Raw genomic sequence first — 144,179 nt, forward strand, 5'->3', positions numbered from 1 at the left:
TTTTACCTTTATTTAACTAGGCAAGTCAGTTAAGAACAAATTCTTATTTTCAATGACGGCCTAGGAACAGTGGGTTAACTGCCTGATCAGGGGCAGAACGACAGATTTGTACCTTGTCAGCTCGGGGGTTTGATCTTGCAACCTTCCGGTTACTAGTCCAACACTCTAACCACTAGGCTACCCTAATGATATGCATATATTGCATCTGGGACAGAGTAGGAGGCAGTTCCTCTGGGCACGCTATTCATCCAAAGTGAAAATGCTGCCCCCTATCCCTAAAGAGTTAATTAACAAGATGTTTATATTTTATTTGCAGTATTGGACTTGTTAATGTCTGAAAGTTACATATTTCGGAAAAATATTTTTGAATTTCGCGTGCTGCCTTTTCAGTGGAATGTTGTCGAGGGGTTCCACTGCGCTAGAAAGGTTAATGTTTCTGTTCTATACCATACCAGTGAGAGATGGTTCCAGTTTGGAGTAGGAGGGCCAGGATCTGGTCTATACAATGAAAACTGTTGACACAGCAGATACTGTCTGCTATGTATTATAGGTATCTTTCATACAGATCTTAACCTTGTGACCCATTCTATATATCGGTTGTTTGTCATGTAGGTTGAAAGGGGTGTATCTTGGCTGTAAAATACCTTTGTAATTTTGTCTCGGGGCTCTCAGCGAATCATTTGACCATGAATCGTCGACCAGCCATGACCAGCCATCATTATCGTAGAGCACTCAATCGATTCACTTTATATGTGTGTGTTGTATTGACCTGCTCCCTTGTTAATAAGTGATTCAAGATTTAGTTTAAGTATGACCCTGGTGTGGTAAGTTTGTCTCTCCTCATTTGATAGTAAAGAAATTAACCACCACATTTGGCGACGAGGATGGGATGTGAATCTTCACTTGGTGACCGCTCCTGACGACCTTGGTAAATCGTGCATGAGGGATCCCTCAAACTTGGGAACTCAGGGAGATTACACTTCGGGAACAAAGCAGATGGACCCACCTTTGATCTGAGAGGCAGCGAGCCGAGTGGATACCACATCTCAAACTTAGTTTAAAAATTAAAAAGAGGTGAGCGATACACTCAAAGTTGAGTTTTTAGAAAAGCCTCTGTTACGTAGGCTTTGAGTGTGTATTCCTGTGTGAGGGGGGCACCTTGGAGGCGTAAGCAGGCTCGAGTCAGTGGAGGATGATCTGAGAGTTAGTCGACTCAGACACCTATCATTGGTCAATTGCGGGCGACCTAGAGCCGTCCTGACACTGAATTCATCACTTGGGGATTGGTGCGGTCTGTAGGGGTGAGGGGCCAGGGTGGCTGTGGGTTCTGTGTGAAGCACGGTACCTGGTGAAACCCTATTGGAAAGAAGGACCTCCTTCTGAAAAGTGCCTGTGAGACCTTCTAAGTGATCCTCAGAAGTGGTGAATTCCAATCATTTTAAATGTGCTTGTCACGTCCTGACCTTAGAGCCATTTATTCTCTAATTTGGTTAGGTCGGGATGTGACTAGGGTGAGCACTCTAGTTTTTGTATTTCTATGTTGGCCTGGTATGGTTCCCAATCAAAGGCTATCATTGTCTCTGATTGGGGATCATATTTAGGCAGCCTTTTCCCACTTGTTTTTTTTGTGGGATCTTGTTTTTAGGTTAGTTGCCTGTGAGCCATAGCTTCACGTTTCGTTTGTGCGTTATTGTTTTTTTTTGTGCCGGTTCACTAAATAAATATGTTGAACCCATATACCACGCTGCACTTTGGTCCGACAATCCTTACAACGATGTTCGTGACAGTGCTAGCCAGGTATGCCCTGGGTTTGGTAATTTAGCGCTAATAATCTAGAATCTGTGTGAACTGGTTTTGGCCATTTAATGTTAAAACATCCGGAATCTGTGTGAACTAGTTAAGACCATTTACGATTGTACCCCATTTAAGAAGTATTGAAAGATGTAAATGTATGAGTTGCATTATCCTAGGAACTAATCAAAATATTCCTGCAGGTTAAAATATTGTTGAAAAAACAACTAATTGATTGGGTATGTTTGAGAATAGCATTGTGTGACTGTGATATGAGAGTTGTGTGAATATGCAAATTAGTCTTAATCTGAAGTTTGGATAGTAACATATAGTATTATGCTTAATCAGATTATTGAATTTTGGATAATAAGCTCTGATATAACGTTATCTTGGGGTTCCGTTCCTTCACTGCCCATCACAGGGTGGTATTGCGAGCGGGATGATATTTTAGAAAACAGCAGAAGGTCTTTACTTCCTGTGAGGCTTGATTGTGCCGTTGTTTCTGGGAGGTTAGAGAACCGTTGAGGATCCCATGATCCTTTTGTTCTGCTGTGGAGAGTCCTCGAAAACACAAATGGAATGGTTGATGCGAGTACCAAAGAATTTCTAATGTTCTATATGGATTCCGTGATATATATATATATAATATATGAAAATATGATGAATTCTATGTATGTATAATCGATGACTAGAGATTTGATAAAGTAATACTGGGAATATAATTAGATGCATTTAAAACCACCCATACGTAGACGTACGTAGGTTTTGAGTTCGTCCTTGAATGGATCATTTGATAAAGATGAGGTTTAAGCATTATTAAACTGTCTACACAAGTCTGGGCGATTGTCTCAGAAACTGATTGGAGTGTGTCCACTTTTGGTTAACGTACACTAACGATGTAACTATAAAACGCTTATTGGATTTTCTTCGTCTGGGTACTACTACATTTGAAATAAACCTCCCCTTGAGGACAGAAAATGTGTTTTATTTTTTTCTTCCCAGTATGGAGAGGAGTTGCTGGATTTATTGAATGAATATTCATTTTCATAAAGTTAGAGAGAATTAAGATGGACGTAATTCATAACGTTGTACAAAGCCCAGGGTATCCATCAAACTAATTATCATTGTGTAATTAATGTGATGTAGTAAAGTAAATGAAATACGTTGCATGAGAAAACATCATCTACTTTTTTTAAAAAGCGCAAGATGTTTTCCAGTCAATGAATGTCGATGTAACTCTTTGCTAATCTATTCCTTTGGCATGTGAGAATCTCGCTGGAGAAACGCTTGGACCTTTAATTAAGGCTATTTTCTGGGAATTTTGTAGTTATTATGTGCCTGATAGAATGTTGGGCCTTCCTCTGACACCGCCTAGGTCCTGGATGGCAGGAAGCTTGGCCCCAGTGATGTACTAGGCCATACACACTACCCTCTGTAGTGCCTTACGGTCAGATGCTGAGCAGTTGCCATACCAGGTGGTGATGCAACCGGTCAGGATGCTCTCGATGGTGCAGCTGTAGAACTTTCTGAGGATCTGGGGACCCATGCCAAATCTTTTCAGTCTCCTGAGGGGAAAAAGGTTATGTCGTGCCCTCTTCACAACTGTCTTGCTGTGTTTGGACCATGATGGTTTGTTGGTTATGTGGACACCAAGGAAACTGAAACTCTCAACCAGCTCCACATCAGCCCGTTTGGTCCTCCTTTTTCTATAGTCCACGATCAGCTCATTGGTCTTGCTGACATTAGGCCGTCATTGTAAAATAAGGTTTTTTTCTTAACTGACTTGCCTAGATAAATAAAGGTAAAAAAAACAAACACTGAGGGAGAGGTTGTTCATGCACAGTCATGCAACAGAGTCCACCAGTCCAAAGGCAGAACTCTTGTGAAACACTATACCCCGAACTGGATTCCCGGAGCAACATGAGATAACACTTACCTTGGCACAGACAGGATGCATTCCAAATGGTACCCTGTTCCCTATATAGATCCCTATGGGCCCTGTGCAAAAGTAGTGCACTATACATAGGGGATAGAGTGCTATTTGGGAGGTAGCCACAGACAGACTGACTGACTGATAACCTCATGTTCCAGTATCTTCATTAACACGCAAACTGTCCTTAAAAACAGAAACGTGCCAACGTCCCAAATGGTACCCTATTCCCTACGTAGTGCACTACTTTTTTTTTTGTTTAGTTTTTTTTACCAGATCCCTATGGGCCCTTGTCAAAAGTAGTGCACCATGTTGAGAATAGGGTGCAATTTGGGACACATCTTTGTCATTGTAAAATAAGAATGTGTTCTTAACTGACTTGTCTAGTTAAATAAAGGTGAAATAAACATTACAAATAAATATAACAGACATAGTCAGCTTTTCATCTGAGCTAACTGGAGAACTGTACAACTATTATACATACTAAAGTAACACAACTGGACAGTAATGTCTGTAATAAACAATAAACAAAAACATTTTCTATTAATAAATAATAAATACGTAAATAACATTACACGTTTGCACAAATATATAGACAAAAAACATGATCAAATGTTCAGTTGCAAATGAATGACATTATTCCATATGGGAAACGTGTGAGTGTGTTTGTTCCGTGCCAATGACAGTAAGTGAGTAGGCACCGTCCTACAGCACACCCGGCCCTGCAAGACCATCTGGGTGTGTAATTAAAGACGCCCTCTCATGCACGGCACCAGGACCCTAGGGACTCTACCAGACCCCAGTGTAATGTTCTCTGTGTCCCCAGCCAGGGAGTGCTGTCCCTGGGGAGTGGCGTTAGTCAGGCAGGACCACAGCTCTGTGTGGATAATCCTAACACCATCTCAGGACTCCATGGACTAGAGCTGCTAGGCAGGACCACAGCTCTCCATGGACTAGAGCTGCTAGGCAGGACCACAGCTCTCCATGGACTAGAGCTGCTAGGCAGGACCACAGCTCTCTATAGACTAGAGCTGCTAGGCAGGACCACAGCTCTGTGTGGATAATCCTTACACCATCTCAGGACTCCATGGACTAGAGCTGATAGTCAGGACCACAGCTCTCCATGGACTAGAGCTGCTAGGCAGACAGGACCACAGCTCTCCATGGACTAGAGCTGATAGGCAGGACCACAGCTCTCCATGGACTAGAGCTGATAGGCAGGACCACAGCTCTCCATGGACTAGGGCTGATAGGCAGGACCACAGCTCTCCATGGACTAGGGCTGATAGGTAGGACCACAGCTCTCCATGGACTAGGGCTGATAGGCAGGACCACAGCTCTCCATGGACTAGGGCTGATAGGTAGGACCACAGCTCTCCATGGACTAGGGCTGATAACCAGGACCACAGCTCTCCATGGACTAGAGCTGATAGGCAGGACCACAGCTCTCCGTGGACTAGAGCTGATAGGCAGGACCACAGCTCTCCATGGACTAGGGCTGATAGGCAGGACCACAGCTCTCCATGGACTAGGGCTGCTAGGCAGACAGGACTCTGTGTGTCACCTTGAATGGCAGTAAAGATGTCACCATGTCATCTCTCTGTGGATGAACAAAACAAAATACATACAATGTGATCTCTGTTCTAGAAATTGACTTTTTATATAGAGGGAATACATATTACTAATCGTCTACATGTATTTCAATCACAGGTGTTTTACTATAGCACTCCACTAGATGGCCCTATTTATCTATCAGCTACAAACTGGCCCTATTTATCTATCAGCTACAAACTGGCCCTATTTATCTATTAGCTACAAACTGGCCCTATTTATCTATCAGATACAAACTGGCCCTATTTATCTATCAGCTACAAACTGGCCCTATTTATCTATTAGCTACAAACTGGCCCTATTTATCTATTAGCTACAAACTGGCCCTATTTATCTATCAGCTACAAACTGGCCCTATTTATCTATTAGCTACAAACTGTCCCTATTTATCTATCAGATACAAACTGGCCCTATTTATCTATCAGCTACAAACTGGCCCTATTTATCTATCAGATACAAACTGGCCCTATTTATCTATTAGCTACAAACTGGCCCTATTTATCTATCAGATACAAACTGGCCCTATTTATCTATCAGATACAAACTGGCCCTATTTATCTATTAGCTACAAACACATAGGAAGGAAGTATGTTGTACTGACCCTCTCAGTGTCCTTGCTCAGTGTCCTTGCTCAGTGTCCTTGATTCCTTCTGCTGTTTGAGCCATGATTAACAAAGTAACATGCTTTGCCTGTCATAGACTTCATGTAGTAATTTGTACAGTAATACTGACCGTCAGAGCTCAGTGTCCTCGATGCCCTCTGGTTCCTCCAGGGTGTCCAGCCGTCTCTTACAAGCCTTTAGCAGCTTCTTCCTGGGTCCCAGTGGGATATGTATGGAGGTCAGGTCCTGGTCTGAGCAGAGCAACAGAGCTTGGAGGTCAATCTTCTCCCTCCTGAAAATGGGCATGAACTCCCCCAGGCTCTGGGAGGCAAGAAACGTCTCCAGGCGACCACTCTCAGGCTCCAGCTCCTCGTCCAGGCCCACGTCAGCCTCCTCCCAGGGCAGCTCCTCATCCAGGCCCACGTCAGCCTCCTCCCAGGGCAGCTCCTGTAGGTTCCTCTCCTGGAGGCTCAGGGCGCTCATGATGCTGTCTATCTTTGTTGCATCATCCAGGCTGGGCTGGCGCCGGGGGAGACGGCCACGGAGGCGGACGTTAGGGGCACGGCCCACCGGCTCGGAGCCAGCCACGGAACCCTCGTCCCGGGCTCCAATGGCGAAGAGGCCATCGGAGACGTAGTTCCGTCGGAACACCATGGTTCCAAGACCGGGCCGGGTGAAAAGGGAGTCACGGCCCGAGTCAGTGCTGATTTCGGAGTAGGCGGCCTCGTGGAGAACCGGGTCGCTGATGGCACGGGAGAGGTGGAAGATGGTGTCGGCACGTTCATCGTCATCGTAGTGGTCGTTGTCATGGTGATCGCGGTTGTTGCCGTGGTGAGGGAACATGTCCCGGATGTTGAGGCGCGAGTGGTCCTTAGAGTTGGCGTAAGTGCCCTGTTGAAGGAACATTAATGAAGAGAAACCATTTTAATGGAAATAACCCAGGTTTCAGCACTAAGCCTGTGGGAAATGTAATGGAAATAACCCAGGAGGATTCAGCACTAAGCCTGTGGGAAATGTAATGGAAATAACCAAGGAGGATTCAGCACTAAGCCTGTGGGAAATGTAATGGAAATAACCTAGGTATCAGCACTAAGCCTGTGGGAAATGTAATGGAAATAACCAAGGAGGATTCAGCACTAAGCCTGTGGGAAATGTAATGGAAATAACCAAGGAGGATTCAGCACTAAGCCTGTGGGAAATTGTAATGGGTTTGGAAGAATAGAGTGCGTTTATTTTCTAAAGCTAACTTTCCGTTAGTTAGAGCCAACTGTTTAGGATGTTGTGTCTTTACATACAGGAGCTACTTGTTCCACCTGCTTTAGGAACATGACGTCCTGTCCAAGCTGAAGGCCAGACAGCGAGCGAACACTCTTCCTCCCATCCTCGTAGATCTTAAAGGTGCCGTCCACCTGTTTCTTCTTCTCTAGCTTCTTGTGAATCTTGGTCCTCCCCTTGGCTGTGGAGTGTACAGTGGCCTGTATAGATTGAACAGATCGAAATGTGGACTCGGGAGAGGACATTAAACAGATAATTTACTAAATGTAAAGCAAGGCAGAGTTTGAGATATGAAAAAGGACAATGAACAATAGCTGAAATTTCTTGAGCTTACTCCTTAACTTATTTATCAGGGAACGTAAAAACAATATCAAATTATTTATTCAAACTGCCGTTGACTATCAAAATAATATCAAATGCATTCATGAGAAATTGACAGCGAAGGAGCAGGGAAGAAATGCTTTTTGACCTCTGACCTGTGAGTATGGCATGTTGGAAGTGGCAGTGTTGAACTGAGGAAGATTGCGGCTTAGCGTGCTGCTGCTGTTATAACTAGAGAAACTCATGGCGTCTGAGTTATCCGACCTGACGCTCTCCTTCAGGAACTTTCTCTCCAGCCTCTGGTGGTGTTTCTGCTGCATCTTCACACAGTCCTTGATCCTCCTTTCTGCCGCGCGGAATGATCTGTCTTTCAGCTTCTCCACCAGCTTGTAGAAGAGGTAGATCTATTTATTCACTATTTAAATATCACATATACACCATTGCAGATTAGGCCATACAATTCAAACTGAGTATACAAAACATTAAGAACAATCTTTCCATGACATAGACTGACCCAGGTGAATCCAGGTGAAAGCTATGATCCCTTATTGATGTCACTTGTTAAATCCACTTAAATCAGTGTAGATGAAGGGGAGGAGACGGGTTAAAGAAGGATGTTTAAACCTTGAGACAGTTGAGACATGGATTTGGTATATGTGCCATTCAGAGGTTGAATAGGCAAAATACTGAAGTGCTTTTGAACGGAGTTTGCAACTCAATATTAGGAAGAAGTTCCTAATTAGTATTATATTTTTTTAAACTTTTATTTAACTGACTTGCCTAGTTAAGAACACATTCTTATGTACAATGACGGCCTACTAAAAAGCAAAAGGCCTCATTTGGGATTAAAAATAAATAAATAAAATACAGGACAAAACACACATCACGACAAGAGAGACAACACTACATAAAGAGAGACACCACAACACTACATAAAGAGAGACACCACAACACTACATAAAGAGAGACACCGCAACACTACATAAAGAGAGACACTACAACACTACATAAAGAGAGACACTACAACACTACATAAAGAGAGACACCACAACACTACATAAAGAGAGACACCGCAACACTACATAAAGAGAGACACCACAACACTACATAAAGAGAGACACTACAACACTACATAAAGAGAGACACCACAACACTACATAAAGAGAGACACCGCAACACTACATAAAGAGACACTACAACACTACATAAAGAGACACTACAACACTACATAAAGAGACACTACAACACTACATAAAGAGACACTACAACACTACATAAAGAGAGACACCACTACATAAAGAGAGACACCACTACATAAAGAGAGACACTACAACACTACATAAAGAGACACTACAACACTACATAAAGAGAGACACCACAACACTACATAAAGAGACACCACAACACTACATAAAGAGAGACACCACAACACTACATAAAGAGACACCACAACACTACATAAAGAGAGACACTACAACACTACATAAAGAGAGACACCACAACACTACATAAAGAGAGACACCACAACACTACATAAAGAGAGACACCACAACACTACATAAAGAGACACCACAACACTACATAAAGAGAGACCTAAGACAACAACATAGCATGGTAGCAACACAACATGTCAGCAGCACAAAATATGGTACAAATATTATTTGGCACAGACAACAGCACAAAGGGCAAGAAGGTAGAGACAACAATACATCACGCAAAGCAGCCACAACTGTCAGTAAGAGTGTCCATGATTGAGTCTTTGAATTACGAGATTGAGATAAAACTGTCCCGTTTGAGTGTTGTTTTGCAGCTCGTTCCAGCCGCTAGCTACAGCGAACTGAAAAGACGAGTGACTCATGGATGTGTGTACTTTGGGGACTTTCAACAGAATGTGACTGGCAGAACAGGTGTATAACAAATATAATTTAAAAAATAACTGAAATATAATTCAAATACAAATATTTTGTTCAAATGGATACAAGTATGATGGTAAAATATATATTTTTTACAACCTACTGGTATAAAATTGGTATTTGTATTTTATTTGGATCCCCATTAGCTGTTGCAAAAGCAGCAACTACCTTTCCTGGGGTCCACATTGAATATGAAACATGACATAATACAGAACATTAATGGACAAGAACAGCTCAAGGACACAACTACATTCATTTAAAAATGATACGTAGGTTATACGTGACAATGGTCATTTAGTAGTCTCAGTAAAGTTTCTTCCTGTGATCAGGTCAAAATTGATCAGATGACTGTTCCTTGTCATTGCTCCGGATACCTCACCTTGGGGTTGAGGACAGACTGCTTGGCGACGATGGAGTCCAGGTATCGGACACAGTCCATGTGGCTCTTGGTGGCGGCCATGTCGAGGGGCGTGTGGTAGTCGTTGTCCAGGCACCACACATTGGCACCGAACGATACCAGGAAGGACAGGCAGCTGTGGTGGCCGTTGGCGGCGGCCAGATGGAGCGGAGTGTTGCCCCAAATATCACACTTGTCAGGGTCACCTCTGGGAGGAGGGAGAGGAGGAGAAGGAACAAACGGATTAAAAAGACACAGTACATAATAAAACTCAGGCCTTTAACCACTGCTTCAGCATAGGCCATCAATTACAGATGTTAACATATACTTTCCTACATCCAGATTTACTTCTGGACAACAACAACAAAATCACACTCGATTTCCATCCAGGAATAGACTTAATCTGGTTCCGGGAAACTGAGACATGGTGTGTATACCTACCGTATGTGTGTGACACCCGATAATGACATGATAATGACCTGACTTTGACCCAATAATGACCTGATAATGACCCGATAATGTCCTGATCATGACCTGATAGCGACCCGATAATGCCAACGGCCTGATAATGACACGATAATGTCATGATAATGACCTGGTAACGACCATGTCATTAACATGATAATGATATGATAATGACATGATAATGACCCAATAATGATTCTGTAAATCAACAGGTTTACAGAACAGAGAAAAATGAACCCACCTCTGCTTAGCTATGCCTATATCCTCTTTCACAATAAATTCAGGAAGTAAGATGACCCAATTGGGTGACCTCATGTCGTACCGCTGACTACCATTTCTACTGTGTTGACTACAGACCATGACTCTGCAACTTATAATTATACCTTTAAATAAACACAAAGTGACATATATATACCCTCAAACAGTGAGGGATCTTTTGATGAAAAGGCACAAACGTTACACAACACAAGGATGTCGTGACATGACAGTTATATATCACTTCCTGCTTTGCGTGTCAGAGCCCCTCCCCTTTCCTGTGTTGCCCTCACCCATCCGGCCCAGCATGGCTGTGGTGTGATTAATAATTGAGGTGGTGCAGATGATGTTAACATGTATTATTCAACATATGGACTGAGCATCTTTTCTCTCACAGACACCTAGAGAAGCTGTGACCCCAGAGAGCCACAAGGTCAACACCTGGGCCATGTTCAGTTGCCAAATGTTGTCGAACATTGCAGATAGAAATGCCACGAAAAGAGCAGTTGTGATTCATTATTCTACAAGTCAGAGAGAGGCATGTTTGTTCTACATAACATATTTCTATCTGAACATTCCAAAATGTTGCGTCCTGATGAACGCTGGCTGTTCTTCATACACTTGACCCTGATTTCTACTTCCTGCATGTCTGTACAAATTGAACATTCATGCATTTACAGGTTCAATGTACATCGTCATCATCATCATCAAAATGCATCGTCATCAATGTGCATCGTCATCATCACAATCAATGTGCATTTAAGAGATCTGAGTATCAACAGGACAGCCAAGAGATCTGACTATCAACGGGACAACCAAGAGATCTGACTATCAACGGGACAGCCCAGAGATCTGACTATCAACAGGACAACCAAGAGATCTGACTGTCAACGGGACAGCCCAGAGATCTGACTATCAACAGGACAACCAAGAGATCTGACTATCAACGGGACAGCCCAGAGATCTGACTATCAACAGGACAACCAAGAGATCTGACTATCAACGGGACAACCAAGAGATCTGACTATCAACGGGACAACCAAGAGATCTGACTATCAACGGGACAGCCCAGAGATCCGACTATCAACAGGACAACCAAGAGATCTGACTATCAACGGGACAACTAAGAGATCTGAGTATCAACAGGACAGCCAAGAGATCTGACTATTAACGTGACAGCCCAGAGATCTGACTATGAACGGGACAACCAAGAGATCTGACTCAACAGTAAGCCAACCCTACTACCCTACAATGTGGCCCAGTTAAAGACTAAAACAACTGGGGTTGATACGTAAACAAAGCCTCATAACTTTCTTGTTTTCATGTATCATTTATTTGAAAATAGGCTACAGCTTCTGATTTCCAAATCTGCTCACTCAATCTCTAACAGGAAAGAGTAATAGGACACTTGTATGAAATATGTTCCCCAGTCAGAGCATCTATATTCAGTGTATGAAATATGTTCCCCAGTCAGAGCATCTATATTCAGTGTATGAAATATGTTCCCCAGTCAGAGCATCTATATTCAGTGTATGAAATATGTTCCCCAGTCAGAGCATCTATATTCAGTGTATGAAATATGTTCCCCAGTCAGAGCATCTATATTCAGTGTATGAAATATGTTCCCCAGTCAGAGCATATATATTCAGTGTATGAAATATGTTCCCCAGTCAGAGCATCTCCATTCAGTGTATGAAATATGTTCCCCAGTCAGAGCATCTACATTTAGTGCCATTTAGTCCAAGATCATGTCTAATAGTTCTGGGAAACCATCCTATATGTTCAGCCCCATTCTTTTCCTTGTACCTTTTAGATACGACATAGTCAGGTCAGCATTGCTAAGTTCCGGTATTATGCAAGCTCCTCCTAATCTTCTAGCAGGCCTTCTGATATCCACCACAGCTCTGGGCCTGTCCATCCCTATCTCAGCCACCACCAGCTCTGGGCCTGTCCATCCTTATCTCAGCCATCACCAGCTCTGGGCCTGTCCATCCCTATCTCAGCCACCACCAGCTCTGGGCCTGTCCATCCTTATCTCAGCCACCACCAGCTCTGGGCCTGTCCATCCCTATCTCAGCCACCACCAGCTCTGGGCCTGTCCATCCTTATCTCAGCCACCACCAGCCTGGGCCTGTCCATCCTTATCTCAGCCACCACCAGCCTGGGCCTGTCCATCCTTATCTCAGCCACGACCAGCCTGGGCCTTTGCTGCAGCATCAATGCCCCGGGACTGTTGTTAGAGGATCTGTCTGTCCTATTAGTCCTATCCCTCACCCTGACCTTTACTCTACAGACAAAATCTACGATGTTAATATCTAATTTACACATCTGACACTGCTGCTTCTTTCAGGCATCAATATCTACTGCTCTCTCCACACTTAATTACCATCATGCCTTATAAACCTGTCACTAAGGTCTTGACATATCCCTGGAGTATTGACCCTACCCTCCTACTCTCTTCTTCCCCCTACCCTCCTCTGATCTCTGAGCCTTACTCCTAAATCCCGCGTCTCACTTGTTTCCCATTGGAAGTCAGAAAGCACCATTGCTAGACTCCTGAGGGTGTATTCTGACCGTACAGGACCTTCTGACTGGGAGATGTATATTAAAACCATTTTTTTGTTTTGTTTAACTAGGCAAGTCAGTTAAAAACAAATTATTATTTACAATGACGGCCTACCACGGACAAACCCTAATGACACTGGGCCAATTGTGCACCGCCCTATGGGACTTCCAATCACGGCCGGTTGTGATACAGCCTGGAATTGAACCAGGGTCTGTAGTGACGCCTCTAGCACAGAGATGCAAGATGGCGCCGGAGAACAAGGCTGACGTGTTACGTATTTCTAACCAGTTGTGTTTTTTTGTTTGTTTCTTTGCGTTGTTTGTAAAAAAAATGTTTTTACTTATTGTGTATATAATGTTGCTGCTACCATCTCTTATGACCGAAAAAAAAACTTCTGGGCATTAGAACTCTGATTGCTCACCACGGACTGGCAGAATCCTATTTTTCCTTTAACGAGTCCGACGAGCCAGACATGAATGACATACTGCTCTCCCGGGAACAGGCCCAGACTACCGTCATTTTCGTGAAGAGAAGACGGAGGGCGGGCTGCCTTCTGAGAATTCCCATTTCTTCCATTCGGCTAGCTAACGTGCAATCTTTGGAAAATAAATTGATGTCCTACACGGAAGTTGGTAGTTTAATGGGACATTCAAAATTGTGATATCTTAAGCTTCATGGATTCGTGGCTGAACAATGACATTATCAACATACAGCTGGCTGGTAATACGCTGTATAAGTAGGACAGAACAGCAGCATCTGGTAAGACAAGGGGCGGTAGACTATGGATTTTTGTAAATAACAGCTAGTGCACAATATCTAAGGAAGTCTCAAGGTTTTAGACCACACTATCTACCTAGAGAGTTTTCATCTGTATTTTTCGTAGCTGTCCACATACCACCACAGACTGATGCTGGCAATAAGAGCGCACTCAATGAGCTGTATTCCGCCATAAGCAAACAGGAAAACGTTGACCCGCTCCTAGTAGCCGGGGACATTAACGCAGGGAAACTTAAATCTGTCTTACCAAACTTCTATCAGCATGTTAAATGTGCAACCAGAGGGGAAAAAAACTCTGGACCACCTTTACTCCACACACAGAGACGCATACAAAACTCTACCCTCGCCCTCCATTTGGCAAATGTGACCATAATTCTATACTTCGGATTCCTGCTTACAAGCAAAAACTAAAGCAGGAAGCACCAGTGACTCGAACAATGAAAAAGTGGTCAGATGAAGCAGATGCTAAGCTACAGGACTGTTTTGCTAGAAAAGGCTGGAATATGTTCTGGGATTCCTCCAATAGCATTGAGGAGGACACCACATCAGTCACTGGCTTCATCAATAAGCGCATCGATGATGTTGTCCCCAAAGTGACTGTATGAACATACCCCAACCAGAAGCCATGGATTACAGGCAACATCCGCACTGAGCTAAAGGGTAGAGCTGCTACTTTCAAGGAGCGGGATTCTAACCCGGAAGCTTAAGCATCAATACAGGACTAAGATCGAGTCCTACTACACCGGCTCTGATGCTCATCGGATGTGGCAGGGCTTGCAAACCATTACAGAATACAAAGAAAAGCATAGCCGAAAGCTGCCCAGTGACACGAGCCTACCAGGCGAGCTAAACTACTTCTATGCTTGCTTGGAGGTAAATAACACTGATATGCATGAGCGCACCAGCTGTTCTGGAAGACTGTGTGATCACGCTCTCCGCAGCCGATGTGAGTAAGACCAATAGACAGGTCAACATTCACAAGGCAGCAGAGCCAGACAGATTACCAGGAATGTGTACTGCGAGCATGCGCTGACCAACTGGCAAGTGTCTTCACTGACATTTTCAACCTCTCCCTGTCCAAGTCTGTAACACCAACATGTTTTAAGCAGACAACCATAGTATCTGTGCCAAAGAACACTAAGGTAACCTGCCTAAATGACTAAATGGCACTCTGTAGCCATGAAGTGAAAGGCTGGTCATGGCTCACATCAACACAATTATCCCAGAAACCCTAGACCCACTCCAATTTGCATACCACCCTAACAGATCCACAGATGATGAAATCTCTATTGCACTCTACACTACCCTTTCCCACCTGGACAAAAGGAACACCTATGTGAGAATGCTATTCATTGACTACAGCTCAGCGTTCAACACCATAGTGCCCTCAAAGCTCACCAATAAACTAAGGACCCTGGGACTAACACCTCCCTCTGCAACTGGATCCTGGACTATCTGACGGGCCGCCCCCAGGTGGTAAAGGTAGGTAACAACACAACCGCCACACTGATCCTCAACACAAGAACCCCTCAGGGGTGCATGCTCAATCCTGTCCTGTACTCCCCATTCACCGATGACACAACAGCCTGATCACCGACAACGACGAGACAGCCTATAGGGATGAGGGTAGATCCCTGGCTGTGTGGTGCCAGGACAACAACCTCTCCCTCAGCGTGATCAAGACAAAGGAGATGATTGTGTACTACAGGAAAAAGAGGACCGAGCACACCACCATTCTCATTGATGGGGCTGCAGTGGAGCAGGTTGAGCACTTCAAGTTCCTTGGTGTCTACATCACCAACAAGCAGCATACCACCCTACATACCACAGCTGGCTTGCTTCTGAAGCTAAGCAGGGTTGGTCTTGGTCAGTCCCTGGATGGGAGACCAGATGCTGCTGGAAGTGGTGATGGAGGGCCAGTAGGAGGCACTTTTTCCTCTGGTCTAAAAAATATCCCAATGCACCAGGCCAGTGATTGGGGACACTGCCCTGTGCAGGGTGCTGTCTTTTGGATGGGCTGTTAAACGGGTGTCCTGACTCTCTGTGGTCATTAAAGATCCCATGGCACTTATTGTAAGAGTAGGGGTGTTAACAACGGTGTCCTGGCTAAATTCCCAATCTGGCCATCAAACCATTACGGTCACCTAATAATCCCCAGTTTACAGTTGGCTCATTCATCCCCCTCCTCTCCCCTGTAACTATTCCCCAGGTCATTGCTGCAAATGAGAATGTGTTCTCAGTCAACTTACCTGGTAAAATAATGGATAATTATTTTTTATTTTTTACTAACACGGTCCAAGCACACCAAGACAGTTGTGAAGAGGGCATGACAAAACCTATTTCCCCTCAGGAGACTGAAAATATTTGGCATGGGTCCTCAGATACTCTAAAGGCTCTAGAGTTGCACCCCTGCCTGGTATGGCAACTGCTCAGCCTCTGACCACAAGGCACTACAGAGGGTAGTGCATACGGCCCAGTACATCACTGGGGCCAAGCTTCCTGCCAACCAGGACCTCTACACCAGGCGGTCTCAGAGGAAGGCCCTAAAAATTGTCAAAGACTCCAGCCACCCTAGTCATAGACTGTTCTCTCTGCTATCGCATGGCAAGTGGTACCGGAGTGCCAAATCTAGGTCCAAGAGGCTTCTAAACAGCTTCTACCCTCAAGCCATAAGACTCCTGAACATCTAATCAAATGGATACCCAGACTATCTGCATTGCCCCGCCCCCCACTCTTTTACACCACTGCTACTCTCTGTTGTTATCATCTATGTATAATCATTTTAATAACTCTACAGTGGCTTGTGAAAGTATTCACCCCCCTTGCATTTTTCCTATTTTGTTGCCTTACAACCTGGCGTTAAAATAGATTTTTGGGGGGTTTGTATTAGAGGTCGACCGATTATGATTTTTCAACGCCTATACCGATGCCGATTATTGGAGGACCAAAAAAAGCTAATGCCGATTAACTGAATTAATTAATAATGGGTGGGGGGGGGTTGTGTACGGTCACTCCCTGGCCATAGAGATGCTTTAATTCTCTATTTTGGTTAGGCCAGGGTGTGACTAGGGTGGGCATTCTCCCACCTGTGTTTTGTGGGTAGTTATTTTCTGTTTAGACTCTGTTACCTGACAGAACTGTTCGCTTTGTTTTGTTACTTTGTTCGAGTGTTTCTTTGATAAATAAAATCATGAACACTTTCCACGCTGCGCTTTGGTCCACTCCTTCCGACGACAGGCGTTACAAGAATGATAATTTGAATGTGTTTACAGAATAATGTCTCATCTACTAACAGGTCAACCCAGTGAGAGCTCCACCAGCGGAGAGGCTGGAACCACAGAACACAGAGGGTGAGGTAACATTAATCTACAACACTGCAGGGAAACTAGGATCCACAGTAAACTTAATCGGCTGATTTGATTAACTTAACATAATACATCAATAAAAATCTATTTAGCCGCAAATAAATAAAGTGTTGGAGAAGAAAGTAAAAGTGCAATATGTGCCATGTGAAATAGCTAACGTGAGAACATATGAAAGCTGGTGGTTCTTTTTAACATGAGACTTCAATCTTCCAACGTAAGAAGTTTTAGGTTGTAGTTATTATGGTATTTATAGGACTATTTCTCTCTATACCATTTGTATTTCATATGCCTTTGACTATTGGATGTTCTTATAGGCACTTCAGTTTTGCCAGTGTAACAGTATAGCTTCCATACCTCTCCTCGCCCCTACCTGGGCTCGAACCAGGAACACATCAACAACAGCCACCCTTGAAGCATTGTTACCCATCGCGCCACAAAAGCCGCAGCCTTTGCAGAACAAGGGGAACAACTACTCCAAGTTTCAGAGCGAGTGATGTCACCGATTGAAACGCTATTAGCGCGCACCCCGCTAACTAGCTAGCCATTTCACATCGGGTACACCAGCCTAATATTTGGAGTTGATAGGCTTGAAGTCATAAACAGCTCAATGCTTGAAGCATTGCGAAGAGCTGCTGGCAAACGCACGAAAGTGCTGTTTGAATGAATGCTTACGAGCCTGCTGGTGCCTACCATCGCTCAGTCAGTCTGCTCTATTAAATCATAGACTTAATTATAACATAATAACACACAGAAATATTAGCCTTTGGTCATTAATATGGTCGAATCCGGAAACTATCATTTTTGAAAACAAAACGTTTATTATTTCAGTGAAATACGGAACCATTCTGTATTTTATCTAACAGGTGGCATCCATAAGTCTAAATATTGCTGTTAAATTGTACAACCTTCAATGTTATGTCATAATTATGTCATAATTACGTAACATTCTGGCAAATTAGTTCGCAACGAGCCAGACGGCCCAAACTGTTACATATACCATGACTCTGCGTTCAATTAACGAAAGAGAAGTGACAGAATTTCACCTGGTTAAAAAAATGTTTAATCGGCCAAATCGGTGTCCAAAAATACCGATTTCGGATTGTTATGAAAACTTGAAATCGGCCATTCCGATTAATCGGTCGACCTCTAGCTTGTATCACAACATGCCTACCACTTTAAAGATGCAAAATATTTTTTCTTGTGAGACAAACAAGAAATAAGAAAAAAAAACGGAAAACTTGAGTGTGAATAACTATTCACCCCTCAAAGTCAATACTTTGTAGAGACACCTTTTGCAGCAATTACAGTTGAAAGTCTCTTGAGGTCTGTCTCTATAAGCTTGGCACATCTAACCTCTGGGAATTCTTCCCATTCTTCAAGGCAAAACGGCTCCATCTTCTTCAAGTTGGATGGGTTCCGCTGGTGTAGAGCAGTCTTTAAGTCATAGAACAGTTTCTCAATTGGATTGAGGTCTGGGCTTTGACTCTGCCATTTTTTTATTTTTTTTACCTTTTTTTAACCAGGCAAGTCAGTTAAGAACAAATTCTTATTTTCAATGACAGCCTAGGAACAGTGGGTTAACTGCCTATTCAGGGGCAGAACGACAGATTTGTACCTTGTCAGCTCGGGGGTTTGAACTTGCAACCTTCCGGTTACTAGTCCAATGCTCTAACCACTAGGCTACCCTGCATTCCAAGACATTTAAATGTTTCCCCTTAAACCGCTTGAGTGTTGCTTTGGAAGTATGCTAAGGGTCATTGTCCTGCTGGAAGGTGAACCTCCGCCCCAGTCTCAAATCTCTGGAAGACTGAAACAGGTTTCCCTCAAGCATTTCCCTATATTTAGTGCCATCCATCATTCCTTCAATTCTGACAAGTTTCCCAGTCCCTGCCGATGAAAAACATCCCCACGGCATGATGCTGCCACCACCATGGGATGATGTTCTCTGGGTGATGAGATGTGTTTGGTTTCCACCAGATATAGCATTTTCCTTGATGGCCAAAAAGCTCAATTTTAGGCTCATCTGAACAGAGTACCTTCTTCCATACATTTGAGGAGTCTCCCACATGCCTTCTGGCGAACACCAAACGTGTTTGCTCATTTTTGTCTTTAAACAATGGCTTTTTTTCTGGCCAATCTTCCGTAAAGCCCAGCTCTGTGGGTGTACGACTTAAAGTGATCCCATGAACAGAGACTCCAATATCCGCTGTGGAGCTTTGCAGCCCCTGCAGGGTTATCTTTGGTCTCTTTGTTGCCTCTCTGATTAATGCCCTCCTTGCCTGGTCCGTGAGTTTTGGTGGGCGGCTCTCTCTTGGCAGATTTGTTGTGGTGCCATATTCTTGCAATTTTTTTATAATGGATTTAATGGTGCTCCGTGGGATGTTCAAAGTTTTGGATATTTTTTTATAACCCTGATCTGTAGTTCTCCACAACTTTGTCCCTGACCTGTTTGGAGAGCTCCTTGGTCTACATGGTGCCGCTTGCTTGGTGGTGCCACTTACTTAGTGGTGTTGCAGACTCTGGGTGTAACAGTCGTCGTATGAAGGAGAGGATCAAAGCGCAGCGTGGTAAATGTTCATCTTGATTTTTAATATGAATAGTGAACACTGAAAGAAAAACAATAAAACGACAAACGAACAGTCCTGAACGGTGAAATAAAACACAGAACAGAAAATAAACACCCACGAAACACAAGTAGGAAAAGGCTACCTAAGTATGATTCTCAATCAGAGACAACTAACGACACCTGCCTCTGATTGAGAACCATACCAGGCCAAACGCAAACACAACATAGAAAAAGGACCATAGACAACCCACCCAACTCACGCCCTGACAATACTAAAACAAAGACATAACAAAAGAACTAAGGTCAGAACGTGACACTGGGGCCTTTCAGAACAGGTGTATATATACTGGGATCATGTGACTGATCATGTGACACTTAGATTCCACACAGGTGGACTTTATTTAACTAATTATGTGAAGGTAATTGGTTGCACCAGATCTTATTTAGGGGCTTCATAGCAAAGGGGGTGAATACATATGCACTCACCACTTCAGTTTTGATTTTCAGTTTTTATGAATTTTTTAAACAAGTAATTATTTTAATTACACTTCACCAATTTGGACTATTTTGTGTATATCCATTATATGAAATCCAAATAAAAATCCATTTAAATTACAGGTTGTAATGCAACAAAATAGGAAAAACACCAAGGGGGATGAATACTTTTGCAAGGCACTGTACCTACATGTACATTTTACCTCAACTAACCGGTGCCCCCGAACATTGACTCTGAAACCCCCCATGTACATATTACCTCAACTAACCGGTGCCCCCGAACATCTGAAACCCCCCATGTACATATTACCTCAACTAACCGGTGCCCCCGAACATTGACTCTGAAACCCCCCATGTACATATTACCTCAACTAACCGGTGCCCCCGAACATCTGAAACCCCCCTGTGTTGTTCCTTTTATTTCTTATTCTTACTCTTATTATTTTTTATCTGCATTGTTGGTTAGGGATTCGTAAGTAAGCATTTCACTGTTTTACCTGTTATATTCGGCGCATGTGACTAATACCATTTCATTTGATTTGATTTGGAGTGCCTTAGACCGCTGCGCCACTCGGTAGCCCAGTGGTTTGTGTGGGGAACAAAGATTATAGCCGTCATCTGGCGGTAGCTGCCTACTACTGTAGCTCACAAGGACAGGAGTCCGAACTTACCCGCAGGCTAACAATGTGGTGGAGGAGTGGGCCCTTTCAAAAGTCAGTCTGAATGAAAACAAGCATCTCATGTAATTGAGCTGATGTTTATCACCTCTGATTCAGAGGGGTTGGGTTAAATGCGGAAGACACATTTCAGTTGAAGGCATTCAGTTGTACAACTGACTAGGTATCCCCCTTTCCCTTTCCACTGCTACTTCCATAGAGGTGTGTGTGTGTGTGTGTGTGTGTGTGTGTGTGTGTGTGTGTGTGTGTGTGTGTGTGTGTGTGTGTGTGTGTGTGTGTGTGTGTACACGCTTGCACGCGTGCATAAGTATTCATGCAGCACGGTTGTGCATTGTTGTCTGAGAGAGTATTGGTTAGCAAGCCATCCTTCTGTCAGTGACATTTGCCTTTGATTAGGCTTGTTGAAATGGAAACACAGAGGTGTCCATCACATTAACAGCCCCGTTGGACGGGGTGAGGAGGGTCAAACTAGCAGACATAAATCCCGAGCTGGCACTAAAGTGGCCGTTTGAATGTAAATGTTGTTCCTAGACAGTATTCTGAACCAGTTGACCGAAGGTTTTAGTGATCTTCTGCAGTTCAATGCCAGGATAGTGTGTTGGATTCCTGGACCAGCCATAAGAAAATATACAGAGCAAGTATTCAGACACCTTGATTTTTTCCACATTTTGTTACGTAAAAAAATGGACAGGACAACAACCCTTAGCACACGGCCAAAGACAACACAGGAGTGGCTTCAGGACAAGTCTCTGAATGTCCTTGAGTGGTCCAGCCAAAGCCCGGACTTAAACCCGATCTCTGGAGAGAACCTGACATAGCTTGAGAGGATCTGCAGAGAAGAATGGAAGAAACTCTTGTAGCTTGTAGCTTCATTCCTAAGAAGACTCAAGGCTGCATTCGTTGCCAAAGGTGCTTCAACAAAGTATTGAGTAAAGGGTCTGAATACTTATGTAAATTTGATATTTCAGTTTTTTTATTTGTAATACATTTGCAAACATTTATAAAAACCTGCTTTTGCTTTGCCATTATGGGGTATTATGTGCAGATTGATGAGGGGGAAAAACGAATTAATCAATTTTAGAATAAAGCTGTAACGTAACTAAATGTGGAAAAGGTAAAGGGGTCTGACTACTTTCCGATTGCACTGTATATAAACATATACATAATTGCATGTCTCTGGCCTAGGCTATATTGCTCTGACTCTGCCCTTTCAGATGGAAGGAAGTGAGAAGATACTGTGCATAAATTGCCTTTGCGCACGCTGCACTGACATGCGACAATGCTCCTCCACACCTGTTTGTTGATACTTCAACTAGTAGGCCAAATTGCAATCGGGACACCTGAGCTATTTAAAAAAATTAGTTGCCTTGTTACTTCCTCGCAAGAGAAGCTATAGGCTTTATCGGCTGCTTAGGAAACGTAACGAAGCTTACCCTCTTCCCACAACGAGTCGGAGCGCATCAAGGTTGCCGTGGTACGCAGCCCATAACGTCGGTGTCATTCCGTCTTCATCGGGCGCGTTGAGCTGCTTCCGAGTGGCCTCTCTGAGTAGGTCCAGGTAGCCATCCCGGGCTGCCCGGTGGTACTTGTCGTTCATAGTGCCTACGGCTCTGATAGCCTGGCTCATGGTCAGTTATTTGGCATCTAGGTGTGCTAAGAGCTTTCCCTCCGAGGGGGCAAGTTTGTACAAGACGCTCAGTGTTCTGTTGGGTCGTAGGTTGATGCTTCCCTCAGGAAGGAGGCAGGGACTACAGAGAGAAGCCAGAGCGGTTGCCAGGGGGACACATCAGACGGTTGTCAAACAGGGAGGGGTTCAGAGAAGTTGACAGCCTTAAACCTGTGCAGATCATGGAGATCTCACTGTAAACATTTGTTTTAGTTTTAACCTTAGTTAGCAAATGAATTGTGAATGCATTTTTTAAAATCCATTAACAGTATTCAATTCTGAATAGTAGCCTAACAATTTCAATTAGGGCCGGCTAATTTTACTGAATCAATTAGTAATGTCATTATTCATTATTGCATTTTAATAACATAGTAGCAACAGTAGCCTGATGAGTGTGCTTTTATGACTTTAGTATCAGATTATTTGAGTTCTTATCTCCTGCTACAGCTGGGTAATATCTAGGTAACACAGAAGACTATATGAAGTCAGTGAATGGTGCCGGCTGTGTTCAAACAAGCAGTAACAGGCACTGATGTTTTTCCTTAGGTATACATAACCACACGTTGGACAAACATTTCACCAAAACCCACACAGACTCTATGTATCCTTTGGAGACAAGCTCACACATGACAGAGTTGACAAACATTCTTTGAATAATTGAATTGCAAACAACAAAGAATCCAAAAGAACTGTCTTTAAAAAAATGTGTGTTAGAATATAACACTTTTGAACCCATGTTTGGTATCTGTCTGGAACTTGTTCTCTGATGGGAACTTTGATGCCTTCTAAATGGATGTACTGTGTGATGTGTAATATATCTCTGTGATAATTTGTCTGTTCAGAGTGAATCAGACCACTCCGGTCATCAGATCAAGGTGTGACCCGCTCCTTAGCAGATGTTGGTTGGTATGATTTAATTGGCCGTGTTTGCTCAGATTTGGTCTGTGATTGGTCAACAACTGATTTGAAATACAAACGATTATAAAAGGAACGATTGACTTTTGTTCCGTCTCTTCTTGCTTCTTCAATGGTTCCTGCCCTGTTGTGCTGAGAAACACACACACACACACACACACACACACACACACACACACACACACACACACACACATGTTTACATTGCCAAAGCAAGTGAAATAGATAATAAACAAAAGTGAAATAAACAATAAAAAAAATGAACACTACAAGAGTGATTAATGGTGACATCCACTCACTGCACAGCTGGCTTTAAGCATTCATTCATGGTTTATTTGAACAATGAAAACACTAAGGTCAACGTGCAACATAAGTCAACTGAGATTTATTGGGCGTGTCCCAAATGGCACCATATTCCCTATATAGTGCACTACTTTTGACCAGAGCCCTATAGGGCCATGGTAAAAGTAGTGCACTATAAAGGGAATATGCTGCCATTTGGTACACAGACTAACAGAATACAATTTATTTTATTAAAGGCGTGGCATGATTAGTCCCACATATAGGATTCCGCCACATCTACACAACTGTGGGACTACCAATGGGAGTGCAGGTTAGGTTTTTCACCTGCATTTAAATACACGCTCTTACTGGGTAGGTCCAGCTTCCTAACGCTCATTAGATTTGAATTATGAGGGAGAGGAAAAGAACAAGCGAGACTGCTGGATACGGAATGGATTAAAGAGAGATACAAGGAGAGCAAGAGAGGGAGAGAGAGAGATTGAGAGAGAGACCGACAGAGCAAGAGAGAGAGAGACCGACAGAGCAAGAGAGAGAGAGACCGACAGAGCAAGAGAGAGAGAGACCGACAGAGCAAGAGAGGGAGAGAGAGAGAGATTGAGAGAGAGACCGACAGAGCAAGAGAGGGAGAGAGAGAGAGATTGAGAGAGAGACCGACAGAGCAAGAGGGAGAGAGAGAGAGATTGAGAGAGAGACCGACAGAGCAAGAGAGGGAGAGAGAGAGAGATTGAGAGAGAGACCGACAGAGCAAGAGAGAGGTTGAAAAAGGAGCTGCAGAGTGGATTTAGTGAAAGTAAAAGGAGTCAGACTAATTAAAGTCAGTAAGTATGGATTCAGAGCATGGTACCTCAGCGACAGCTGACACCATGGTCCCCGGAAGTCAATGCCAGGAGTCTGGTACCACAGCAACAGCCGACACCATTGTCCCCGGAAGTCAATGCCAGGAGTCTGGTACCACAGCGACAGCTGACACCATGGTCTCTGAAAGTCAGTGCCAGGCTGAGGAGGAGGAGGAGGAGGAGGAGGAGGAGGAAGAGGAGGGATCCGGAAACCATACACACCCAGATCCAGTCCTGGTGTGGGCCCCCAGTGGGAGACGGCTGCTCTCCGGGCTCCTGGGCCTCAACGTTGTCCTCCTTGGGGCAGCTCTGGTAGCTGGCCAGGCCTTCAACCCTCAGGTTAAAAAAATATGAAAGAAGGCCAGCACTCACTTGGGATAAAATGCGCAATTAAGCTTTGTTTTAATTCTCTCTAATGAACTCATAGCAACATGTCCTAATAGTCTGTGCACGGGCATACTGTACGTTTCAGCTTGAGCATTCCTCTTTGCATGTGTGGTCCCTTAACTGAGACTTCATCCCTCAGGGCCTCAGGCACCAGGAGCCCCAGATCTTCATGTTGCTGCTGATGTGCCTCAGCCTGGCCTGGATGCTGTGGTACCTACTGTGGGCCAGGAGGAAACCTGGGATATGCCCACATAAAGACCACCATGCTGGGGGAATCACAGTCACAGGTAGGCACTCTTGGATTATTATTTGAACTATAAATTGTACCTATTTGTATTATACTTATGACAAAATGTTGACTCTGTTCTATTGAGCCATTTTACTTTATGTTCGTATTCTTGTCTTTTATCATTTCTATTTGTTGCTGCATTGTCGCGAAGGAACCTGCAAGAAAGTATTTCATTGGACGGCGTATACCAACTGTATCCTGTACATACAACTCATAAAACTTCAAACTCGAAACTTGGGAGTTATATTTATGGTACTTATTGTTACTTTAGGGTTTGAATAGACAGATAGAAACACATGTCATGGATTATGCCTTATAGGCTACTTATGTGGTATTTATTTGAATAAGAAACTGGGGAAAATTGTAGCTATATACTGCAGGGGTGAAACTTTACCTGGGGTCGGTGGGGTGTGCTTTAGGACCATGCGGACGCCTCCAAGCTGTAAGGGTAGGAAGTTTGGAATGGTTATCCCACCGCATAAAAAAAGATATAGATACAATTCAAGTTATATGAGATCAAATCCAGACCAGAACTATTATTTTAGCAGGTGACTAAAATTATACATTTATGAATTATACGTTTAAATTATACATTTAAATTATACATTTATGAATTATACATTTAAATTCTACATTTATAAATTCTACATGTATAAATTCTACATTTTGAAATTATACATTTATATATTATACATATACATTATACATTTATAAATTATGCATTTATAAATTCTACATTTAAATTGTACATTTTTAAAACATACATTTATAAATTATACATTTATACATATACATTATACATTTATAAATTATACATTTATAAATTATACATTTAAATTTATAAATTATACATATACATTATACAGTTATAAATTATGCATTTATAAATTATACATTTAAATTGTACATTTTTAAAACATACATTTATACATTCTACATTTATACATATACATTATACATTTAACAATTCTTCTTAAATTATTCATATAAATGATGCTTTTATAAATTATGCATATAAATTATACATTTATAAATTATAAATTATACATTTATAAATTATACATTTACATTTATAAATTATACATTTACATTTATAAATTATACATTTACATTTATAAATTATACATATAAATTATACATTTACATTTATAAATTATACATTTACATTTATAAATTATACATTTACATTTATAAATTATACATATAAATTATACATTTATAAACTATTCATTTAAACTATACATTCAATAAGGTTGACAGATGTAGTATATAAAAAGCCCATTTTAGGAAGCCTATAAAGAGGCTGAAAAAACCTCCACAAAAGATTTACAGGACACTTGGAGGATATTATTCCTAACTGCAAAAGACTATTCCATTTTTTTCTCAAAGTAAGAAAAGCTATTCAAGAATTGACTACATTTTTATTTCCCAAAATGCACTCAAAAATGTACCGTATTAAAAAAATGAATGATATAGTGATATCATTTCATTCTCCGGTGTCATGTTTAATTCCACCAATAGAAAATACACTTAAGTGACAAAATTTGGAGAATGACAAGAACTCATCTTCTGGATCCGAAATGTATTAAATGCAAAAATGAAAAAGTAAAAACCTTTACCATTACAAATTTAGATGTAGAGGACAGAGAAAAGCCGACTTGGGCTTTTAAGGCATACGTTAGGGGGGTGATAATTTCATACTTGGCAAAAGTTTAATCTTATTTAGAAATTAAAATTAAAGAAGAAGACAAGGAAATCCCTATCTTAGATAAAGCCCATCAAAAAAAATCTTTACATGGTAAAGAAGAAAATAAAATGTATGTCTTTCTTTTGAAGAGAGCAAACAACTACAGCATGCTACTTAATGGTAAATAAACGTGGTAAATATGTCACAGCTGTCACAAAACGAATACACACTAAACCAGTTATAATTTTCAAAGATAAAGATAGAAAAGTGGTAATTAGAAACAACAACGCGATTAATTACCATTTTAAAAAGCTTCCGTGAAAATGTATATCAATCAGGATTAAAACGACAATTGGACGGATCCTATAGCCTTCTTAGACTCAACAACTCAGAAGCAACTGTCAGCAGACTCAAAATAATTACTAAAAACAAAGATCACCCAAGAATGAATATTAGATCCTGTTCAAACATTTACATGGAGAAAATCACCAGGAATGAATGGCTTTCCCATAGAACACACACCTCACTCAATTCAGTACTTCCTAGTTCCTAGTATCAAGCAGTTATTTCAGTTATATTATAACCAGGAAAATCTGGAAGGTCCCCTGCTGAACATAGACCGATAAGTTTAGTAAATTGTGAACATTAAATAATCACAAAGCTCATAAGCAATAGAATGGCAAAAGTCTTACCAGACTTAATACATATCAATCAAACAGGATTTATTACAAATAGACAAACAAATAGAAGAACATGTTTCAGTTCAATACGCAAAAAAATAAGATATACTGTAGATTTATCAATAATGGCTGTTGATGCCGAAAAAGGCGTTTGACTGTCTTGAATGGCATTTTCTATTCAAAACTTTGGAAGCTTTCAACTTTCCAGCTAAAATAATACATTATATAAAAATGCTGTATGAATGTCCTAAATAATACATTATTTGATGAAACTGCTTGAGAAAGGTGCACAAGAAAGGAATGTCCCCTCTCCCCTCCTGTTTGCACAGGCAATTGAACCGCTTGCAGAAAGAATTAGACAGGACCCAAACATAACAGCTATCAGTATTGATTAACATGAATTTAAACTACACATATTTGCAGATGATAATCCTGATTTTCCCTGACCAATATTGAAAACTCAATAGTTTTTTTCTCCCTGCGATGTCAGTGGTCCTGATGCTGTTTGCCGCCTTCAGTCTCCTGATGCATCTCTTCAAGATGGGTTACTATGTCATGATGAAGGAGTGTAAGCCGGTTGCTAAAGTCCTTGCCCCCTTCATCGAGGCTCCCTTTCTTGGCCTACAGGTAGTCATCAATCATTGGCTTTTGTTTGGACTCAATTTCCTTTTCCAAAATGTTTAAAATATTTTCAATGCATTTTCATTTGATTGAACCTTTATTTAAAGCAGGCTAGTCATATCTCTTTGGTAATAGAGACCAGTATTGAACCTATATTCTAAACTGGTATTGACTTGGACAATGTCATTTCCTTAACATTTGAATGAATGTCTTTTTGTAGACCTATTTGCTCTGGGCTCACTCCAAAGACTGTATTCACAAGCACAAGATCATTACCAGGTGCATGCCTCTCAATTTCATTTACAAAAACATTGACCATCTTGTTATTGGAGAGATCTATGGTATTTGCATTGACTAAAGGAACCAATAGGGACCTGTACATTACAAAGCAAACAGGTAATAATGGGATTGCTGGTGTTTGTGAACGGTTGAACCACTTTGTTGCTTATTGTGTGATTTTATGTGGTTTTTTTGTAGCTTATTGTTATGCAATTTATGTATGTATTTCAGAGTGAATCATCCATACATCTCATTTCATATTGTTATGTTATACATTTGAACTGTGATATGTGTGTGTGTGTTTATGCTCCCACGCCAGGTCTGGGCTGATGGTTACTCTGAGCGCAGATCTGTTGCTGTGGCTGAACGCGGTGACAGAAGACACAGTTCATCTGGAGATAGAGATGGAGAAGGAGGATGGCCGCGCCACGTATGGCAGCGCAGATAGCTCTGACTCCGGTATATACCATAGTACATCCTGTCGTGTCTTTGGCATCATTAAACTGAAGACTTAATCATCAAATCACTCTCTAAATTATTATTCCGCGATTAAACTGATTAATCATGTAACTGTAATTAACTAGGAAGTTGGGGCACCATGGAACATATTCAGATTACAAAGTAAAACATTTCCTAATACAACTTTTCAGATATTTTAATATCTGATCAATTAGTCTTCTGATTAATGAATTCTTCTTTACCTCACGTTAGTCTCATTCCAAACGTCGTAAATTGTTGGTTATCTGCACGAACCCAGTCTTCACTATGAGTCATCCATACATCAATTGTCTTAAAATAATTCATTTACTCAGTAATTCACAGAAATGCATAACAAACAGTAGATAGTTACAAGGAAATGATAGCGGAGTTTCCCTAGTGGGATAAACCAGCATCGCGGCTTGGTGTACAAAAGGGAAGTGTGGGTCGACTGAGATAAGACAACACACAGTTGATAATTATAACAATTGAAATGCTAATCCTTTACACATGAACGCTCACTCATTCGGGAACAATTGCAATCAATCAATATATTTACTCTCAGTGTGTCATCAGGGTCTCTGTTGAAAAGTTTGTTTCTGTTGGAGAGTCTGGCCGTCTTCTATCTGTCTTGGTTAGAGTGGATCGTTCAGAGTGACATTCATTCATGTCGTTATAGAATAGATGTTTCGGCGGTTGTCGGTCTTCACGTTCAATGATACTGAATTCCTAGCTGCAGACTAGTAATTAATATCAGACTTGTTCTTATTCTGTCGGTATCGATGGTCTAAGAGTTTAACCACGGGATGGTTAAAAGATTCAGCAATCGTCTCAAACCTTGGCCCGCTCGTTATCGAGGTAAGCTGGTCTGCAACCTTTGTCCTCTCGTAATTGAGAGAAACATGGTCTATTGAGAAATTCAGAAGAGCAGAAAAGAGCAGAAAAAGGCTGTCTCATGACACCAGGTCCTAACTGTGTTCATGGGGGCGTGCCAGTGACTTATTAAGTGAAACTTTACACAGAAATACAATTATCTCACATTACATCATTACATAGCATCCCATAATTTCACAAATAGTTTAATCTTTCCTCATTCATCCTGTACAACAATTAGACGTAAGCCTCATATCTGAGGCTATTGTATAAACAGCGTTATGGTAATGTGGCCGTATTGTCTCCCATGAGTTTCACAAAATTGTACCAAACGGACCAGTTCGTAGCTGGAATCTCCACCGATCTTTTATACCTTCTCCAGAACATAAATGTTGTTCGGACCTCAAGTTCTGTGAGGTGGAAGAAATTCCTTTGTTCTCTCTATGAAAACTCCCTCTCTCTCTATACTGTGGCCATGAGGAGAAAATCTCCTCCAGGAATTTACGACCTGAGGTCGCAGCAGCCTGAGTGTAGGAGACAGAGAGAGGGGGATTGGCTTGCTGTACCCAAAGAGGGCAACGTCATGACAATCCTTACACAACTAAAACACATTTACGTACATTTTATCACAATGAAAGTAGTTAAACTGTGCTTGCCCACTAGTCAGACAATTGAGGACCTACAACTGAATTATAAAGATGCTAATAATATCTAATATTACTATTGTATACTATGAAGAAATTATTCACCAACCGGTCTGATTTCCTTTCAGCAGGGCTGAGAAATGCAACGTTATGCCAGTGCAGTGCAGACACATTGTGCCTGTTCTTCAGGAAGGGTTATGAAGTCCTGTATCCCTTCAACATGGAGTACTACCTGATGGCAGGCTGCATGCTTTATGTGATGTGGAAGAACGTGGGCAGGCGTATGAGCCCTGGGTCAATACCCCACCATGCCCAGAGGATTACCCTACGCATCGTCCACGAAGGTGGGATCCTATTCGGGCCGTTGTTCGGGGGTCTGGTCCTTATAGCTGGGGTGGTTGTGTTCATCCTGTATCAAGTTTGGGTGAACCGAGGCCAGCACCGGCACACTGCCTTTCTGATATTCTACTGCTACCATCTAGCTGTGATGCCCATCATGTCCCTCTGCTCCCTGGCTGGCCTAATGGTCCATAAGCTGGAGAGGAGGGCGGATGAGAGGGGACATAACCCCACGCGTAGCCTGGATGTGGCCCTCCTGGTTGGGGCAGCCCTGGGACAGCTTGCCCTGTCCTATTTCTCTCTGGTGGCTGCTCTAGCTGTGGGGCCTAGCGGACCACTGGGAAGCCTGGATCTTTCCTACTCCCTCCTCAGCCTGTTGGAGCTCCTGCTGCAGAATGTCTTCATCATTGATGGCCTCCACCGAAACCCCAACCTGGCCCTCACCAAGGGTAAAGGAAAGGAGCGGATCAACATATTCATGGCAAGTCACTCTTCTTCTCCTTCTTCCTCAATTTCATGGTTAAAGTAATGTTGACAACTCCAATTCCCTCTGGCCAAAGCTGATTTTCCTACTAAATTTCTTTATTTAAAATATAAGAGAACATATGTATTCATCTAGCCATCTTTGCTTCATAAGTTTTTGTGCGCTTAGATAGCACCATACTGTATTGTTACAAATCAGAAGTATAGTTACACTTTTATCTATAGTAATACATTGACAATGTGACCCCTCTCATGTCCAAAATCAGAAGAGGAAGACCATGGAGAATACAAATGACAGGAATAAAGTAGGAGGAGCAATGTCTCTATTGAAGAGGGGAAAGGCAGTGACAGCACCACCTGTTTGCCAAATCAAGGAAGGACAACAGACCTGGTACAAAAAAGTCACACAGGAGATCTGTGCCTTCCTCATACTCTCCAATATCATGGTGAGTAACGCCAAGGATATTACATCTGTGATCTTGTAATAATCATGTTACACAATATTTACCTAGCCTGGTGGCAGATCTGTTGGTGCTTGTTTGCCTACTCCTATGCTTTGTACTTGGAGAACATACAGATCTAGGATCAGGCTAGTCCCCTTTCCAATATAATGTCATTTAAATTCGTCCCCTGATATTCTCTCTCCCGTCTCCTCAGCTCTGGATGATCCCAGCGTTTGGAGCCCACCCCCAGTTTGAGAACGGCCTGGGGAAGCAGTTCTTTGGCTTCTCTGCCTGGTTTGTCCTGGTCAACCTGGTTCAGCCTCTGGGAGTCTTCTACAGGATGCACTCTGTGGGGGCCCTGATGGAGCTCCTCATCACTGGCTGAGCTCCTATCCTCTCCTCCCCTGTTCTCTTCTCTGCCTGGTTTGTCCTGGTCAACCTGGTTCAGCCTCTGGGAGTCTCCTACAGGGGTGCCCTGATGGAGCCCCTCATCACTGCCTGAGGGATAGGAACCACAACAGTGACGAACTGCTCCTCTCTGAGACATAAGGCCACAATGAGCTCCCTCCACCTTTTCATATCCTTGGGTGAAATATTGTGCCGACCAGCTAAATATCACATTTCTGTAAAGATGAGACATGTAAACATTTCTCTGTTGACATTAAAAACATGTGTACTTTGATTCATAATACATGATTTATTACATGTGATATGTTTCCAGTACTTTGAAAATATTGACATTATGAAATCAGACACAGAATACAATAGCATTTGCCTGCAGTTCAAAAGCCAATACATACATTCCAGAGATATCACTTCTTGTCTCAGTCAGTCAGTTCACAGAGGTTCCGGTCAGTCCCCAGGTCTCAGTCAGTCAGCTCACAGAGGTCCCGGTCAGTCCCCAGGTCTCAGTCAGTCAGCTCACAGAGGTTCCGGTCAGTCCCCAGGTCTCAGTCAGTCAGTTCACAGAGGTCCCGGTCAGTCCCCAGGTCCCAGTCAGTCAGTTCACAGAGGTCCCGGTCAGTCCCCAGGTCTCAGTCAGTCAGTTCACAGAGGTCCCGGTCAGTCCCCAGGTCCCAGTCAGTCAGTTCACAGAGGTCCCGGTCAGTCCCCAGGTCTCAGTCAGTCAGTTCACAGAGGTCCCGGTCAGTCCCCAGGTCACAGAGGTCCCGGTCAGTCCTCAAGTCTCTCTCAGTCAATCAGTTCACGGAGGTCCTGGTCAGTCCCCAGGTCACAGAGGTCCCGGTCAGTCCCCAAGTCTCTCTCTAGTCTGTCTCAGTCAATCAGTTCACGGAGGTCCCGGTCAGTCCCCAGGTCCCAGTCAGTCACCAGGTCACTCTCTAGTCTGTCTCAGTCAGTCTCTATTTCACACTCTTCCAAAATGAAAATGAGCCTTACTGTGATAAAAGGGATACCAAAAATGTGTACTTTACATAAAAGCATTTCAAGAATAGAAACTGAAAATAATAAGTCCTATAAATCTTCATCTAAAACATTTAAACAATCTTAGTAACATATATACTATTGTATAAAAGTTTGGGGTCACTTAGAAATGTCCTTGTTTTTGGAAAAAAAATGATTTTTTTTTTTGTCCATTAAAATAACATCAGATTGATCAGAAATACAGTCTAGACATTGTTAATGTCGTAAATGACTATTGTAGCTGGAAACTGCAGATTTTTTATGGAATATCTACATCGGCGTACAGAGACCCATTATCAGCAACCATCACTCCTGTGTTCCAATGGCACGTTGTGTTAGCTAATCCAAGTTTATCATTTTAAAAGGCTAATTGATCATTAGAAAACTATTTTAAAATTATGTTAGCACAGCTGAAAACTGTTGTCCTGATTAAAGAAGCAATAAAACTGGCCTTCTTTAGACTAGTTGAGTATCTGGAGCATCAGCATTTGTGGGTTCGATTACAGGCTCAAAATGACAAGAAACAAATAACTTTCTTCTGAAATTCATCAGTCTTCTTGTTCTGAGAAATGAAAGCCATTCCATGAGAGAAATTGCCAAGAAACTAAAAGCTGTGTACTACTCCCTTCATAGAACAGCACCATCTGGCAATTTCTCGCATGGAATACCCTTCATTTCTCAGAACAGGAATAGACTGACTCTGAACTGGAATTTCAGAAGAAAGTAATTTGTTTCTGGCCATTTTGAGCCTGTAATCAAACCCACAAATGCTGATGCTCCAGATACTCAACTAATCTAAAGGCCAGTTTTATTGCTTCTTTAATCAGGACAACAGTCTTCAGCTGTGCTAACATAATTGCGAAATTGTTTTCTAATGATCAATTAGCCTTTTAAAATGATAAACTTGGATTAGCTAACACAACGTGCCAGTGGAACACAGGAGTGATGGTTGCTGATAATGGGTCTCTGTATGCCGATGTAGATATTCCATAAAAAATCTGCCGTTTCCAGCTACAATAGTCATTTAAGACATTAACAATGTCTAGACTGTATTTCTGATCAATCTGATGTTATTTTAATGGACAAAAAAAAAAATCATTTTTTTTCCAAAAACAAGGACATTTCTATGTGACCCCAAACTTTTGAACGGAAGTGTACATACAGTAGTGGATACATGTTTGTTTGTCAAAAAAAACACACACATCAAATCAATAAAGGAATATATGGAAAGCTGCCAAATCATGACTAGAAGAGGGTTAACATGGCAGACCTTCTGGCAGTTGTAGTAGCAGACAGCTTGTAGGAAAAGTGGTTTCGTGACAGTGGTTTGTTACATGATGTTCTATGGGTTGGCACTTCGCAAGAAACAAAATAGAGAAAACAAACACTGTAAATTCCTGTTTTCTAGAACAGGTGTGTCTGGTGAAAATCTTCATCCTCCTCTTCCACACTTCTGTTCAGGTTTGAAGATGGCAGTTGGCGAGAGAGCGGTCGGTGGTTCCCGAGGGCGAACCAGCCATTCCCGAGAGACGTTGTCTGCTTCCCAAATGGCGCTCTACCCCCTATGTAGGGGCACTACTTTTTACAGGGGCCCATAGGGCTCGTCAAAAGTGGTGCACTGTGAACAGGATAGGGTGCCATTTGGGCCGCAGTCGTAGAGACCTGTTCACCAGCTCCACTTAGATCCTCTGAATCTCAAACAGTCTGACGTCAGTGTCATACCAGATCGGGGGATCCACGTTACTACGGTAACAACAAGAGTCATTGTTAATAAAGATCAGATTGGATTTGAGTGACCATGACAACGACCACCTGTATTTCATGGACTAAGCGACTCGGCTAGTTGGTGTGGCTGACCACAAGCTGGGGGCCTGGTTCCTAGACCTGGCTGGGGGCCTGGTTCCTAGACCTGGCTGGGGGCCTGTTGCAGAAAGCTGGATCAATAAGTTAGTCAGGTGACTAAAATTGCTTGATATAACTTCATGTTGAGAAATATAATGATAATGTATAACAACCATTACAACGGTAGCTTTCTTAAATTAACCAGAATATCAAGTTATATTTATCAAAATCAGCTGACCAATGTAATAATCCTGCTTTCAAGAATACCCCACTCCTCTAATTAAATACTCCTAAATATGTGTTAACTCCGTCTGAACTCTATAGTGGCTTGTCTTATTCATTCTGTGTACGGATTAGGTCTTTTCAGTGGTGTAAAGTTCTTAAGTAAAAATACTTGAAAGTACTACTGTAGTAGTTTTTTTTTGGGGGGGGGGGGGTATCTGTACTTAACTATTTATATTTTTGAGTACTTCTACTTCAATACATTCCTAAAGAAAATAAATGTACTTTCTACTCCAAACATTTCCCTGACAGACAAAACTACTCCTTACATTTTCAATGCTTAGCAGGACAGGAAAATGGTCCAATTCACACACTTATCAAGAGAACACATGGTCATCCCTTCTGCCTCTGATCTGGAAGACTCACTAAACACAAATGCATTGTTTGTAAATTCTGTCTGAGTGTTGGCTATCCATACATGTTTAAAACAAGAAAATGGTACCACCTGCATTGCTTAATAGAAGGGATTTTTGCTTTCGATAGTTAAGTATATTTGAGAAATGACATGTACTTTTGATACTTAAGTATATTTAAAACCCAAATACTTTTAGACTTTTACTCAAGTAGTATTTTACTGGGTGACTTACCTTAATAGAAAGTTACTCAAGTAAAAGTCTCTACTTTTACTAAAAGTATCTCTACTTTTACTCAAGTATCTCTACTTTTACTCAAGTATCTCTACTTTTACTCAAGTATCTCTACTTTTACTCAAGTATCTCTACTTTTACTCAAGTATCTCTACTTTTACTCAAGTATCTCTACTTTTACTCAAGTATCTCTACTTTTACTCAAGTATCTCTACTTTTACTCAAGTATCTCTACTTTTACTCAAGTATGCCATTTTGGGCCCTTTGTCCACCACTGGGTATTTTACTACTATTGACATTATCACCATCATTAACCATTGTAAATATCTTAATGTTTCCCTTTTCCATTTGGCCCATGTTGCTTACCGTAGGTAGATTACTCCCCACATGTATGTGCGGAACCACATGGCGGTGCCCGCGTTGGCCTGGTACTTCCTGATTAAGATGGGGTGAGGTACAGGCAGCAGGCCCACCAGGGTCCCATGCTGCAGGAACTTCAGGATCTCTGACTCGTCGGTCAGACCCCTGGAGGAGATAAACATATCACTTGACTTACTTTAATACATTTAGTTTTACAGGGACATTAAAATCAACATTACTGTAAAGGTACCAGTTTTAGCCAGCTGGCTAATACTCAACCGCAGTCCCTGGGCAGGTAATATACATGCATGTAGTCTCTCTCATCCATGCTAATCCAGTTCTAGTGAATTCTATTGATCACTGTGTTCTGATCACTTCTGGGTTCCACAATCAAGAAAGATGACAATCCTATTGATAATGTCAGTCATAGACACATCTATTTCAAAGCTCTCAGTTTTCAGGAACACTTAGGGTTCCACAACCAAAATCACAAAATATAACCTCTCCATTTCCCTTAGGATCCTCGTCTCTTACTTGTCTATGCAGATCTTCTCCACCTGAGGAACCAGAACTTGTAGCAGCCTCATGATCGTCTGGAGAGGAAGCTTACTCTTCCAGGAGAGGACCTAGTAGAGAACAGTACAGAGAAGGGAGAAGAGGTCACGACCTATCAGGAGGGAGGGATCTTACCAATGATGTACATAACACCACAGCTGTGAATGTACTGTATGATTGAGGGGGAGGGAGGGAGGGAGACATGGCTAGATGAGGGAGGGAGGGAGACATGGCTAGATGAGGGAGGGAGGGAGACATGGCTAGATGAGGGAGGGAGGGAGGGAGACATGGCTAGATGAGGGAGGGAGGGAGGGAGACATGGCTAGATGAGGGAGGGAGGGAGGGAGACATGGCTAGATGAGGGAGGGAGGGAGGGAGACATGGCTAGATGAGGGAGGGAGGGAGGGAGACATGGCTAGATGAGGGAGGGAGGGAGGGAGACATGGCTAGATGAGGGAGGGAGGGAGGGAGACATGGCTAGATGAGGGAGGGAGGGAGGGAGACATGGCTAGATGAGGGAGGGAGGGAGACATGGCTAGATGAGGGAGACATGGCTAGATGAGGGAGACATGGCTAGATGAGGGAGACATGGCTAGATGAGGGAGGAGGAGACATGGTTAGATGAGGGAGGGAGGCATGGCTAGATGAGGGAGGGAGGGAGGGAGGCATGGCTAGATGAGGGAGGGAGGGAGAGAGACATGGCTAGATGAGGGAGGGAGGGAGAGAGACATGGCTAGATGAGGGAGGGAGGGAGGGAGAGAGACATGGCTAGATGAGGGAGGGAGGGAGACATGGCTAGATGAGGGAGGGAGGGAGGGAGAGAGACATGGCTAGATGAGGGAGGGAGGGAGGGCTCTTACCCAGTCTGGAGTGGGGTTCCAGTACACAGCTGATGATGATACACTGGACAAACGACTTCTGGCCAGCTCTGACTCTGGTTGAAAGGCCTCCTTGATAGGAAGAAGAGGAACCATTATAGTCACTAGGCTCAATCTTATTGTCAGTGAGCAGTAACATACTGTATATCTCTGACAAGTCATTTAATCCTGTATATAACTTCACACTAAATGATTCCCACAAGACTTGCTTTCCAGTGAGCTGCGTCCATAAGTCTCTACACGCAGAGCTCTTACCTCGTTATCTCTCCCCGAGTTGGACTCTGTGTCGCTGGCTCCAGCTATACCACTGGTGTCAGCGGCAAGGGACTGCGGAGAGGGAGTGTGTTGGGGAGAGGGAGTGTGTTGGGGAGAGTGGACGTTTTGGTCAATGGTCATGTGCTGGAGACAGACCATGGTGCCATCCTCAGAGACCTGAGCCTTCTCTGTCAGCTTGTCAATAGCTACAGGGACCAAACAACAAGAAAGACCCTTAGAAACCATTGAACCATTCCCTAACAATGTGACAAAACAAATTATTTTGGTACGACTTAAAAGAAACCAATTGCTGTTGTTTTTATAAAAGGGGTGAGAGAATTGCAGAAGTTATGTGATGAAACAGAGTAGTAGGATATAAGTTAGTGATAGCTGAGTGGAAACCCGACAAGCCCAGTTAATAGAATTGATTATAATGAAATATAAAACCTTAACATACCATAGGGAAAAGTGCTTTGCAAAATACAGGCATGCATGGAGAGCTCCAGGAGAGGGGGGGTACCTGGTATGGCCACGAGACTGGCTTTGAGTGTCCCTGGCTCAGCTGGGATGGCCGGTCGGGACCCCTCCATGGAGATGGTCTCCTGGGAGTTGATCCGGGAGATAATGGCCGTGGTAGTCTTCTTCCTCTTCTTCATCTGCAGGGCCTTGTTAGAAGAATGGAAAATAAAAAATGATTCAGCAAAGCAACTGAACCAAGTAATTACTGACCCACTTTACATGTTTTATGTGATCAACTGTTTTGTCAAGTCAGATTTATTTAAAGTACATTTCACATGGATCACTCACAACATCAATTTTTTTTTTTTTTAACTATGGGGGAAAATATTGACCGTTGGCTTAAAGCCTCCTTGTACTTTTTTATGCAAGAGGATAGAGTTCTACGTTACTACGACAACTGCACTGCCCACAACCGCAGGGCTCTCCAGAGGGCGGTCTGCACAACGCATCACACTACCTGCCATCCAGGAGACCTACAGCACCCGATGTCACAGGAAGGCCAAAAAGATGATCAAGCACTACAGCCACCAGAGCCACTGCCTGTTCACACCGCTATCATCCAGAAGGCGAGGTCAGTACAGTTGCCTCAAAGCTGGGACCGAGAGAGTGGAAAACAGCTTCTATCTCAAGGCCATCAGACTGGTAAATAGCCATCACTAGCACAGAGAGGCTGCTGCCTACATACAGACATGAAATCATTGGCCACTTTCATAAAAATGGAACACTAGTCACTTTAATAATGTTGACACATCTTGCATTACCCATATCATATGTATATACTGTATTTTACACTATTCTACTGTATCTTAGTCTATGCTGCTCTGACATTGCTCATCCTTATATTTCTATAGTCTTAATTCCATTCCTTTACTCTAGATTTGTGTGTATATGTTGTGAAATTGTTAGAAATGACTCGTTGGTTATTACTGCGCTGTTGGAACTAGAAGCACAAGCATTTCGACTACACCTACAATAACATCTGCTAAACACGTGTATGTGACCAATACAATGTGATTGGATTTAGAAAGCACGTCGTCTCTCTCTACCTTGTGGATGGTGGCTGGGTCAGAGGACAGATTGGCCAGCTGGTGGAAGATGTTGCGCTTACGGATGATGGCGTACACCAGGTTACAGTTACCTGCGAAGGAGAAGAACAGTTACCGGGCAGGTTTATCATGTACCGGGCAGGTTTATCAGTTACCGGGCAGGTTTATCATGTACCGGGCAGGTTTATCAGTTACCGGGCAGGTTTATCATGTGCCGGGCAGGTTTATCATGTACCGGGCAGGTTTATCATGTACCGGGCAGGTTTATCATGTACCGGGCAGGTTTATCATGTACCGGGCAGGTTTATCAGTTACCGGGCAGGTTTATCATGTACCGGGCAGGTTTATCAGTTACCGGGCAGGTTTATCATGTACCGGGCAGGTTTATCATGTACCGGGCAGGTTTATCAGTTACCGGCAGGTTTATCATGTACCGGGCAGGTTTATCATGTGCCGGGCAGGTTTATCATTGTGTCCCGGGCAGGTTTATCATGTGCCGGGCAGGTTTATCATGTGCCGGGCAGGTTTATCAGTTACCGGGCAGGTTTATCATGTACCGGGCAGGTTTATCATGTACCGGGCAGGTTATCATGTACCGGGCAGGTTTATCAGTTACCGGGCAGGTTTATCATGTACCGGGCAGGTTTATCAGTTACCGGGCAGGTTTATCATGTACCGGGCAGGTTTATCATGTACCGGGCAGGTTTATCATGTACCGGGCAGGTTTATCATGTACCGGGCAGGTTTATCATGTACCGGGCAGGTTTATCATGTACCGGGCAGGTTTATCATTGTACCGGGCAGGTTTATCATGTCAACGTTTAAAAGAGACACTCCAGAAAGTAGTAGGGAAAAGGAGCTTTTAAATAGTGTCAGTCTGGCAGGTTGTGTTTCTGGTCATTTCACGGCAATCATGTTGATGCAATCCCATTGTCCACCAAGAGATGGCATCGTTCCCATACTGCCCAGTCAATGCTAGGTGATGTCTTCTCTGAGCCAGCCTCTCGACCACAACCATTCTAGATTTTCTTTACTACTGTGTGATGTTTGACAACATGAGACTATAGCCTGGGTCCCAGATCACTTTGTGCCGTCTTGACAACTCCTTGTCACTTAATTGCCATGTATGACAAGAAAGCACAATCAGATCTGGGACCTGAGCTAACGAGAGCCAGGTTTTACCATCAAACTGATACTGGATGAGGTTGTTGAAGACCTCCAGCAGGAAGAAGACAAGATGGTGGTTCTGGGAGGCAGAGAAGAGGAACCAGTTGGTGGAGAAGGCTTCCAGGAGGTGGAGCAGCTTGTTAGCTGCCACCATGGACAGACTCTTCAGGTAAGGAGACACTGTGGAGAAGAAATAGAAGTTGGTTAGCTGCCACCATGGACAGACTCTTCAGGTAAGGAGACACTGTGGAGAAGAAATAGAAGTTGGTTAGCTGCCACCATGGACAGACTCTTCAGGTAAGGAGACACTGTGGAGAAGAAATAGAAGTTGGTTAGCTGCCACCATGGACAGACTCTTCAGGTAAGGAGACACTGTGGAGGATGGTGGTGTACTGGTGTCAATAACCTGCAATATCCAGATGCAGCCAACAGGTGGCGACCCTTTCAATGACAGTCAGACACTCACCCAAAGATTTAAATAGAATAGAAGTATTATATTGTATCTCTGAGCACTTACCGTTCACTACGATAGTGAGCAGGCAGTCAAAGAGGGGCTGCAGGCGTTGATGTCCACTAGTGATGATCTTGTGGAATATCTAGACAATCACATATGAAGACTGCCATGAGGCAGATGTTCCACCAGCGTCCAGACAGTTATGTTAATACTGTATATCATACTATGATCAGATTTTTTTCTGCAATTGAATTTAAAAAAAATATATAATTGTGCCTCTGTCGGCAAACAACGACCTTCATCAGAGCATGCTCCCATCTTCCCTCCCTGCCATCCGTCCTCCCTCCCTCCCTCCCATCCATCCATAATTGTTTTGTTGCCTCCGCCATCAGTAACCAATGACCTTATCAGAGCATGCTACTGTATCTTCCTATCCATCCATCCACCCTCCCCCCTCCATCCTCCCTCCCTCCCTCTCATCCATCCATCCGTCCTCCTTCCATTCATCCATCCATCAGTCCTCCCTCCCTCCCTTCATCCATCCATCTGTCCTCCCTCCCCTCCTCCATCCATAATTGTTTGTGCCTCCGCCGTCGGTAACCAATGACCTTCAGAGCATGATACTGTATCCTCCTATCCTCGCTCCCATTCATCCATCCACCCTCCCATCCATCCCTCCCATCCACCCCTCCATCCTCTCTCCCTCCCATCCCTCCCATCCTCTCTCCCTCCCATCCCTCCATCCTCTCTCCCTCCCATCCCTCCATCCTCTCTCCCTCCCCATCCCTCCATCCTCTCTCCCTCCCTCCCTCCATCCTCTCTCTCTCCCTCCCTCCCTCCCTCCCTCCCATCCATCTATCCCTCTCCCTCCCATCCCTCCTTTCCCCTCCCATCCCTCCCATCCACCCACCCTTCCCCCTCATCCTCCCATCCACCCTCTCAGCTCTCCATCCTCTCTCCTCCCATCCATCCATCCTCTCTCCCTCCCATCCACCCTCCTCCCTCCATCCTCTCTCTCCCTCCCATCCATCCATCCGCTCTCCCTCCCTCCCATCCCTTCCTTCCATCCACCCTCCCATCCATCCATCCTCCATCCCATCCCTCCCATCCTCCTCCCATCCCTCCCATCCTCTCTCCCTCCCATCCATCCATCCTCTCTCCCTCCCATCCCTCCCATCCACCCTCCCATCCATCCATCCATCCATCCTCTCCCTCCCATCCATCCATCCATCCTCTCTCCCTCCATCCATCCATCCCATCCTCTCCTCCCTCCATCCCTCCCAATCCACCCCCTCCATCCTCTCTCCCTCCCATCCACCCTCCCATCCCTCCATCCTCTCTCCCTCCCATCCATCCATCCCATCCCTCCCATCCATCCATCCATCCTCTCTCCCTCCCATCCATCCATCCCTCCATCCTCTCTCCCTCCCATCCCTCCATCCTCTCTCCTCCCATCCCTCCATCCTCTCCCTACCATCCATCCTCCTCTCCTCCCTCCCATCCCTCCATCCCTCCATCCATCCATCCTCTCTCCCTCCCATCCATNCCCTGCCATCCGTCCTCCCTCCCTCCCTCCCATCCACCATAATTGTTTTGTGCCTCCGCCATCATAACCAATGACCTTTTCAGAGCATGCTACTGTATCTTCCTATCCATCCATCCACCCTCCCCCCCCTCCATCCTCCCTCCCTCCCTCTCATCCATCCATCCGTCCTCCTTCCATTCATCCATCCATCAGTCCTCCCTCCCTCCCTCATCCATCCATCTGGTCCTCCCTCCCTCCCTCCATCCATAATTGTTTTGTGCCTCCGCGTCGGTAACCAATGACCTTCAGAGCATGATACTGTATCCTCCTATCCTCGCTCCCATTCATCCATCCACCCTCCCATCCATTCCCCTCCCATCCACCCTCCATCCTCTCTCCCTCCCATCCCTCCCATCCTCTCTCCCTCCCATCCCTCCATCCTCTCTCCCTCCCATCCCTCCATCCTCTCTCCCTCCCATCCCTCCATCCTCTCTCCCTCCCATCCCTCCATCCCTCTCTCTCTCCCTCCCTCCCTCCCTCCCTCCATCCATCTATCCCTCTCCCTCCCTCCCTCCTTTCTCCCTCCAATCCCTCCCATCCACCCACCCTCCCCTCTCCCTCCCATCCACCCTCTCATCTCTCCATCCTCTCTCCCTCCCATCCATCCATCCTCTCTCCCTCCCATCCACCTCCCATCCTCCATCCTGCTCCCTCCCATCCATCATCCGCTCTCCCTCCCTCCCATCCCTTCCTCCATCCACCCTCCCTCCATCATCCTCCATCCCATCCCTCCCATCCTCCATCCCATCCCTCCCATCCTCTCTCCCTCCCATCCATCCATCCTCTCCCTCCACCCTCCCATCCACCCTCCCATCCATCCATCCATCCTCTCTCCCTCCTCCATCCATCCATCCCTCCTCTCCCTCCCCTCCCATCCATCCATCCATCCTCTCTCCTCCCATCCCTCCCATCCACCCCTCCTCCTCCTCTCTCCCTCCCATCCACCCTCCCATCCCTCCATCCTCTCTCCCTCCCATCCATCATCATCCCATCCCTCCCATCCATCCATCCATCCTCTCTCCCTCCCATCCATCCCATCCCTTCCATCCCTCTCCTCCCTCCCATCCCTCCATCCTCTCCTCCCTCCCATCCCTCCATCCTCTCCTACCATCCATCCATCCGTCCTCTCCCCTCCATCCATCCATCCATCCATCCATCCATCCTCTGTCTCCCTCCCAATCCATCCATCCTCTCTCCCTCCCATCAATCCATCCATCCATCCCTCCATCCTCTCGCCTCCCATCACCTCCCTCCATCCTCTCTCCCTCGCCCATCCCTCCATCCTCTCCATCCCTCCCATCCCTCCATCATCTCTCCCGTCCCATCCCTCCATCCTCTCTCCCTCCCATCCATCCATCCTCTCTTCCCTCCCATCCATCCAATCCCTCATCCCTCTCTCTCCTCCCATCCCTCCAGTCCTCTCTCCCCATCCATCCCATCCTCTCTCCCATCCCTCCCATCCCATCCCTCCATCCTCTCTACTCCCTCCCATCCCTCCATCCTCTCGTCCTCCCACCCCTCCATCCTCTCCCTCCCATCCACCCCCATCCCATCCATCCATCCATCCTCTCCCTCCCGTCCCTCCCTCCCTCCCCTCCCCTTCCATCCACCCTCCCCATCCATCCATCCTCTCTCCCTCCCATCCATCCTCTCTCCCTCCCATCCATCCATCCTCTCCCTCCCCTCCCATCCATCCATCCTCTCCCTCCCTCACTCCCATCCCTTCCATCCACCCTCCCATCCATCCATCCATCCATCCATCCTCTCTCCCTCCCATCCATCCTCTCCCTCCCATCCATCCATCCATCCATCCTCTCTCCCTCCCCTCCCATCCATCCTCTCTCCCTCCCTTCCCATCCATCCATCCATCCCTCTCTCCCTCCCTCCCATCCACCCTCTCCCTCCCATCCTCACTCCCTCCCTCCCATCCATCCTCTCCCTACCATCCACCCTCCCATCCCTCCATCCTCTCTCCCTCCCATCCATCCATCCCATCCCTCCCATCCATCCTCTCTCCCTCCCATCCATCCATCCCTCCCATCCCTCCATCCCTCCTCCCATCCCTTCCCCTCCCCATCCCTCATCTTCCTCCCATCCATCCTCTCTCCTCCTATCCATCCCTCCTCTCTCCCTCCCATCCATCCATCCTCTCTCCCTCCCCTCCCATCCATCCACCCTCCCATCCATCCATCCTCTCTCCCTCCCATCCATCCTCTCCCTCCCATCCACCCATCCTCTCTCCCTCCCATCCATCCTCTCTCCCTCCCCTCCCATCCATCCATCCATCCTCTCTCCCTCCCTCCCATCCACCCTCTCTCCCTCCCATCCATCCATCCTCTCTCCCTCCCATCCATCCTCTCTCCCTCCCATCCATCCATCCTCTCTCCCTCCCATCCATCCCATCCCTCCATCCTCTCTCCCTCCCATCCATCCCATCCCTCCATCCTCTCTCCCTCCCATCCATCCATCCTCTCCCTACCATCCACCCTCCATCCCTCCATCCCTCTCTCCCTCCCATCCCCTCCATCCTCTCTCCCTCCCTCCCATCCTCCATCCTCTCTCCCTCCACCCCTCCATCCTCTCTCCCTACCATCCTCCATCCTCTCTCCCTACCATCCCCCCTCCTTCCTCTCTCCCTACCATCCATCCATCCTCTCCCTCCCATCCATCCATCCCTCCATCCTCTCTCCCTCCCATCCCTCCATCCTCTCTCCCTCCCATCCCTCCATCCTCTCTCCCTCCCATCCATCCATCCTCTCCCTCCCCTCCATCCATCCTCTCCCTCCCCATCCCTCCATCCTCTCTCCCTCCCATCCCTCCATCCTCTCTCCCTCCCATCCCTCCATCCTCTCTCCCTCCCATCCATCCATCCTCTAACCCTCCCATCCACCCTCCCATCCCTCCATCCTCTCTCCCTCCCATCCATCCTCTCCCTCCCATCCACCCTCCCTCCCATCCATCCATCCTCCCTCCCTCCCTCCCTCCCCATCCCTTCCATCCACCCTCTCCCTCCCATACCTCCATCCACCCTCCTCTCTCCCTCCCATCCACCCTCTCTCCCTCCCATCCACCCTCCCATCCATCCATCCTCTCTCCCTCCCTCCCTCCCATCCCTTCCATCACCCTCCCATCCATTCCATCCTCTCTCCCCTCCCATCCATCCATCCTCTCTCCCTCCCATCCATCCTCTCTCCCGCCCATCCATCCATCTCTCTCCCTCCCCTCCCATCCATCCTCTCTCCCTCCCTCCCTCCCTCCCATCCCTTCCATCCACCCTCCCAATCCATCCATCCATCCTCTCTCCCTCCCATCCACCCTCTCTCCCTCCCATCCATCCATCCTCTCTCCCTCCCCTCCCATCCATCCATCCATCCTCTCTCCCTCCCTCCCATCCACCCTCTCTCCCTCCCATCCATCCACCCTCTCTCCCTCCCATCCATCCACCCTCTCTCCCTCCCATCCATCCATCCTCTCTCCCTCCCATCCATCCATCCTCTCTCCCTCCCATCCATCCATCCATCCTCTCTCCCCTCCATCCATCCATCCTCTCTTCCCTCCCATCCATCCATCCTCTCCTCCCTCCCCTCCCATCCATCCTCTCTCCCTCCCATCCCATCCATCCTCTCTCCCTCCCATCCCTTCCATCCACCCTCCCATCCATCCATCCTCTCTCTCTCCCTCCCATCCATCCTCTCTCCCTCCCATCCATCCTCTCTCCCTCCCTCCCATCCATCCATCCATCCATCCTCTCCCTCCCCTCCCCTCCATCCATCCTCTCTCCCTCCCATCCATCCATCCTCTCTCCCTCCCATCCATCCATCCTCTCTCCCTCCCATCCCTCCATCCTCTCTCCCTCCCTCCCATCCATCCATCCTCTCCCTCCCATCTCCCTCCCATCCATCCTCTCTCCCTCCCATCCATCCCTCCCATCCATCCTCCCATCCCTCCATCCTCTCTCCCTCCCATCCATCCATCCTCTCTCCCTCCCATCCATCCATCCTCTCTCCTCCATCCATCCATCCTCTCTCCCTCCCCTCCCATCCATCCTCTCTCCCTCCCATCCCATCCATCCTCTCTCCCTCCCATCCCTTCCATCCACCCTCCCATCCATCCATCCTCTCTCTCTCCCATCCATCCTCTCTCCCTCCCATCCATCCCTCTCTCCCTCCCATCCATCCATCCATCCTCCTCCCTCCCCTCCCCTCCCATCCATCCTCTCTCCCTCCCTCCCATCCACCCTCTCTCCCTCCCATCCCATCCATCCTCTCTCCCTCCCCATCCATCCATCCTCTCTCCCTCCCATCCCTCCCATTCCTCTCTCCCTCCCTCCCATCCATCCATCCTCTCCCTCCCATCTCCCTCCATCCATCCTCTCTCCCTCCCATCCATCCATCCATCCATCCCATCCATCCATCCCATCCCTCCCTCCATCCATCCATCCTCCCATCCCTCCATCCTCTCTCCCTCCCATCCCTCCATCCTCCCATCCATCCATCCTCTCTCCCTCCCATCCCTTCCATCCACCCTCCCATCCATCCATCCTCTCTCTCTCCCTCCCCATCCATCCCTCTCTCCCTCCCATCCATCCTCTCTCCCTCCCATCCATCCATCCATCCATCCTCTCCCTCCCTCCCCTCCCATCCATCCATCCATCCTCTCTCCCTCCCTCCCATCCACCCTCTCTCCCTCCCATCCATCCATCCTCTCTCCCTCCCATCCATCCATCCTCTCTCCCTCCCATCCCTCCATCCTCTCTCCCTCCCTCCCATCCATCCATCCTCTCCCTCCCATCTCCCTCCCATCCATCCTCTCTCCCTCCCATCCATCCCTCCCATCCATCCTCCCATCCCTCCATCCTCTCTCCCTCCCATCCCATCCATCCTCTCTCCCTCCCATCATCCATCCTCTCTCCCTCCCATCCATCCATCCTCTCTCCCTCCCCTCCCATCCATCCTCTCTCCCTCCCATCCCATCCATCCTCTCTCCCTCCCATCCCTTCCATCCACCCTCCCATCCATCCATCCTCTCTCTCTCCCTCCCATCCATCCTCTCTCCCTCCCATCCATCCTCTCTCCCTCCCATCCATCCATCCATCCTCTCCCTCCCCTCCCCTCCCATCCATCCATCCTCTCTCCCTCCCTCCCATCCACCCTCTCTCCTCCCATCCATCCATCCTCTCTCCCTCCCATCCATCCATCCTCTCTCCCTCCCTCCCATCCATCCATCCTCTCCCTCCCATCTCCCTCCCATCCATCCTCTCTCCCTCCCATCCATCCATCCATCCCATCCATCCATCCCTCCCTCCCATCCATCCATCCATCCTCCCATCCCTCCATCCTCTCTCCCTCCCATCCCTCCATCCTCTCTCCCTCCATCCCTCCATCCTCTCTCCCTCCCATCCCTCCATCCTCTCTCCCTACCCATCCCTCCATCCTCTCTCCCTACCATCCATCCATCCTCTCTCCCTCCCATCCATCCATCCTCTCTCCCTCCCATCCATCCATCCCTCCATCCTCTCTCCCTCCCATCCATCCATCCTCTCCCTCCCATCTCCCTCCCATCCATCCTCTCTCCCTCCCATCCATCCTCTCTCCCTCCCATCCATCCATCCATCCTCCCATCCCTCCATCCTCTCTCCCTCCCATCCCTCCATCCTCTCTCCCTACCATCCCTCCATCCTCTCTCCCTACCATCCATCCATCCTCTCTCCCTACCATCCATCCATCCTCTCTCCCTCCCATCCCTCCATCCTCTCTCCCTCCCATCCATCCATCCTCTCCCTCCCATCTCCCTCCCATCCATCCTCTCTCCCTCCCATCCATCCATCCATCCCATCCATCCCATCCCTCCCATCCATCCATCCATCCTCCATCCCTCCATCCTCTCTCCCTCCCATCCCTCCATCCTCTCTCCCTCCCATCCCTCCATCCTCTCTCCCTCCCATCCCTCCATCCTCTCTCCCTACCATCCCTCCATCCTCTCTCCCTACCATCCCATCCATCCTCTCTCCCTCCCATCCATCCATCCTCTCTCCCTCCCATCCATCCATCCCTCCATCCTCTCTCCCTCCCCATCCCTCCATCCTCTCTCCCTCCCATCCCTCCACCCTCTCTCCCTCCCATCCCTCCATCCTCTCTCCCTCCCATCCATCCATCCTCTCTCCCTCCCCATCCATCATCTCTCCCTCCCATCCATCCATCCTCTCTCCCTCCCATCCATCCATCCACCCTCTCTCCCTCCCTCCCATCCACCCCCTCTCTCCTCCCATCCATCTCCTCCCATCCCTCCATCTATCCTCTCTCCCTCCCATCCATCCATCCTCTCCCTCCCATCCATCCATCCATCCTCTCCCTCCCATCCCTCCATCCTCTCTCCCTCCCATCCATCCATCCTCTCCCTCCCATCCATCCATCCATCCTCCCTCCCCTCCCATCCACCCTCTCTCCCTCCCATCCCCCTCCCATCCTATCCTCTCTCCCTCCCATCCATCCATCCTCTCCCTCCCATCCATCCATCCATCTCTCCCTCCCATCCCTCCATCCTCTCTCCCTCCCATCCCTCCATCCTCTCTCCCTCCCATCCCCTCCATCCTCTCTCCCTCCCATCCCTCCATCCTCTAACCTCCCATCCACCCTCCCATCCATCCATCCATCCTCCCTCCCTCCCATCCCTTCCATCCACCGTCCCATTCTCTCCCTCCCATCCATCCTCTCTCCCTCCCATCCATCCATCCATCCCTCTCTCCCTCCCTCCCCTCCCATCCATCCTCTCTCCCTCCCCTCCCATCCATCCTCTCTCCCTCCCCTCCCATCCATCCTCTCTCCCTCCCCTCCCTCCCATCCTCTCTCCCTCCCCTCCCTCCCATCCTCTCTCCCTCCCTCCCATCCATTCCTCTCTCCCTCCCCTCCCATCCATCCTCTCTCCCTCCCTCCCATCCCTTCCATCCACCCTCCCCTCCCATCAATCCTCTCTCCCTCCCCTCCCATCCATCCTCTCTCCCTTCCCTCCCTCCCATCCATCCTCCCTCCCTCCCCTCCCATCCATCCTCTCTCCCTCCCCTCCCATCCATCCTCTCTCCCTCCCCTCCCATCCATCCTCTCTCCCTCCCCTCCCTCCCATCCATCCCTCCATCCATCCACCCTCTCTCCCTCCCTCCCATCCACCCTCTCTCCCTCTCTCCCATCCACCCTCCCTCCGTCCCATCCACCCTCTCTCCCTCCCTCCCATCCACCCTCTCTCCCTCCCTCCCATCCACCCTCTCTCCCTCCCCTCCCATCCATCCACCCTCTCTCCCTCCCTCCCATCCATCCACCCTCTCTCCCTCCCTCCCATCCATCCACCCTCTCTCCCTCCCTCCCATCCATCCACCCTCTCTCCCTCCCTCCCATCCATCCACCCTCTCTCCCTCCCTCCCATCCATCCACCCTCTCTCCCTCCCTCCCATCCATCCACCCTCTCTCCCTCCCTCCCATCCATCCTCGGCATCCAGGGAAGCATTGAGACGTCACTCAGACAGCTCTCCTCACCACTATGAGCAGGTCAGCATGAGTTCCAGTGAACACAGGGATGTCCATGGGGACTCGTACAGAGTAGGGTTTATTCAAACGCACACCAAAGTTCCTCTCTCCACTCAGCAGCAGCAGGATAAACACACCGATGTGTACCAGGCCCACACGAGCTGCACACACAGACACAGAGTACATATAAGAAGATGAAACACACACACACACACACACACACACACACAGCTCCGTGTGACTCACACTGGTCAGCCCGTGCATCATTCAGGTAAAACAGGATAGGCACAAGGACATCCAGAACATCACTGCTCTTCAACACGAAGAACAGGAACTTCTGAAACACAAAAAATAGACGATATCAACAAAAGGCACCAAGATTGTGAGCGTCAATATTATATGAATATTCTCGCTTGTACTTAGTGGAAACAGTTAGGAACAACAATACTGTACTTAAAAATGTCAGACCCCCAGAGGTCAAACACAGACAATACCTGTCAAAGTTAAAACAAGACCATTGTCACAATCTTTTTACAACGTGTTCTCTAGAGAAGCTGCAAATGTCACTCAGGTGATGAAACACATTAAAACATAAAATCTGTATTTGGGAGGTAAACACTTATAGGCATCTCCTCAGTGCATTCCCCATCAGAGAGAGAGGAGGATGTAATCAATGTGCGACGCAACGAGGCGTGTACGAAGCACACAGATGAACAGATGGCAGTCTGAGGGCAGAAGGGTAGAGCAATGTGATGCAGGAAGTATTGAGGTGGATAGGTGTGATAGGCCACATTCTACAGACGACCCTCTCAGCGGCCTACAGACGACCCTCTCAGCGGCCTACAGACGACCCTCTCAGCGGTCTACAGACGACCCTCTCAGCGGTCTACAGACGACCCTCTCAGCGGTCTACAGACGACCCTCTCAGCGGTCTACAGACGACCCTCTCAGCGGTCTACAGACGACCCTCTCAGCGGTCTACAGACGACCCTCTCAGCGGTCTACAGACGACCCTCTCAGCGGTCTACAGACGACCCTCTCAGCGGTCTACAGACGACCCTCTCAGCGGTCTACAGACGACCCTCTCAGTGTTCTATGTGAGCTCGATTGTATACACCGGTCAGCAACGGGTGTGCCCGAAATAGCTGAATCCACTAATTTGAAGGGGTTTCCACATACTTTTGTATATATTGTGTATGTAAAATCTGTTTAGATTTTGAATGGCCCATTATCAAATGGGCAAGAAGAGGGGTCGGGGAAAAAAACAAGTATTTTTCTCTGTTTGACTCGAATAGCGAATGGAGGCCGCTGTCATGACATTGCCCTGTTGGTGAGGTTTATGACCCCCATAAAAACCTTTCCCCTTTTCTCGCTCTACAGTAAACCCCTTTGTGTTAACATAGAGAGTCTGGTAACGTCAAAAGGTGGGGAACGGAACAATATTTCGGTAATCCAACCAGTTGAAGGTGTCCGTTGGTACTTAAAAAGAATATGATGTCAGATCAGTTGTTGTCTGGGACATTATATCTGATGATAGGATGACATAAATTTTATCTTGGAAAGTCTAAACATTCTAGTCATCAGATTCACATGGAATTGTAGTGCAATTTGAATGCTTAAATATGAAACTATTTGTGAAAAGATTAAAACTAAAAGTACTTTTAATATCAGAGAATTGTTTTCATAAGTAAAATATGCTCACTCAGTGGCCACGCCCGAGTGAACCAATTCACGGCGGGCTAAGCCAACCTCAGCGTGAGCTCTGGTTGCAAATGGTTGAACGATTACAACCTAATATTGTGTTCCTATGACGTGAGGACTGATGTCCATGCGTTTAAGAGGGCGAATTTCAACGTGGAGGTGATCGCCACGCTGGAAGGATGAATTTCAACTATACCAGCCAGAATATAGCATGGAGCTTATAGTATGGCAACTTGGTATGAACTCTGAACTCTTATTAACTAAAAGAAGTGATACATCCTAGATCCCTACATCCTTATCAGCAGCAGCTGTAAATGTGCGTGGCCTAGGAAAGGACGGACAATCTCTTCAGAGCGACAGGGTACTACAACGTATCCGTTCTACCACACTACGACAGAGTACTACAACGTATCAGTACTACCACACGACGACAGAGTACTACAACGTATCAGTACTACCACACGACGACAGAGTACTACAACGTATCAGTACTACCACACGACGACAGAGTACTACAACGTATCAGTACTACCACACGACGACAGAGTACTACAACGTATCAGTACTACCACACGACGACAGAGTACTACAACGTACCCGTTCTACCACACGACGACAGAGTACTACAACGTACCCGTTCTACCACACGACGACAGAGTACTACAACGTACCCGTTCTACCACACGACGACAGAGTACTACAACGTACCCGTTCTACCACACGACGACAGAGTACTACAACGTACCCGTTCTACCACACGACGACAGAGTACTACAACGTACCCGTTCTACCACACGACGACAGAGTACTACAACGTATCAGTACTACCACACGATGACAGAGTACTACAATGTATCTGCCCAGAAATATTCTTCAAAGTACAACCCAGCCTTCCTTCTTCGACCAATCTATTGAAGCGCAGCTCAGAGTAAATATATTTATTGTATTTTCCTTTTCCGAAAGGGCGGTTATTTAGAATGCATAAGATTCTGTATTTACGATAGCGTAGCTTCATAAGGTCCGATAGAGACCCAATCCTTTTGTTCCTCAGTCTTCCCGCTCTTTCATTCAAACCCAACACCCTTTCTTTGTGTAACCAGCCATCATATCGGTTTTGTCCACTAGGGACGTTTTCTTATGACATAAATAGTAGTCAATGTATGATCCATCCTGTGTATATGTAATTCTGTGTGATTATTTAGTAAATAAATAATTAAACCAAATTTTGTATTGCTGAGTCAACTTGTTAGCCAGGGTCCGTGAATTTTACGATGTCCAGATGAGACTGACTAAGGTGACGATTAATAATTGACTGCTATTGATATAAAAGGTTACCAGGTCTTTAAGAGTTCATTCGGAAGACAACAGCTCTATAAACATTCTTCCGTGGTGTCCCGACTTCCTAGTTAATTACATTTACATGACTAGTTTAATCAGGTAATATTAATGACAGAGAATAGATTTTATAAAATAGCATGTCATATAATTGAATCCATAGAAAAGACACGACACCGCTTTCCTGTTGGTTAGTTTTTTCAAATCATGCCAGGTAGGCTACTCCGCTTATTTCACTCCAAGCATCAACCAACCACTGTTTGAGGAGCATGCAGCCTCTTCCTACTCGACAGGTTTATTTTATTTTTAGTTAGTTAGTTAGTATTTAGTTTATTTATTCCACCCAAATTCGGTATGCCCTCCAACCTTGTTCCTGCAGCTAACCAGTGGTTAATTTGGGAAATAAAGTGAAATCTGTTTGGGAACATTGATAGTTTTCACAACAAAATATATTTAATTAAAACCGGTGACAGCCCGTCACTCTGTGTGCTCAAGAAAGGAATGAAGGGGAGAGGAGGAGATGGAAACTCACTGTGGTGACATTCTGTAGCTAAAGGTAATGTGCCAGCCTATATGAAAACAGAAGCTATTCAAGGCTATTCAAAATCAAATACAAATTCATTATAATTGTAGGCGAACTCTAAGCTGCAATGCACAATCAATGAACAAAAAGCATGGCCTAGGGCTATATGTTCTCTCCCAGACTGACTCATGTATAGAAATTTTGGAGCATAACGTAACCAGTCCATCCAGTATAATTAATAATACAGTCTACACTCAAGGGCGAGTACTAGAATTAGTTTAATTTTGGAGAATAGGCTCGACGAATCACATACCAAAGAAATCATAAAATCAGACATCTTAAAAAATGTTTTGCCATACGTAACATGTGGTAGGCTATGTAATGTAGAAAGGCACAATCCTTATTTTAATTCTGTATTTTTTGTCTCCCCAGGCTTGGGCTCATACATATATACACATATATATACATATATATATATACATACATACATACATACATACATACATCTATATATATCTATATCTATATATATCTAGATCTATATCTATCTATATATATCTAGATCTATATCTAGATCTATATCTATCTATATATATCTAGATCTATATATATCTAGATCTATATCTATCTATATCTATATCTATATCTATCTATATCTATATCTATATCTATCTATATCTATCTATATATATCTATATCTATCTATATCTATATATATCTATATCTATTTCTATATCTATACACACACACACACACACACACACACACACACACACACACTCACACTGCTCTAAAATATAAAAGGAACACTTAAACAACACAATGTAATTCCAAGTCAATCACACTTCTGTGAAATCAAACTGTCCACTTAGGAAGCAACACTGATTGACAATAAATGTCACATGCTGTTGTGCAAATGGAATAGACAACAGGTGGAAATTATAGGCAATTAGCAAGACACCCCCAATAAAGGAGTGGATCTGCAGGTGGTGACCACAGACCACTTCTCAGTTCCTATGCTTCCTGGCTGATGTTCTCGTCACTTGAATGCTGGCGGTGCTTTCACTCTAGTGGTAGCATGAGATGTAGTCTACAACCCACACAAGTGGCTCAGGTAGTGCAGCTCATCCAGGATGGCACATCAATGCGAGCTGTGGCAAGAAGGTTTGCTGTGTCTGTCAGCGTAGTGTCCAGAGCATGGAGGCGCTACCAGAAGACAGGCCAGTACATCAGGAGACGTGGAGGAGGCCGTAGGAGGGCAACAACCCAGCAGCAGGACCGCTACCTCCACCTTTGTGCAAGGAGGAGCACTGCCAGAGCCCTGCAAAATTACCTCCAGCAGGCCACAAATGTGCAGGTGTCTACTCAAACGGTCAGAAACAGACTCAGAAACAGACATGAGGGTGGTATGAGGGCCCAACGTCCACAGGTGAGGGTTGTGCTTACAGCCCAACACCGTGCAGGACGTTTGGCATTTGCCAGAGAACACCAAGACTGGCAAATTCGCCACTGGCACCCTGTGCTCTTCACAGATGAAAGCAGGTTCACACTGAGCACATGTGACAGACGTGACAGTCTGGAGACGCCGTGGAGAACGTTGTGCTGCCTGCAACATCCTCCAGCATGACCGGTTTGGCAGTGGGTCAGTCATGGTGTGGGGTGGCATTTCTTTGGGGGGCCGCACAGCCCTCCATGTGCTCGCCAGAGGTAGCCTGACTGCCATTAGGTACCGAGATGAGATCCTCAGACTCCTTGTGAGACCATATGCTGGTGCGGTTGGCCCTGGGTTCCTCCTAATGCAAGACAATGCTAGACCGCATGTGGCTGGAGTGTGTCAGCAGTTCCTGCAAGAGGAAGGCATTGATGCTATGGACTGGCCCGCCCGTTCCCCAGACATGAATCCAATTGAGCACATCTGGGACATCATGTCTCGCTCCATCCACCAACGCCACGTTGCACCACAGACTGTCCAGGAGTTGGCGGATGCTTTAGTCCAGGTCTGGGAGGACATCCCGCAGGAGACCATCCACCACCTCATCAGGAGCATGCCCAGGCGTTGTAGGGAGGTCATACAGGCACGTATGACTACTGAGCCTCATTTGGACTTGTTTTAAGGACATTACATCTAAGTTGGATCAGCCTGTAGTGTAGTTTTCCACTTTAATTTTGAGTGTGACTCCAAATCCAGACCTCCATGGGTTGATAAATTTGATTTCCATTGATAATTTTTGTGTGATTTTGTTGTCAGCACATTCAACTATGTAAAGAAAAAGTATTTAATAAGAATATTTCATTCATTCAGATCTAGGATGTGTTAATTTAGTGTTCCCTTTATTTTTTTTGAGCAGTGTATATGCATACAGTATATACACGTATGCATAACTCTAATATGCATGAGTGTTTTGAATGAATCATCACCTTAGAAAGCGTCCATTTCTTTGTGTTAGGATTTGAAACAACATCAACAACCATGTGTTACACTCAGTTTCACACTGTTGGTGAGGAGGTAATACGGTCACCATGACTGTTGGTGTGGAGGTAATACGGTCACCATGACTCCCGGTGAGGAGGTAATACGGTCACCATGACTCCCGGTGAGGAGGTAATACGGTCACCATGACTCCCGGTGAGGAGGTAATACGGTCACCATGACTCCCGGTGAGGAGGTAATACGGTCACCATGACTCCCGGTGAGGAGGTAATACGGTCACCATGACTCCCGGTGAGGAGGTAATACGGTCACCATGACTCCCGGTGAGGAGGTAATACGGTCACCATGACTCCCGGTGAGGAGGTAATACGGTCACCATGACTCCCGGTGAGGAGGTAATACGGTCACCATGACTCCCGGTGAGGAGGTAATACGGTCACCATGACTCCCGGTGAGGAGGTAATACGGTCACCATGACTCCCGGGGAGGAGGTAATACGGTCACCATGACTCCCGGGGAGGAGGTAATACGGTCACCATGACTCCCGGGGAGGAGGTAATACGGTCACCATGACTCCCGGTGAGGAGGTAATACGGTCACCATGACTCCCGGTGAGGAGGTAATACGGTCACCATGACTCCCGGTGAGGAGGTAATACGGTCACCATGACTCCCGGTGAGGAGGTAATACGGTCACCATGACTCCCGGTGAGTAGGTAATACGGTCACCATGACTCCCGGTGAGTAGGTAATACGGTCACCATGACTCCCGGTGAGTAGGTAATACGGTCACCATGACTCCCGGTGAAGAGGTAATACGGTCACCATGACTCCCGGTGAGGAGGTAATACGGTTCTAGTAAAGGCTAATACAGCACTGTTGTATCCTTTAATGTAGGAATGATGGGATGCAGGTACTAGGGCTCCAGTCCAAACCTTGTTGAAGTCACAGAGCTTCCAGAAGAGCACCAGTAGCTCCTGGTGGAACCGGATCTTCTTGGCTGAGTTGGGCAGGTAGGTCTGGATCAGAGGGTTGGTCATCAGTCTGGCCAGACCCTTCAGGATGAAGCTGAAGTCCTGGAGAAAGACAACAACAACAAACTCTCCTTTCAGATGTACTGCGACTTAAATGGTTTTTAAAAAAGGATATCTGATGGACCCAGAGTCATGTGGTTCTGGATTGACCGTTTGAACAGTGTACGTTAGTGCCTTACCTCCTCCCTATGGATCCTGGACAGGTAGTTTACAAACAGGTTGTCTGGTCCCACAGGCTGAGAACACAAGGAAGCGAAACATTATGATAACAGATACAACAACCAACAATTCCACATGGCCAGAGGCAAGATGGAACTACCACCGTGTTGCTTATTCCTATCCAGTTCTCTCAGATCTCCACAAGAAGGGGATTTGAGAAGCAGGCTCTCTCTCGCTCTCTTTTACCTCTAGGTCCTCCATGGCGGAGGCGGAATGGTCCAGGCTGTGTTGTGCTGCGGCTGGCCCGGCCTCGTGCTCCAGAGTCACTATGAGGACCTGGACAGCATGCTCCACCAACACCTCTCGGTAGTCAGAGAACATCAGGTGATTGTAAGGGATACCGTAACCCACTGCGTCATAGGCACACACCACATTGAGGAGAGACGTGAAGAGAGGCAGGGCATGTCTGGGACGAGGAGAAAGAGGTTAGGATTAGTGTAGCACACACTCTTCAGACCAAATCTTCAGTCATAAAGTGTGTGTGTGTGTGTGTTACCGGTTGTCTGTAGCGCAGAAGAAGGTAACCCAGGGGTTGAGGATGTTGTCAGCAGAGGGGGGCAGGTACATGGCCTCAGAGAAACAGGTCAACAGCAGCTTCAGCAGCTCCGTCCTGACCAAGACAGTGGAGAGAAATATAATCTCTAAAATCAACTCCGAGCCCCCTCCAGGCACTTGTGTAGATCTCAGAGGGCTGGATAGGTCTGGGTAACATGGTGAGAGTTTCATCTTGCCCCCGATGAACCAAGTGGAATTGTCGCCATATTGATTATACCTATCCTACACAAGTAGATCTAGTAATTCAGGAATGCCCCCCCTTCTCCATCTTCCCTGGGGTCTCACCTGTTGAGGTCGTGGGTGTAGTTGAGTGGGGGGGACTGAGCGAACCCCACTCCTGCCTCCCAGATGTACTCACAGCTGTCTATGGACTGTATGTCCTCCGCTGTGTCCTGGGGAAGAGAAGAACACCGAGGTGACCTTCAAGCATAGTCTAGCAGCAATTCCATTTTACTGTTATTGTTACACTCCATAAAACGTAGAACAATGATTGTTTGGTTAACTAAACATGGTATAAACCATAGTTCACTGCACAACGGGTCATGTGAAGAATTCATGATTGTCAAAATGGGACGGTGCTGAGGTCACAAAGGAGACAGTGGCCATGTTTTATTCATATCAGCAGAGGGTAGAGAGCCGTGACAGAGAGAGCTGTGACAGAGAGAGCCTGGACAGAGAGAGCCTGGACAGAGAGAGCCTGGACAGAGAGAGCCTGGACAGAGAGAGCCGTGACAGAGAGAGCCGTGACAGAGAGAGCCGTGACAGAGAGAGCCGTGACAGAGAGAGCCTGGACAGAGAGAGCCTGGACAGAGAGAGCCTGGACAGAGAGAGCCTGGACAGAGAGAGCCTGGACAGAGAGAGCCTGGACAGAGAGAGCCTGGACAGAGAGAGCCTGGACAGAGAGAGCCTGGACAGAGAGAGCCTGGACAGAGAGAGCCTGGACAGAGAGAGCCTGGACAGAGAGAGCCTGGACAGAGAGAGCCTGACAGAGAGAGCCTGGACAGAGAGAGCCGTGACAGAGAGAGCCGTGACAGAGAGAGCCGTGACAGAGAGAGCCGTGACAGAGAGAGCCGTGACAGAGAGAGCCGTGACAGAGAGAGCCGTGACAGAGAGAGCCGTGACAGAGAGAGCCGTGACAGAGAGAGCCGTGACAGAGAGAGCCGTGACAGAGAGAGCCGTGACAGAGAGAGCCGTGACAGAGAGAGCCGTGACAGAGAGAGCCGTGACAGAGAGAGCCGTGACAGAGAGAGCCGTGACAGAGAGAGCCGTGACAGAGAGAGCCGTGACAGAGAGAGCCGTGACAGAGAGAGCCGTGACAGAGAGAGCCGTGACAGAGAGAGCCGTGACAGAGAGAGCCTGGACAGAGAGAGCCGTGACAGAGAGAGCCTGGACAGAGAGAGCCGTGACAGAGAGAGCCGTGACAGAGAGAGCCGTGACAGAGAGAGCCGTGACAGAGAGAGCCGTGACAGAGAGAGCCGTGACAGAGAGAGCCGTGACAGAGAGAGCCGTGACAGAGAGAGCCGTGACAGAGAGAGCCGTGACAGAGAGAGCCGTGACAGGGAGAGCCGTGACAGGGAGAGCCGTGACAGAGAGAGCCGTGACAGAGAGAGCCTGGACAGAGAGAGCCTGGACAGAGAGAGCCGTGACAGAGAGAGCCGTGACAGAGAGAGCCGTGACAGAGAGAGCCGTGACAGAGAGAGCCGTGACAGAGAGAGCCGTGACAGAGAGAGCCGTGACAGAGAGAGCCGTGACAGAGAGAGCCTGGACAGAGAGAGCCTGGACAGAGAGAGCCGTGACAGAGAGAGCCGTGACAGAGAGAGCCGTGACAGAGAGAGCCGTGACAGAGAGAGCCGTGACAGAGAGAGCCGTGACAGAGAGAGCCGTGACAGAGAGAGCCGTGACAGAGAGAGCCGTGACAGAGAGAGCCGTGACAGAGAGAGCCGTGACAGAGAGAGCCGTGACAGAGAGAGCCGTGACAGAGAGAGCCGTGACAGAGAGAGCCGTGACAGAGAGAGCCGTGACAGAGAGAGCCGTGACAGAGAGAGCCGTGACAGAGAGAGCCGTGACAGAGAGAGCCGTGACAGAGAGAGCCGTGACAGAGAGAGCCGTGACAGAGAGAGCCGTGACAGAGAGAGCCGTGACAGAGAGAGCCGTGACAGAGAGAGCCGTGACAGAGAGAGCCGTGACAGAGAGAGCCGTGACAGAGAGAGCCGTGACAGAGAGAGCCGTGACAGAGAGAGCCGTGACAGAGAGAGCCGTGACAGAGAGAGCCGTGACAGAGAGAGCCGTGACAGAGAGAGCCGTGACAGAGAGAGCCGTGACAGAGAGAGCCGTGACAGAGAGAGCCGTGACAGAGAGAGCCGTGACAGAGAGAGCCGTGACAGGGAGAGCCGTGACAGGGAGAGCCGTGACAGAGAGAGCCGTGACAGAGAGAGCCGTGACAGAGAGAGCCGTGACAGAGAGAGCCGTGACAGAGAGAGCCGTGACAGGGAAACTTGCAATGTATTGGAGGCTTAAAAGCTGAATCTCAGCATAGAGTTCATTGTTTAAAAAAATTAAAACAATTCAATTGTGAAATCAGTTAGCAATAGCATCTACTGTTGCTTGTGCATGTTCTATGAATCAATTTAGCCTACCTTGTATTTTTTTATCATGTTTTATGTTGGAAGTGCACTCACAGTCTAATTGTTATTTGTCCAATGATTAATTATTTCTTTCAGTTATTTTTTTAAAGGAGTGGCTCAGTCCCACTCCTATCGGCTCAGTCCCACTCCTATCGGCCAGTAGCTCAGTCCCACTCCTATCGGCCAGTAGCTCAGTCCCACTCCTAGTGGCTAGTAGCTCAGTCCCACTCCTAGTGGCTCAGTCCCACTCCTAGTGGCTCAGTCCCACTCCTAGTGGCTCAGTCCCACTCCTAGTGGCTCAGTCCCACTCCTAGTGTGGTTCATTTTTCATAAAGCTTTTTTTTGAAAAGAGAGAACAGTGTTGAAAAGACGGAGAAGATAGGAGGAGGGTGGATTCTAACCCATGCCAACTCTGGCGCGTGTGCCGGGGGTCAGCGGTTGTAAGCGACAGACACGGAGGTCACCAATAATGTATTTGTCCTATTGGTTGCCTTGAACATGTAATAAAACAATGACATTTCCCCGAACAAAAAAATGCACCTACCTCCTACAAATATATCCATATATTATAATCCACATAATAATTCCCAAGAGACGCGCTGTAGCCTGTACGTAGTTTACATAGGTCAAATGTAGGTATGGTACTGCATTTTATACAAACACCGCTTCAAGCTGCCCCCCTTTGGCTCCGGTTCTAAATATTTATTCAGACATTAAAACCCTCCTGCTGCAGGATTATCTCCCTCCTGTGACAAAACAGGTCAAATTAAGATCCTACATCTGTATATAGTGCACTAATATTGATCAGGGCCCATTTTGATCAGGGCTTTGGTTAAAAGTAGAGCACTTATATAGAGAATAGGGTGCAATTTGGGATGTAACTTTTGTTCACACTTCCTTCCACCTGAGTGGAACACTCACCTGACTTTACCAACCTACAACACCAGAGAGAGTGAACTGGCAGCCAGGCAGACATTTGAATGCATTGTACTAGAACCTAGCTGTCAGCAGCAGCCTCATTGTTAATCTTCATAGATTACTATATTAAGAGAGAGTTCAGTTCACAATGTTGTGCGGTCAGTCTTGCAGGATAGTATTCACTCTCAATAGTTGACTCTAACCATGGAAGTGAGAGACATTCTGTGTGTGTGTGTGTGTATATCTGTGAGTGAGTGATCAACTGGGGGAGATTAGGAAGGTCTCCACTTTATTTCACAGCCTGCCTAACACCATTGGGCCCTGTCCAGCCAACAACACCATAGAGGTATTTGCTCAGTGGATAAGGAGTGTCTAACACCCTCCTCCTTTCTCAGCCCAGTTAACAAACATGGCTGAGGGCCACACCTCACCCTCACACGGCTCCCGCTGTGCACTGGAGTCACTCATTAACCCTGAACCACTGCCTGTACAGAGGAGACATTCTGGGACATTGTGTTCACTTACGGACCAATCCTAGCTTGGATGCCGTGCTAATGTGTCCACATAACCGTCCTTTATGTGCCCAGATCTTGAAATACAATTTGGCCCCTCAAAAAAAAAAAAAAAAAACAGAACGATAAACTACTTGTCCAGTTTGTATTATCCGTTTCTTCCTCGCTGGTCAAGACAAATCTCTCTCAAGAGTGTTTGTCCGAAGTGGAGGGGGTTACTCACCGAACCTGTCCTCTTGTGGCTCTGGACGGTGAAGTCTGGACAGAAAAGCAGGTCAGATACAGCCAGGAGGAGAGACTCAGCCAGGGGCCTCGCTCCATCATCATCATCATCACCTTCATCCTGCTGGGAGATAAGACATCATCATCATCATCATCCTTCTCCTAAGACACAATCCAATTCTTCTCCTCCTCCTCCTCTGCACCCCCACCTTCATCCTCGGTCCGTGGTTCCCATGGCACTGTGAGTTCACCTAGGCAGAGAGCTTTCTAAATATCCTCTAGATCTGTGTGTGTGGGGGGGGGGGGTCTGGCTTGACCTTTTTCAGATGAACTCGTGGACAATTTTTTTGTCTCCGCGTGCAGTTTGAAGTAAGTTGCTAACTAGCGTTTGCGCAGAGACTAAACCTATGGGTACCTGCTAGCATGCTAACAGTTACCCATATAAAAAAATTGGGGCTCCCGAGTGGCGCAGCGGTCTAAGGCACTGCATCTCAGCGCAAGAGGTGTCACTACAGTACCTGGTTTGAATCTAGGCTTCATCACATCCGGGCTGTAATTGGGAGTCCCAAAGGGCGGCGCACAATTGGCCCAGCGTTGGCCGGGGTAGGCCGTCATTGTAAAATACGATTTTTCTTCTTAACTGACTTGCCGAGTTAAATCAAAGTTAAATAAATAAATAAATATAATTCCAGTCATTGTGCTAACAGAAGTTAGCATTGGCTCATGAAAATACCTTTAAACGTACTTCTTCAGAGACATAACAGCGGTATCCACGAGTTTATCTGCCTCTGGGGAAAGTAGATAAAGGGCCAAAATCCCAAAGTATCCCTTTAACAATGAGTTTCTTTGTTTTACTCCACGGACTGCTGACTGTGTGTTATCCCTTTAGACTTTAGGAACCACAATGGAAATACTGTAAGTCTGATTGTGTGTTATCCCTTTAGACTTTAGGAACCACAATGGAAATACTGTAAGTCTGACTGTGTGTTATCCCTTTAGACTTTAGGAACCACAATGGAAATACTGTAAGTCTGATGGTGTGTTATCCCTTTAGACTTTAGGAACCACAATGGAAATACTGTAAGTCTGATGGTGTGTTATCCCTTTAGACTTTAGGAACCACAATGGAAATACTGTAAGTCTGACTGTGTGTTATCCCTTTAGACTTTAGGAACCACAATGGAAATACTGTAAGTCTGACTGTGTGTTATCCCTTTAGACTTTAGGAACCACAATGGAAAAACTAAGTCTGACTGTGTGTTATCCCTTTAGACTTTAGGAACCACAATGGAAATACTGTAAGTCTGACTGTGTGTTATCCCTTTAGACTTTAGGAACCACAATGGAAAAACTAAGTCTGACTGTGTGTTATCCCTTTAGACTTTAGGAACCACAATGGAAATACTGTAAGTCTGACTGTGTGTTATCCCTTTAGACTTTAGGAACCACAATGGAAATACTGTAAGTCTGACTGTGTGTTATCCCTTTAGACTTTAGGAACCACAATGGAAATACTGTAAGTCTGACTGTGTGTTATCCCTTTAGACTTTAGGAACCACAATGGAAATACTGTAAGTCTGACTGTGTGTTATCCCTTTAGACTTTAGGAACCACAATGGAAATACTGTAAGTCTGACTGTGTGTTATCCCTTTAGACTTTAGGAACCACAATGGAAATACTGTAAGTCTGACTGTGTGTTATCCCTTTAGACTTTAGGAACCACAATGGAAATACTGTAAGTCTGACTGTGTGTTATCCCTTTAGACTTTAGGAACCACAATGGAAATACTGTAAGTCTGACTGTGTGTTATCCCTTTAGACTTTAGGAACCACAATGGAAATACTGTAAGTCTGACTGTGTGTTATCCCCGTCACATTTAAAAAACATGTCTGTTTTCTTTAACTGGTCAATCAATCCTGCTAGGAGACAGAAAGAGCTCAGTCACAGGAAACATGTCCTTGAGATAATAATAGTACATGTATATATTATTACTGTAGTTAAGATGGGCTCAGTAGAACTGCATAAAGAATGTGGCAGAAATATATCAACCAGTCCAAATCAAAGTGTAGTACAGAATGCCTCCTCATTGACAGCCATTCTGCATTCCCTCCCATTCCCATAATAGTTCACCATTTACCCATCCAGCCTCTCACTTTAATTAAAAGGTTATCCAATACCTCTTCAATTCAACCATTGTCCAGGAGGGATGCATGGGAGGCAATAGGGAGGGGGGGCACAATATGAGCACTGTTCAGGCAGGCTGAGGTGCTCGTCAGGCCAGGTAACAGGAGACCCAGCTGGCTCAACAATTAGCAGACATTAAGGGAGAAGGAAATCCCCCACTCAAAGAGCTCTCTCAACCTCAGGATAGTGTTCATTAGGCATGAAAACAGACTGAAACGGGGAGGCACAACATAATCTTGTCCAAAAATCAACAAACGTGTGTGTGTGTGTGTGTGTGTTATCAAGATGTTTGAAAAACTGTGTGTAAGGTGTGTCCTAATGAACATAACGCTGGCAGGTCAGATCTTACAACACTGGCAGGTCAGAGCTTTGGAAACCTGAATAGACACAGTTCCCACCAGAAAACACAGTAGTAGCTGCAGTAGTGGGGTCCAGACAGTACCAGAGTGGAGAACTCACAGATCCAAGTAGAAGATCTGATCTATACAAAACTGAAAAGGGTGAAAGATCAAACTCGGAGTTGGGAAAGAACAGTATTTCTGTGTTTGTCTGCTCTCCAACCCACGACACAGTGAATCTTGGATGCTAATTTCCCAGCATGCTTTTCACCATGAGAAAAACAATCCTCTATCCAATGATCTGTAAACAAGTACATCTATCTGTACATAAAGTAATTCAACCAGAATTTAAATGATTTGTTCAGTCAGTGACAGTGCTGGGTAAGGACTATGGTGAAGCAGTCATGAACTCACTAGTCTGAACCAATCACGTCTCTCTCTCTCGCTCTCTCTGTAGAGACATAGCAGGCATGCTGATGTAAGTTCATAGGGAGAAGAGAACACACACTGATTCTGAGAAACTGAGTTAATTTAATGGATTGCATAACAGGCAATCTTTTCAACTCAAGCTGCCAGAGAGCTCGAGAAAGAGGCTAGCAAGTGGAGACAGAGGCTAGCATCCTTGGCAGTGTGCATCTCCCTTAATTTGCCAAGGGGAGACGAAAATGAAGGGAACCGAAAAGTGAGTCTCAAACAAACTAATAATAATAATGAATATGACCTCTGATAAACCGATACACAAATTGAATACATGATGAAATCCCAACTTCAAAGGGCTCTAATGTCCAATGGGCTAGGGTAGCACAGAACACATCTGCACAGCGTTTCTTCTCTCGATTGGAAGGGCACCGTTCTGGTCAGTTTAACCTCAGCCAAGATGAGGAGAACAGTACACTTACCCCAGCTCTGCCGGCACCAGGCACGGTGGACCAGAAGAAGCCTCTCCAGTCTGCGTCCTCAAAGATATACGGTAGGATACGTGTGAGCAGACGGATGCAGTTGAGGACGATCTGTCTCTCCTTCTCCGAGGGACAACCAGAGTCAGCGCCCTGGACAAGCTTCTCCACTGCCTGGAATGGACACATTAACATGTATAGTTAGCACAACATAACATACAAACTGCTTCATTTCCTGCTTTTATACAAGTGTTTCCATTTGAGGTCTTATACAGTGGACCCTTGAGGCGCGACACAGGCAGAACATTCAACAATAGTTCAGTCCATCTGCTGCAGTAATAAAGCCGTTACATTCAACTGAACTGTGAACAACAAACACTAGCATTCCTTTCACACCAACTGTATCCAAGGTAACCAATGGACTCTGTTTAAATACAGAAAAGGCTCAAACACACACACACACACACACACACACCAGTCCCTCTTTCTATTGAAAACCTACAAGAGACATATTAGAAGCAAACCCAGATGGAACACCTGACCTGTACAGCACCACTAAACACACTCAGAATACGCCTGTTACAGCACCACTAAACACACTCAGAATACGCCTGTTACAGCACCACTAAACACACTCAGAATACGCCTGTTACAGCACCACTAAACACACTCAGAATACACCTGTACAGCACCACTAAACACACTCAGAATACACCTGTACAGCACCACTAAACACACTCAGAATACACCTGTTACAGCACCACTAAACACACTCAGAATACACCTGTTACAGCACCACTAAACACACTCAGAATACACCTGTTACAGCACCACTAAACACACTCAGAATACGCCTGTTACAGCACCACTAATCACACTCAGAATACACCTGTTACAGCACCACTAAACACACTCAGAATACACCTGTTACAGCACCACTAAACACACTCAGAATACACCTGTTACAGCACCACTAAACACACTCAGAATACACCTGTTACAGCACCACTAAACACACTCAGAATACACCTGTTACAGCACCACTAAACACACTCAGAATACACCTGTTACAGCACCACTAAACACACTCAGAATACATCCACTGTAATGTTACTGTACTACTTGCATTGTGCTACTTTCTCAACTGTATCCAAGGTAGACAAAAAAAAGGTTAACCCCTTACATCTCCTGGGAAGTAGCCTATATGGTTAAGGCTACATTGAAAGTTTTTTTTTTTTACTTAATTTTTCTCCCTAATTTTGTGGTATTGAATTGGTAGTTTCAGTCTTGTCCCTTCGCTGTAACTCCCATACGGACTCGGGAGAGACAAAGGTCGAGAGCCGTGCGTCCTCCGAAACACAACCCAGCCAAGCCACACTGCTTTGTGATACAACACTCACTTCCCCCTGGAAGCCAACCGCACCAATGTGTCGGAGGAAGCACCGTACACCTGGCAACGGTGTCAGCATGCATTGCGCCCGGTCCCCCACAGGAGTTGCTAGTGCACGATGGGACAAGAACATCCCTGCCGGCCAAACCCCACCCCTAACCCGGACGACGCTGGGCCAATTGTGCGCTGGCCCATGGGTATCCCGGTCGGGGCCGGCTGCGACAGAATCTGGACTTGAACCAGGATCTCTAGTGGCACAGCTAGCACTGTGATGCAATGCCTCAGACCACTGCCCAACTCTGAAAGGTTTCCTACAGAAGAAATATGGACCACATATGTATAACCGTGGTAACAATCAAAAGGGAAAGATTATGGGGATAAGTATTAGACTAAAGGTGAGGACACGACAGTTCACCTGACTCAAGGCTGAATCTATACATTACACTGTTTATTTTATGTGCATTTTGACATTTACTGTACTTTTCGCAGCATTTGTTGATAACGAAATCTGAAAATACTCTGGATACATTCAGTAACATTCTAAGAATATTCTTGGAAAATGTGGGGTAGGTGCGACGTAAGACGAAAGCAATGACAAGGGTTTGAGTAGAGGACTAACTGGTGTTTCCAAGTGGCCACACACACACTTCTCCAAAGTGTCCAGTTCCTAAGTCATTGCAATGCACTTTTATGACTCATAAAAAGAGTCTTCAACTATAAGGTGCTTTTTTTGAGTTCGCCGAGCTGTGCTGTTGAGGAACTAGAGCGAACACACTTGTAGCTGTTAAGTTAGGAACACAACCCTGCATCCCCACTGTTGTTTACACAATCCAAACACGGTCCTTTATAAATCACAATCTGGGTCAGGTGGGCATCATCTGAAAGCTTGTTCTATTACAACATGGCTTGCTAAATGATAAAATACGATCTAACAGTGTTAGGCTTTCAGTAGAGAATTCAGAGAAGCAGATCGTACTTTAGGTCCGCATAGAATGGAGTCATTTGTGCATTCAGATGCAAAAGGTCCGTGGCAAATCTGCTGCACAATAGGACAAACATAGGCTCATTCTGTTCAGGACAACCCAGGGTATAACACCATGTCATCATGTCACTGTACATCAAAACACAGAGATCATAAACGTTGACTCTGTACATTACATGAGTTTTATGACATAGATATGTGAAGAGCACGTTTGGTGTTTTTGCTTGCTTGTATGACATCAAAGCGATGTTTCTTAGAATCTTTAACGTCTCATCTTTCAAAATGCATTAAGATCTAATCAAATCCTCTTAATTTACAATATTTCCCTCACTCAGACAACCATAAAGGTGCAAGAGTTGTCCAATTAGAGGGAGGGATGGGTCAACTTGTCGCACAAGGTGCTGAAGTTCAGAATGTCTGTCAGTCAAAACTCATTCAGAGCTGTGAAGCGGAGACCCTGAGCTCTGACGTCATGTATAGCATGTTACTGTACAGCCACTGAGCTCTGACGTCATGTATAGCATGTTACTGTACAGCCACTGAGCTCTGACGTCATGTATAGCATGTTACTGTACAGCCACTGAGCTCTGACGTCATGTATAGCATGTTACTCTACAGCCACTGAGCTCTGACGTCATGTATAGCATGTTACTGTACAGCCACTGAGCTCTGACGTCATGTATAGCATGTTACTGTACAGCCACTGAGCTCTGACGTCATGTATAGCATGTTACTGTACAGCCACTGAGCTCTGACGTCATGTATAGCATGTTACTCTACAGCCACTGAGCTCTGACGTCATGTATAGCATGTTACTGTACAGCCACTGAGCTCTGACGTCATGTATAGCATGTTACTGTACAGCCACTGCGTTTATATTTAGGCACTTGTCAATGTTCAAAATCTGCCATTTTCAACCCGTATATGGGTGTGAGTGTTAAGGGACACACACACACACAAAATTCAAAATCCTATTTTCCCTAACCCATAAATATATACTAGCTCCTAATCCAAAACAAAATTCTAACCCAAACACTAATTCTAACCTTAACCCTCACCCTAGGCTCCGAACCCTAAAACTAACCCTGGCTCCTAACCCTAAACCTAATTATATCCTTAACCCTAACCCTAACACTAAAACTAACCCTGGCTCCTAAACCTGGCTCCTAATTCTCACACTAAGTCTAACCTTAACCCTAAATCCCCTAGAAACAGCATTTGACCTTGTGGGGACTAAAACAATGTCCCCAGTTGGTCAAATTTTTGTTTGTTTAGTATTCTTGTGCGATCTTCTGGTCCCCACAAGTATAGTTAAACACATCCACACACACAGGCACACACACAGCCTAGATTACCTTGTAACAGAGGGTTGCCAGATTGGAGGGAGATTCTTCTCTGACAGCTCGTATCTCCGCTGCCGGCACCAGAGCAAACACATCCTGGACGGTAGTGGCAGTATCCGCCCAGAACTGGTCCCAGAAGGCATGGTCCGTAGCCTCCACGGGCTGGGGGAGATGAACAGACAGACAGGGATCAGGTACATCCGCCTACAGGAGGAGAGAGACCTGCTTGGCTGTAGCCTACAGGAGGAGAAAGAGCTGCTTGGCTGTAGCCTACAGGAGGAGAGAGCTGCTTGGTTGTAGCCTACAGGAGGAGAGAGCTGCTTGGTTGTAGCCTACAGGAGGAGAGAGCTGCTTGGCTGTAGCCTACAGGAGGAGAGAGAGCTGCTTGGCTGTAGCCTACAGGAGGAGAGAGAGCTGCTTGGCTGTAGCCTACAGGAGGAGAGAGACCTGCTTGGCTGTAGCCTACAGGAGGAGAGAGAGCTGCTTGGCTGTAGCCTACAGGAGGAGAGAGAGCTGCTTGGCTGTAGCCTACAGGAGGAGAGAGAGCTGCTTGGCTGTAGCCTACAGGAGGAGAGAGAGCTGCTTGGCTGTAGCCTACAGGAGGAGAGAGAGATGCTTGGCTGTAGCCTACAGGAGGAGAGAGAGCTGCTTGGCTGTAGCCTACAGGAGGAGAGAGAGCTGCTTGGCTATAGCCTACAGGAGAGAGGGCTGCTTGGCTGTAGCCTACAGGAGAGAGAGTTGCTTGGCTGTAGCCTACAGGAGGACAGAGACCTGCTTGGCTGTAGCCTACAGGAGGACAGAGACCTGCTTGGCTGTAGCCTACAGGAGGACAGATACCTGCTTGGCTGTAGCCTACAGGAGGAGAGAGAGACCTGCTTGGCTGTAGCCTACAGGAGGACACAGAGACCTGCTTGGCTGTAGGCTACAGAAGGACAGAGACCTGCTTGGCTGTAGGCTACAGGAGGAGAGAGACCTGCTTGGCTGTAGCCTACAGGAGGACAGAGAGACCTGCTTGGCTGTAGCCTACAGAAGGACAGAGACCTGCTTGGCTGTAGCCTACAGGAGGACAGAGACCCACTTGGCTGTAGGCTACAGGAGGAGAGAGAGACTTGCTTGGCTGTAGCCTACAGGAGGAGAGAGAGACTTGCTTGGCTGTAGCCTACAGGAGGAGAGAGAGACTTGCTTGGCTGTAGCCTACAGGAGGAGAGAGAGACCTGCTTGGCTGTAGCCTACAGGAGGAGAGAGAGACCTGCTTGGCTGTAGCCTACAGGAGGAGAGAGAGACCTGCTTGGCTGTAGCCTACAGGAGGAGAGAGAGACCTGCTTGGCTGTAGCCTACAGGAAGAAAACAGTTAAATATAGACAGAAATAAACGTCAGGGGCCAGTTCCCCGGATACATAATAACTTTTGATGGAGATTCTTTATTGCCTTTTAGTCCAGGATGGATGGTTGGATGGATGGATGGTTGGATGGGTGGATGGATGCGTGAGTGGGTGGGTGAATGTATGGATGGATGTATGGATGGATGGGTGGATGGATGGATGGGTGGTTGGATGGGTGGTTGGATGGGTGGGTGCGTGAGTGGGTGGATGTATGGATGGATGGATGCGTGAGTGGGTGGGTGTCCGGGAAACCGGCCAAAGAAGTAGACATATGATGGAACACATGTTTGTCATACAATATATTCAGCTACTGGCCTACTTCACATGTTCTTGTCAGACAATATATTCAGCTACTGGCCTACTTCACATGTTCTTGTCAGACAATATATTCAGCTACTGGCCTACTTCACATGTTCTTGTCAGACAATATATTCAGCTACTGGCCTACTTCACATGTTCTTGTCAGACAATATATTCAGCTACTGGCCTACTTCACATGTTCTTGTCAGACAATATATTCAGCTACTGGCCTACTTCACATGTTCTTGATTTGCATATTCTATTATAATACCAGTTGTTCTAAGATCTTTCCAGAACATCCTTGATGACAGAGTAAATATAACCTAAACACTGCAGTTTAGACTGATGCTTATTTGCCTAACTTTAATGTATTTCAGCCCACATTAAAATCAGCCACATTGTCTGAATGTTATGATTCATTCAACAACCACAACATCAGAAATGTAGCTGCTAATGTTATCTAGACTACCCTGTTTTTTGTGTGTATTTTCCAACAGCGAAATTGTCGGGTAAACTGTGCAACTGATCAATTCAAGTGCCAGCCACAACAGCAGGCACTGAATGAACTGTATTCAGACCTGCATCTCATTGTAGCTCTGCATCAGATCCACCTTAGCCTCTTGGTGGGGTTTATATTGGAACTACAGAAGTACGATTGATTGCAATGCGACATTCGATTACAAAATAGAAACATTGTTGCCAAGTTATGAGTCTACAATTCTAGAACACAAATTTGCAGTATTTATAACAGTACCCTACAATTAATCTAATTGTCAGTTCATATAGCCAATTTATATATATATATATATATATATCTTATGCTACATTTGAATTAAAAGTTTACATTTAGACAAACCAGTAAACCGTGTTTTTGGACAGATGGTAGCCCTTTCCATATTTATCCACCCTCTCATCCATGTGTCAAATACAAGGCTACCATCTGGCGCACTGGAATTGCTATTTGTATCTTGAAAAACAGAACTGTTCATAAATATTTAAACTCTGCATTAGCTTACCCAAAAGAGAGTTATTATTTCAACAAACCTGTGTTTTGGTTGTCAGTTGTATCACAGCTTTTCTGAAGTTGAGTTTGGAGTCAACGTTGCCCATTTTCTACTAGCCACCAACCTGTTCGCTCCGTCTGAATCGCCTGTGTACGGTAACCACCGGTAGGTTGCTCTTGCGTAGTCGTGGATAATCTCACTCATCTGCCACTTCCTTCTCCAGCTACACTTGCGACGCACAGTCAGAAGGATTTGAGCTGAACAGGATTCAGGCAAGACGACTTCCGGGATCCAAATGTACATATTTGTTTAATTTACGTCTTAATGGGATTTCACTGATGCAATTCCTTGACTATTTACCTGAACACCTGATGAATCAGTTCAACTAAAACTTGCTATTTGCAACCTGTAACTGTAACAACATGTACTAGGCCTAATAATAATACTTATCATCACCATCTTAATTATAAGACAAGACAATAGTGAGAAATGCCCATCAATGTCCAGCCATGAATGTTATAATTTATGAAATATCTAGTTTATTTTTTCAAATGTATTTACCTTTCCCTATAAAAGTGCACAATGTAGAATAAATATTTAGCAATACATTTTGATGGACTGATACTTCAAAATACAATCATATTTAATATGATGCAGTAGCCTCCGTTTTTTGATGCCTCGTCATTATCCGTTGGTCATTAGAATTACAACAGTGCCTCTCAGTGTTACACTGGTACAGTTGTAACAGGGTGCTGGTGCCCCTCTATTCAGTGAATTATGGTAACCATGTTATTATGAAGCAGAGGCACAACAGCCTAAATCAACCCTGTCCTATCCTAGAACCTGTGCACGCTATTTGGGGAGAATCTCAACAGCATTAACTTGATTTCACGTCCTCTCTCCTCGCCTCCTTCTCCAAAAGCTATCTAGACTATTTGCGTTGCCACCCCCATTCCTAACTACCCAATGTTTATTGACTTGATTATTCCTGTCATTCTTAGCTTAGATAACTGGTATAGTCCGCGTGCGTTCTCAATGGACATTCGGGTGTTTTCATAAATTATCTCCGGTTTCAGAGCACTCTCGTCTAAGTGTACCAGAGCGCAGAATAATGCATTTACGAGCGCTCAACCCGGTTGAATATGGCCGGTGTCAGTAATCGGCAAAAAAACGTAATTCAATTGTTGCCAGCAGCACGGTTACAGTCATCAACGCTCTGGATAACATGAAAACTGCCTAATCGGCTTTGCTAGGGCGAGTAAAATGGTCAGAATAGTCTCATTTGTGTCTTGAAGTAGCTAGCAAGCTAGCCAACGTTAGTTTGGGTGCTTGACTGCAATTGTTAGGAGCCGAAACGGACAATCTGACAACCTCTGAATTTCCAGCGCACTCTGGCTCTGAAAGGATACTGTTGATTTACAGTATACTAAAATGAACTAATAGTATATAGTATGTAGTATATACTCATTAAGTATGTCGTATACAGTATGTTAGTATGGGTATTTGAACACAAATTCTGTTAAGTTATCTATGCATAGTCACTTTAACTCTACCTACATGTATATATTACCTAAATTACCTCGACTAACCGGTGTTCCCGTACATTTACTCTGTACCTGTACCCCCTGTATATAGCCTCCACATTGACTCTGTACCGGTACCCCCTGTATATAGCCTCCACATTGACTCTGTACCGGTACCCCCTGTATATAGCCTCCACATTGACTCTGTACCAGTACCACCTGTATATAGCCTCCACATTGACTCTGTACCAGTACCCCCTGTATATAGCCTCCACATTGACTCTGTACCGGTACCCCCTGTATATAGCCTCCACATTGACTCTGTACCAGTACCCCCTGTATATAGACTCCACATTGACTCTGTACCAGTACCCCCTGTATATAGCCTCCACATTGACTCTGTACCAGTACACCCTGTATATAGCCTCCACATTGACTCTGTACTGGTACCCCCTGTATATAGCCTCCACATTGACTCTGTACCAGTCACCCTGTATATAGCCTCCACATTGACTCTGTACCAGTCACCCTGTATATAGCCTCCACATTGACTCTGTACCGGTACCCCCTGTATATAGCCTCCACATTGACTCTGTACCAGTCACCCTGTATATAGCCTCCACATTGACTCTGTACCGGTACCCCCTGTATATAGCCTCCACATTGACTCTGTACCAGTCACCCTGTATATAGCCTCCACATTGACTCTGTACCGGTACCCCCTGTATATAGCCTCCACATTGACTCTGTACCGGTACCCCCTGTATATAGCCTCCACATTGACTCTGTACCAGTACCCCCTGTATATAGCCTCCACATTGACTCTGTACCAGTACCCCCTGTATATAGCCTCCACATTGACTCTGTACCAGTACCCCCTGTATATAGCCTCCACGTTGACTCTGTACCAGTACCCCCTGTATATAGCCTCCACATTGACTCTGTACCGGTACCCCCTGTATATAGCCTCCACATTGACTCTGTACTGGTACCCCCTGTATATAGCCTCCACATTGACTCTGTACCAGTACCCCCTGTATATAGCCTCCACATTGACTCTGTACCAGTCACCCTGTATATAGCCTCCACATTGACTCTGTACCAGTACCCCCTGTATATAGCCTCCACATTGACTCTGTACCAGTACCCCCTGTATATAGCCTCCACATTGACTCTGTACCGGTACCCCCTGTATATAGCCTCCACATTGACTCTGTACCGGTACCCCCTGTATATAGCCTCCACATTGACTCTGTACCGGTACCCCCTGTATATAGCCTCCACATTGACTTTGCACCAGTCACCCTGTATATAGTCTCCACATTGACTTTGTACCAGTCACCCTGTATATAGCCTCCACATTGACTTTGTACCAGTCACCCTGTATATAGCCTCCACATTGACTCTGTACCGGTACCTCCTGTATATAGCCTCCACATTGACTCTGTACCGGTACCCCCTGTATATAGCCTCCACATTGACTTTGTACCAGTCACCCTGTATATAGCCTCCACATTGACTCTGTACCGGTACCCCCTGTATATAGCCTCCACATTGACTTTGTACCAGTCACCCTGTATATAGCCTCCACATTGACTTTGTACCAGTCACCCTGTATATAGCCTCCACATTGACTTTGTACCAGTCACCCTGTATATAGCCTCCACATTGACTTTGTACCAGTCACCCTGTATATAGCCTCCACATTGACTCTGTACCGGTACCCCCTGTATATAGCCTCCACATTGACTTTGTACCAGTCACCCTGTATATAGCCTCCACATTGACTCTGTACCGGTACCCCCTGTATATAGCCTCCACATTGACTTTGTACCAGTCACCCTGTATATAGCCTCCACATTGACTCTGTACCGGTACCCCCCTGTATATAGCCTCCACATTGACTTTGTACCAGTCACCCTGTATATAGCCTCCACATTGACTTTGTACCAGTCACCCTGTATATAGCCTCCACATTGACTTTGTACCAGTCACCCTGTATATAGCCTCCACATTGACTTTGTACCAGTCACCCTGTATATAGCCTCCACATTGACTCTGTACCGGTACCCCCTGTATATAGCCTCCACATTGACTTTGTACCAGTCACCCTGTATATAGCCTCCACATTGACTCTGTACCGGTACCCCCTGTATATAGCCTCCACATTGACTTTGTACCAGTCACCCTGTATATAGTCTCCACATTGACTCTGTACCGGTACCCCCCTGTATATAGCCTCCACATTGACTTTGTACCAGTCACCCTGTATATAGCCTCCACGTTGACTCTGTACCAGTCACCCTGTATATAGCCTCCACATTGACTCTGTACCAGTACCCCCTGTATATAGCCTCCACATTGACTCTGTACCAGTACCCCCTGTATATAGCCTCCACATTGACTCTGTACCGGTACCCCCTGTATATAGCCTCCACATTGACTTTGTACCAGTCACCCTGTATATAGCCTCCACGTTGACTCTGTACCAGTCACCCTGTATATAGCCTCCACATTGACTCTGTACCGGTACCCCCTGTATATAGCCTCCACGTTGACTCTGTACCAGTCACCCCGTATATAGCCTCCACATTGACTTTGTACCAGTCACCCTGTATATAGCCTCCACATTGACTTTGTACCAGTCACCCTGTATATAGCCTCCACATTGACTTTGTACCAGTCACCCTGTATATAGCCTCCACATTGACTCTGTACCAGTCACCCTGTATATAGCCTCCACATTGACTCTGTACCAGTCACCCTGTATATAGCCTCCACATTGACTTTGTACCAGTCACCCTGTATATAGCCTCCACATTGACTTTGTACAGTCACCCTGTATATAGCCTCCACATTGACTTTGTACCAGTCACCCTGTATATAGCCTCCACATTGACTCTGTACCAGTCACCCTGTATATAGCCTCCACATTGACTCTGTACCAGTAACCCCTGTATATAGCCTCCACATTGACTCTTGTACCAGTACACCCTGTATATAGCCTCCACATTGACTCTGTACCGTACACCCTGTATATAGCCTCCACATTGACTCTGTACCGTAACACCCTGTATATAGCCTCCACATTGACTCTGTACCGTACCCCCTGTATATAGCCTCCACATTGACTCTGTACCGTACACCCTGTATATAGCCTCCACATTGACTCTGTACCAGGTACCCCCTGTATATAGCCTCACATTGACTCTGTACCGGTACCCCCTGTATATAGCCTCCACATTGACTCTGTACCGGTACCCCCTGTATATAGCCTCCACATTGACTCGTACCGGTACCCCCTGTATATAGCCTCCACATTGACTCTGTACTGTACCCCCGTATATAGCTCCACATTGACTCTGTACGGTACCCCCTGTATATAGCCTCCACATTGACTCTGTACTGGTACCCCTGTATATACGCCTACACATTGACTCGCTGTACCGGTACCCCCCCTCTGTATATAGCCTCCACATGACTCTGTACTGGTACCCCCTGTATATAGCCTCCCATTGACCTCCTGTACCGGTACCCCCTGTATATAGCCTCCACATGACTCTGTACTGGTACCCCCTGTATATAGGCCTCCACATTGACGTCCTGTACTGGTATCCCCCTGTAGATAGCCTCCCACATTGACTCTGTACCTGGTCCCCCCTGTATATAGCCTCCACATGACTCTGTTGTACCTGTACCCCCTGTATATAGCCTCCACCATTGACTCTGTACCCAGTACCCCCTGTATATAGCCCTCCACATGACTCCTGTACCTTGGTACCTCCCTGTAAATAGCCTCCAACATTGACTCTGTCAGTACCCCTGTATATAGCCTCCACATTGACTCAGTACCGGTACCGCCCTGTATATAGGCCTCCACATTGACTCTGTAACCGGTACAGACCCTGTATATAGGCCTCCACATTGAACTCTGTACTGGTACCGCCCCTGTATATAGCCTCCACATTGACTCGTACTGGTACCCTCTGTATATAGGCCTGCCACATTGACTCTGTACGGACCCCCTGTATATAGCCTCCACATTGACTCTGTACTGGTACCCCCTGTATATAGCCTCCCCATTGACTCTGTTTACCAGTCTCGACTGTATATAGCCCTCCACATTGACTCTGTACAGTACCGCCCTGTATAATGCCTCCACATTGACTCAGTACCCGGGTACCCCCCTGTATATAGCCCTCCACATTGACTCTGTACCGGTTACACCTGTATATAGCTCTCCACAATGACTCTGTACTGGTACCCCCTGATATAGGCCTCACAATTGACTCTGTACAGGTACATACCCTGTAATATAGCCGCCACATTGAACTCTGTAACCGTCCTGCCTGTATATAGCCTCCACATTGACTCTGTAACCGGTACCTCCCTGTATAATAGGCCATCCACCTTGGACTCTGTACCAGGTACACCCAGCCTGTATAATAGGCCTCCACATTGACTCTGTACAGTCACCCTGTATATAGCCTCCAACATTGACTCTGTACCGGTCCCCCTGTATATAGCCTCACATTGCATCTGTACGCGGTACCCCCTGTATATTAGCCTCCACAATTGACTCTCGGTAGCCAGTACCGTCCGCGCACACCCCTGTATATAGCCTCCAATTGACTCTGTACCCGGTACCCCCTGTATATAGCCTCCCACATTGACTCTGTACTGGTACCCCCCTGTATATAGCTCCACATTGACTCTGTACGCGGTACGTCCCTGTATAATAGCTCCCACATTGCTCTGTACTGGTACCTCGCGCCCTGTATATAGCCTCCACATTGACTCTGTACCGGTAGCCCCTGTATATAGCTCTCCACATTGACTCTGTACTGGTACCCCCTGTATATAGCCTCCCACATTACTCTGTACCTGGTACCCCCTGTATATAGCCTCCACATGACTCTGTACCTGGTACCGCCTGTATTATAGCCTCCCACATTGACTCTGTTACCGGCTACCCCCTGTATATAGCCTCCACATGCTCTACTGTATATAGCCTTCCACATTGACTTCGTACTGGTACCCCCTTGTATATAGCCTCCACATTGACTCTGTTCCCGGTACCCCTGTATATAGCCTCCACATTGACTCTGTACGGGTACCCCCTGTATATAGCCCTCCACATTGACTCTGTACCAGTACCCCTGTATATAGCCTCCACATTGACTCTGTACCTGGTACCCCCTGTATATAGCCTCCACATTGACTTGTACTGGTACCCCCTGTATATAGCCTCCACATGACTCCTGTACCAGTTACCCCCTTATATAGTCTCCACATTGACTCTCAGTACCGGTACCCCTGTATATAGCCTCCACATTGACTCTGTACCGGTACACCCTGTATATAGCCTCCACATTGACTCTGTACTGGTACCCCCTGTATATAGCCTCCACATTGACTCTGTACTGGTACACCCTGTATATAGCCTGCCACATTGACTCTGTACCGGTACCCCCTGTATATAGCCTCACATTGACTCTGTACTGGTACCCCCTGTATATAGCCTCCACATTGACTCTGTACCAGTACCCCCTGTATATAGCCTCCACATTGACTCTGTACCAGTACCCCCTGTATATAGCCTCCACATTGACTCAGTACCGGTACCCCCTGTATATAGCCTCCACATTGACTCTGTACCGGTACACCCTGTATATAGCCTCCACATTGACTCTGTACTGGTACCCCCTGTATATAGCCTCCACATTGACTCTGTACTGGTACACCCTGTATATAGCCTGCACATTGACTCTGTACCGGTACCCCCTGTATATAGCCTCCACATTGACTCTGTACCGGTACCCCCTGTATATAGCCTCCACATTGACTCTGTACCAGTCACCCTGTATATAGCCTCCACATTGACTCTGTACCAGTCACCCTGTATATAGCCTCCACATTGACTCTGTACCGGTACCCCCTGTATATAGTCTCCACATTGACTCTGTACCGGTACCCCCTGTATATAGCCTCCACATTGACTCTGTACCAGTCACCCTGTATATAGCCTCCACATTGACTCTGTACCAGTCACCCTGTATATAGCCTCCACATTGACTCTGTACCGGTACCCCCTGTATATAGTCTCCACATTGACTCTGTACCAGTCACCCTGTATATAACCTCCACATTGACTCTGTACCGGTACCCCCTGTATATAGTCTCCACATTGACTCTGTACCAGTCACCCTGTATATAGCCTCCACATTGACTCTGTACCAGTCACCCTGTATATAGCCTCCACATTGACTCTGTACCAGTCACCCTGTATATAACCTCCACATTGACTCTGTACCGGTACCCCCTGTATATAGCCTCCACATTGACTCTGTACCGGTACCCCTTGTATTTAGCCTCCACATTGACTCTGTACCGGTACCCCCTGTATATAGCCTCCACATTGACTCTGTACCGGTACCCCCTGTATATAGCCTCCACATTGACTCTGTACCGGTCACCCTGTATATAGCCTCCACATTGACTCTGTACCGGTACACCCTGTATATAGCCTCCACATTGACTCTGTACTGGTACCCCCTGTATATAGCCTCCACATTGACTCTGTACCGGTACCCCCTGTATATAGCCTCCACATTGACTCTGTACCGGTCACCCTGTATATAGCCTCCACATTGACTCTGTACCGGTACACCCTGTATATAGCCTCCACATTGACTCTGTACTGGTACCTCCTGTATATAGCCTCCACATTGACTCTGTACCGGTACCCCCTGTATATAGCCTCCACATTGACTCTGTACCGGTCACCCTGTATATAGCCTCCACATTGACTCTGTACCGGTACACCCTGTATATAGCCTCCACATTGACTCTGTACTGGTACCCCCTGTATATAGCCTCCACATTGACTCTGTACCGGTACCCCCTGTATATAGCCTCCACATTGACTCTGTACCGGTCACCCTGTATATAGCCTCCACATTGACTCTGTACCGGTACACCCTGTATATAGCCTCCACATTGACTCTGTACCAGTCACCCTGTATATAGCCTCCACATTGACTCTGTACCAGTCACCCTGTATATAGCCTCCACATTGACTCTGTACCGGTACCCCCTGTATATAGCCTCCACATTGACTCTGTACCAGTCACCCTGTATATAGCCTCCACATTGACTCTGTACCAGTCACCCTGTATATAGCCTCCACATTGACTCTGTACCAGTCACCCTGTATATAGCCTCCACATTGACTCTGTACCGGTACCCCCTGTATATAGCCTCCACATTGACTCTGTACCAGTCACCCTGTATATAGCCTCCACATTGACTCTGTACCGGTACCCCCTGTATATAGCCTCCACATTGACTCTGTACCAGTCACCCTGTATATAGCCTCCACATTGACTCTGTACCAGTCACCCTGTATATAGCCTCCACATTGACTCTGTACCGGTACCCCCTGTATATAGCCTCCACATTGACTCTGTACCAGTCACCCTGTATATAGCCTCCACATTGACTCTGTACTGGTACCCCCTGTATATAGCCTCCACATTGACTCTGTACCGTAATACCCTGTATATAGCCTCCACATTGACTCTGTACCGTAATACCCTGTATATAGCCTCCACATTGACTCTGTACCAGTCACCCTGTATATAGCCTCCACATTGACTCTGTACTGGTACCCCCTGTATATAGCCTCCACATTGACTCTGTACCGTAATACCCTGTATATAGCCTCCACATTGACTCTGTACCAGTACCACCTGTATATAGCCTCCACATTGACTCTGTACCAGTACCCCTGTATATAGCCTCCACATTGACTCTGTACCAGTACCCCTGTATATAGCCTCCACATTGACTCTGTACCGGTACCCCCTGTATATAGCCTCCACATTGACTCTGTACCAGTACCCCCCCTGTATATAGCCTCCACATTGACTCTGTACCAGTACCCCCTGTATATAGCCTCCACACTGACTCTGTACCAGTACCCCCTGTATATAGCCTCCACATTGACTCTGTACCAGTACCCCCCCTGTATATAGCCTCCACATTGACTCTGTACCAGTACCCCCTGTATATAGCCTCCACATTGACTCTGTACCAGTACCCCCTGTATATAGCCTCCACATTGACTCTGTACCAGTACCCCCTGTATATAGCCTCCACATTGACTCTGTACCAGTACCCCCTGTATATAGCCTCCACATTGACTCTGTACCAGTACCACCTGTATAAAGCCTCTCTATTGTTATTTTACTGCTGCTGTTTAATTATTTGTAACTTTTATGAAAAATGTTTTACTAATCTATTTCTGAAGACTTATTTTTCTTAAAACTGCACTGTTGCTTAAGGGCTTGTAAAAAAGCATTTCTCTGTAAGGTCTACCTACACCTGTTGTATTCGGTGCATGTGACAAATGCGATTTGATTTGATTTGAAAAGCCAACAAGGGAGTTTGATTAAGTAGAACCGTAGCGTATCGGGTTATGGCCCGTGAACAAGATGGCGCCGACAGACACGGTCGCCCTTTTTCTAGCTCTTAGCCAACTTTGCAGTACCATAAACGCAGACGCAGGAGAAGAGGAAGAAGAAGTGGTCAGACTCAGACGGTGTGCATACCGTCCACCACTTCCGAGTATACTATTCACTAATGCTCAGTCCCTGGGCATAAAGTACACAAGCTCAGGGCGAGGATCTCCTTCTAGAGAGACATCAGGAACTGTAACATACTCTGTTTCAAGGAATCATGGCTCTCTCCGGGATATACTGTCCCCGTCCATTTAGCCAGCATGGTTCTCCGTCCATCGGGCGAACAGGGAAAAACCTACTCTCCAGGAAAAAGAGAGGCGAAGGGGTTAACAACTCATGGTGTGATTGTGATGAAGTACAGGAACTAAAGTTCCTTTTGTTCTCCCGATCTGGAATACCTCACCATCAAATGGAGACCGCATTTCCTTCCCGGGAGAATATTCTTGCGTCATTGTCACTGCTGTGTATATTCACCCCTAAACCGACGCTGTAACGGCCCTCAAGGAACTGGACCTTAATAAAGATAATATAATAAAGGAAATGTTAATAAGAAAACGCTACCGAAATGATGTCTACACATCTCATGTGCTACACACGCATCAAACACTATATCCCTTCCAGGATGGCTACAAGGCCTTCCCCCGCCCTCCCTTTGGCAAATCAGATGACACCTCCATTCTGCTCCTCCCTACCTATAGACAGAAACGTAAACAGGAAGCACCCGTGGTAAGGACTCTGCAACATTGGCACGATCGATTGGAGTCTATGTGTCAAGATTCCAGATTTTTTTTCTCATTTTGATCAAGCGACAGGGAAATGTGCAGTAACACTTACTTCTGTCATCATGAAGTGATATGAGTGGCTCGATCAAGGACCCTCACGAACTGCACCATCGAGAGCTGTCGGGCTCTATCCCCTTCTGTCTTTATAGAAAAAAAAACATGATTTCACATGATATTTCCACAAATCATGTGTTTTTGGGACACTTCACATGTGGATTTTCATGTGATTACATAACCTTTCACATGTGGATTCAAATGTTCACATTTCATTTCACAGGTGATTCCCTGCAAACAAAAATGAGTTGGTACACACACAACTCTTTTAATATGCAGATTTCAACTTAAATATTTGATTATTAATTAACTGCGATTTTAACTCACAACCTCTTGGTTCACAGCACTATGATCTTCCTGCTATGCCATTTCTGTGTCAGTTACTGGCATCACCTGCATTCCTACAATTTGGACTTCAAAGTAAATCTCAGCTTTGTTAAAAATACACTCATGAAACACTTATATTTATCAAAGTGATTGAGGAGTAACATTAAAACAGAATAATATGCCCCACCAACATTAGAGAACTATACAGAAAAAACTAAAATTGATGAAATAATTTTAATAAATCAACGATGAGAGAATAGTCAGAGGTCAGCATGTGGGAGAAATCGGAGCTCATGGATGATATACACTTTTCCCAATAGTAATTACCAGTTGGAGGGCTGTTCGCATCGTTTTTTTCCAGACGTATGTAAATTCCCAATTCCCACTTGGTTACGAATGCAGCATTAGGTGCAATCGTTACTGTACTTTGAAATGTATGTGGTGGTAATGTGGTAGGGGTTTATTAGTATATTTGGGGGCATGGTCTAAAATATGTTATATTTGTATTTGTGTCAACCCTCAGTGGAAATGTTATACCAGTTTAAGTTGTTTTATTGTTATGTTGATGAAGGTTGAGCACCTGTTTTTGACATGGTCAGTTCTGCAATCTTTTGTGACAATCAAGAGCTGCAGTGTTACGAGGTTACTGTATGTTTTCCAGTAGCTTAATAATGACAGCTGGTTTGCTCATTAACTTACTGTCACCTAGTTAGAAGTGGGTTGTTATTACATTGACAGTAACTTACTGTAGCTGATCCATCGCACTCACTGCCCTGATAGTGTGGTAGGTGTAGAAGCCACCGTGCTTCTACACCTGCATTGCTTGCTGTTTGGGGATTTAGGCTGGGTTTCTGTACAGCACTTTGAGATATCAGCTGATGTACGAAGGGCTATATAAATACATTTGATTTGATTTAGAGCTACATTCTAATCTTGGAGCCAAAATCTCATCACTAAAATGTTCACCATTTTCTTACTGTATATGAGCGATTCACGTGTCTCAGCATATTGAAGTGGTGGTGACTACCTTTCATTGAAATATTGTCCTTTGATATCACATGTACTTTCGTCAGACTTAATCACGGCTACAGAACTGACAGTAAAGAAGTAGAAGATTTATGAACAGACCACATTAACTGGGATGACATTCCCTTTTCGGGAGACCAAACAGACCCAGCTGAAAGCCATGCCTCGAATAAGCCACGCCTGCAATCTTCTGATAGGCCGCCTCTGTTACTGTATGCTGCCAATCAGCAAGTGATATGCATGTTGTCAACAGAAGAGTCAGTGAAAGCATAGTAGTTCACGGGCAAGATTGCTAGTGGTAGCCAGTGTCCTGTAGGTTACTGGAAACATTTTGGCAGAAAGTTATTGTGACCTTTATCTGTCTGATTAGGATGAATAATATCCGACAATACCTTTTTAATTCTATGCGCCATGCATTTTGGTAGAGTCAGAACACTGAAGTGTAAGGAGCCTTCAATGCCTTCAATGTTTTAAGTGGACTGGATCTTTATAATTACCACCTGGGTCCTATTTCAGTAATAGTGAAATCAGACCTTCTAGTTGGATTTTTCCTGGACTTAAAGGCTTTAATTGCATCAATAAGTTCTTCTTCTGTAATTTGGCCTTCACATGAGTCTTTCTTTACATTGTTAATAGAACAAAAAGTCCTTACAATACATTCTGGTTAGTGGAGATGGAGGAGACTGAAACGAAAACTATATGCTGAAAGTACTTTGCTTCCTCTTTTAAAGTATTGTTTGGTGAATGATGGGTAACTCCATCATCTGTAACAAGTTTCAGTCGTTCTTTTTGGTAGTATTTCTATAATGAAGACAATTTCTTTCTGTACTGTCAGTCCCTCTATTTCCTTTGTTAGTATGAACTATTTTGACCTAAATTGCTTTTTGTTTTAAAGATGAGTACTGAACTACTACTTCAAGGTCTCAGAGCAAGTGATGTCACCGATTGAAACGCTATTTAGCGCGCACCACCGCTAACTAAGCTAGCCGTTTCACATCCGTTACACATGGCCTCTAAAGGCATATTTAAAAGTGGGGGATCTGCTGTACCTATGTTATGTTGGGAAAAGTCTGTTGTAAAGTTTTCTGTCCTGATTAAAAACACGTTTTCATCCAATAGGCTTTGATTTCCAATATCTTCACCCACATAGAAATTCTGTAAGAGTAATGTACATGCCAATTATTTGATGGTCCAACCACTATCAAAACTTTTCGTGCTAGTGAGAATGACATAAGAAAGTACTCAAGACAACTAGGAAAATGTCATTTAAGGGATCGGCCCCCTTTTTAAAATGTTTTGCCTAAAATGACATGCACAAATCTAACTGCCTGTAGCTCAGGCCCTGAAGCAAGGATTTGACAACGCCCCATAATATGCAAATGAGCCTCACCAGTACATTGCCCCCACCTATCAAAGTGCAGTGATGATCGTACCTTATATTCAAAATATTTGGTAGAAAAAGTTCCCATTATAGCTACCAAACTGTACCATGTGAGTTCATATGTGTACCCTTGAAGTGTACTTTTGACCTTTGTGTACCCCAGGGAACAACACTAGTCTACCCTAACCACACCCTTATTTTTTGAGTCTGTTAATATATGTTCCAAGCAATTAGTATGAACCTGGTGGCACTGCATGAAAATGGATTCACCGCCTCCCCCACCAAGAGGTTCAAAGAATGTATGTTATACTCTCCGTCAAGTGTCCTTGAGCAATGGTAGTTTATATTGGTGGTGATAATTGGACAATTATTTGCTTGATTCTGGGCAACTTTTAACAAAGTGTAGAAATGCATTCTTGACAATAAATCTGTGGCCATATCTCTTTTGTGCTCACAGATCTGGTGGTCTAGCTCCCGTTTAAGGCTGAGTCCCATTTGTGGTCACAGTACAAGATTTTACAGTAGTTGAAATCAGAATAGAGCAGCATACTGTCATTTTATAGAGATAACACCTTCAAGTTATTAAATATATTAACTTTATCTTTACTGCATCTTTAGGAAAAGTGCCGAAATGTATTCTTGCCAATTTCACGTATGGCCACAGACCTGGTGGTGCAGAGGAAACTTCAGGTAGCTTAGCAACCAAGAGGTTGTGAGTGTCACGCCCTGACCATAGAGAGCTGTTTATTCTCTATGGTGGTTGGGGCATGACAATGACTAGGGTGGGTTATCTAGGTGTTTAATTTTTCTATGTTGGCCTGGTATGGTTCCCAATCAGAGGCAGCTGTTTATCGTTGTCTCTAATTGGGGGATCATATTTAGGAAGCCATTTCCCCATTGTGTTTGTGTAGCTTCCTGTGAGTAGCACAGAACGGCATGTTTAGTTTGCTGGTTTGGTGAGTTATGATTTATTAAAAATATGTGGAACTCTATACATGCTGCGCCTTGGTCTATTCATTATGACGATCGTGACAGCGAGTTCAAATCTCAAGGGAGGTTGAATCCCAAATAATCAATATACTGCTGTATATCATCCTTTAACATCTAAGTTTAGCTGTAAAAATACAATAACTATTTGTAGATGTACCTTATTCTTACCACAAGAGAAATCTCCAGGGGACCAAGACACAACATTCTAATAATGTTCCTGGACCAAACCGGGAACTATACGAAGCCTACAGGGGACCAAGACACAACATTCTAATAATGTTCCTGGACCAAACCGGGAACTATACGAAGCCTACAGGGGACCATGACTGTTTAAATTGAAGTAATGTTCAAAGTAATATATTCTAAATTACATTTACGACCTGAGTTTTCAGGTGCTCTGTAACAGTCGTCGTATGAAGGAGAGGACCAAAGCGCAGCATGGTAAGTGTTCATCTTGATTTGTAATACGAATAGTGAACACTGAAACAAAAAACAACAAACGAACAGTCCTGACCGGTGAAATAAAACACAGAACAGAAAATAAACACCCACGAAACACAAGTGGGAAAAGACTACCTAAGTATGATTCTCAATCAGAGACAACTAACGACACCTGCCTCTGATTGAGAACCATACCAGGCCAAACGCAAACACAACATAGAAAACGGAACATAGACAACCCACCCAACTCACGCCCTGACCATACTAAAACAAAGAGACAAAATAACTAAGGGCAGAACGTGACATGCTCAAATCTTGTCATGTGTAGTTGAAACTTTGCATCCCCATGTTGTCACATTCATTTCACATTTGATCAAATTAGATCACACGAGATCTATTGTTCACATTTGAAATTCATGTGGTTTTTCCCATAAGGGTGGTACAAGAAATGCAAGAACTGCTGGCTTTAACTTACTACCAGGTTAAAGTGCAGACTGCCGGCTTTAACTTACTACCAGGTTAAAGTGCAGACTGCTGGCTTTAATTTCTCAAGTTGTCTGGATGTCCTTTGGGTGGTGGATAATTCTTGATACACAAGGGACATTTTTGAGCATTAAAAACCCAGCAGCGTTGCAGTTCTTGATACACTCAAACCGTTGCACCTGGCACCTACTACCGTACCCCGATCAAAGGCATTTAAATCACCCTCTGAATGGCACAAATACACATTCCATATCTCAATTACCTCAAGGCTTAAAAATCCTCCTTTAACCTGTCTCCACCCTTTTATTTACACCGATTGTAGGTGATTTAACAGGTAACATCAACAAAGGATCATAGCTTTCACCTGGATTCACCTGGCCAGTCTATGTCATAGAAATATCAGGTGTCAGGTCCAATGTTTTTTATGTTACCCATCATTTCAGGAAATTCTAATAGGTACGTGTCACGCCCTGTCCTTAGGTATCTTTGTTTTCTTTATTATCTTGGTTAGGCCAGGGTGTGACATGGGTGATTTATGTGTTTTGTCTTGTCTAGGTTTTTTTTGTAGATTTATGGGGTTGTGTTCAGTTTAGTTGTCTATGGTTGCCTAGATTGGTTCTCAGTCAGAGGCAGGTGTTTATTGTTGTCTCTGATTGGGAACCATATTTAGGCAGCCATATTCTTCGGGTATTTTGTGGGTGATTGTTTCCTGTCTTTGTGTTTACTGCACCCGATAGGGCTGTTTCGGTTTTCACGGTTCTGGTTTTGTAATTGTGTTCATGTTTTTAGCTTTCCTATTAAAACCATGGACACTTACCACGACGCATATTGGTCTTCCGATCCTTCTCGCCTCTCTTCTTCAGACGAAGAGGAGGAAAACTGTGACCGTAGGCAAGATATGCAGTGATCTTGCAGATCACATCTGCAACAAATGATAAAGTTGGGTTGAATAACTCTTTCAATATGGTACATTAAAAAAAAATACTCCTTTTAGATGTCGGATTGTTTTGACATTTTGTGGCCTATTGAAATATGTGTACAATCATGCAGCAACCTCATAAACAACACTAAAGAGTTTAATTTCCTGTGTTTCAATGCCTGCGTTCAACCAGTTTACATATTCTAAAAAAAACTATTTTGTTTGAGGTTGGCCAGCCTGGATCCAAACAGAATTTCCCCTGATGTCTGATGTCGTGAAGTGGAATAAAACAAATGCTCAACATCATTTCGGCTGTGGCCATTGCCAAACTGCCAGTTGCCAAACTGGTATCGGTTAGGAGGTTGTCATGGTTTCACTGGTGTGACTGGTTCTACAGTCACCGGTTGGGAAAACCAAACAAGAGGTTTGTTTGTTTTTTTCGAAAGGAACCTAAAGAAAAACCGACTAAGGGATCTGTCATTATTCTACTTAATATGGTCTTCACATATTCAGTCCATAGTGTATAACAGTCATATTCAGTGAACTGATTTACATCTGTTCGTAATCATCATGTGTTTTGGCATGTTTCCTGACAGTTGTCGAGTGCTGCTCATTCTGTAGAATCAAACATGAATCATCAATAAGGATTGTGTCTTCCTGTGATAATCCCACGGTGTTTCTTCACACGGGTTAGACATGCCCAACCTGTCAACGAGCTTCCTTCTCAACCAATCACATCTGTTCCTCACTCTATATAAGCAGCAGAGAAACATTTTGCCCTTCCGTGAGATCCGAGGAGTACTACTGAGAAACACTGCATAGTCCTGAACCACACGATTTCTCCAAACTCTTTGTGCAAGAAGTACAATAGATACTTTACCGAGCAAAGAGAGAGATGGGAAGGACTATTTTGCTGCTGATTTTGACAACCACCCTGGCAGGGGTGTCACAGAGTGAGACGGTAAGGAGTTAAACAACTGGAGTTGTGTGTTACATTGCAGCACATTTTTTTTGCCATGTCTATTAGTATTTTAAGATTCATTATCAAAGTTTCAGGAATGATTCCTGTATTCATCAGAGGAATGTAAAACATTGGTGGAAAAAGTATCCAATCGTCATACTTGAGTAAAAGTAAAGCTACTTTAATAGACAATGACTGAAGTAAAAGTGAAAGTCACCCAGTAAAATATTACTTGAGTAAAAGTCTAAAAGTATTTGGTTTAAAATATACTTTAGTATCAAAAGTAAAAGTATAAATAAATCATTTAAAAATCCTTATATAATCCGTCTGGAAACCAGACGACACCATTTCTAGTTTTTTTAATGTAGGGATAGCCAGGGGCACATTCCAACACTCAGACATAATTTACAAAGGAAGCATGTGTGTTTAGTGAGTCCGTCAGATCAGAGGCAGTAGGGATGACCAGGGATATTACCTTGATACGTGTGTGAATTGGACCATTTTCCTGTCCTGCTAAGCATTCAAAATGTAATGAGTACTTTTGGGTGTCAGGGGAAATGCATGGAGTAAAAAATACATTATTTCACTTTAGGAATTTAGTAAAGTAAAAGTTGGCAAAAAAATATAAATAGTAAAGTACAGAAGAAACAAAAAACAGACTTAAGTAGTACTTTCAAGTATTTTACTATAGTACTTTACACCACTGAACATAACCATGTATTTGTCTGATGTCCATAACAATACTGCATCCGTGTAGAGCCAGTGCTGTATCGTATCACAATGTTTTTTCATAACGGATTTCTGTTCTTCACAGGGCTTGCTGAGACAGAAAAGACAGATTTCTAATTTCCCCTACCGAAAAAGATCAGGTACATCGAGCTCAATTCAGCTCTACGTCAACCAAATATACAACAATCAAATATATCTTTACCACGTGTACACAGAGCTTCTCACTCTTTTAATAAAAAATAAATAACTAAATGTATTCACCTGTTACTGTTTCTAGGTGGCCTCTGTCGTCATGGTGGCACCTCTGTCCCTGCCCTGTCCGGAGAACACATGTTCTGCTTATGCACAGTTGGTTACGGTGGCAAACACTGTGAGTTAGGTAAGAAGCACTCTTTTACATTTAGACACTTAACAATTACTGTACCTCTGACACTTTGACTTGATGGGGAGGAGAAACCTTTTCTTGTTAAGATTGTGTGTGTGTGTGTGTGTGTGTGTGTGTGTGTGTGTGTGTGTGTGTGTGTGTGTGTGTGTATTGGACCATTCACTAGGATCCATCTATTTGCTGGTGGGAGTACAGCTGTGCTCTCCACATACAAACGACTGGACGCTCTAACACACACACACACACACACACAGTGTCGCTGTGTGTGTGTGTGTGTGTGTGTGTTAGAGCGTCCAGTCGTTTGTATGTGGAGAGCACAGCTGTACTCCCACCAGCAAATAGATGGATCCTAGTGAATTGTCCAATACACACACACACACACACACACATATACACATACACACACACACAGCGACACTGTGTGTGTGTGTGTGTGTGTGTGTACTTGTACATATCTAACTTGTTGAGCTGTGGAAATAATTTTCTCATGAAGGACAACGAAAGACAACATAATCAGTCAATCGATCAATATGGTTCATTATTTTGTATTTTCCCTCAGATACAGCAGCCTCCTGCTACACGGGAACTGGGATGTACTACAGAGGCAAAGTGTCTCAGTCAGAGAGTGGGCGCAGGTGTGTGGGGTGGGACCTGGACACCAGAAAACGCCTGATGGGGTCTGACGTCTACTCCGGGAGGCACAACTACTGCAGGTAGGGGCCTTTATCCCACTCTCAAATGGCACCCTAATCCCTATATAGTGCACTACTTTTGACCAGGGCCCCTTATATAGTGCACTACTTTTGACCAGAGCCCCCTGTATAGTGCACTACTTTTGACCAGGGCCCCTTATATACTGTAGGGCACTACTTTTGACCAGGGCACAATACAGGGAATAGGGTGCCATTTGAGATTGGACTGTTCAGATGTTTCCCTCAACAGTTAGTTGTTCGTAAATGCAAATGTGCAGCGCGTTATGAGGAAATCCATTTTTTTAACTTCAGGAATCTGGAATACAAACGTCGTCCGTGGTGTTATGTAATGAAGGGTGTGGAGCAGGTACAGGAATACTGTGATATCCCTCGCTGTGGCGTACCTGTGGAGACAGGTACATTTACCTTCTTTTCATTCTCTCTCTCTCTCCTTAACGGTTGTTTTGATTGTTTCATCACTTGTAGGTTTTGATTGTGAGTAACATGTAACCATACTATCACCATGGTATTACAACGCTATTTTGGGCTGTAATGTATAGTGGTATCAACTTCACAACATCTTGCAGGTCCACTTGATGATCTGCCCACCGAGCCCACTGAGCCCACTGTACCAGACACAGGTGAGATCAATTTGCTTGGTCTTGCTACCGTACAAAATGAATAGAATTCTAAATATAATATGTAACTATCCTTCTTCCATGCTCATTCTGTTCAATTCATATAGCAATATGAATATACATGAAAGAATATACATTAAATCAACTTAACATTTTCCCAATGCTCTTTCAGTCTTGTTTTCATTGCAATTGGTTTGGTTCCCCTGTCACAGCGTCCAGTCTGACAGAGTCCACGTGTGGCCAGCGTACCAGGAAGCAGATGAAGATCGTAGGAGGGACAGTTGCCGCTGTGGAATCCCACCCGTGGATGGCTGCCATATTCTGGAGGAGCCGTCAGTCTAAAGAGAACGTGTTCCGCTGTGGGGGAAGTCTGATCTCTCCCTGCTGGGTTCTGTCTGCTGCCCATTGCTTCCCTGACAGGTACTGTAAGAGGCAGCGCTGACATTTCTCAATGGTAACAAGCCAGTGAGGGAGTACAGTACCAGTGTCCTTTATGATAGGACCCGGGCCCCTCGTCAGATGTTGTTTTCTGGCTGATAAAATAATATAAGATCGAACTTTGGCGCCCGTTTCCTGGAGTTAAATGACCTGGTGGGCCTTATGGGTGGAATGTTCATATGTTTCATAACTAATTAACATAATTCATTAGCATAAATCATTAACATAATTCATTAACATAATTCATTAACATAATTACTTGTAAATGTTGTACTTTTTACCCCTTTTTCGTGGTATCCAATTGGTAGTTTGTCTTGTGTCATCGACGCAACTGTCGTTCGGACTCGGGAGAGGCAAAGGTCGAACACAACCCAACCAAGCCGCACTGCTTCTTGACACAATGCCCGCTTAACCCGGAAGCCAGCCGCACCAATGTGTCGGAGGAAACACCATACACCTGGCGACCGTGTCAGCGTGCACTGCTCCCAGCCCACCACAGAAGTCACTAGAGTGCGATGGGACAAGAACATCCCTGCCGGCCAAACCCTCCCCTAACCCGGACGACGCTAGGGCCAATTGTGTGCTGCCCCATGCGTCTCCCGGTGGCGGTGTGCTGCGACAGAGCCTGGACTCGAACCAGGATCTCTTGTGGCACTGCAGTGCAGCGCCTATGACTACTCGGGTGGCCCATTTATTTTTTACGCCTGAAAATCGGGTGTTTCTATGTCAAACTGTTTTGTTATATTTCAGTCTTCTGGGATGTGTGTATATAAAGTGTAATATTAGGATGCAAACTCAACATTAATACATTTCAACTCTATATCTCTACATCTTTATACATGGTAAAGATGTCTTCTTTTTTAAGCCCATAACCATGTGTGTGAGGTGTGTACATTTAGTTTCAAAGTAGATTTGTTTAAGACTACCGAGAAACCCTGATTTATCCCAGTGCAGTAAATAGTTAATCCCTTAAAGGGGATATGTGATTGCACCAGCCAAAACATTCAACACCAAAGTGCGGGGGTACAGGTTCGTCGAGGTAAATCTCTATATGTAGGAAGGGGTAAAGTGACTATGCGTAGATAATAAACAGCGAGAAGCAGCAGTGTAAAAACAAATGTTTGGGTTTCCACACACAGCTCTCAAACTAAAGCCTGCAGCCTCTTCGTCACTCTGGGGAAGAGTGCCATCAATGAGACTGACGACACCAAAGAACAGACCTTTCAGGTGGAAGAGGTCATCGTGCACGCAGAGTTCGAAAACAGCGAAGGCAACTTCAACAATGACATCGGTACGAATTAAACACTGCTTTTATGTCCCATCTGTTTGCGCTGTCTGTGCCAAATCCTCTCACGCCAATGACCAGAAGAGTTGGTACAAACAGATCTGGTAATAGGCGATTGAATTCCAATCTCACTGTGGTATTGATTTGTTGAGTTTGTATGTTCTGTGAATGTAAAGTTTGAAACTTCAGTATACGTGTCATAGTATTTGAGAGTGTCATGATAACAACGCAGAGTGGTTGATGTGTTTTCCTCATACAGCTCTACTGAAGTTAAAGGCTGTAGATGGTCAGTGTGCAGTGGAGAGCAGCTCTGTGAGGACTGTCTGCCTGCCCCCGGCACGCCAGGCCCTCGGCGCGGGATCCTCCTGTGAGATAGCAGGCTACGGAAGACAGAAGGAGGGTAAGGAGGATCATCTACAACATACCAGGGCCAGTGTTCATAAAGCATCTCAGAGCAGGAGAAGACACGCGTATGTGAGAAGACACGCGTATGTGAGAAGACACGCGTATGTGAGAAGACACGCGTATGTGAGAAGACACGCGTATGTGAGAAGACACGCGTATGTGAGAAGACACGCGTATGTGAGAAGACACGCGTATGTGAGAAGACACGCGTATGTGAGAAGACACGCGTATGTGAGAAGACACGCGTATGTGAGAAGACACGCGTATGTGAGAAGACGAGATGTGCCTTATTTGTCCATTAACTTACAGAGAATAGAAATGTGAGTTTATGCTCACAACCCTCTGAGACACACATACACCCCCTGAAGTTCTGGAAGCAATGAGTCGGGCACATTGCACCGCCTCCCTGGAGTAATTATAGGTGGTTAAGTGCCTTGCTCAAGGGCACAATGGAAGGCAATGGTATATCAAATTTAAATCAAATCAAATGTATTTATATAGCCCTTCGTACATCAGCTGATATCTCAAAGTGCTGTATAGAAACACAGCCTAAAACCCCAAACAGCAAGCAATGCAGGTGTAGAAGCATAAGCATATATAAGATGATACTACGCACCAGATTTTTCTGAGCTGGGATTTTAACCAGCAAACCTGGTTTCTCCGGTTGTTGGCTCGTCTTCTCTGAGCGCTCAGCTACCTGTCACCCCTGAGTAGGAGTGCTGAGCTAGGATCAGGTCCATATAATATTCTGAGACACTTTTTCAATACTATCCTAGACCTCTTATTTTAAATGTATCAATCACTTGATATGATCCATTTCCCATGATAAATGGACTTGTTTTCATGCCCACGTAACAGATTTTTATTTACCTGTTGAGTGCTTTTCTTACGTTGTGTCCCTTCTTCATTAAGGTTTATGGTACAATTCACAGTACCTGAGGGAGGCAACGGTAAACATTTTGGCCCATGACGTCTGCTCAGATAAGGCGTACTACGGAAACCTGATCACAGAAAACATGTTCTGTGCTGGGAGACCGGACTGGAGTCAAGATGCGTGCAAGGTATGATATGCAGAAGTGACATGACATTACAATTTCTCCTCAGCAGTTCATATATATTTTTGGGGAAAAAATGTCATTCAAAGTAAAAACAGAACGACATTTAAGAACAATATAAGGAAAGTGACTCCAAAATGACACAATGCATTATTTACCATTTCATTTCTATTGGGCACAAAATAATCTGAAACACAACCAAAACAAACTGCAAATGCATCCAACACATTTGTAGAGTCACACGCTTGATGTACTGCAGCCATTGATGCTAGGAATTTGAGACAAAATCCTTAACTTTTGACTACTTTACTACACATATAAGTAAATTAGTCCAAATACCTTTTGGTTACCTAAAATGGGGGAACTATGTACAAAAAGTGCTGTAATTTCGAAATGAAAATAACCTCAAATTAAAGGTGACACTCAGTCATTTTACCACTTCAAATCCTTGGGTACAGAGCAAAAACAATTTTAAAAAATGTCTCGCCGTATATTATACGGTATTTCTCTCTTTCTTTCCCAGGGTGATTCCGGAGGACCCATGGTGTGCGAGGTGGATAATCTAATGTTCCTTTTTGGAATCGTCAGTTGGGGCGAGGGGTGTTCTAGAACCTTACGACCAGGCGTGTACACAGCAGTGACCAACTACAACAAGTGGATAGAAGAAAAAACAGGCTTGTCCTCCATCGCCTCAGGGTCTATGTACCCACAGAAATAACCTCCTCAGGGTCTATGTACCCACAGGAATGACCCCCTCAGGGTCTATGTACCCACAGGAATGACCCCCTCAGGGTCTATGTACCCACAGAAATGACCTCCTCAGGGTCTATGTACCCACAGGAATGACCTCCTCAGGGTCTATGTACCCACAGGAATGACCTCCTCAGGGTCTATGTACCCACAGAAATGACCCCCTCAGGGTCTATGTACCCACAGGAATGACCTCCTCAGGGTCTATGTACCCACAGGAATGACCTCCTCAGGGTCTATGTACCCACAGGAATGACCTCCTCAGGGTCTATGTACCCACAGAAATGACCCCCTCAGGGTCTATGTACCCACAGAAATGACCCCCTCAGGGTCTATGTACCCACATAAATAACCCCCTTAGGGTCTATGTACCCACAGAAATGACCTCCTCAGGGTCTATGTACCCACATAAATAACCCCCTTAGGGTCTGTTATAGACACTATATCATGTTGTATAATTGTACATATAGGAATATAAGTATTTTAACTACTGAAATGTAAACATATTTTTGTACTTCTGTCTTTTTCAAAAAGGGCAACAATAAATAATTTTTTATATTACTCACAAATCTAATGTTATTACAAAACAGTTCCAACTTCTAACCTTGAATGTCTACTGTAGCAAATGTGGGGAAGATCTCCTTCCAGTGACTCACCAGTGACAGCTTGTACTGTGGTTACCATACTATCTAATAACATACACCACCTTAATCCACCCACAACACCCACACACGATCCTCACCACGCAGGAGCCTCGACCTGGTCATGAATCTGGAATCTGAATGGACCGGTGGTCAACCTTGAACCACAAGGTTTGAGATCTTTTACCCGATGGCCATTTAAACGTAATTAAGGCTAGAGTTTTGCCTTAAATTTGTCACCTGGATGAAAGGAATGCTTCATATCTCCAATTACAGGTCTTGTTAATAACAGATGATTTGTGTGGTGTTGTAGGTGTCAGTCAGTTGACAGCCTTGTCCACCAGCCAGCTCTCTTTCTGTTGAACCAATGCTTCTACTGTATGTGGTAGCTATTAGCCTGTGGCGAGGTTAGTCAGTTAATGGCAAAAACATTTAGCCCATGTTTTTGGAATTCTTCAGTGGTATTAGTGCCTGATGAGAGGCCTATAGTTGTGAACCTGAGTTTTCCAACTCATTCCATTCAACCCATAAAAGGAGACATGTTGGTGTTGCATTGCAGCTGTTGAAAGACTAATTCCATCTCTATTGGCAAGAAATATTATCTGCTTGTAACACACAATCTTTATTTAAATTTGTCATGGTTTTTCACACAATGAATTACATTAGCTTCACTATTATTTTTGGGTAATTTAGCTAAAACTCTTTTACATATTTATTTCATACCTAGTCCATGACTATATTCTAATACTTACTTTGCACAATGATCTCTGTCTCTCCAGATCATTTAAAGGTCTGAGTGGTGAGTTACAGAGTGGGGAGAAGAGGGGGGCTTACCTTGTCTTCAGCCTGGTAGGGAAGTCATGACAACTGTTGTGGGACTTGACACGCACTGCTCTGTGTGTGTGCTGGAGAACTTGACGCGCACTGCTCTGTGCCATAGTGGCGAAGTAATTACAATTTAGCAATTAAACCCTGCATTCTAAAGAAGGCTTTCAGCAATATCAGGACAATTCCTGAGACAGCAAACGACAGCACGGCATCATAGGAGCACAGTATGCATCTGTTTAATTCACAATAGTTATAATAATGAAATGTGCAAACACTTAACACTTACTCATGCCACCAGAAATGTTTGAGTAGGAACTAAATACAAACTATCAACAAATCTGTATCAGGTCTGTGTGGACAGACAGTGTCTTTCTGTTCTTCTATCAGCTGTAGTGAGTAAGAAGGAAGGTTATGTCTCAAATTGCACCCTATTCCCTATATTCCCACAGGACTGTGGGGTGGCCTGCTGCTTTCCTTTGATTCTATATCTAGAATGGACTCTTCTTCTCTTTGGTTATCTTACCTGCAGGCATGCCTTCCTAGAGAGAGATGGGCCTCCTGGTGTACTGTCATCTAGGCCTATTCTATAGCGTCTCCATTCTCTATGGGCCTTTTGGATGATCACATTATTATGGATCCATCTAAGTAAGAGTGGTAATCATGGAAAGATACTGCAAAATAATGGTGATTTGCAGTTGCTTGCACGCTACATTATGCTATATAGCAGTGATCCTGGAGAGGAACCGAAATGGCTGCATTCAGCTATATGTCAGTAATCCTGTAGTGAGTAGTGATTATATGATGTTAGTGCAGTGTTCGAGGGACGCAGTGTACTCTTCAACTCCATGTATTTTACCCTACATGGAACTAACTACTGAATTCTGACTGTGTACTTCACAGACATGTCAGACATCCAAGCCTAAATGAGATTCATTAAATATCAAAGATGATTATATTAAAACTTCTGAAATAAGCTTTAAATTCGAGATTTAAATCTTGTATATTTCAGGATCTTTGATAAAACACTGCAAGATAGAATGTTTACATGAGGTCTGAAACAGAACAACTTCCTTGATTCTTTCTTTTTAAGACACTTCCTTATTAGGAAGTAGGATGCTGCCTTGCAGCCCCCTGGGAATCCGAGGGAATTCCTTCACGGGTTTGGTTGTATGTTGTTGTTTTTTATACTGCAGTATTGTTATTTCAGGTTGTAAAGGGAGGAGATGGAATTTGAGAAATGTGTTATGCTACACACAAGTAGACCAGAACTAGAGTAAATAGTTTTGACCAGAGTTAGTAACACAAATGTGCCCATGCTTTTATTTATGTTACACTGTGTTTTAATCAAATACTTTTTCTCCAGTCTAGGTGGTTTGAATGTGTCACCCTACTAAAGTATGAAAGTGAAAACGACATGATAAATATGTCTGAGGCTGATCTCGATGTCACTAGATACAGAGCTTTAAACACTCACAGGATCGACTGTGAATAGGTGGATGTATAGTGAGGTCACTGGATACAGAGCTTTAAACACTCACAGGATTGACTGTGAATAGGTGGATGTATAGTGAGGTCACTGGATACAGACCCTATAAATACTCACAGGATCGACTGTGAATAGGTGGATGTATAGTGTTGCCACTAGTTACAGAGCTTTAAACACTCACAGGATCAACTGTGAATAGGTGGATGTATAGTGTTGCCACTAGATACAGAGCTTTAAACACTCACAGGATCGACTGTGAATAGGTGGATGTATAGTGAGGTCACTGGATACAGACCTTTAAACACTCACAGGATCGACTGTGAATAGGTGGATGTATAGTGAGGTCACTGGATACAGAACGTTAAATACTCACAGGATCGACTGTGAATAGGTGGATGTACAGTGAGGTCAATTGCCACTGGGCTGGCAGTGGGTAGACTCCATAAGTCTTGAACTCTTGAACGTAGGCTCGTAAAATCACACCAGTTTCAGTCTTCAAACAAACATTTTACCCATAAATATTACATTTAGTTGTAGGCGTCTGGTCCGGTATACTTTGAATAATTACTTGAGCGCTGTAGTCTGTAATATGTTGTATCATAACTGTAGTACAAATGGAATATTTATTAAATCAATATCTGTGGATTCTATCCATTTTGAAATTATTTATTCCAAGCCAAAAACATTTCCCCATTCTATTCTATTATATCATTGTTTATCCTACCGTAATAAATAAGATGGACAGAGGTATAGCCTATATCCAAAAGCAACTCGGCTATATTTCAGTCCCTTCTGCCAACATATTGTCAAACCTGATGCGTCACTACAATTTACACCGTCTGTCCTTGCTGGTTGGAATTCGCTCCTCTCAACAGAGTCGTATTTCCCTTTTTAGGGCATGAGAATGTTTACGTAATTTGGGGAGAACTCACATCTCTAGCAAACTCGACTATGTGGAACAGGCGGAGCCTATCGGGAAAGAGTGACATCCGCCTGTGGCCAATCGCATTTGCGGTAACATATGTGCCATTTCTCTTATTGGTCAGGTGGCGGACATAGCATTTTGTCGGGTAGGTTGCTCACTCTTCGAGAGCTGCGGTTGGGGATTCTCACGTTGATGGTTGCAAGGGGAGTAGTTAGTGTTCCCAGAGAGCGAAACTGTGCTGGGCTAGGAAAGTGTTGGATTAACCTTAGACTTTACAGGGGCACAAACAAGAGAGGGAACTTTTGAAACAGCCAAACGGGACAATACTTTTTTTCCTCTTGGATAGGAGAGCGGACTCAAGTTTTCATCATGCCGGTTTTTCACACAAAGACGATAGAAAGTATCCTAGAGCCGGTGGCTCAGCAGATATCCCATCTGGTGATAATGCACGAAGAAGGTGAGGTGGACGGGAAAGCTATCCCGGATCTCACGGCTCCCGTGGCTGCGGTGCAGGCAGCTGTCAGCAACCTGGTTCGGGTAAGTGAAACGTCCCAACCGAATATCCCTGACTTCGGGTAGGTTACCTGTCGCACGCTGTCTATGTAGTGGCTACATTGTGCCAGCCCGCCACGAGTCCTTGTCATTTTATCTCAGAAGTTACCGCTGCGGTTACTGTTATTTTCCCTGCTCCATCAGCTGGAAACATTCTGCTTTTAGAACGCGAGCGATGTAACTACAATGTATCAAGTTTTGTTGAAGTTTTCCACTCGGGCCAGGGCAGTGACGCCCTTTTCCCCTTGAAAATATGCCCTACCCCCTGGAGCCGAGGGTTGACTGCCATATCTCGACGTATAGGCCTGCAATATTCTCATGCCGGAGTATTTCAAACAAATATACTTTGTATCTAACTAACAATTGAAACGACACTTATATATTCATCATCAAGTGCCCTTTAGCAATTCATGATCACTATAGCTGTTTTCGTTAATGCCGGTTCTGGACGGTTCTGACTTAGAATATGGACAATTACAAATACCTAGGTGTCTGGTTATACTAAACTCTTAAATCTAGAATTGGCTTCCTATTTCTCAACAAAGCATCCTTCACTCATGCTGCCAAACACCCTCGTAAAACTGACTATCCTACCGATCCTTGACTTCGGCGATGTCATTTATAAAATAGCCTCCAATACTCTACTCAGCAAATTGGATGCAGTCTATCACAGTGCCATCCGTTTTGTCACCAAAGCCCCATATACTACCCACCACTGCAACCTGTATGCTCTCGTTGGCTGGCCCTCACTACATATCCGTCGCCAAACCCACTGGCTCCAGGTCATCTATAAGTCTCTGCTAGGTAAAGCCCCGCCTTATCTCAGCTCACTCACTGGTCACTATAGCAGCACCTACCTGTAGCACGCGCTCCAGCAGGTTTATTGCACTGGTCATCCCCAAAGCCAACACTTGCTTTGGCCGCCTTTCCTTCTAGTTCTCTGCTGCCAATGACTGGAAAGAATTGCAAAAATCACTGAAGTTGGAGACTCATATCTCCCTCACTAACTTTAAGCATCAGCTCTCAGAGCAGCTTACAGATCATTGCACCTGTACATAGCCCATCTGTAAATAGCCTACCCAACTATCTCATCCCCATAGTGTTATTTTTTTGTTCCTTTGGACCCCTGTATCTCTACTTGCACATTCCTCATCTGCACATCTATCACTACAGTGTTTAATTGCTAAATTGTAATTATTTTGCCACTACGGCCTATTTATTGCCTTTCCTCCCTAATCTTACCTCATTTGCACACGCTGTATACTGACTTTTTTATATTGTGTTATTGACTGTACGTTTGTTTATTCCATGTGTAACTCTGTGTTGTTTGTGTCGCACTGCTTTGTTTTCTCTTGGCCAGGTCACAGTTGTAAATGAGAACTTGTTCTCAACTGGCCTACCTGGTTAAATAAAGGTGTTCTCAACTGGCCTACCTGGTTAAATAAAGGTGTTCTCAACTAGCCTACCTGGTTAAATAAAGGTGAAGTAAAAAATGCCAACATACAATTGTGTGGATCCACATGTTTCCTCCACAAGCTTTTTATTGAGAATTCATGGAAGACATGAGTTGATCAGGACTGATAAGGACAACTCCATTGTATGACGTTGTATTAAGCATGACATCAAATCAGATGTTATTTGTCTCTTGCGCTGAATACAACAGGTGTCGACCTGACCATGAAATGCCGAATACAACAGGTGTCGACCTGACCATGAAATGCCGAATACAACAGGTGTCGACCTGACCATGAAATGCCGAATACAACAGGTGTCGACCTGACCATGAAATGCCGAATACAACAGGTGTCGACCTGACCATGAAATGCCGAATACAACAGGTGTCGACCTGACCATGAAATGCCGAATACAACAGGTGTCGACCTGACCATGAAATGCCGAATACAACAGGTGTCGACCTGACCATGAAATGCCGAATACAACAGGTGTCGACCTGACCATGAAATGCCGAATACAACAGGTGTCGACCTGACCATGAAATGCCGAATACAACAGGTGTCGACCTGACCATGAAATGCCGAATACAACAGGTGTCGACCTGACCATGAAATGCCGAATACAACAGGTGTCGACCTGACCATGAAATGCCGAATACAACAGGTGTCGACCTGACCATGAAATGCCGAATACAACAGGTGTCGACCTGACCATGAAATGCCGAATACAACAGGTGTCGACCTGACCATGAAATGCTTACTTACAAGCACTTAACCAACAATGAAGTTAAAGAAATCCTGATCTGTCGGCTAATGACGGACAGATCATTTATATTTTCTTAATATAGTCCATGTAGCCTATGCAGTTCAATACAATCTTTGTTGTATAACCTACAGTAAGGGGCGGCAGGTAGCCTAGTGGTTAGAGCGTTGGGCCAGTAACCGAGCTGACAAGGTAAAAATCTGTCGTTCTGCCCCTGAACAAGGCCTAGGAACAGTGGGTTAACTGCCGTCATTGTAAATAAGAATTTGACTTGCCTAGATAAAAAAAATCTCTGTGTGTGGTGCTCCTCTACATAAAGGAGATGACTGACAACTCCATGGCAACCTAGCCTACAGTCGGATAGTAGGCCTACAGTCGGATAGTAGGCCTACGGTCGGATAGTAGGCCTACGGTCGGATAGTAGGCCTGCGGTCGGATAGTAGGCCTGCGGTCGGATAGTAGGCCTGCGGTCTGATAGTAGGCCTGCGGTCGGATAGTAGGCCTGCGGTCGGATAGTAGGCCTGCGGTCGGATAGTAGGCCTGCGGTCGGATAGTAGGCCTGCGGTCGGATAGTAGGCCTGCGGTCGGATACAGAAACTGCATACTCTTTATCATTTAGTATAAATGAAGTCTTCATTATGACAGTTTTTGACTTGAATGAAGTAAACCCCATCTGGAGCCATCTGAAAGGTGGCCTGGTTAGAGTAGAGTGTAAATCAAAGGTAGTGAAAACCACAGTGGTGCTCCGCAAAACCTCTTCATAAAGGAGATGACTGACTGAACCCCATGGCAACCAGCCACATAGGTCTACAGTCTAGGCATGTACTTGTACTAATCTGCCATTTTCTACAGAATCCAAAAGCAATTTCTTCCCTAATATCAATTTTCTGAAGTATTAGTGTTTTCGTCTGTAGTCTAAACATGACGTGACCACACTACACTACCAATGAACAAACTACCAATGTCATTTCCTTTCTTATTTACTAAGATCATAGCTGAGATGATTATTTCCGAAGTGAATAAGCAAGAGAAATGTGTCTTTATCGGTGCCTTTGCAGAACTTGTGGTTTACAAAAAAGGGAAATGACTAAAATAAAAACATCTTCCTAACAGCTCAGATAAGAATGATGTTCCAGGCCATGCAGGGACTCTGCCACTTCACTATTCAATACAAGATGGTGATGTTCCAGGCCATGCAGGGACACTGCCACTTCACTATTCAATACAAGATGGTGATGTTCCAGGCCATGCAGAGACACTGCCACTTCACTATTCAATACAAGATGGTGATGTTCCAGGCCATGCAGAGACACTGCCACTTCACTATTCAATACAAGATGATGATGTTCCAGGCCATGCAGGGACACTGCCACTTCACTATTCAATACAAGATGGTGATGTTCCAGGCCATGCAGGGACACTGCCACTTCACTATTCAATACAAGATGGTGATGTTCCAGGCCATGCAGGGACACTGCCACTTCACTATTCACTACAAGATGTTATAGTAGAGTGCTACACAACCAGAAAAAGCTAGGAGTCCCTGGCAGCTGTCTGGAGGATAGATTTGGACAATTGAACTGTCTTTTCTGATCCTCTCCTCACAGCTAATGTATACTCATTGTAGCAGCATTGTTCTTTACTGGTTGGCCCTGGCCTGGCTAGCTGGACTGCCTGGCTGTCTGGCCTGGCTAGCTTGGCTGTCTGGCCTGGCTAGCTTGGCTGTCTGGCCTGGCTAGCTTGGCTGTCTGGCCTGGCTAGATTGGCTGTCTGGCCTGGCTAGATTGGCTGTCTGGCCTGGCTAGATTGGCTGTCTGGCCGGCTAGATTGGCTGTCTGGGCCGGCTAGATTGGCTGTCTGGGCCGGCTAGATTGGCTGTCTGAGCCGGCTAGATTGGCTGTCTGGGCCGGCTGGATTGGCTGTCTGGGCCGGCTGGATTGGCTGTCTGGGCCGGCTGGATTGGCTGTCTGGGCCGGCTGGATTGGCTGTCTGGGCCGGCTGGATTGGCTGTCCGGGCCGGCTGGATTGGCTGTCTGGGCCGGCTGGATTGGCTGTCTGGGCCGGCTGGATTGGCTGTCTGGGCCGGCTGGATTGGCTGTCTGGCTTGGCCGTCTGGCCTGGCTGGGTAGCCTGGTTGGGTAGCCTGGCTGGGTAGCCTGGCTGGGTAGCCTGGTTGGGTAGCCTGGCTGGGTGTGCATCTGGTGTAGGCCCATGGGTTAAACAAGCCAGAGTTACTTCTGTAACCATTCCTTTCTTTTACTGGGAGTCATTTATTGTTATATATTTGGTGGAAGATTTACAATGGGGAGAAAATATCAGTACAATATCAGTACAACAAACATCCGTTTTCTCGTGACTTTGTTGGTCCCCGTCAGAATCAACATTTTTAATAATTGCTGAAAACGTGTGGTTCTGATTGGCCTTTACCCTGTGGTACACTGTTCACCTGTCCTCGGTGAGTTGTGATAAAAGGTCTGTTTGCTTGTAGAAAGGCTTCCTGATAAAGTCATTGTTATTAAGAAGCGCTGTGAAGGGACCAGACGTTTTACAGTTTTTAAAAGTTACTAAGCAATCAAACAGGAAGTGGCTCTTTCTTACACGGCAATATGTCCTCGTCTGATGCTCTATAAACTCTGAACTGACACTGGAATGCATGTTTACACAGTTTTATTCAAGTTTATTGGTTGTGTACACAAGTTTAGCAGATGTTCTAGCAGGTGCTGAGCAATGCTATGTAACAAGCTATTATTATTATTACTATTATTGAATTGGTTTCAGTAGTTCTGACCAACACTTCCGTTTTTGGTCAGTCCCTTCATGGTTGTAATGTAAGTAGTAAAGCTAGTTTCTGTCGAATTGATGTCATCTAGAGATCATCATCGGACTTCTCTGTGGTTCGTACGAGCAGGCGGACTAGGCGAGTGATCATATTCACGTTAGCCTTCTCCTTAGGGGGGGGGGGGTGAAATCAGAGAAAATCAATTCCCCAGCTGTGCCATCTGAACAGTGATCACATATTTCCAACTGTGGCACGACGATGAAGGCGTAACTCACACTGTAATAATTTCCTGTTTCCCTGGAAACGGTATCAACACTGTTACTGTTATGTTATTGAAATGCTCCGGCATCGAGTTGTGTGACTGTTTGCAGTGCACTTCGTGGTTAAAAAACAAACAAAAAAGGGCCTCTTGTTGTATCTGAGTTGGAGGCGTATAGATCGTAAAGCCTGTCTACTGAATTAGTGCTCTTCTAGAACCATCCAATGAAGCAGACCTGGGTTCAAATACTATTTGGTATCTTTCAAATACTTTCAGCGTTTTGCTCTAGCCTGGTTGGAGTGCCAGATGGGCAAGGGTTTATAGTTTTTGGACTACTCTGTTGGGACATTTTAAGTCAGGCAAGCTCGATCAAGCACAGATAAAATATTTGAAATAGTAGTTGAACCCAGGTCTGCAACCAAACCAAGGGCTGGGTCTCGTCCTCTTTCAGACAGGGTGCTGTAACTCATGTGGCCTAGGCCACTCAATGAAACCAATGACTCTACCTCAGACATTCCCAGGGAGAGCCTATACTAAAGAAAGCCATTCTCTTTATTGTCTCGGCTACCCACAAAACCACACATTGCACAGACTTGTAGACCCCTGGCTAATGGCTAGGCTACATCTCACAGTTTACAATCAAATCTACCTTTCACATCCCACCATGCAATCCTTACTAAACTGCAAAAACCAGGCAATTATTGGATTAGGCTACTTGAATTCCTCCTTGATTTGTGTTCATTGTGTTTACAATTATCTGCTGTAGGTTGTTGTCGATTTTTCTGGGATAGCCAGGGAATGGGTTTTCAGCCGTTTGGCTTCCTGCATCTGTCTGAGTGCTGCTGGGGCCTTGCGTCTTTTAATGATTGTTTAAAAAAGAAAGGATGGAAATCCCATTATGCCCAGATACATGGAGATGAAAAGGTCGGTCTTCGTCATGGGCCAAGATTGTTCTCCTCAGCATTAACTCAGCCAGAGAACAGACGTTATCAGCCATTAGTGTCTATGGTTTATTCCGCTGACTGACTGTAAATCGGACTATATATAATCTCTATGATGTCAGTTTGATGTCTCTGGTTGGTTTCATCTATTCAATGCCAGTCTAATTAGATTGAAAAGGGACCAGCCTTGATGTTTATGTAGAAGAAATCAGCCTTGATGGCTGGAATCCATCCCTTAGCCGTTGGCTTCCACTATAACCAGTGTTATTCAGTCAGGCATACTATTCAACAGGCATAGTTCTGAGATGACTAAAAGAGAGCTTATCAAATGAGGCCTACTGTACTTTATCATTTCTGCACTTTTTATGGTCTTTAACATGGGGTGAAAGCAGGTCAACGGCAGATGTAGGGCCTTGGCATAGACTGGGAAGTGAATATTTGGAGACTGCAATATCATTGAGTCCTGTGTAAAAGGAAGGATACACTGCTCCTACTTGGCTCTTTTTTTAGGAAAGACACTAAGACTATATTATTACTCAGATCAGCTTCTCTCTTTCCCCTCCATCTTTATTTCAGGCTGACACGTAAGCAGCTAGCAGATCATGTTTTTAGGAACCAATACTCAAGTCAAGTGATAATGAAAGACATGGAACACATTGGCTCTTGAGTGGCACAGTGGTCTAAGGCTCTGCATTTCAGTGCTAGAGGTGTCACTACAGACCATGGTTCGATCCCAGGCTGTATCACAACCGTAGGGGTGCCGCACATTTTGGCCAACGTCATCTGGGTTAGGGGAGGGTTTGGCCGAGGGGCAGGCCGTCATTGTAAAATAAGAAAGTGTTCTTAACTGCCTAGTTAAATAAATGAGGAAAAAACAACCACACAAGGGGAAGTTCATAGTCAACTTGTTTTGTTAACGACATTTGACAATATTGTAATTTCACAAGAAACCTCAGTTTAACACATGTATGTAGTCAGAAAAAAGTGCCTCCTCCCTTCACTATTTTTGGAGAAAAAAAAAAGACAATTGCATCAATATCAAGTCTAACTGGTCTCAATAAATTGTTTTATTTTCTTACTACATCAATGAATTCCAATCTACTTCAGTAATGTGTGATTATGGGGGGATAAATATGTCCAAGTCAAGTGGTTTAAGGCCTTCCAAAATAAACTGCGTCCTGTTATCTGCTTCTCCAGTTTCCTGTCATTTGTCCAAGGAGGGGGAGGGGGGGAGGCAGGGAGAGGAAAGGAGGGGGAGAGGGGGGAGACAGGGAGAGGAAAGGGGGGGTGAAAAGTTGGTGGGTGGGGTGCAGTGAGCGAGAAAGTGCAGTTAGCCAAGTCAGGAAGGATAATGGGAGGATAATGGCTATAGATCTGAATCCACCACAGCCAGCAGCAGCAGTCCAATGCTCCAGCAGCCATTAGTACACTGGACGGAGGGACCGAGGGAGGGAAAGAGAGAGACTAACTTAACCAAAACTCTGCTGGGTGGTGATGAGCACTCCCTCTCTCCCTCGGTCCTCAGCAGTGATACATCTGATGGCCCTAGACCACAACAGCCAGGAGACTGGTGTGTAGTCAGATGTCAAGAAACCACCCGAATATTTGTGTTCCATCGAGTCACCTCAGTTATGTGGTGTACGCACGTCTCAAATGGCACCCTATTACCTATATAGTGCACTACTTTTGATCAGGGCCCATAAGACGCTGGCCAAAAGTAGTGTACTATGTAGGGAATAGGGTGCCATTTGGCACATTTAGTTGTGGTGTATGGTGAAGCTCTAAAGCTGTGTCAGAAGATTACTTTCAAGACTCAGATAGATCCCTCCCCATTTCCTTCCGTTTTAAGAGACGTTTTGCAACAGAATCGACGTAATGCATACGCCCCCAGGGGAGCCAGCACGAGGGAGGGAGAGAGAAGGCAGAAAAAAATGTGGTGCACATATGTCGTGGTAATCAGTCTTGCATGCCTCGCTAATTCACCTCTTCCTCTCTGGTTTTATTTACATTACAGATTTCTCCAGGCCTTTATAGCCTGTCGTCTAGTTAGGCTATAGCCCACAAATACATTTTTAGTGGGGTAAAAAAAACACATGGGATTTTTCTTAGCTTTCACACCCCTAATCTATGTATACTCAGCTAGCTAGCTGACCATCACTTATTACTCCTCTGATGCCATTTGATACCACCTGATCTAGTCCTGTTTACCACCTCGTAACACAACTACACGGTGAGGCTGTGTTGGAGGGTTTAGCCATAACTGTCTTCTGTGTTCTCTGGAGAGGTCTGCAGATTTGGTAAGATCTGACAAGACTTTGTGATGTAAAATGTTATGTTTGTGCTTTTCTAAAAAACAATTTCATGCATGTGACTGAAATAATCTTCACTGTCAGTATCTGCAATTTGGCAGTACGCCCAGATCCTTGTTTTGAGAACAAAATATATCTGTTTCAGGGTCTCAGCTTGGAGAGAAGCAGCCTTGTGAGGTATTGGTCTGTCACATGCATAAATCAGTATTGGTATGAATGAATGAAGCAAATGTTAATGATGAATTAATTATGAATGATGAGTAAGCTAAATCATGCGAATATAACTTGTCTGCAATATTTAAGAGAATTAACGGGACTGTCCCTGTAGAGCTCCTGACAGACGTTCACTATGGTGCATCAATGATTCATTTAAGATTGACTTCAAGTGTCCCATGTGTAAAATTTGCACGACAATTTCATCAAAAGTCATTGCAATGCTAAATATCTCTTAGCTTCACGCATGCTATGCTGCCTGTGAACAGGAACACATTTGGATACTACTTTTCTATTAGAGTTATGGGCACATACTTCCGTTCTATAACACGTTCAGAGCAGACGGTTGTTAGATGGCGTTGAGGACACTTAGGTCTAATACAATGTAACCATAGAAAGAACTAGCTCCACATCTGAAAGCCAGGCTGTCTCTCTCTGTGTCCCAGTCCTCCAGGCTTTGAGAGTCCCTGGGTGCATGTCAACAATGCCTTGTCTGTTCTGTTGGTCCGGGCCACTTTATCTAGCTCTTTCACAACGCTGCCCTGGTCTGTGCTGTTCTGTTGGCAGCTGGAAATAGGAGTGTCAACGTTTCCACCCCGGACCCTGTCTGGCTGGAGGGCCAGCTTGACATCAGGCTGTGTGGTATGTGACAGCATACTGACACAATGACCGTCTGAGCCAGCGAATGAATAAACAAGTTGACATTAACAATTACCTAGTCTGAATATACTTTTTTTTCAGTGTGCAGACAGAATCATCTATTTTTGAAATGAAGAATTACCTATCCATTACCTATCCACCTGTGCTCTTCTTGCCCTTTTAGTAAAGTTCTATAAAAAAATAGACGTGCTTTGGCCTTGCATGCCTGTGTGTTGCCTAATCAGTCAGATTCTGGTTGGGGTTGGAGATCAGAATACAGCCACCACGCCCTTCAGCTGGAATGAGTGCAGATAGATTCTATTTGTACAGAGTTGTTGGAATCAGGGCTGTTGGTCTACATGAAGAGAGGGAGGTGGGAAATTAGGAATAATAAGATTCACTTTATCCTAAGAAGCCATTTTTGCTTTGTGAAACCACCCCCCTACTGTGCCTGAAAGTGAACACCATTCTCAGAGAAAACAACATACTTTTTGTTTCGGTCTTTTCAAAGACTTCTTTTCAGCTACTGTGTATTTCCTAAGTCTGGTGTATTCAGGCAACGATCCCCTTCCTATTCTTTCAGAAGTCTATACTGTGTCCATAGAAGCCATCTTGTCTGAACTTGCCCTCACCCTGAACAGGATATCACTGTAAGGAAATGTCTTAAGAAAACAGTGATTGGATACGAGAGATTAGCAAAATACACTGAGTTCATTTCCTCAACAGGTCCGTCATTACAACAACCATACAGGGCCAGGTAGGGCTGCATGATATGGGAATTTTTTTATAGCAAATATTCAGTGGTGGATAAAGTATCTGAATTGTCATACTTGAGTCGAAGTATCTACTGATGTTGCAAAAGCCATGACAGGGAGACAGTGGGGTGGTAACGCGCGTGCAAGCAATTCCTCTCGACACCACCTGGGTACACTGCAGCATCAACCGAGAGGCTCTTGCTGCCAAGGGAATGCCTGACACCTTGATAGATGTTTGGATACTACAGGGAAAATGGTTAACTTTGTTAAAGCAAAGCCCCTGAACTCTCGTATTTTCTGCACTATGAAATAATATGGGCAACGGCCATGAAATGCTTTTACAACATACAGAAGTGCGCTGATTATCAAGTGGCAAAATATTGACACATTTTTTTGAATTGCGAGATGAGCTAAAAGTTGTGTTTACTGACCATTTTCACTTGTCTGACCGCTTGCATGATGAGTTTCTCACACGACTGGCCTGAGTGATGCTTTTGCCCGCCTGAATAATCTGAATCTAGGATTACAGGGACTCTTTGCAACTATATTCAATATGTGGGACAAAATTGAGGCTCTGATTAAGAAGTTGGAGCTCTTCTCTGTCTGCATTAACAAGGACACCACACAGGTCTTTCCATCATTGGATTATTTTGTGTGCAAATGAACTCAATCTTACGGACAATGTCAAATGTGATATAGCGAAGCACCATAGTGACCTGGGTGCCCAATTACGCAGGTACTTTCCTGAAATGGATGACACAAACAACTGGATTCATTATCGCTTTCATTCCCTGGCTCCAGTCCACTTACCGATATCTGAACAAGAGAGACCCATTGAAATTGCAACAAGTGGTTCTGTGAAAATTGAATTTAATCAGAAGCCACTGTCAGATTTCTGGATTGGGCTGCGCTCAGAGTATCCTGCCTTGGCTAATCGCGCTGTTAAGACACTGATGCCCTTTGCAACCACATACCTATGTGAGAGTGGATTCTCGGCCCTCACTAGCATGAAAACAAAATACAGGCACAGACTGTGTGTGAAATGATTTAAGACTGAGACTCTCTCCAATACAACACAACATTGCAGAGTTATGTGCATCCTTTCAAGCACACCCTTCTCATTAACCTGTGGTCATTTTATTCACAATTTTCGATGAACAAATAACATTTTATGTGTAAGATGGTTAACCTGTTATGGCTGCAATCCTGATACCGGGATCGATATGACAACTACCAGTGAAAATAGAGGGCGCCAAATTCAAACAGAAATCTCTTAATTACAATTCCTAAAACATACATGTGTTTCATATAATTTTAAAGCTATTCTCGTTGTTAATCCCACCAAAGTGTCCGATTTCAAATAGGTTTTTCAGCGAAAGCACTACAAACGATTTATTTTAGGTCTCCACCAAACCACAATAAGCACAGCCATTTTCCAGCAAAATATAGCATTCAGAAAAAACAGAAATAAAGATATAATTTGTCACTAACCTTGAATTATCAGATGACACTCATAGGACTCCATGTTATACAATACATGCATGTTTTGTTTGATAAAGTTCATATTATTATCAAAAAACCTGAGTTTACATTGGCTATTTAGATTCACTAGTTACAAAAATCATCCAAGTGATTTTTGCATAGCCACATCGTTTCAACAGAAATACTCATCATAAATGTAGATGATAATACAAGTTATACACATGGAATTATAGATATACCTCTCCTTAATGTAAACGCTTTACGGAAACGTTATGGAATGCAAGTGACTACTATGAGGAAAAAGCGCGATCACAAAATATATTCTGCTCTCATTCACTCCCACAACAACATAGAAGCCTCATTATCATTTCTATTGATGGTTGACATCTAGTGGAACTCCTAGGCAGTGCAACATCATTCATATCTCAAGGGGATTTAATTGGGGACTCTGAATACATACAAGCTCAGATTTCCCACTTCCTGGTTGGATTTGTTCTCAGATTTTTGCCTGCCAATATGAGTTCTGTTATACTCACAGACATCATTCAAACAGTTTTAGAAACGTCAGTGTTTTCTATCCAATACTAATAATAATATGCAAATATTAGCAACTATGACTGAGGAGCAGGCCGTTTGATATGGGCACCTTTCATCCAAGCTACTCAATACTGCCCCTGCAGCCATAAGTTAAATAAAGAGCAAAATGATTTATTATTATTTGTGCCCTGCTCCTATAAGAGCTCTTTGTCACTTCCCACGAGCCGGGTTATGACAACTAACACTCATTCTTAGGTTTAATAAATGTATTGTGTGTGTGCGTGTGTGACAGGCTTACAATGATGGCAAAAAACAACATTTGAGAGTGCGTTTACCCTGGTGCTAGAGGGGGTAGCAGATGGAGGTTGAATGTTTGAAGGGGTATGGGACAATAAAAAGTTTGGGAACCACTGGTCTAAATCATTTGATGAGATTCAGAGATGAACTATATACACTGAGTATACCAAATATTAAGAACACCTTCCTAATATCGGGGCATGGACTCTACAAGGTGTCAAAAGTGTTCCACAGGGATGCTGGCCCATGTTGACTCCAATGCTTCCCACAGTTCTGTCTAGTTGGCTGGATGTCCTTTGGCTGGTGGACTATTCTTGATACACGGGAAACTGTTTAGCGTGAAAACCCAGCAGCGTGGCAGTTCTTGACACAAACCTGTGCGTCTGGCACAATCTACCATACCCCGTTCAAAGGCACTTAAATATTCTGTCTTGCCCATTCACCCTCTGAATGGCACACATATACACAATCCATGTCTCAATTGTCACCCCAAAAAATTATTCTCTAGTTGGTGATTTTCAAAAGTGTGTGGGGGGGGTAGATTTCCAGTTTCCTGTCTTTCTGGCCCTTTTAGTTGAAGTCCACTCAGTGTGTGTCCTACATCTAAAAAGAACTCTCTCCTGTTCCCCTAACCTTTTAGTTGAACGGCTCTCTAACTACCCTGGAATGCTGGACAGTTAATTATGGCTTTTGTTCAGAGCCTCTCAAGGCAGGAATGCCAGGTTGGCACATGTTAGCTCAAGGCAGGAATGCCAGGTTGGCACATGTTAGCTCAAGGCAGGAATGCCAGGTTGGCACATGTTAGCTCAAGGCAGGAATGCCAGGTTGGCACATGTTAGCTCAAGGCAGGAATGCCAGGTTGGCACATGTTCGCTCCCACCTCACTCCGAGAGAGCTGGCAGTTGCTCCACTTTCAGCCTGGCGTCAACCTTTTTGTTTAATTTACAAACGCTCACTGACTCCCACTGGACCAATGAAATGCGGGAGGACCTGTGCTTCTGTAGTACGACAGCTTTCTGGATTGGCTGTGCCATTAGAGTTTTTAGAGTCATCCTTGAGCTGACACCTCGACAGTACTCTCTACATTCCCAATAACTCATAGGGTTAGGAAGTTTGTTTTCTCTTTCAACTTCATGTCCTGGCTGTGGCCCAGTCTTTCAGCCTCACTCCACTTTTAGTTCTACTTCCACCTCTTTGTGTTGACTTCACGAACGGTGTAGGTGGACGCTCTACTCCTACTTTTACACTGGACCAATGAGAAGACGGTAATGAGGTCAGGGGGATCTGGTTCAGCCCCACTCTGACTCCATGACGTCAGCTCTCTGGAATGGAGGACTGTAGTAATGAGCTGTTGGAACAGTTGGTTATCCTTGAACTTTAACCTCTCCCACTAATGGCATATTAGCTTCAGAAGTTCTTAGTCATAGCCCTCCAATAGGCTGGCTGGCATTAGTGGTAAGGTGGCCTTATGAGAGAACTCAACTGTCATTTTACATTTTTAAAAGTTTGACTATCTAAATTTTTTATTTTTTACTCTTATTAAAAAAATACAAACATGCCTTAAATATAATTTGTACATCCTTTTATTTTATACATGGCAGAAGAAGCTGATCAAGTCGGAGTCGTGTGCTTGTGTAGTTGTGGGCATGTTCACACTAGTTGAATGTAATCATGTGGGTGAAGAGCTGTGAAAAACTGTGTGTGTGTGTGTAAGAGTGAAGAGGTGTATAACGGGGGTTGGGTCAGTGATCAGTCAGCCAACAAGCTCCATATGAATCAGACATTAACTAGCCTCACTCCCAGTCAGTCTCGGAGCTCAAATGTCTGTTGGCCCGGGGAGAGACTGACACAGAGACAGACCTGGACGTGTTCCCTCCCTGGGTTTCATATGATGAACATTACCGTTAGGAAAGTCTAGAAGCGGTGTGCTTCAGTGATCTACACTACAGCTGTTGCTGTGTCATTGACATTACTGTTGATATGAATGAGAAGTCTGTATCGTTTTTGTTTTCTCACAGCTTCATGTGGTGAAGGATGTGTCTGATCACTGAGGTCACACTGGGGGATATGAGTCATGGTAGATGTGAGTGTGTGTGACCAGCTCTTTTACACGTGTTGGTGTGTTGAGGTTCCCTCCTCCAGTGACCTGTGTGTCGAGGTTCCCTCCTCCAGTGACCTGTGTGTCGAGGTTCCCTCCTCCAGGGACCTGTGTGTCGAGGTTCCCTCCTCCAGGGACCTGTGTGTCGAGGTTCCCTCCTCCAGGGACCTGTGTGTCGAGGTTCCCTCCTCCAGGGACCTGTGTGTCGAGGTTCCCTCCTCCAGGGACCTGTGTGTCGAGGTTCCCTCCTCCAGGGACCTGTGTGTCGAGGTTCCCTCCTCCAGGGACCTGTGTGTCGAGGTTCCCTCCTCCAGGGACCTGTGTGTCGAGGCAATAGTTTATATCCTTTTAAAGGTTAAATAAAACAATTTAAAATGATGAACAAAATGTAGCAATACGTGTTCGTTGTTCTTTAACAAAGGTTAAACATTTACATGACATATTTCAATGTGCCGGTTTCTCAGACCCAAATGCTCAATGGAGAATCTCCATTAGCTAATTTAAAAGTGATGACTTAGTCTGAGTAGGATATGTTTGAGTCCAGGAACCTGGCCCTACAGGGTGTTTGTCAGTTAATGTGCTGTGATGACTTGGTCTGAGTAGGATATGTTTGAGTCCAGGAACCTGGCCCTACAGGGTGTTTGTCAGTTAATGTGCTCTTCCTGTTTTCCTGTTTCTAGGTGGGGAAAGACACTGTCCAGACCACAGAAGACCACATAATGAAGAGAGACATGCCTCCAGCTTTCATCAAGTACGTAGATGAAAGATATCTGCCTTCTCCTTAACTCTCAGCCCACAAACTTTATTACCTTATTTACCGTTTACCAGTCTAACAGTCTAATCCAATTTAGACATTTACAACGATGTCTGAACCTCGTCTTGTGTACTCTTTCTCTCCCTCTAGTCTCTCACTCTCTCTCTGTCTTGTTCTCTCTTTCTCTCCCTCTAGTCTCTCGCTCTCTCTCTGTCCTGTTCTCTCTCCCTCTCCCCCTAGTCTCTCGCTCTCTCTCTGTCCTGTTCTCTCTCCCTCTCCCCCTAGTCTCTCGCTCTCTCTCTGTCCTGTTCTCTCTCCCTCTCCCCCTAGTCTCTCGCTCTCTCTCTGTCCTGTTCTCTCTCCCTCTCCCCCTAGTCTCTCGCTCTCTCTCTGTCCTGTTCTCTCTCCCTCTCCCCCTAGTCTCTCGCTCTCTCTCTGTCCTGTTCTCTCTCCCTCTCCCCCTAGTCTCTCGCTCTCTCTCTGTCCTGTTCTCTCTCCCTCTCCCCCTAGTCTCTCGCTCTCTCTCTGTCCTGTTCTCTCTCCCTCTCCCCCTAGTCTCTCGCTCTCTCTCTGTCCTGTTCTCTCTTTCTCTCCCCCTAGTCTCTCGCTCTCTCTCTGTCCTGTTCTCTCTCCCTCTCCCCCTAGTCTCTCGCTCTCTCTCTCTGTCCTGTTCTCTCTTTCTCTCCCCCTAGTCTCTCGCTCTCTCTCTCTCTCTGTCCTGTTCTCTCTCACACTCTAGTCAATTTCAATTTAAGGACTTTATTGGCATGGGAAACATGTGTTAACATTGCCAAAGCAAGGGAAGTAGATAATAAACAAAAGTGAAATAAGCAATAAAAATTAACAGTAAACATTACACTGACAAAAGTTCCAAAAGAATAAAGACATTTCAAATGTCATATTATGTATTTATAAAGTGTTGTAATGATGTGCAAATAGTTAAAGTACGAAAGGGAAGATAAATAAACATAAATATGGGTTGTATTTACAATGGTGATTGTTCTTTTCTGGTTGACCTTATTCTTGTGGCAACAGGTCACAAATCTTGCTGCTGTGGTGGCATACTGTGGTATTTCACTCCGTAGATATGGGAGTTTATTTTTAATGTGTGTAATTATCTTTTTGTTTTCTCATTGTTTGGTTGGATCTAATTGTGTTGCTGTCCAGGGGCTCTTTGGGGTGTGTTTGTGAACAGAGCCCCAGGACCAGATTGCTTAGGGGACTCTTCTCCAGGTTCATCTCTCTGTCGGTGATGGCTTTATTATGGAAGGTTGGGGAATCACTTCCTTTTAGGTGGTTGTAGAATTTAACATCTCTTTTCAGGATGTTGATAATTAGTGGGTATTGGCCTAATTCTGCTCTGCATTCATTATTTAGTGTTTTACATTGTACACAGAGGATATTTTTTGCAGAATTCTGCATGCAGAGTCTCAATTTGGTGTTTATCCCATTTTTGTGAATTCTTGGTTGGTGAGCGGACCCCAGACCTCATGAAGGGCAATGGGTTCTATATCTGATTCAAGTATTAACCAGATCCTAATTGGTATGTCAAATTTGATGTTCCTTTTGATGGCATAGAATGCCCTTCTTGCCTTGTCTCTCAGATCGTTCACAGCTTTGTGGAAGTTACCTGTGGCACTGATGTTTAGGCCAAGGTATGTATAGTTTTTTGTGTGCTCTAGGGAAACGGTGTCTAGATGGAATTTGTATTTGTAGTCCTGGAGACTGGACCTTTTTTGGAACACCATTATTTTGGTCTTTCTGAGATTTACTGTCAGGACCCAGGTCTGGCAGAATATGTGCAGAAGATATAGGTGCTGTGGTAGACCCTTCTTGGTTGGGGACAGAAGCATTAGCAAACAGTAGACATTTGACTTCAGATTCTAATAGGGTGAGGCCGGGTGCTGCAGACTGTTCTAGTGCCCGCGCCAATTCCTTTATATGTTGAAGAGGGTGGGGCTTTAGCTGCATCCCTGTCTCAACCCACAGACCTGTGGAAGGAAGTCTTTTTGTTTGCCAATTTTAACCGTACACTTGTTGTGTACATGGATATCTTAATGTTCTATGTTTTTCCCCACATCATTTTGTATAGCAGACCCTCATGCCAAAATGAGTCTGAATGAAGGCTTTTTTTTTTTAAATCAACAAAGCATGGGAAGACTTTGCCTTTGTTTTGGTTTGTTTGTCAATTAGGGAGTGCAGGTTGAATTGTGGTCTTTCGTAAGGTCATTTGATAAAAAGCCAATTTGCCATTTGCTCAGTACATTGTTTTCATTGAGGAAATGTACGAGTCTGCTGTTAATGATAATGCAGGGGATTTCCCCAAGGTTGCTGTTGACACATATCCCACGGTAGTTGTTGGTCAAATTTGTCTCAACTTTCGTGGATTGGGTTGATCAGTCCATTGTTTCAAATATTGGGGAATATGCCAGAGCTGAGGATGATGTTAAAGAGTTTAATTATAGCTAATTGTAATTTGTTGTCTGTATATTTTATCATTTAATTTAGGATACCATCAACCCCACAGGCCTTTTTGGGTTGGAGGGTTTTTATGTTGTTCTGTAGTTCATTCAATGTAATTGGAGAATCCAGTGGGTTCTGGTCTTTAATAGTTGATTCTAAGATTTGTATTTGATCATGTATATGTTTTTGCTGTTTGTTCTTTGTTAAAGAGCCAAAAGGATTGGAGAAGTGGTTTACCCATACATCTCTGTCTAGTCTAGTCTCCCTGTCTAGTCTCCCTGTCTAGTGTCTCCCTGTCTAGTCTCCCTGTCTAGTCTCCCTGTCTAGTCTCCCTGTCTAGTGTCTCCCTGTCTAGTGTCTCCCTGTCTAGTGTCTCCCTGTCTAGTGTCTCCCTGTCTAGTGTCTCCCTGTCTAGTGTCTCCCTGTCTAGTGTCTCCCTGTCTAGTGTCTCTCTGTCTAGTGTCTCTCTGTCTTGTGTCTGTGTCTCTAGTCTGTGGCTCGCTGCCTCCTAGGCTTCTATTTGTCCAGGGAGGGACTCCTCACTAAAGCAGGAAGGAACACTGGTAGGTTTCTATTTGTCCAGGGAGGGACTCCTCACTAAAGCAGGAAGCAACAGTGGTAGGTTTCTATTTGTCCAGGGAGGGACTCCTCACTAAAGGAGGAAGCAGGAAGGAACAGTGGTAGGCTTCTATTTGTCCAGGGAGGGACTCCTCACTAAAGGAGGAAGCAGGAAGGAACAGTGGTAGGCTTCTATTTGTCCAGGGAGGGACTCCTCACTAAAGGAGGAAGCAGGAAGGAACAGTGGTAGGCTTCTATTTGTCCAGGGAGGGACTCCTCACTAAAGGAGGAAGCAGGAAGGAACAGTGGTAGGTTTCTATTTGTCCAGGGAGGGACTCCTCACTAAAGGAGGAAGCAGGAAGGAACAGTGGTAGGCTTCTATTTGGTCTTCTTTGTAGATGGCTGCTCTTGGTTAACCTCAACCTAAAGCCCCAAGAGAGAAGTATTCAAATTGGATTTCCAGTTTGGACATATGGATTCAATCTATATCACGTTGTCATTATAAACAGTAGTGTTACAGTACGTTACTCCCTGAATGAATGAATCAAGAGGGCCATTTTGCTTTTCTCTTCCTACTCCACTAGAGCTATGAATAATAATGAATAATCTCCACAAATCCCAGCCGCTTTGCTCTGACTCTGCCATACACACTCAACCTTGTCAGCTCAGCTCAGTAGACCCCAGTAATACAGTCGGTGGAGGGGGGGGGGGGTCACGCGACACCCAACAAGGTCATGGATGTAAAGCAATTGGCAGGCGTAGGTCACGGAGGCGCCCTGAACACATTTGGCGCCTTGAAGTCACGTTGTCTTCATCCATCAGATACACATGCTGGAATGTGTCTTCTTTAACTATATATAATTGTGTATGTGCTTCACTATAATTAGCGCGTGCAGAGGTCCTGGACTGGTCCTGTAATATAACATGACTGTGTAGTCTGACTCCACGCTGCTGAAGGACACTGCTGGCTGCACTAACATGTATATAATGTTATACACAACATTATACACGACATTATACATTATACACAACATTATACATTATACATGACATTATACACAACATTATACATTATACATGACATTATACACGACATTATACATTATACACGACATTATACACGACATCATACACAACATTAGACATTATACATGACATTATACACGACATTATACATCATACACGACATTATACATTATACATTATATCATACACAACATTATACATTATACACGACATTATACATTACATTATACACAACATTATACATTCTACACGACATTATACATGACATTATACATTATACATGACACTATACATTATACATGACATTATACATCATACACGACATTATACATTATATATGACATCATACACAACATTATACATGACATCATACACGACATTATACATTATACATTACATTATACACAACATTCTACATGACATTATACATTATACACTTCATTATACACTGCATTATACATTATACATGACATTATACATTATACACGACATTATACAACATTATATACGACATTCAGCAGATCCTTTTATCCAAAGTGTCTTACAATTGAATGCATATATTAATGTGACCCCGGTGGGAATGTAACACACGACCCTGACGTTGCTAACAGCACTACAAACCTGTTTTAATATGCACATACATTACCAGAGGCTTGAAGAGACCAGCGAACGTTCTGCCTTCGCCGTGGTGGAAAGTCAAACTGAGCTTGTCTGGCCCTGCCTGCAAAACCCAGTGCCTTGTCTTCCAGCACTGTGGACAAACACTGATACTACCAGTTCCCTCTTAAACAGAGAAGAGTGTTTGTCCCGCAGGCTTTAGCAGGAAGTCAGGATTCTGTGGGAACGTGCGTATTATCTTTGGCTTGTTGCCTGTTTCTGTGAGGTTTGATACATACATACACATTAGAGGTCGACCGACTAATCAGACCGATTAATTAGGGCCATTTTATTTTTTATTTTTTTATTTGTTGAATTTTACTATCTTGTCTCATCGCCACAACTCCCGTATGGGCTCGGGAGAGACGAAGGTCGAAAGTCATGCGTCCTCCGAAACACAACCCAACTAAGCCAAGCCACACTGCTTCTTAGCACAGCGCGCATCTAACCCGGAAGCCAGCCGCACCAATGTGTCGGAGGAAGCACCGTGCACCTGGCGACCTTAGTTAGCGTTCACTGCGCCCGGCCCGCCACAGGAGTTGCTGGTGCGCGATTAGTCAAGGATATCCCTTCCCGGCCAAACCCTCCCTAACCCGGACGACGCTAGGCCGATTGTGCGTCGCCCCACGGACCTCCCGGTCACGGCCGAGCCTGGGCGCGAACCCAGTGTCTCTGGTGGCACAGCTAGCGCTGCAGTGCCCTAGACTACTGCGTCCCCGGGAGGCCCCACAACACATTCTTATTTACAATGACGGCCTAGGAACAGTGGGTTAACTGCCTTGTTCAGGGGCAGAATGACAGATTTTTACCTTGTCAGCTCAGGGATTCGTTTTTGCAACCTTCCGGTTACTAGTCCATCGCTTTAACCACCTGCCTTACATTGCGCTCCACGAGGAGCCTGCGTGGCAGGCTGGCTACCTGTTATGCAAGGGCAGCAAGAAGCTAAGGTAAGATGCTAGCTAGCATTAAACTTATAAAAAACAATCAATCTTCACAATCACTAGTTAACTACACATGGTTGATATTACTAGTTTATCTAGCGTGTCCTGCCTGTTCATTTCTCATCGAATCACAGGCCTACTTCGCCAAACGGGTGATGATTTAGCACTGTCGTTGCACTAAACCTAACCATAAACATCAATGTCTTTCTTTAAAATCAATACACAGGTTTATTTGATAGAGCAGTCTGACTGAGCGGTGGTAGGCAGCAGCAGGCTCGTAAGCGTTCATTCAAACAGCACTTTCGTGTGTTTGTCAGCAGCTCTTCGCTGTGCTTCAAGCATTGAGCTGTTTATGACTTCAAGCCTATCAACTCCCGATATACTTAGCGGGGTGCGCGCTAACAACGTTTCAAATGTCACTCGCTCTGAGACTTGGAGTAGTTGTTCCCCTTGCTCTGCAAGGGCCGCAGCTTTTGTGGAGCGATGGGTAACGATGCTTCGAGGGTGGCTGTTGTCGATGTGTTCCTGGTTCGTGCCAAGGTAGGGGTGAGGAGAGGGACGGAAGCTATACTGTTACACTGGCAATACTAAAGTGCCTATAAGAACATCCAATAGTCAAAAGTATATGAAATACAAATGGTATAGAGAGAAATAGTCCTAAAATAACTACAACTTAACTTCTTACCTGGGAATATTGAAGACTCATGTTAAAAGGAACCACCAGCTTTCATATGTTCTCATGTTCTGAGCAAGGAACTTAAACGTTAGCTATTTTACATGGCACATATTGCACTTTTACTTTCTTCTCCAACACTTTTTTTTGTTGCATTATTTAAACCAAATTGATCATGTTTCATTTTTTTTTTAGGCTAAATTGATTTTGATGTATTATATTAAGATAAAATAAGTGTTCATTCAGTATTGTTGTAATTGTCATTATTACAAATAAATAACAAAAAAAATGGCTGATTTAATCTATCGGCCTTGTTTGGTCCTCCAATAATCTTTAACGGCGTTGAAAAATCATAATCGGTCGACCTCTAATACACATGTACACATGCCCTACATGTACACATGCCCTACATGTACACATGCCCTACATGTACACATGCCCTACATGTACACATGCCCTACATGTACACATGCCCTACATGTACACATGCCCTACATGTACACATGCCCTACATGTACACATGCCCTACATGTACACATGCCCTACATGTACACATGCCCTACATGTACACATGCCCTACATGTACACATGCCCTACATGTACACATGCCCTACATGTACACATGCCCTACATGTACACATGCCCTGCACGTACACATGCCCTGCACAGCACACATGCACACATGCATGCATACATACACAGCACGTATGAGATTGAACTATGATATCGAGCTTGCCTGTGTTTCGCTGACTAGTAGGTTTCTTAAATCTTCTCTTCAGTAGAAGTACACCACTGAGGCCATGTTCATCAAACCTGCTCAGAGATGTTATATTATAGATATCGTGAGATGATCAGATGTATTGTAGATGTAGTGAGAGATGATCAGGGATGTTATATTATAAATGTAGTGAGAGATGATCAGGGATGTTATATTATGGATGTAGTGAGAGATGATCAGGGATGTTATATTATGGATGTAGTGAGAGATGATCAGGGATGTTATATTATAGATGTAGTGAGAGATGATCAGGGATGTTATATTATGGATGTAGTGAGAGATGATCAGATGTATTGTAGATGTAGTGAGAGATGATCAGATATCTTGTAGATATAGTGAGAGATGATCAGGGATGTTATATTATGGATGTAGTGAGAGATGATCAGGGATGTTATATTATGGATGTAGTGAGAGATGATCAGATGTATTGTAGATGTAGTGAGAGATGATCAGGGATGTTATATTATGGATGTAGTGAGAGATGATCAGATGTATTGTAGATGTAGTGAGAAATGATCAGGGATGTTATATTATAGATGTAGTGAGAGATGATCAGGGATGTTATATTATGGATGTAGTGAGAGATGATCAGATGTATTGTAGATGTAGTGAGAGATGATCAGGGATGTTATATTATGGATATAGTGAGAAATGATCAGGGATGTTATATTATAGATGTAGTGAGAAATGATCAGGGATGTTATATTATGGATGTAGTGAGAGATGATCAGATATCTTGTAGATATAGTGAGAAATGATCAGGGATGTTATATTATAGATGTAGTGAGAGATGATCAGGGATGTTATATTATGGATGTAGTGAGAGATGATCAGATGTATTGTAGATGTAGTGAGAAATGATCAGGGATGTTATATTATGGATGTAGTGAGAGATGATCAGGGATGTTATATTATAGATGTAGTGAGAGATGATCAGGGATGTTGTATTATGGATGTAGTGAGAGATGATCAGATGTATTGTAGATGTAGTGAGAGATGATCAGATGTATTGTAGATGTAGTGAGAGATGATCAGGGATGTTATATTATGGATGTAGTGAGAGATGATCAGGGATGTTATATTATGGATGTAGTGAGAGATGATCAGGGATGTTGTATTGTAGATATAGTGAGAGATGATCAGGGATGTTGTATTATTGATATAGTGAGAGATGATCAGATGTATTGTAGATGTAGTGAGAGATGATCAGATATCTTGTAGATATAGTGAGAGATGATCAGGGATGTTGTATTATTGATATAGTGAGAGATGATCAGATGTATTGTAGATGTAGTGAGAGATGATCAGATATCTTGTAGATATAGTGAGAGATGATCAGGGATGTTATATTATAGATGTAGTGAGAAATGATCAGGGATGTTATATTATGGATGTAGTGAGAGATGATCAGATATCTTGTAGATATAGTGAGAAATGATCAGGGATGTTATATTATAGATGTAGTGAGAGATGATCAGGGATGTTATATTATGGATGTAGTGAGAGATGATCAGATGTATTGTAGATGTAGTGAGAAATGATCAGGGATGTTATATTATGGATGTAGTGAGAGATGATCAGATGTATTGTAGATGTAGTGAGAAATGATCAGGGATGTTATATTATGGATGTAGTGAGAGATGATCAGATATCTTGTAGATGTAGTGAGAAATGATCAGGGATGTTATATTATGGATGTAGTGAGAGATGATCAGGGATGTTGTATTGTAGATATAGTGAGAGATGATCAGGGATGTTGTATTATTGATATAGTGAGAGATGATCAGATGTATTGTAGATGTAGTGAGAGATGATCAGATGTATTGTAGATGTAGTGAGAGATGATCAGGGATGTTATATTATAGATGTAGTGAGAGATGATCAGGGATGTTGTATTGTAGATATAGTGAGAGATGATCAGACACTTATATCCATGATCACGTTCAACAACAGCAAATGGGCTGAAACCAGGCTTGATGCCCAGCTGGCTCTTAGAGACCTGATCATTAGCATCAGTTAGCTAACGCATTTTTTTATTTTTACATTTTTATTGAACCTTTTTATTTAACTAGGCAAGTCAGTTAAGAACAAATAGTTATTTACAATGATGGCCTAGGAACAGTGGGTTAACTACAGACAAACTCCGGACACTGGGCCAATTGTGCGCTGCCCTATGGGCACGCCCTATGGAAACGCCCTATGGGAACGCCCAATCACTGCCGGTTGTAATACAGCCTTAATGGGCTATGTAACGGTATTGTTTTCTATTGTTCCTCTTTCCTTCTCTCAGGGTGGAGACCGCGTGCACCAAGCTGGTGCAGGCGGCGTCCATGTTGAAAGCAGACCCTTACTCCGTCCCTGCTCGAGATTACCTCATCGACGGCTCCCGTGGAATCCTCTCTGGCACCTCTGACCTGCTGCTCACCTTCGACGAGGCTGAGGTACCGTGGAGTCCTGGAGAGTACCGTACAGTAGAGTGGAGTACCGGAGAGTACCGTACAGTAGAGTGGAGTACCGGAGAGTACCGTACAGTAGAGTACCGTAGAGTGGAGTACCCGAGAGTACCGTACAGTAGAGTACCGTAGAGTGGAGTACCCGAGAGTACCGTACAGTAGCGTGTACAGTAGAGTGGAGTACTGGAGAGTACGTTAGAGTGGAGTACCGGACAGTACCGTACAGTAGCGTGGAGAGTACAGTAGAGCACAGCACCATAGGTAATGGAAGGAGTTTCATCTCACCCTCAAACTGAACGTCTTGTAAACATTAATTACACACAGGCATAACCCTCCTCCCTCAAAACAAATGTGTGTTACAACACAGCACATCTCAGCAGGCTAGAAGTAGTTCCTTAAACCAGGCAGCCGTACCATCACCCTGGGCTCGGGGACAGTAAAACAGTGCACGGTTTAGAGACAGGCGGCCGGGCTCAGGGACAGTAAAACCGTACACAGTGCACGGCCAGGGACTTCGTCCCAAATGGGGACTTTTTCTCTGTATAGGGTATAGGGTGCCAATCGGGATACAACCAGGGAAATTGTTTATGCGGCAGCACTGGGATTGGGAGAGGAGCACAGTAACAACACGCACGCACACACGCACACGCACACGAACACACACACACACGCGCGCACACAGCTGGTCAGGAGCTGACAGAGCAGGAATGTCAGTGGCACAGCGTTATTATCAGGCCTCATTAACAAGCATTCTGTACCAATGGTGGGGGTTTATTCTACCTTTTATTGATCTCCTCCAGTTGACCTCCGATGACCTCTTTTTACAAGGGAAGACTTATTATTTCCTTATGGTGTTTATGTAGTAATACATTAGCATAATCACTCAAATAATCCCTCTCAGCGGTAATTCAGATGTCAAACTGAAAGTGTTTTTAGACTGAACAACACATGTAACATGATCAGGGGATAATGAATTTATTTCAACTGACTGATTCCTTTTATATAAACTGTAACTCGGTATCATTGAAATGCGTATCATATTTTAATATTTTTGTTCTGTATAGATCGAGGCAAAAGGTATCACACAAACCGCTAAAACATACAGATATCACTAAGAAGCTAGAGCAATATAGATTATTGATCCTGTTTCGTTGCCTTTTTTTGATCAATTGCAGGTTCGTAAAATCATCCGTGTGTGTAAAGGTATCCTGGAGTACCTGACCGTGGCAGAGGTGGTGGAATCCATGGAGGATCTGATCACGTACACCAAGAACCTGGGACCTGGTCAGACCCTTTCAACTTCATTTAACACCGTAGTCATTTAGCAGACGCTCTTATCTAGAGCCACTTCCGTTTAGTGCTTTCATCATAAGGTAGACCGGGTGAGACCAAAACATATCACAGTCATAACCACGTAGTTACCTTGGCTACTGAGAAGGACTTGAATAATGCAATGCATATAAACTGTGTGGTTCCAGCCCTGAATGCTGATTGGCTGACAGCCGTGGTATATCAGACCGTATACCGCGGGTATGACAAAACATTTTGTATTACTGATCTAATTACGTTGGTAACCAGATAGCAATAAGGGCAATAAGGCACCTTGGGGGTTTATGATATAAGGCCAATATACCACAGCTAAGGGCTGTATCCAGGCACTCGGCGATGCGTCGTGCCTAAGGACAGCCCTTAGCCGTGGTCTATTGTCCATATACTACACCCCCTCATGCCTTATTGCTTAAATAACCAATAATATTTGACATTTACCTGACACTTCTATCCGAAGCGATTTACAATGAATGCATAAATGTTTCTATTGGTAGCCCCAGTGCCAAATGCTGTGTTGACGTCATGATTTGATGAAATATTTAATGTTCTCTTCATGGATGGCCTGTTGTCAGGAAGTGGAAATGACTTGAGAGAAACGTCTTATGTAAACTGATCCTTCGTGGGGTTGTTCCTGTCCAGGGATGACGAAGATGGCCAAGATGATTGACGAGAGACAGCAGGAGCTGACCCATCAGGAACACCGCGTGATGCTAGTCAAGTCTATGAACACTGTCAAGGAGTTGCTGCCTGTCCTCATCTCAGGTGACGACTTCCTTCTACTCTTCTGTTCCCTTCTCTCTAAAGATCATTCATATTTCTATTATTTATGACTGTAGAGGGGTAGATGGACCGGAAAGATTGAGGTGGGGCTAGAACCCCTGTTGTCAGAACCCCCGTTACCACTAGTTAGATTCTGACACGGGACCGTTTCTCTAACAGAATAATACTGGATTTTCACAGTTATCTAGACATCTAACAAGTCTGGAAGAAAAACATCCCTCTTTTTTAAACTGGTGATCACTTTTGTTGTGTTCTTACTACAGGTATCAAGATCTTTGTGACGACCAAGACGTCCGGCAGCCAGGGAGTAGAGGAGTCTCTGAAGAACAGGAACTTCACCTTCGAGAAGATGAGCGCTGAGATCAACGAGATCATCAGGGTGCTGCAGCTCACTTCCTGGGACGAAGACGCCTGGGCCAATAAGGTACGGAGCTAGCTAGAACCACACCCCCTCAGGGTTGTCTTTGGCTGGTGTAGGGAGAGGTTTCCCCTAGATGCTGATCTTGGGTCAGTTTTGCAACATTAGCAGTTAATGTTAGGATTGGGGGGGAGATGCTGATCTTGGATCTGTACCCGGGGCAGCTCGTCTTTGCCCCTCTTTCTCCCACTCACACACCTCAACCCTCGGGAGCTGCTCGTCTCAGACAAGGAGGAGGGTAAATGGTTTGACCAATCACTGCTCATTAGACCTCTACAGCTTCTACTTCTACAGGATCTGTATTGCGAGTCTGCTGAACCACATGGGCTCACATGCGCTGTATACCGTGCCTCACATACACATAAACACTCCCAGAATGCTGCGGGAGAAGAGCGCACAACAGCCTGTCCCCCCCACTCTCCTCTGTCCCCCGTCCCCCCACTCTCCTCTGTCCCCCGTCCCCCCACTCTCCTCTGTCCCCCGTCCCCTCACTCTCCTCTGTCCCCCGTCCCCCCACTCTCCTCTGTCCCCCCACTCTTCTCTGTCCCCCCCACTCTTCTCTGTCCCCCCCACTCTTCTCTGTCCCCCCCACTCTTCTCTGTGTCCCCCCCACGCTCCTCTGTGTCCCCCCCATGCTCCTCTGTGTCCCCCCCACTCTCCTCTGTGTCCCCCCCACTCTCCTCTGTGTCCCCCCCACTCTCCTCTGTGTGTGTCCCCCACTCTCCTCTGTGTGTGTCCCCCACTCTCCTCTGTGTGTGTCCCCCACTCTCCTCTGTGTGTCCCCCACTCTCCTCTGTGTGTCCCCCACTCTCCTCTGTGTGTGTCCCCCACTCTCCTCTGTGTGTGTCCCCCACTCTCCTCTGTCACTCCTCCGTCCCCCCTCCGTCCCCCGTCACCCCACTCTCCGTCCCCCCTCCCTCCCCCAACACCCCACTCTCTCTCACCCCTCCCTCCCCCGTCACCCCACTCTCTCTCACCCCTCCCTCCCTCCCCCGTCACCACCACTCTCCTCTCTGATGTACTTCTTCTTTACTAGGCTTCTTACTATTTTTCTGTTGCCTCTTATTTTTCCATTGGTTTGTCTGGTTAAACATTTCTATATGTTTTGTTCTTCCTTTCTCTTGACCCCCCCCCCCCCCCCCCCTGTAGAAGGTAAGCCCACATCTTTCGACCCCTATCGACCTTGTTGTGTGGTTGTGCATTCAGCAGCAGCATGTCTGGTAGCTCTCTCTGTGTTGTTGATGATGATGATGACAGTCTTGTTCCGTGTGTCTTTGTGTAGTAGATCGCTGCTGCAGTGTCTCTATGAATGTTACTCTATTAGATGCACTAGCTATGTGAGTGATGGTAATATAATGGAATTACATATTTGGGGAAAATGTGCAGTAAGTTCTGAAAATGTATTTGTTTTTCTTTAATATTTAGTTATTTCAAGTTTGACATAACAAACCATAAACAGCTGCTCTGAGTGGTGTTCTCCTGTACCATAAACAGCTGCTCTGAGTGGTGTTCTCCTGTACCATAAACAGCTGCTCTGAGTGGTGTTCTCCTGTACCATAAACAGCTGCTCTGAGTGGTGTTCTCCTGTACCATAAACAGCTGCTCTGAGTGGTGTTCTCCTGTACCATAAACAGCTGCTCTGAGTGGTGTTCTCCTGTACCATAAACAGCTGCTCTGAGTGGTGTTCTCCTGTACCATAAACAGCTGCTCTGAGTGGTGTTCTCCTGTACCATAAACAGCTGCTCTGAGTGGTGTTCTCCTGTACCATAAACAGCTGCTCTGAGTGGTGTTCTCCTGTACCATAAACAGCTGCTCTGAGTGGTGTTCTCCTGTACCATAAACAGCTGCTCTGAGTGGTGTTCTCCTGTACCATAAACAGCTGCTCTGAGTGGTGTTCTCCTGTACCATAAACAGCTGCTCTGAGTGGTGTTCTCCTGTACCATAAACAGCTGCTCTGAGTGGTGTTCTCCTGTACCATAAACAGCTGCTCTGAGTGGTGTTCTCCTGTACCATAAACAGCTGCTCTGAGTGGTGTTCTCCTGTACCATAAACAGCTGCTCTGAGTGGTGTTCTCCTGTACCATAAACAGCTGCTCTGAGTGGTGTTCTCCTGTACCATAAACAGCTGCTCTGAGTGGTGTTCTCCTGTACCATAAACAGCTGCTCTGAGTGGTGTTCTCCTGTACCATAAACAGCTGCTCTGAGTGGTGTTCTCCTGTACCATAAACAGCTGCTCTGAGTGGTGTTCTCCTGTACCATAAACAGCTGCTCTGAGTGGTGTTCTCCTGTACCATAAACAGCTGCTCTGAGTGGTGTTCTCCTGTACCATAAACAGCTGCTCTGAGTGGTGTTCTCCTGTACCATAAACAGCTGCTCTGAGTGGTGTTCTCCTGTACCATAAACAGCTGCTCTGAGTGGTGTTCTCCTGTACCATAAACAGCTGCTCTGAGTGGTGTTCTCCTGTACCATAAACAGCTGCTCTGAGTGGTGTTCTCCTGTACCATAAACAGCTGCTCTGAGTGGTGTTCTCCTGTATTATAGATGTTGGTAATTAGATGGTGGTAATAGGATGTTCTCCTGTACTATAGATGTTGGTAATAGGATGGTCTTCTCCTGCGCTATAGGTGTTGGTGATAGGGTGGTGTTCTCCTGCGCTATAGGTGTTGGTGATAGGGTGGTGTTCTCCTGCGCTATAGGTGTTGGTGATAGGGTGGTCTTCTCCTGCGCTATAGGTGTTGGTAATAGGATGGTCTTCTCCTGCGCTATAGGTGTTGGTGATAGGGTGGTCTTCTCCTGCGCTATAGGTGTTGGTGATAGGGTGGTCTTCTCCTGCGCTATAGGTGTTGGTGATAGGGTGGTCTTCTCCTGCGCTATAGGTGTTGGTGATAGGGTGGTCTTCTCCTGCGCTATAGGTGTTGGTGATAGGGTGGTCTTCTCCTGCGCTATAGGTGTTGGTGATAGGGTGGTCTTCTCCTGCGCTATAGGTGTTGGTGATAGGGTGGTCTTCTCCTGCGCTATAGGTGTTGGTGATAGGGTGGTCTTCTCCTGCGCTATAGGTGTTGGTGATAGGGTGGTCTTCTCCTGCGCTATAGGTGTTGGTGATAGGGTGGTCTTCTCCTGCGCTATAGGTGTTGGTGATAGGGTGGTCTTCTCCTGCGCTATAGGTGTTGGTGATAGGGTGGTCTTCTCCTGCGCTATAGGTGTTGGTGATAGGGTGGTCTTCTCCTGCGCTATAGGTGTTGGTGATAGGGTGGTCTTCTCCTGCGCTATAGGTGTTGGTGATAGGGTGGTCTTCTCCTGCGCTATAGGTGTTGGTGATAGGGTGGTCTTCTCCTGCGCTATAGGTGTTGGTGATAGGGTGGTCTTCTCCTGCGCTATAGGTGTTGGTGATAGGGTGGTCTTCTGCGCTATAGGTGTTGGTGATAGGGTGGTCTTCTCCTGCGCTATAGGTGTTGGTGATAGGGTGGTCTTCTCCTGCGCTATAGATGCCGGTGATAGGGTGGTCTTCTCCTGCGCTATAGATGCCGTTGATAGGGTGGTCTTTAGGTGTTCTATTGATCCAGAGTACTGCTGAGTCATGTGCTATTGATTTGTCTCTCCTCTCTGTCCTATTGCTTTCCAGTAAGATCAGGTGGCCAGTTTCCAGAATACAGGTTAAGCCTATTCCTGTACTTAAAAGTACTTTCAAAGGATATTCTCTATTGAGCATGCTTCTTAGTCCAGGCTTATTCTGGGCTTATCCAGTGTCCGGGAAACTGGTCCCAGGGGCAATGGGAATGAATCATGATCTCTACAGTAGTAGTGTATATATTTCACAATAGATTTTTACCCACGGGACAAAAGCACTCAAATTGTTCAGTGGTCAAAGTAATTGACTGATTCTAGTACTGAGATATTTGTCAGTGTGTAAAAACAGAGGTTGTTTGTTCGCAGATTTAACTAGGTGCCATATATACACTCTGATGTCGTCTCACCTTGCGTGATCCTCAAACCTAATAATCGTCAACGCAAAAGCTGGATAGATGGAGTTTTCTGTTAGTGTGCGTGTGTGTGTGTGTGTGTGTGTCTTGTGTTTTTAAAAGCATTGGTTACTCTTTTCTGTCCCCATCTCTCAAACCACCTGCCCAATTCTCAGCCTGGCTTCATCACTTGATAAATTAAACCTTGTGTGTGTGTCCCACATGACACCCTATTTCCTGCGCAGTGCACTACTTCTGACTGGGTCCTGGTTGAAAGTAGTGCACTATATATGGTGACAGGGTTGCATTTGGGACTTCACTTCACGCTGCTGTTCACTTCCAGGCTGATGGCAGCAACACACAGTAATTTCCTAAGTTTGACTCAATCTTCTGTTTCAATACTATGGTAAATCCCACCAATAGGCTGGTTATCATTGTCATCGTTTTCTTTGACTAAAACACTTTAGAAAGGAGGAATTATCTTGGAGGTTTATTATATATTATTATTATTTAGTATTATGTATTAGTATTATTTTGTATTTATTTAGTATTATTTATTATTACGTAACATGCAAAGCGGATATTCTTCAACATGTTGTAACGTTTGCATAGGTTTCTAGGGTTGTTTGCTGCTGCAGAATTGTCCCTTGGTTGAGTTACACTTATTAGTTCAGTCATGTGGACATGCAGAATGGAATAGATCTTTTCTCGTCCCCTGAAGGACAAAGGCTGTAAACTCGCATGACTCTAGTAGCGCGTACAACCGTCACTTGTCTGTCTGGATAGATGTCCTCCACGGGGGAGTAAAAACTCATAAACTGCCTAAAGTCATTCAAAGGCTACAGTGTCCTTGTATATCCTATCATGCAAACTTCTGGAAAACCCTGTGTCTCTCACTCTGCCACATGTTGTGTGGAACAGCTCTGTCCCAACACTTGGCTGATGAATAGACTCATTGTCAAGCCGTCTCCTGTGTGTTTGTTGTGTTCCCAGCCCCTCCAGATTGAGACACAATGGGACAGTCACAGTAGATGGGCTTTTTATGATGTGAAACAACACCCGTATTGACACTGACTTCCAAATGGCACCTTATTCACTATATAGTGCACTACTTCTGACTAGAACCTATTGGGCTACTGGTCAAAAGTAGTGCACTATGTAAAAGTAGGGAATAGGGTGCCATTTGGAACGCACATACAGAACTGAAGTGATTCGATTTTAAAACAGCATGTGCATTTTTACAGGTGTGTGTTACTGACTGCGAGAGGTTAATGAATAACAGCAATGCTGTACTTCTGAGGTACAGATAATATATGGTGTGTGTGTGTGTGAGACAGCTTTTTGCAGAGTTGTTGTGTGTGTGTGTGTGTGTGCTGTAATGGTTGTGATCGTGGGGGGAATGTCATGTCTTTGCCTTAACTAACGTCATGATCCATGTGTTCATCTGTGTGAAAGCTGAGCTCATGTTCATCGGTCATCACATTTAATGAATTCTCCAAGCAGGCAAATACTAGCATGAGACTGCTCAAACTCCAAACACATGCTGTGAGATCTGGCTCCTTGACAGACATGCCATTACCTTACTCTGAAGATGCATATTAAACTACAAAGGTTGCCTTAAAAAGGAATCCTCATTAGGCAAATTGTTGCCTCAGTTTTAGACACAATTATTTGTATATGACAATCCCTGTATATGTTGTAGTACAAAATCCAAAGCCTAATTTCAGTCTTTATCAAATATGTTTTTTTGGGGGGGGAGGTTCTAGACCGAAAGTTCTTAGTAATTCATGCATGTTGTCTCCTCTGACCCTGTTGTTGATCCTAAAGGATACAGAGGCCATGAAGAGAGCTCTGGCGCTCATCGACTCTAAGATGACCCAGGCCAAGAGCTGGCTGAGGGACCCCGACGCCCAACCAGGTAATATGTCCTCCCAATGGCTCCATATACCAGGGTTCATTAGGGCAGTGGTTGCAAACCTCTCCTCAGGGATCCCCCCCAGACATGTCACTATTTTTGTGTAGCCCCGAACTAGCTCACCCGATTCAAGTAAAGGGCTTGATGATTAGTTGATTAGCTGAGTCAGGTGTGCTAGTTCTGGAGTAGAATGAATACAGGAAATGACTGGTGTTCCCTGAGGAGAGGTTTGAAAACCCCTGCATTTGGGGACACCGTAGAAAGAAGAAAGAAATCTTATGAAAAACAAAACCAAAATGGCGAACGTGTGAATAAAGACGTCAGAATTCAGTCTTTGTTTAAGCGGGATCCATTGAGTTTTGCAACTACGGTCCGTAATATGGTTCAATGTGCCAATAAATCAGCACTATCTACTTTTTGAGGGTAAAATTGGGATCATATATACTGTGCTAATGACCATATAAAATGTCACGGTGCGTAATGTACAATAGGGAGAACCAAGGCAAAGGGAATGTAAGTACGTGTAGGACCGCAATCTTCATACACCACTGCTGTTGTTTTTAATGGAGTCAAAGTAGTCGCTCTGTGTCTTCAGTCCGTTTTCTTCTGTTTGGTGCCAATTGAACAGGACCCAGTTGTCCTTTTTCTCTAGGTGTTTGTAACATTTGTCTTGTGTTCTCAATGTGATCAGGGGATGCAGGGGAACAGGCCATCCGTCAGATCCTGGATGAGGCTGGGAAGGTGGGAGAGCTGTGTGCTGGGAAGGAGCGGAGGGATATCCTGGGAACATCCAAAACCCTGGGGCAAATCACTGACCAGGTGTCTGAGATGAGGGCCAGGTACAGTACATGTACAGTCGTACTATATGCCATTACGCTGATGCTTTTAACCAAAGTGGCTTAGTCATGCGTGCAAACATTTTATTTATGGGTGGACCCGGGAATCGAACCCACAATCCTGGCATTGCATGCGCCATGCTCTACCAACTAAACATGTACAATATATACAGGCAACTGCCAAAATAATAGAAACTCTTGAAAAAATGAGGGATACGAGGTATATTGAAAACAGTTGTGGTTCCTGAGTTAATTAAGCACTTAACATCCCATCATGCTTAGGGTCATGTATAAAAATGCTCAGCGGGCCATTGTTTTGCCTACGGTGGCTATTCCCCCATAGGATGACAACGCCCCCATCCACAGGGCTCGAGTGGTCACTGAATGGTTTGATGAACATGAAAATGATGTAAACTATATACCATGGCCGTCTGTCACCAGACCTCAAAACAATTGACCACTTGTGGGAGATTCTGGAGTGGCGCCTGAGATGGCGTTTTCCACCACCATCAACAAAACACCAAATGATTGCATTTACTGTGGAAAGAATGGTGTCTTTAAGACTCTTTATTTTGGTGTTTCCTTTATTTTGGCAGTTACTTGTATGTGTTAAGAACATTGGTACAGTGTTACTGAATGACCATCTATAGAATGGGAATGTCATCTATAGAATGGGAATGTCATCTGTAGAATGGGAATGTCATCTGTAGAATGGGAATGTCATCTGTAGAATGGGAATGTCATCTACACTACTGCTCAAGTTGCAAAGAAAGAAATGTATCTCAGACTGGTCAATAAACAGATTAAGATGGTCAAAAGAACACAGACACTGGCCAGAGGAACTCTGCCTAGAAGACCAGCATCCAGGAGTCGCCTCTTCACTGTTGACGTTGAGACTGGACAGAGGAACTCTGCCTAGAAGACCAGCATCCAGGAGTCGCCTCTTCACTGTTGACGTTGAGACTGGACAGAGGAAGTCTGCCTAGAAGACCAGCATCCAGGAGTCTCCTCTTCACTGTTGACGTTGAGACTGGACAGAGGAAGTCTGCCTAGAAGACCAGCATCCAGGAGTCTCCTCTTCACTGTTGACGTTGAGACTGAACAGAGGAACTCTGCCTAGAAGACCAGTATCCCGGAGTCGCCTCTTCACTGTTGACGTAGAGACTGGACAGAGGAACTCTGCCTAGAAGACCAGCATCCAGGAGTCGCCTCTTCACTGTTGACGTTGAGACTGGTGTTTTGCAGTTACTATTTAATGAAGCTGCCAGTTGAGGACTTGTGAGGCGTCTGTTTCTCAAACTAGACACACTAATGTATTTGTACTCTTGCTCAGTTGTGCACCGGGGCCTCCCACTCTCCTTTCTATTCTGGTTAGAGCCACTTTGCGCTGTTCTGTGAAGGGAGTAGTACACAGCATTGTACGAGATATTCAGTTTCTTGGCAATTTCTCGCATGGAATAGCCTTCATTTCTCAGAACAAGAATAGACTGACGAGTTTCAGAAGAAAGTTATTTGTTTCTGGCCATTTTGAGCCTGTAATCGAACCCGCAAATGCTGATGCTCCAGATACTCAACTAGTCTAAAGAAGGCCAGTTTTATTGCTTCTATAATCAGGACAACAGTTTTCAGCTGTGCTAACATAATTGCAAAAGGGTTTTATAATTGTCAATTATCCTTTTTAAAATGTTAAACTTGGATTGGCAAACACAACATGCCATTGGAACACAGGAGTGATGGTTGCTGATAATGGGTCTCTGGACACCTATGTAGATATTACATAAAAATCAGCCGTTTCCAGCTACAATAGTCATTTACCACATTAACAAGGTCTACACTGTATTTCTTATCAATTAGATTTTATTATAATGGACAAAAAATGTGCTTTTCTTTCAAAAACAAGGACATTTCTAATTGACCCCAAACTTTTGAACGGTAGTGTATAGAATGGGAATGTAATCTATAGAATGGACATCCTCATTCAATTCAACGTTCTGACAATGGCAGGGATTCGGTGGGGAAGAGGCAGGGATTCGGTGGGGAAGAGGCAGGGATTCCTGAAAAACCTTTGAAATTCGGGAAAGTTTTAAGATTTTTACAACCGTCTTCTGCTCTCTGTCTCCAGGGGTCAGGGGGCATCTCCTGCAGCCAAGCAGAAGGCCCAACAGGTCTCCCAGGGCCTGGATGTTCTCGCGGGGAAAGTGGAGAATGCAGGCCGGAAACTGGAGGCCATGACCAACTCCAAACAAGTTATCGCCAAGAGGATTGACGCTGCTCAGGTGACTCTTGATTGCTAGATTTTTAGGGGGGTTAAAAATTGCATAATGGAAAAAGTACAAATCCCAGAGGATAGCACATTGTCTTCCATGGTCTTGAGCCTGTTGTGTTATGTTGACCCCTAACCCTGTGCCCCTGCAGAACTGGCTGGCAGACCCTAACGGTGGTCCTGAGGGAGAGGAAAACATTAGAGCTCTCCTGTCTGAGGCCAAGAAGATCGCTGACATGTGTGAAGACCCCAAGGAGAGAGATGACATCCTGAGGTCCATCGGAGAGATGGCTGCTCTCACCGCCAAGCTCTCTGAGCTCCGGAGACAGTAAGCAATCCATTTTATATACAATTGTATTTTCTAGGGTATTTGTCATGTGCTTTGTAAACAACAGGTGTAGACTAACAGTGAAATGCTTACTTACTGCTTACTTTTCCAACAATGCAGAGTTACAGGTAAAAAATGAAAATAGAAAAAGTGACACGTGGAATAAATACACACTGAATAACATGGTTATATACTGGAAGTACCAGTACTGAGTTGATGTGCAGGGGTATCAGGTAGTAACATGGCTATATACAGGAAGTACCAGTACTGAGTTGATGTGCAGGGGTACCAGGTAATAACATGGTTATATACAGGGAGTACAAGGTAATAACATGGTTATATACAGGAAGTACCAGTACTGAGTCAATGTGCAGGGGTACAAGGTAGTAACATGGCTATATACAGGAAGTACCAGTACTGAGTTGATGTGCAGGGGTACCAGGTAATAACATGGTTATATACAGGGAGTACCAGGTAATAACATGGTTATATACAGGAAGTACCAGTACTGAGTTGATGTGCAGGGGTACCAGGTAATAACATGGTTATATACAGGAAGTACCAGTACTGGGTTGATGTGCAGGGGTACAAGGTAGTAACTTGGCTATATACAGGAAGTACCGGTACTGAGTTGATGTGCAGGGGTACCAGGTAATATGGTTATATACAGGGAGTACCAGGTAATAACATGGTTATATACAGGAAGTACCAGTACTGAGTTGATGTGCAGGGGTACCAGGTAATAACATGGTTATATACAGGAAGTACCAGGTAATAACATGGTTATATACAGGAAGTACCAGTACTGAGTTGATGTGCAGGGGTACCAGGTAAAAACATGGTTATATACAGGAAGTACCAGTACTGAGTTGATGTGCAGGGGTACCAGGTAATAACATGGTTATATACAGGAAGTACCAGTACTGAGTTGATGTGCAGGGGTACCAGGTAATAACATGGTTATATACAGGAAGTACCAGTACTGAGTTGATGTGCAGGGGTACCAGGTAATAACATGGTTATATACAGGGGGTCCCAGGTAATAACATGGTTATATACAGGGAGTCCCAGGTAATAACATGGTTATATACAGGGAGTCCCAGGTAATAACATGGTTATATACAGGGAGTCCCAGGTAATAACATGGTTATATACAGGGAGTCCCAGGTAATAACATGGTTATATACAGGGAGTCCCAGGTAATAACATGGTTATATACAGGGAGTCCCAGGTAATAACATGGTTATATACAGGGAGTCCCAGGTAATAACATGGTTATATACAGGGAGTCCCAGGTAATAACATGGTTATATACAGGGAGTCCCGGGTAATAACATGGTTATATACAGGGAGTCCCGGGTAATAACATGGTTATATACAGGGAGTCCCGGGTAATAACATGGTTATATACAGGGAGTCCCGGGTAATAACATGGTTATATACAGGGAGTCCCGGGTAATAACATGGTTATATACAGGGAGTCCCGGGTAATAACATGGTTATATACAGGGAGTCCCGGGTAATAACATGGTTATATACAGGGAGTCCCGGGTAATAACATGGTTATATACAGGGAGTCCCGGGTAATACATGGTTATATGCAGGGAGTCCCGGGTAATAACATGGTTATATGCAGGGAGTCCCGGGTAATAACATGGTTATATGCAGGGAGTCCCGGTAATAACATGGTTATATGCAGGGAGTCCCGGGTAATAACATGGTTATATGCAGGGAGTCCCGGGTATAACATGGTTATATGCAGGGAGTCCCGGGTAATAACATGGTTATATGCAGGGAGTCCCGGGTAATAACATGGTTATATGCAGGGAGTCCCGGGTAATAACATGGTTATATGCAGGGAGTCCCGGGTAATAACATGGTTATATGCAGGGAGTCCCGGGTAATAACATGGTTATATGCAGGGAGTCCCGGGTAATAACATGGTTATATGCAGGGAGTCCCGGGTAATAACATGGTTATATGCAGGGAGTCCCGGGTAATAACATGGTTATATGCAGGGAGTCCCGGGTAATAACATGGTTATATGCAGGGAGTCCCGGGTAATAACATGGTTATATGCAGGGAGTCCCGGGTAATAACATGGTTATATGCAGGGAGTCCCGGGTAATAACATGGTTATATGCAGGGAGTCCCGGGTAATAACATGGTTATATGCAGGGAGTCCCGGGTAATAACATGGTTATATGCAGGGAGTCCCGGGGTAATAACATGGTTATATGCAGGGAGTCCCGGGTAATAACATGGTTATATGCAGGGAGTCCCGGGTAATAACATGGTTATATGCAGGGAGTCCCGGGTAATAACATGGTTATATGCAGGGAGTCCCGGGTAATAACATGGTTATATGCAGGGAGTCCCGGGTATAAATGGTATATGCAGGGAGTCCCGGGTAATAACATGGTTATATGCAGGGAGTCCCGGGTAATAACATGGTTATATGCAGGGAGTCCCGGGTAATAACATGGTTATATGCAGGGAGTCCCGGGTAATAACATGGTTATATGCAGGGAGTCCCGGGTAATAACATGGTTATATGCAGGGAGTCCCGGGTAATAACATGGTTATATGCAGGGAGTCCCGGGTAATAACATGGTATATGCAGGGAGTCCCGGGTAATAACATGGTTATATGCAGGGAGTCCCGGGTAATAACATGGTTATATGCAGGGAGTCCCGGGATAACATGGTTATATGCAGGGAGTCCCGGGTAATAACATGGTTATATGCAGGGAGTCCCGGGTAATAACATGGTTATATGCAGGGAGTCCCGGGTAATAAACATGGTTATATGCAGGGAGTCCCGGGTAATAACATGGTTATATGCAGGGAGTCCCGGGTAATAACATGGTTATATGCAGGGAGTCCCGGGTAATACATGGTTATATGCAGGGAGTCCCGGGTAATAACATGGTTATATGCAGGGAGTCCCGGGTAATAACATGGTTATATGCAGGGAGTCCCGGGTAATAACATGGTTATATGCAGGGAGTCCCGGGTAATAACATGGTTATATGCAGGGAGTCCCGGGTAATAACATGGTTATATGCAGGGAGTCCCGGGTAATAACATGGTTATATGCAGGGAGTCCCGGGTAATAACATGGTTATATGCAGGGAGTCCCGGGTAATAACATGGTTATATGCAGGGAGTCCCGGGTAATAACATGGTTATATGCAGGGAGTCCCGGGTAATAACATGGTTATATGCAGGGAGTCCCGGGTAATAACATGGTTATATGCAGGGAGTCCCGGGTAATAACATGGTTATATGCAGGGAGTCCCGGGTAATAACATGGTTATATGCAGGGAGTCCCGGGTAATAACATGGTTATATGCAGGGAGTCCCGGGTAATAACATGGTTATATGCCGGGAGTCCCGGGTAATAACATGGTTATATGCAGGGAGTCCCGGGTAATAACATGGTTATATGCAGGGAGTCCCGGGTAATAACATGGTTATATGCAGGGAGTCCCGGGTAATAACATGGTTATATGCAGGGAGTCCCGGGTAATAACATGGTTATATGCAGGGAGTCCCGGGTAATAACATGGTTATATGCAGGGAGTCCCGGGTAATAACATGGTTATATGCAGGGAGTCCCGGGTAATAACATGGTTATATGCAGGGAGTCCCGGGTAATAACATGGTTATATGCAGGGAGTCCCGGGTAATAACATGGTTATATGCAGGGAGTCCCGGGTAATAACATGGTTATATGCAGGGAGTCCCGGGTAATAACATGGTTATATGCAGGGAGTCCCGGGTAATAACATGGTTATATGCAGGGAGTCCCGGGTAATAACATGGTTATATGCAGGGAGTCCCGGGTAATAACATGGTTATATGCAGGGAGTCCCGGGTAATAACATGGTTATATGCAGGGAGTCCCGGGTAATAACATGGTTATATGCAGGGAGTCCCGGGTAATAACATGGTTATATGCAGGGAGTCCCGGGTAAAACATGGTTATATGCAGGGAGTCCCGGGTAAAACATGGTTATATGCAGGGAGTCCCGGGTAAAAACATGGTTATATGCAGGGAGTCCCGGGTAAAAACATGGTTATATGCAGGGAGTCCCGGGTAAAAACATGGTTATATGCAGGGAGTCCCGGGTAAAAACATGGTTATATGCAGGGAGTCCCGGGTAAAAACATGGTTATATGCAGGGAGTCCCGGGTAAAAACATGGTTATATATATATATAAAGCATCCAGGGCTTCTTTTTCTGTAAATCTCTTCAAAGAAAATCTTTTGACTATCAATTCTCTGATCATTCAACAGGTTTCCCCTACCAGCATCCTGCCTAATATCATGGTGAATAGCCTTAGAAGTCCTTTCAAATTGATAGGCCGGTGATAGGCTGGTGATTTAAATGCATAAATGATGGAATGTTTTTCCTGTAATGCGACCAGTGTCTGAATTAATTTGTCGTTGTACAGAGGAAGTAGAAGCCTTTTAAGAATTTGACAGTTTTCCAGAATGTAATGGGAACCCGGATAAAATCTGAAAGAGCGATTACATAATAATCAGATTTAGCCTTTCTGATTTATTTTACACAGTGATTCCTCAGTTGCTTAATAAAAGCTTGCCAGTCTGGGCCTAAGACTGTGTTCCTGGCCTTGACCCAAGCATCATCTCTTTTATGAATGACTTCTGATTATTGCTTCGTGTACCAGGCATTAGATCTACCTTTAACCCTCCATTCTATATAAAGGGAGTATGACTATCCATAATAGTATTGAAGACATATACAAAGAGGCTCAAAGCTGAATCGGGTTCAGCAATAGCTAAAATACAATCAAGGTCACTAAAATAAAGATGATGTAAAAAATAAACATGATCACTGAAGTTAAATTTCCTTTTTGTGATGTCATGAGGCTTAGATTTTTGTATTCTCACATCTCTAACACAAACACCTTGGAAATGGTCACTATTGTCTTAGGAGAAGATAACAGTAGAAACATATCTCTCTGGTGTATTTGTTAGGATAAGATCAATCAGAGTTGACTTTGAAGGATCTATAGGGTTGGGCTGTGTAGACTTAGTCACCATCTGGGTTGGGTTTAGATCATTACATCATGATGTCTTTTAGATTGTCTGACTCCTGCATTTCCCAATCATAATTGAGGTTACCCAGGTTAATAACTTATGATTTTTGTAAAAGAAGACCACAAACTAGTTAACTCATCGAGTGCAGAAAGGTTAGCCAAGGGAAGAAGGTAGAGACTCTTATAACAGTTATAAATACCCCCCTCCAGATCTAAGAGTGGAGTGCAAGCTAATGGGTACAAAGATTACAACTGACAACACTCCCTGGCAGAATAGACAACTGTACGACAATACAGCTTAAAAAGGATTGTACGTATTACCTGAGTGGGGTCTTTGTCTGTCTGAGTCAATATCTTAATGTGTAATGAAGAATGTTGACAACACTCCAAAGTTAAATATTGAGTTCCGCAGGGTTGGGTCCTTGGGCCAATATTGTGCTTTCTGTCTGCTATCTGTCGGCCATGTAATTCCTTAGAGCACCTTTTCAGCAGGGACCCCCAAATCTAATGACAACCTTAAAATCAGTACAATCAGTACATAGATTTTTTTATTTTATTAAGAAACTAATAAATACTATTTTATATTTCTAATTACCTTTCTGAAAAACGTTTGTATATTGGTCCCATACAATAATCTGTACTCCTTATTTTTTATTTTATTATTTTTGTTAATTTTGCATTTTCCCCTAGTGGGTCGCGACCCCGACTTTGAATGCCACTGCCTTAGAGGTTATCACATCGATTTCTTGCTGACCAACACCTACATGCATCATTCTATTTAATTTAGCTTTCCCTAGAATAACTAGCTATGATGCTTTAGAGAGAGACTATGGACATTTCATTTAGCTTTCCCTAGAATAACTACCTATCATGCTTTAGAGAGAGACTATGGACATTTCATTTCCAGTACGCCATTATTGTCTCCCATCACAGGGGTAAAGGTGATACTCCGGAGGCCAGGGCATTGGCGAAGCAGATAGCCACAGCCCTACAGAACCTGCAGTCTAAGACCAGCAAGGCTGTTGCCAACAGCAGGCCTGCCAAGGCTGCTGTCCACCTGGAGGGGAAGATAGAGCAGGCCCAGAGCTGGATGGAGAACCCTACCATGGATGACGGGGGAGTGGGTGAGTCTGAATGTCCTCTTCTCATTCCTTCCTTAACCTTCATCTCTTTCTCTAACTCCCTCCCTCTTGCTTTCTTCCCCTCAGTCTCGTCTCTGTCTCTGTCTCTCTCTCTACAGTGAACATCAGTCCAGACTCTGTGTACATGTCTGCTGTGTTGTTTTTCTCTGTGCGCTACATTCCTATGCTCTCTCCCAACCTCATTATCTCCTTGGCTTGTCGGCTCAGAAGCCTGGATATTCTCTCATCTGTTGTTAACACTTAGACTCTGGGCTGTATTACATAGCCTCCTGGAGAATGTTCAGAGTAAACTTAATCACAACTATATAGAATAACATACAACAATTAAGCAATAAGGCCCGAGGGGGTGTGGTATATGGCCAATATATCACTGCTAAGGGCTGTTAGGCACGACGCAACGAGGTGCCTTATTACTATTATAAACTGGTTACCAAAGTAATTAGAGCAGTAAAAATACATGTTTGTTCATACCCGTGGTATACGGTCTGATATACCATGTATTTCAGCTAGTCAGCATTCAGGGCTCGAGCCGCGCGGAGTGTCATAGAGCCGCGCGGAGTGTCATAGAGCCGCGCGGAGTGTCATAGAGCCGCGCGGAGTGTCATAGAGCCGCGCGGAGTGTCATAGAGCCGCGCGGAGTGTCATAGAGCCGCGCGGAGTGTCATAGAGCCGCGCGGAGTGTCATAGAGCCGCGCGGAGTGTCATAGAGCCGCGCGGAGTGTCATAGAGCCGCGCGGAGTGTCATAGAGCCGCGCGGAGTGTCATAGAGCCGCGCGGAGTGTCATAGAGCCGCGCGGAGTGTCA

General features: G+C 44.9%; 5 protein-coding genes across 8 annotated transcripts in view; 3 read left to right on the plus strand and 2 right to left on the minus strand.

The window, feature by feature from the left end:
- Nucleotides 1-6,066: 6,066 nt before the first annotated feature.
- On the minus strand, nucleotides 6,067-22,758 carry LOC109870112 (Usher syndrome type-1G protein homolog). Its single transcript, XM_031804846.1, has 5 exons — nucleotides 22,440-22,758; nucleotides 9,823-10,048; nucleotides 7,686-7,916; nucleotides 7,230-7,409; nucleotides 6,067-6,825 (listed from the first exon to the last, which is right to left on the minus strand). Exons 1-5 carry the CDS (start codon nucleotides 22,631-22,633, stop codon nucleotides 6,067-6,069), a joined length of 1,590 nt encoding a protein of 529 aa, XP_031660706.1. The 5' UTR covers nucleotides 22,634-22,758.
- Nucleotides 22,759-24,562: 1,804 nt separating this feature from the next.
- On the plus strand, nucleotides 24,563-32,612 carry LOC109870219 (proton channel OTOP3-like). 2 transcript variants are annotated; one of them, XM_031805181.1, is made up of 8 exons: nucleotides 24,563-25,065; nucleotides 25,253-25,400; nucleotides 28,260-28,396; nucleotides 28,611-28,669; nucleotides 28,989-29,128; nucleotides 30,792-31,483; nucleotides 31,752-31,931; nucleotides 32,143-32,612. In XM_031805181.1, exons 1-8 carry the CDS (start codon nucleotides 24,715-24,717, stop codon nucleotides 32,311-32,313), a joined length of 1,878 nt encoding a protein of 625 aa, XP_031661041.1. In that variant the 5' UTR covers nucleotides 24,563-24,714; the 3' UTR covers nucleotides 32,314-32,612. The 2 variants fall into 2 exon arrangements, with proteins under 2 accessions (XP_031661041.1, XP_031661042.1); XM_031805182.1 differs by having other exon boundaries at nucleotides 30,795-31,483.
- On the minus strand, nucleotides 32,606-72,579 carry LOC109869932 (protein HID1). 2 transcript variants are annotated; one of them, XM_031805180.1, is made up of 20 exons: nucleotides 72,332-72,579; nucleotides 69,618-69,767; nucleotides 65,894-66,064; nucleotides 62,472-62,591; nucleotides 58,480-58,586; nucleotides 58,136-58,249; nucleotides 57,826-58,045; nucleotides 57,600-57,656; nucleotides 57,322-57,462; nucleotides 50,644-50,734; nucleotides 50,407-50,558; nucleotides 41,359-41,437; nucleotides 40,857-41,021; nucleotides 39,675-39,766; nucleotides 38,630-38,774; nucleotides 38,110-38,315; nucleotides 37,837-37,926; nucleotides 36,956-37,047; nucleotides 36,428-36,586; nucleotides 32,606-35,093 (listed from the first exon to the last, which is right to left on the minus strand). In XM_031805180.1, the coding sequence occupies exons 1-20, from the start codon at nucleotides 72,395-72,397 to the stop codon at nucleotides 35,030-35,032; spliced, it is 2,481 nt and encodes an 826-aa protein (XP_031661040.1). In that variant the 5' UTR covers nucleotides 72,398-72,579; the 3' UTR covers nucleotides 32,606-35,029. The 2 variants fall into 2 exon arrangements, with proteins under 2 accessions (XP_031661040.1, XP_031661037.1); XM_031805177.1 differs by having other exon boundaries at nucleotides 62,472-62,594.
- A 16,927-nt stretch (nucleotides 72,580-89,506) lies between these two features.
- Nucleotides 89,507-96,638, plus strand: plaub (plasminogen activator, urokinase b). The gene is made up of 11 exons (XM_020460947.2): nucleotides 89,507-89,700; nucleotides 90,515-90,569; nucleotides 90,707-90,808; nucleotides 91,374-91,527; nucleotides 91,819-91,922; nucleotides 92,094-92,147; nucleotides 92,357-92,564; nucleotides 93,722-93,873; nucleotides 94,127-94,267; nucleotides 95,185-95,333; nucleotides 95,851-96,638. The coding sequence occupies exons 1-11, from the start codon at nucleotides 89,635-89,637 to the stop codon at nucleotides 96,043-96,045; spliced, it is 1,380 nt and encodes a 459-aa protein (XP_020316536.1). The 5' UTR covers nucleotides 89,507-89,634; the 3' UTR covers nucleotides 96,046-96,638.
- A 3,460-nt stretch (nucleotides 96,639-100,098) lies between these two features.
- LOC109870380 (vinculin) overlaps nucleotides 100,099-144,179 on the plus strand; it is a 57,594-nt gene continuing 13,513 nt past the window's right edge. Inside the window, exons 1-11 of one of the 2 annotated variants that reach the window (XM_031804693.1) lie at nucleotides 100,099-100,494; nucleotides 115,716-115,786; nucleotides 125,176-125,326; nucleotides 126,514-126,622; nucleotides 127,307-127,429; nucleotides 127,711-127,871; nucleotides 133,648-133,741; nucleotides 134,430-134,577; nucleotides 136,697-136,850; nucleotides 136,990-137,165; nucleotides 143,167-143,357. In XM_031804693.1, coding sequence (XP_031660553.1) covers nucleotides 100,327-100,494; nucleotides 115,716-115,786; nucleotides 125,176-125,326; nucleotides 126,514-126,622; nucleotides 127,307-127,429; nucleotides 127,711-127,871; nucleotides 133,648-133,741; nucleotides 134,430-134,577; nucleotides 136,697-136,850; nucleotides 136,990-137,165; nucleotides 143,167-143,357 — 1,546 coding nt within the window. In that variant the 5' untranslated portion in view covers nucleotides 100,099-100,326. The remainder of the gene's footprint in view (nucleotides 100,495-115,715; nucleotides 115,787-125,175; nucleotides 125,327-126,513; nucleotides 126,623-127,306; nucleotides 127,430-127,710; nucleotides 127,872-133,647; nucleotides 133,742-134,429; nucleotides 134,578-136,696; nucleotides 136,851-136,989; nucleotides 137,166-143,166; nucleotides 143,358-144,179) is intronic. The other variant, XM_031804694.1, reaches the window with a different exon arrangement.

Source organism: Oncorhynchus kisutch, linkage group LG25, assembly GCF_002021735.2.
Source record: "Oncorhynchus kisutch isolate 150728-3 linkage group LG25, Okis_V2, whole genome shotgun sequence".
Lineage (NCBI taxonomy): Eukaryota > Metazoa > Chordata > Actinopteri > Salmoniformes > Salmonidae > Oncorhynchus > Oncorhynchus kisutch.

Coding starts and splice junctions, on each gene's coding strand:
- LOC109870112 (XM_031804846.1), bottom strand. CDS start 22,633: ATGAGCCAGGCTATCAGAGCCGTAGGCACTATGAACGACAAGTACCAC. Junction 7,410..7,685: donor CCAACATGCCATACTCACAG/GTCAGAGGTCAA, acceptor CAATCTATACAG/GCCACTGTACACTCCACAGC. Junction 6,826..7,229: donor AGGTGGAACAAGTAGCTCCT/GTATGTAAAGAC, acceptor TTCCTTCAACAG/GGCACTTACGCCAACTCTAA.
- LOC109870219 (XM_031805181.1), top strand. CDS start 24,715: ATGGATTCAGAGCATGGTACCTCAGCGACAGCTGACACCATGGTCCCC. Junction 25,401..28,259: donor TGGGGGAATCACAGTCACAG/GTAGGCACTCTT, acceptor CTGCGATGTCAG/TGGTCCTGATGCTGTTTGCC. Junction 28,670..28,988: donor AAGCACAAGATCATTACCAG/GTGCATGCCTCT, acceptor CTCCCACGCCAG/GTCTGGGCTGATGGTTACTC.
- LOC109869932 (XM_031805177.1), bottom strand. CDS start 72,397: ATGGGCAACGTTGACTCCAAACTCAACTTCAGAAAAGCTGTGATACAA. Junction 39,767..40,856: donor CATCCAGTATCAGTTTGATG/GTAAAACCTGGC, acceptor TCTCCTTCGCAG/GTAACTGTAACCTGGTGTAC. Junction 38,316..38,629: donor CAGTCTCGTGGCCATACCAG/GTACCCCCCCTC, acceptor TGGTCCCTGTAG/CTATTGACAAGCTGACAGAG.
- plaub (XM_020460947.2), top strand. CDS start 89,635: ATGGGAAGGACTATTTTGCTGCTGATTTTGACAACCACCCTGGCAGGG. Junction 90,570..90,706: donor CCCCTACCGAAAAAGATCAG/GTACATCGAGCT, acceptor TACTGTTTCTAG/GTGGCCTCTGTCGTCATGGT. Junction 92,565..93,721: donor GCCCATTGCTTCCCTGACAG/GTACTGTAAGAG, acceptor TTCCACACACAG/CTCTCAAACTAAAGCCTGCA.